The sequence below is a fragment of the Petromyzon marinus genome, chromosome 64, assembly GCF_048934315.1.
Source record: "Petromyzon marinus isolate PM22_M1 ecotype Great Lakes invasive population chromosome 64, UKy_Petmar_22M1.pri1.0, whole genome shotgun sequence".
Taxonomy (NCBI): domain Eukaryota; kingdom Metazoa; phylum Chordata; class Hyperoartia; order Petromyzontiformes; family Petromyzontidae; genus Petromyzon; species Petromyzon marinus.
Window position 1 is genome coordinate 10,987,252 of NC_133730.1, and position 126,397 is coordinate 11,113,648.

The 126,397-nt window shown below is 50.9% G+C and overlaps 3 protein-coding genes across 7 annotated transcripts; all 3 read right to left on the reverse strand.

The window, feature by feature from the left end:
• Window positions 1-1,594: 1,594 nt before the first annotated feature.
• On the reverse strand, window positions 1,595-19,962 carry CCDC122 (coiled-coil domain containing 122). 2 transcript variants are annotated; one of them, XM_032977797.2, is made up of 6 exons: window positions 19,431-19,962; window positions 15,429-15,555; window positions 12,392-12,597; window positions 10,992-11,187; window positions 10,401-10,517; window positions 1,595-3,229 (listed from the first exon to the last, which is right to left on the reverse strand). In XM_032977797.2, exons 2-6 carry the CDS (start codon window positions 15,504-15,506, stop codon window positions 3,119-3,121), a joined length of 708 nt encoding a protein of 235 aa, XP_032833688.1. In that variant the 5' UTR covers window positions 15,507-15,555; window positions 19,431-19,962; the 3' UTR covers window positions 1,595-3,118. The 2 variants fall into 2 exon arrangements, with proteins under 2 accessions (XP_032833688.1, XP_075910283.1); XM_076054168.1 differs by having other exon boundaries at window positions 19,386-19,962.
• Window positions 19,963-20,043: 81 nt separating this feature from the next.
• On the reverse strand, window positions 20,044-45,628 carry LOC116956271 (beta-arrestin-1-like). 2 transcript variants are annotated; one of them, XM_032977734.2, is made up of 18 exons: window positions 44,799-45,628; window positions 43,583-43,648; window positions 42,178-42,213; window positions 41,786-41,816; window positions 37,887-37,947; window positions 37,110-37,154; window positions 35,916-36,013; window positions 35,351-35,455; window positions 34,790-34,849; window positions 31,548-31,615; window positions 31,077-31,212; window positions 30,524-30,608; window positions 28,592-28,664; window positions 28,188-28,325; window positions 27,303-27,386; window positions 23,723-23,811; window positions 22,990-23,041; window positions 20,044-22,610 (listed from the first exon to the last, which is right to left on the reverse strand). In XM_032977734.2, exons 3-18 carry the CDS (start codon window positions 42,198-42,200, stop codon window positions 22,535-22,537), a joined length of 1,224 nt encoding a protein of 407 aa, XP_032833625.1. In that variant the 5' UTR covers window positions 42,201-42,213; window positions 43,583-43,648; window positions 44,799-45,628; the 3' UTR covers window positions 20,044-22,534. The 2 variants fall into 2 exon arrangements, with proteins under 2 accessions (XP_032833625.1, XP_075910282.1); XM_076054167.1 differs by lacking the exon at window positions 44,799-45,628 and having other exon boundaries at window positions 43,583-44,137.
• Window positions 45,629-49,527: 3,899 nt separating this feature from the next.
• LOC116956328 (autophagy-related protein 16-1-like) lies at window positions 49,528-89,986 on the reverse strand. Of its 3 annotated transcripts, none has more exons than XM_032977862.2 (18): window positions 89,724-89,986; window positions 87,380-87,473; window positions 85,860-85,953; window positions 85,594-85,667; window positions 84,558-84,809; window positions 83,433-83,498; window positions 83,225-83,308; window positions 82,277-82,354; window positions 77,202-77,252; window positions 73,972-74,074; window positions 72,857-73,033; window positions 72,387-72,458; window positions 71,478-71,598; window positions 58,765-58,870; window positions 54,476-54,625; window positions 54,059-54,106; window positions 52,792-52,893; window positions 49,528-51,664 (listed from the first exon to the last, which is right to left on the reverse strand). In XM_032977862.2, exons 1-18 carry the CDS (start codon window positions 89,812-89,814, stop codon window positions 51,571-51,573), a joined length of 1,857 nt encoding a protein of 618 aa, XP_032833753.1. In that variant the 5' UTR covers window positions 89,815-89,986; the 3' UTR covers window positions 49,528-51,570. The 3 variants fall into 3 exon arrangements, with proteins under 3 accessions (XP_032833753.1, XP_032833752.1, XP_032833754.1); XM_032977861.2 differs by having other exon boundaries at window positions 85,860-85,956; XM_032977863.2 differs by lacking the exon at window positions 77,202-77,252 and having other exon boundaries at window positions 85,860-85,956; window positions 89,724-89,985.
• Between the last annotated feature and the right edge of the window lie 36,411 nt (window positions 89,987-126,397).

Genomic DNA, 126,397 nt, shown 5'->3' on the forward strand with positions numbered 1-126,397 from the left:
TGGAAATTATGAGGCGAAGATGAGATCTAGAAATGATGAAATGGAGATGAGATCTGGAGATGATAAGATGTAGATGAAATCTGGAAATTATGAGATCTGGAGATGAGATCTGGTGCTATGATTGTCATGGAAACTGCACAGTTACAATAAGAGAACCAGAATATATATATACTGGAGGAATCCTATGAGCTATAAAGCTGTTTTTCATAAATGTCCAATAGGGGCGGGTAAAAACGTTACAATAACAAATATAAAAACACGATAGTAGTGCAAAGTACAAGGAAGGTAAACAAAAATCACCCAAAAACATACAAATACAACTAAACCAACCACATCGTACTAGGCAAAGCCCACGGAGGTATGAACTTCTTTTTCAGGAGCGACCTGGCCACAAACAATAGCTCAGCAAAGTAGCTTATCATGTGGACATTCATAGCAGCAAAATAATCGAAAACAGGTCCCTGCAGGGTGGGCTGGTAGGAACATTGGCAAAGTAACGTCACGGTGCCTTCGAACTTCGCCTCGCAAATGGTATTCGGCTGTGGGCTGTGTGTGAATTTGCCACATCCCCAAAAGCGAAGTTCGCAAATGAGATAATGTGACTTCCAAATGTTGGGTGCAATAAGACATATCAAGTCTCTGCGCTGTCTATTGCTGATTTTACACCCAACAGCACGAGATTTCACTTCGTTAAAGTATTGAAAGGGGACGGACGGACGGACACATTAATCTATTGCAGGCTGGTACACTCAGTTTACAACTTCGTTCCTACCAGTATAATATATTCTAAATGTGGAGGGAAAACCCGGAGGACCCGGAGAAAAATCCACATAACCACGGGGAGAGACACGCAAACTCCAAATATGCAGCAAGCATTAACATGCGTTTAGAGCATTTGGCTGCTATAAAGTTACACATAACTCACTCCTTTGAGCTATCACTTTTGGCCAGGTCGCTTCTGAAAGAGAACCATACAGCTCATTGGGCCTTGCCTTGTAAAAGAAAAAAAGTTTTTATCGTGTTTAATCGTTAACAATGTGGAATTTCCACCACTGGCTCGGGGCAGTAAACGGGAGATGGGCTTCTCAGTGCTCATTTGAGCAGGAAATCGCTCTGGATTTTATAACCAAAAGGTTGGCTCAATTCCATCTCGGAGAATCGACAAAATATCGGCCAGGAGGATCGGCCGTTGTGGGGGGGAACATGGATGGCGCTCCTCCTGCACTTGACGGCCCGCGCCCCCCACCGTCGGTGCCGCCACTTTTCCTCCAGAGTGACGTCCACTTCCAGAAGGGGCCTCTTGCTGCTGCTGCTGCTGGTGGCACCCAGCAGCCTCAGCCTGGGTGGCGGTGAGCAATCGAGGTCTGAGAGGTCACCGCAAGGGATATTGGAAGAAGTTCCGCTACATCTGCATCTGCAAGACCGTTCTCCGTCACAGGGCGCTGCTCTCTGTGAATGACCACCATGTCCCGGGATGCAGGCGACGCTGATTTTAGATCGGAGGTGTCCACACGAGCGGCAGAAGAGAGCAGCTGGAATTAAATTGCGGAAACGACAGAACCGGGTTTTATACGAAGGGATGCACTTCACGGGACCCAAGCAGAGCGCGTTTATTAAAACCTCGCGTGCGCAACCATGACAGCAAACGAGGGTGGCGCAGGCCAACAACCATGCCAGCAAACGAGGGTGGCGCAGGCCAACTGACGAGCGAGCAATGGTCCCAAGCGGGGCCCTAACGAGGCCGCACCGGGCTCCTGCGCGGACAACAAGCGGCGACGACGGGGACCGGGCGAGAGGGAAACTAACGAGAAGACAATTGACGACGATGACGGGGAGGGGGAGGAGGGGGTGGTGGGGGAGGAGGGAGGACGAGGACGGCGAGGGGGAGGAGGAGCAAGATCCCAGACAACAAGCAGGGAAAAGAGCGGTGAGCAACAGGGAGAGCGCTCCGTTTAAGGTCAGGGGTTCTTCAGCCTTCATGGTCATGGTTGGGGTTAGTTCAAGTGGTAGAATGTGTGTTAGGGGTTGGATCAGCGTTAAGAGTTACGGCGCATGTTAGGGTTAGAGCCAGGGTCAGGGTCCAGGCCAGTCTCAGACGAGCAGCGACGAATCTCAAATGAGACAAAACAAAACGGGTCAACTAAACGTGGGGCACGCGGTACGACCATCCGCCACGCCGGGCGGCAGTAGCTACGAGACGTGGCTTGCTAACCCGCTATTCAGACCGCATGCTCGCTCTCAACCCAGCTCCCTCTCGCTTGCTCACAAGCCCTCTGCTCTCGCCATGGCAACCCACTGTACCCCTCCTCGCCATCACCTCACCTCACCACCGCCACCTCATCCTCACCACCACCTTAATCTTACCACTACTTCCTCACCATCTCCACTACCCCATAATTATTGTCATCCCCACCACCACCTCATCATCTTTACCTCTCCACCAACTCTTATCTCATCACCGCTTCCTCCGAACCACCACCACCACTTAATCAAACTAAACTTTTTTTTATTTTAGCAGGTAAGGCCCACTGAACTATTTATCTTTTTCAGAAGCGATCTATCCACACACGATAGCTCAACGAAGTGGCGTATCATGTGGAAATGTTAAGCAACCAAATACTCTGAACCTATTTTTATTCTAAATGTGGAGGCGTCAAAGGTCGGGATCGAAACAACAATCTCCTGTATACCAGGCGAGGTAATTAACATCTCAAAGCCACCGCACCACCACCTCGCCCCATATCCAGCCCCTCTATTGCCCTAGGGGTCAAATTCATAGCCGGGGTCATCATTAGGCTTGGGGTCACAGTGGGCTTGTCGGGTCACAGTGGGGACGTGTGGAGTCACAGTGGGGTTGTGTGGGGTCACAGTGAGGTCGATTGGGGTCACAGTGAGGTCGATTGGGGTCACAGTGGGGTCATCACAGTGAGGTCATGTGGGGTCAAAGTGGGGTCGTGTGGGGTCACAGTGGGGTCGTGTGGGGTCACAGTCGGATTGTGTAGGGTCACAGTAGGCCTGTGTGGGGTCACAGTGGAGTCATAGTGGGGTCGTGAGGAGTCAGTGGGGTCGTGTGAGGTCACGGTGGGGTCGTGTGGGGTCACAGTGAGGTCGTGTGGGGTCACAGTGGGGTCGTGTGGGGTCGCAGTGGAGGCTGACCCCGCTGGGACCGAGCCTCGGCCAGCTGCCCGCGCAGACGTCGTAACACCGCATCACAACGCTTGTGCTCCACCTGCACACAGCCATACACACAAAGACAAGGATCCCCCATAGAGCCTTAACAGACTGCTGGGGCAAGTGCTTTTCGCAAGCACCTATGTCTGTATGTATGTTGAACTTCTTTCACACTGTACATAACCATCCGTACTAACCTATGAAGGCTGGCATGGCACACTAGGGAGTGGGCGGCCAGCACCATGCCCGGTCACCTTTGTCTCCCTTGTGGCAATGTTTACACGCTGCACCAGGTACTTATTTGATGCCGAGTCGACCTTGGGGAGGTCCGGACCGTTTCAGATATTGGTCACCAGTATTCATCATGAGCGGGAATCAAACTCGGGTTGCCGGGTTCGTAGTGCAGCTCGCTAACCGTTACACCACAGCTCCTCACCCACCCGCTCAATCATCTACCTCACCCACCCACTCATACAGTCATTCAGCTAATCTAATTCGGGTTTCTGGGTTTGTAGCGCAGTGCGCTAACCGCTGCGCCACCACTCCCCACAACACACTACAGTCGCACATAAAACCACACGGGAACACAACCGCTCAACCACACACGGGCACACATAACCACAACCACACACAACCACATCAGTTTCATTTATTAGGCATAGCCCTGTGAGCCATGCGGCTCTTGACTCGGAGACATGCGGTCAGGGGAGGCAGAGCCTCACCTGTCATACTCCAATGAAAATAGCTGTTACGAAAAGTAAATAATAAAATAATTATTAAGTTTTTTTCCCACTGATCCTTGTTATAAATGTCATTTCTATATGATTCCAATATTTTTTTCTAGTCAAAATTTGCGGAGCTTCGCTGCAAATACAGAGAGAGACGAGAGGTGAAGCAGCGACGCACTCAGCCTCCCCTCTGATTGCGAAACCCCTCAGAAACTGGATGGAACACGGGCAATAAGCGCGTGCCTGTTACTATCTCTCTGTATGTCACCAGTGTAATGTTTGTAGACCCCTTCATTACATGTCCTCGCCTTCCATATTCCAGGTAACTTATTTCACGTATGTGTATAAAGATATTTCGGCTCGCTGGTCTCTTCATAAAACTGCAATGAAAAAGCACTTGGGGAGGCAGCTATCACATCTGCCTCACTAAGGGGGGCGTGTCAGACACGCCTCCCTCAGTGAAGACACCCCCCCCTCAGTGTGGACACGCCCCCCTCAGTGAGGCAGCTATCACATCTGCCTCACTGAGGGGGGCGTGTCTTGAGCCCACGTAATTGACGCTCGCTCTCCCTCCACGTTAACCAGCTCTAGCAAAAAAAATTTGCAGCGGCTGCAAAAATGGAAAACGTTATATCTAATCTTAACAAAAAATTCTAAATTGGACTTTCCATCAAAACAGGGAGTGAATGCCTGAGCTTAAGGACCTACTTCAAACGAAGGGACAGAAAATAACACGGTCGTTTCAAATGGAGTGGTACCAACGAAAAGACTGGCTGTGTGGCTGTGCTACGAAGAATCGCCTTTACTGCTTTCCCTGCCTTCTGTTCCCCACTACCGACAACGTTTGGACTAACGTGGGATTTTGTGACTTGAAAAATCTACCAAGGAGCCTCAACAAACATGAAAAATCGACAACTCACATTCAAAGCCAAATTGCTTTAAAACTTTTGGAGCTTCAAGGATAGATCTGGCTTTGAATGAACAGCGGAGATTAAATATCAGCATCCACAATGCTAAGGTAAAGGAAAACCGTGAGGCTTTAAAACACCTTATTAATGCGACCTGCTTCCTAGCCAAACAGGACTTAGCATTTCGTGGTAACGATGAGAGTGCAAGCTCTTCTAATCTGGCAACTATGTGGAGCTATTACATGCTTTTGCTGAGAAAGATGAAAAGTTAGCGAGACATTTGGAGACATCCAGTGTTTTCTGGCTAATCAAACAGAATACAGAACGATTTAATCGAAGCAGTCGGTGATGTAATTAGAAATGATATCAAAGAGGAGATTAATGCAGCCCCATTTGTTGCAGTCGAAGTAGATGAGACAACGGATGTCACAAACAAAGCCCAGGTCTCTGTAGTTTTGCGTTATGTGGCTACAAGTGACTTGTGAGGTGAGAGAGGCGTTCTTTGGATTTGATTATGTCAGTGATGACAGACAAGCACTGGCTATTGCTGATTATGTTTTGGGAGTGTTGGGGAAATACAATTGCGTTGAAAAGTTGGTAGCTCAGACTTATGACAAAGCCTCTGTGATGGCATCAGATCTTAATGGAGTGCAGGCCAAGATTAAAGAAAAGGTACCTGAAGCCACGTTTACCCATTGTTATGCACACAAATTGAACCTGGTGCTCTCGCATTCAGCAAAATGTATGCCTGAGTGTAAAACGTCTTTTAAAACAGTTGAGGGACTTGCGACGCTTTTCAATAAGTCGACCAAGCGCACCCACCTACTGGACGATGTTGTGAAGCGACATTTACCAAGAGTAGCGCCCACGACTAGTTCGGACGATCAGCATGTACCAATCTGATCTGCATATTGTGTTCCGGATTATGAGCGAAAATCCCGATGGTTGTGACAATGACACCCTGATGATGGCCGCCGGATATGATCTCTGGCTGTCAAAAGCCTCAACCTGCTTCTTGATAATGGCATCAGGGCATTTTCAATGACACCGAAGCACTCTTTCGTGTGCTGCTGAATAAAGTAATGGACATTGGATTCTGCTGTGAGTGAATTCGCAACACAATGGGAGTTATGGAACGCCAGAGACAAGAGTTTGACAGTTTCTATGATCGATTCGAGCAGAAATGCGTCACACTTGGCCTGACAGACAATTCCCGAAGTAAACAGCTGATCAGAGATGAGAGGAAAATAATGTTTTATGACATTCTGGACAATATCAGTGTTCAAATGAAAGCTAGGTTTGATCATTTTGGTGAGCTAACTTTCCTTGGTTTGGTGGATTCCACGAAATTTTATGAAATGTCACATTATTTCGATGACACCAAACTGCAGAGCCTATCAAAATATGCAAGGTACTTTGACTTTGTTAGACTAAAGGCTGACCTTATCGGATTGTATAGTTCACAAATGGTGAGGAACAAATGCAAATCACCCAGACAGCTCCTCAGCTTTTTGGCGCAGAATGATCTGATGCAGACGGTTCCCGAGGCGACAAAGTTACTCCAGCTGGTGCAACACTATACCAGCTACAACAGCATCCATTGAAAGGTCGTTCTCTGCTTTGAAACGACTCAAAACATAGTCGGAATCGGACTTACCAAGGACGAGTTTCATCCCTGGCGATCATCTCTATTGAGACGGATATATCTTCTTTGGTTCTTTCGGTAAAGTCATGTAGAATGAGAATAAAATAATAAATTGATAAAATAAAATAACACAATAATATTCTCACGACGTTTCGGCCACAACACAAGCGGCCTTCATCAGATGAAGGGACGAGACTGTCTGGTAGGACAGCGAGAATATTATTGTGTTATTTTATTTTATCAATTTATTATTTTATTCTCATTCTACGTGACTTTACTGAAAGAACCAAAGAAGATGAATCATTGCAGTCACGAAAGCTTTAAATCGAAAAGAGACGGATATACTTGTAAAACTAAAAGAGAATAAAGAAGACTTCTACAACAAAGTCACTGACATATTTGTCCAGAAGGATACGCGAATGGACTTCATTTACAAGTAAAGGTAATACCATGCAATATATATTTTCATTTGTGTTGAATGAATATGAATACTGGAACTGCATTCGCCTATAAAATGTGAATCGAATATGTAACTTACCTGTATGCGTGTGTTGTAAAGAATGCTGATATTAAATATGAAACATACGGCCGCCTAACTAATAGTCATTGTGCAACCTGCCAATTGAATTGTGAATTTAAGCTACCTCTATCGGGTTCATGAGTGTAAATCTGGCTCTAGCCAGTGCCTTCCCAACCATTGACCTCACCGCACATCACTGTCTTAAAGTGACTACGCGCAACAGAAAAATCCAGGAAAAAACAGCAAAGTCTTCAAGAAAAAAACAACAAATATCAATGCTATGTGCAAAAATACCACTGGGATGCACGTCAAACAATAACAACCATAAGACAATTTAGTCTTGATTTGAAGCTTTCGTGACTGCAGGAATCCATACTCTTTGGTTCTTTCGGTAAAGTCACGTACATATAAAATAAAATAAATCACGACGTTTCGGGCGCAACACAAGCGTCCATCATCAGGTGGGAAAGCATGGTCTGCTGCTGAGGCAGACTTTTAAAAGGTTTGAAATAGGTGGAGCTCAAGGGTCATAAAGAAGTGGCTGGGGCTAGTGATGTTAATGTGAGAAATTAGCATGTAACTGTAAGATAGGAGAGCGGCCTCCTAGACGAGGGCACGGAAATGGCTATGTTAATGTGAGGGATCAGCATGATGTTAATGTGAGAAATTAGAGGTTACATTAACATAGCCACTTCCGTGCCCTCTAATCTCTCACATTAACATCATGGTAATCCCTCACATTAACATACTGTAGCCACTTCCGTGCCCTCGTTTAGGAGGCCGCTCTCCTAGCTTACGTTTACATGCTAATTTCTCACATTAACATCATGCTAATCCCTCACATGAACATAGCCAAGTCCGTGCCCTCGTCGACGAGACCACTCTCCTATCTTACAGTTACATGCTACAGTGAGGGAAAAAAATATTTGATCCCCTGCTGATTTTGTACGTTTGCCCACTGACAAAGAAATGATCAGTCTATAATTGTAATGGTAGGTTTATTTGAACAGTGAGAGATAGAATAACAAAATCCAGAAAAACGCATGTCAAAAATGTTATAAATTGATTTGCATTTTAATGAGGGAAATAAGTATTTGACCCCTCTGCAAAACATGACTTAGTACTTGGTGGCAAGACTAAAGTTGTTGGCAATCACAGAGGTCAGACGTTTCTTGTAGTTGGCCACCAGGTTTGCACACATCTCAGGAGGGATTTTGTCCCACTCCTCTTTGCAGATCTTCTCCAAGTCATTAAGGTTTCGAGGCTGACGTTTGGCAACTCGAACCGTCAGCTCCCTCCACAGATTTTCTATGGGATTAAGGTCTGGAGACTGGCTAGGCCACTCCAGGACCTTAATGTGCTTCTTCTTGAGCCATTCCTTTGTTGCCTTGGCCGTGTGTTTTGGGTCATTGTCATGCTGGAATACCCATCCACGACCCATTTTCCATGCCCTGGCTGAGGGAAGGAGGTTCTCACCCAAGATTTGACGGTACATGGCCCCGTCCATCGTCCCTTTGATGCGGTGAAGTTGTCCTGTCCCCTTAGCAGAAAAACACCGCCAAAGCATAATGTTTCCACCCCCATGTTTGATGGTGGGGATGGTGTTCTTGGGGTCATAGGCAGCATTCCTCCTCCTCCAAACACGGCGAGTTGAGTTGATGCCAAAGAGCTCCATTTTGGTCTCATCTGACCACAACACTTTCACCCAGTTGTCCTCTGAATCATTCAGATGTTCATTGGCAAACTTTAGACGGGCATGTATATGTGCTTTCTTGAGCAGAGGAACCTTGCGGGCGCTGCAGGATTTCAGTCCTTCACGGTGTAGTGTGTTACCAATTGTTTCTTGGTGACTATGGTCCCAGCTGCCTTGAGATCATTGACAAGATCCTCCCGTGTAGTTCTGGGCTGATTCCTCACCGTTCTCATGATCATTGCAACTCCACGAGGTGAGATCTTGCATGGAGCCCCAGGCCGAGGGAGATTGACAGTTATTTTGTGTTTCTTCCATTTGCAAATAATCGCACCAACTGTTGTCACCTTCTCAACAAGCTGCTTGGCAATGGTCTTGTAGCCCATTCCAGCCTTGTGTAGGTCTACAATCTTGTCCCTGACATCCTTGGAGAGCTCTTTGGTCTTGGCCATGGTGGAGAGTTTGGAATCTCATTGATTGATTGCTTCTGTGGACAGGTGTATTTTATACAGATAACAAGCTGAGGTTAGGAGCACTCCCTTTAAGAGTGTGCTCCTAATCTCAGCTCGTTACCTGTATAAAAGACACCTAGGAGCCAGAAATCTTTCTGATTGAGAGAGGGTCAAATACTTATTTCCCTCATTAAAATGCAAATAAATTTATAACATTTTTAACATGTGTTTTTCTGGATTTTTGTTGTTGTTATTCTGTCTCTCACTGTTCAAATAAACCTACCATTAAAATTATAGACTGATCATTTCTTTGTCAGTGGGCAAACGTACAAAATCAGCAGGGATCAAATACTTTTTGCCCTCACTGTAATTTCTCACATGAACATCACTAGCCCCAGCTACTTCTTTATGACCTTTGAGCTACACCCATTTCAAACCTTTTAAGACAGTCTGCCTCAGCAGCAGACCATGCTTTCCCACCTGATGATGGACGCTTGTGTTGCGCCCGAAACGTCGTGATTTATTTTATTTTATACCTACGTGATAAGACAATTTAGATTAAAGTTATCACAACCACACATAGCTACACACCGGGGGGACACGGCACACAGGGTGGTTGCTGCAGGCATCAAATAAAATCAGTCCTATAGACGGCATCAAGGTGGCTACCGAGACAGTGGTGCCTTTCGGCTGCTCTATCATCATTAGCAGGCCCAGGCTTGGGCTCTTATGAGAGATCCGGGGCTTGAACCCAGGATCTCTGACACGGTCATTATGAACCCACTGAGATTGATCCAGGGCTTGAACCTAGGATTGGTGTCTCCGACTCATTATTTCCGCTTGCTGAGCGAATACATTATAAGGTTGCACTCATTACACACAAAGTTCTTTCCACAAACTAACCACAATACCTTGCCAATCTCGTCAAGGAACATAAACAGTCACGCAAACTCTAGTCATCCTCACAGAAGTGGCTTTTGGTTGGTCATCAAACAAAGATGGTCACTGCATCGCACACTTTCAGATGCGTTTCTGCAACCGTCTGGAACACTCTTCGTCCCGATATTAGGAAGCCACTGGAACTATGCACTTTAAATATAGATTTTCAACTAGTTTATTTAAAACTGCTGTTTGTTTTTTGTTTGTTGTCCTTGCCCCAGACCTCCAATCAGCACGGTTTGCTATACGGTGCGAAAGAAGTTCAACGTATAAACATTATGAACCTTGGAACCCCCCTCCATCCCACACAACCCCCAACACAACCCCCAGCACAACCCCACACACACCTCCAGCCCCCTTCGGGCGTGCGTTAGCGCCTGCTTCTGCTCCTCAAGCTCCGTGGACTTTGCTGCCTCCTCCTGCTTCAGATGCAGCAGCTCCAAGCGCAGCGCCTCCATCTCCGCCTGCGGTGTCCCGCAGACACGCTCAGCACCCCGCAGGCGCTCCCCCGCTGGTTAGCCGGTCGGGCATTAAGAATCGGTCAGCGAATTGGCAGGCAGAAAGTTAGTCACTTAGTGGATGTGCTGGTTAGTCACTAGGATGGTCAGTCAGTGAATCAGTCGGTCTGGCAGTCAGGTAGTCGGCTCTTTAGTAAACGAGGTGGTTCACTGTCAAGGTGGCCAGTCACTCGATGAGTAGGACATACTGAGTCAGTCAAGTGGGCAGTTGGTCATTCAGTCAGTTAGTTCAACAGTAACTCAATTAGACAGTTTGTGAGTTGGTCAGTGAAGAAATTACAGAATCGGTGAGTCAAGTATTTAGTAAGTCCATTAGGTAAATTTAGATTTTATTTCAGTAGATAGTGCCCCAATTCTATTTCATGTGTGTCCTGTGAGGGTAACCAGTGAACAAGAGAGTGAGCGTGCGAGCGGCTGCACCTGTGCGTGCAGCGGCCCAGCGTGCCAGTCGGTGAGACTGGTGCCAAGCAGGCCCGAGAGGCGCTCGTCACGCAGAGCAACGAGGTCGCGCCAGCGCTGGGTGGCGGCAGCCAGGGTGGGGCTCGTGGGGGGTGCCGGCTCCCTTTCGTCGCCACCCCCGAGCCTGGCCCGCGAGCGCGCATGAGATGCCACCAGCCTCCCCAGCGCGAGGTCGAGGTGGAGGGGGTGTCATCGGATCATGGGAAAGCAGCAGAGCAGTGGCAGTGGTTAGAGACCCCAAGCCACTGGTGGAGTTGGGGCCCCGAGTGGCAGAGCGAGTGGCTTGCTGCCACAAGGTCGCGAGATCAGAATTGGAATTAATATTTATACTGGAGGGGAAAGAGGTCAGAACGTTACACCAACAAACAGTGCAAACACGATATGAGTGCAAACTATAGGAAAAGTAAACAAACCACTTAAAAAATATACAATATAAAACTAAATTTTTTATGTTACCAGGTAAAGCCCACTGAGCTATTAGCTTGTTTTTCAGGAGTGACCCGGCCATCACAAATGATAGTTCAACAAAGTGGCTACTTGGGAGGGGGGAGGGTTCTCATCCCATCACTCCTCCAGGGTGAATAAATTAAGCACCCTTAAATTTTTACTCTCCAACACACCGGTGTACTGAACTAGTAACTCATTGGCATGTTTTGTTTACTTGACAAACCTTACAAATCGGCTATGTCTGGTGGTGGCAGGTTTAACAACACATTTATCGATCTAACCCAAAAACCTCTTATGGAGTGGTTGTCCTGTGTATAGAGTCATCAACACCGACTCAGGGCTGTGAACCACCGCCTCAACGTCCGTCTAGGACAGGATCGCTCTGACTTTTGGGGGGTGCTAGTGAAACCCTATTCGACGGCACTATCATCGCTTAAGCCGGACGGTGGTGGTGGGGGCTACGCGGCACGAGGCCTGCGATCCAGCGCTGGTGCAGGCAGCAGCAGCGCGAATTGGCGGATTGCACGCGGATGTCGTGAAACTCCCTTCCTGTGTGGGGGTCCAGGAGGAGGCATATCCTAGCTCTGCCAAAAGGACAATATGGCAAGTGGACTAATCACCAACCATTGTCATGCATACGGTGATGGTGTTGGCTCCTGGTGATAGGCGTGGGTTTTCTCAGGGTTTTATTCCATTTGAATTCTAAAACACAACTCACTATTAAATGGTTGAAAACATCTGTAAAGGAAACACCCAATGTCTGGTGTGAGATTCGTTGTTGTTTGTCTGAGAGAGGCCCGAACCCTGAACCTGACCCTGACTTTAACTCCAACATGCCCCACTATTCTTTAACGCTGATCCAACCCCCTCCCCCCCACACCCATCCCTGTGTAACGCATTCCCCACGCCCTCACTCGTCCGCATGTTCCCGCGCCTCCTCGGCCCGGTGACGGGCGTGCGTGGTGGCCGCCACGAGCTCCAGGAGGCGCCGCTCGGCGCGAAGGAGGCGTGGGCGAGCGGCCAGCGAGGATGCAGCGCAGGAGCAGTGAAGGCGCCGCTCGCACTCAGCATGTCGCTCACTCTCGCGGCCCACCAACGAGCTCCCCCTCTCCAGTGCCTCCTGCAAAGACCCCCGTGTGTAGCCTTAGCACTGTCAGGACGAGTTGCCATTGGCGAGTAGCAGCAACCTACGAAGGCTGGCATGGCGCACGAGGGCGTGGGTGTACCAAAGCCACGCCCGGCCACCTTCGTCTGGCCAGTTAGCATTGTTTACACATTAGAACAGGTGCTAATTTGAGGCCGAGTCGACCTAGGGGCGGCCTCAGGGACAGATCAGATAATCGTCATTTGTGTTGGCCACGAGTAGGAATTGTACTCAGGTCGCCGGGTTCATAGCATCGCTCGCTAACCGCTGTACTACCGATCCCCACGGCACACACACATACATATAAAATTAACATCACGTACCAGTATGAGATGTGTGTCTGTACAAAATACAGACTACAAGACCTCGCCTTCCGAGTGACCTACATGCCACGAATACTTGCAGACATGAACCTGCATACCTACACACACACCTAGACTAACACAACAACAGTCATTCGCCACTAAGAGGCGGTGACATCACCATGGCGTTTGTGCCAGGCTATGTGCACGTTGAGGCCACGTGAAATGTCGAATGCCTGCTGGAAGGTCATGGGGCAGACCCAGGTGCCACGGATCTACTGACTGAGATGACTGGCCGATGCACCACCTGTGCCCCCTATTGTGCCAACTTGCTGTGCTTTAGCCACCCGACACTCCACTCGTTGTTGTGTCACTCCTCTGCCCTCCATTGTTGTTGGAGGGTGACTGCCTCCAACTGCCCAGTAGCCTCCGCCACATATGCCGATCTTGACACTGCTAGTACCAGTCATCGGCAAGTCCACTCAGCTCCACATCCTCTTGTACCACATCACTCCATCTCTTCTCTAGCCCATGCCGTGCCCATTTAGCCCCCTCTCTCTGACCGAACAGGAACGGTTTAGGCATGCAGTGGCTGGGCACGCGGGCTACATGACCCAGCCAACACAGCCTTGCCTGTTGGCGAAGCTCGCTGATGGGACTTTGTCCAGATCTTTCAAGGATTTGTGAGCTCCTCACACAATCCAGCCTGGTTAAACCCAGGATGGATCATAGGCAGGCCAGCCTAAATGTTTCTGACCGGCGAAGATGTTCCGTTCGGTGGGTTCACCTTTCACAAGCGTAGAGAAGGGAGGGCATGACTGTGGCTGAGAAGACCTGAATCTTCGTGTGGAGCGACAGACCAGGTAGTTTCCACACAGCATTATGCAACCAATGAAAAGATAATGCCGCTCGACTAATTCGGAATGAGACCTCTGCTGTCAAACCGGAGCCGGTCATGAGCACACTTCCCAGGTATGGGAAACTATCCACAACTGCCCCATTACCAATTGGGAGTTGTTGGGGTGGAGTGTCTGATGGTACAAAATACCCAGACCAACACACACACACCTAGACCAGCAAACCCAGGCATACACACGCCAAGATATACAAACACCAATCAAGATACACACCAAGGCACACACATGCCGAAACACACACACTCCTGCATACCTACACAAACACCTACAGTAGACAGGACCGGTTAAAACAATTGTTGCTGGTGTTGGCCATGAACGGGAATCGAACTTGGGTCCCCGGGTTTGTAGCGCAGCGTCCACACACGTCACCACAGCGCTAGTGCCAGGCTAGCTGCACTTTGAGGCCGCTACATGAGGCCGCCACACATGTTAAAGGCTCTCACTACTAGCAGGTCACGGAGCAGACCCAGGTTCTATGGGTTGGCTGAGATGACTGGCAGATGAATCATCTGTGCCCCCTAATGTGCCAACTTGCTGCATTTTAGCCGCCCAGCGCACCACTCATTGCTGTGAGCGTTGCTCCTCTGCCCTCCGCTGTTGCTGGAGGGAGACTGCTTCCAACTGTCCAGTAGCATCCTTCATGAGCCTCCTCCAGAGATCGATCATGACAGCGCTGGTACCACTCAGCTCCACATCCTCCTGTACCGCATCAGCCCATCTTCTCTCTTGTCCATGCCGTGACTGTTTAGCCCCATCTATCCGGCCAAACAGAAGCTGTTTTGGCATGCAGTGGCTGGGTACATGGGCTACGTGATCCAGCCAACGCTGCATCGACTATCGTATTTCACTGATGGGACTGTGTCCAGATCTTTCGTATATAAACATTCCCCCAATAGCCTTAACATATTGTTGAGGCAAGTGCTGTTAGCGAGCACCTATGAAGGCCAACACAACACATGTGGGAGTGTGTGGCTAGTAACATGATTAGCTGCCTTTGTCTCCCCAAGTGCTGATGTTTACACACTGCACCAGGTACTCATTTGATGCCGAGTCGGCCTAAACTGGTTAAGATATTCGCCACCGATGTTGGCCATGACCAGGAATCGAACTCGGGTCAGCAGTTTTGTAGCACAGCGCACCAAACAACCACGCCAGTCTACTGCTACTGCTGCCATCCCATAGCAACATCTGGCAGCAAATATTGGACAAGGAACTCCCCAGGGTTACGCCCCATCCATCCACTCTGATTTTATGCCAAGCAAAGCAACCAAGTTCACAGATCCACTTGAAGAAGAGACTGGCTGCAGAATAGCAGACGCATTGTATAGGGAAGCAGCGGGTTGTATCCGTCACTCTGGCTGCAGGTTGACGGATACAGCTAAATGATGCACGGCTGCGAGAGGTTTTACCAGAGCGGCAACGAGCCTCGAACCGCGAACCCCATCCCCCACACAGCAAGTGGCCACCGCACGACCGCTTGGGCCTCGTCATGCCGCAGGTGCGGTGTCGATTCTCTGCACTGGAGTCTGCTCCAGCGATCGACCGTCATCGATGGTGTCAGAGGCGACTTGGCATCGATGTCACGGACCTGCAGCCGGTGTAGCTGCATGCGATCTTGCTCCATCTTCTGTCGGCATGTCCTCCACTGCCGCTCCACCAGCGACATCACTCCCAGCAGCACCAGCGACCCCCCTCCTCAGCGGGCCCAGGGGACCCTGGGGAAGAGGACACGCTCCTTCACCAGCTCATCCATTCAAACAACCACTCATCAAATCACCTACTCAATCAGTCACCCACACTTATCGACTTCTGTCCCCCCCACCTCACTCACAATGAACCCACCCATTCAACTACTGCTGCAATTTGCCAATAAGCGGCGGTAACGTCATCACGGTGCTTGTGCCAGGCTAGGTGCACTTTGAAGCCATATGAGGTGTCGAAGGCTTGCTGGAAGGTCATAGGACAGACCCCGGTGCCATGGGTTGATTGAGATGGCTGGCAGATGCACCACCTGTGCTCCTTACTCTGCCCGCTTGTTGTTGTGAGCGCTCATCTGCCCTCTGTTGTTGTTCGAGGGCAACTGCCTCCAACTTCCCAGCAGCGTACTTCACGAGCCTCTTCCACAGAGGCCGATCTTGACACCGCTGGTACCAGTCATGGGCAAATCCACTCAGCTCCACATCTTCATCTACCGCATCAACCCATCTCTTCTATAGCCCATGTCGCGCCCATTTAGCCCCCTCTATCTGGCCAAAGAGAAGCTGCTTGTGCATGTGATGCTTGGGCATGTGAGCTACAACATAACCCAGTCAAAGCAGCATTGCCTTGCGGAGGAGTTCAGCGATGGGCCTGTGTCCAGATCTTTCAACGATTTGTTGAGCTCCTCGCACAAATCTAGCCTGGTTAAACCCAGGGTGGATCATAGGCAGGCCAACCTGAATGTTTCAAACCGGCGCAGATATTCCATTAGAGGGGTTCACGTTTCGCAAGCATTGAGAAGGGAGGGCATGACTGTGGCCGAGATGACCTCAACTTTCTAGTAGAGCGACAAACCAGGTAGTTTCATAAAGCATTACGCATGTCATGAAAGATAATGCTGCTCGATTGATTCGGAGTGAGACCTCTGTTGCCAAACCAGAATTTGGTGGTGTTGATGGTAAGGCCCCACCTGTTAGTGGAATGCTCCAGGTTCAACAGCAGAGCCTGCAACTCCTCTGAGTGAGCAGCACTCACCAGATCATCAGCATATGTAACATGGTTGACCAATAGGGAGCCATCCCTTGACTGCACCCGGGCATCAATCAGCCTCCCGTTGTATCTGTACCAGATAGAGATTCTTTTGGTACAGCTATGGAAAGCTTCTAGAACCACGTGATAGAAAAATATGCAAAATAGTGTAGGATCCAAAAGACATCCCTGTCACACCCCAAGGTGATCAGGGAATAACCAGCCATGCAGCTTTACTCGGGCCTGCCCACCATCATGAAGGTCCTTAATGATTGTAAGCAGAGAGTCAGGGACCCCGAAAGCATGAACAACAACCCAGAGCCCTATCATAAGCCTTGACCATGTTAATGAAGCAGATATATAGGTCGCTGATTATAACAACTACCGGGCATCTCCCTCCTCAGTATTAGGCTGGGAGGAGGTCCTGATCAACATCGCCCCCTTGCAAGGCAGCAGGCTGAGAAGAGGCTTGCGGAACCCCAATGTGGTTTCAGGCCGGGGCAGTCGTGCATGGACACCATTTTTTTTTGTCTGTGCAGTACAACAGAGGTGTGGGAATTTAAACATCACCCACTTACATACCCACCCACCCACTCACACATTCATTCACCTCACCCACCCATTCACCTCACCCACCCACTCATTCACCTCATCCACCAACCCAATCACACACACTCATTCACCTCACCCACCCACTAACTCACTAATTCACCTCACCTACCCACTCACTAGTTAACCTCACCAACCTGAATCACCCACTAATTCACCCCACCCACCCACCCATTCACCTCACCCACCCACCCATTCACCTCACCCACCCACTCATTCACCTTACCCACCCATTCACCTCACCCACCCACTCATTCACCTCATGCACCAACCCAACCACCCACTCATTAACCTCACCCACCCACTCACTCACCCACTAATTCACCTCCCCAACCCACTCACTAATTCACGTCACCAACCCACTCACCCACTAATTCACCTCACCCACACATTCACTTCACCCACCCACTCACCCACTAATTCACCTCACCTACCCACTCACGAATTCACCTCACCAACCGAATCACCCACTCATTCACCTCACCCACCCACTCATTCATCTCATCCACCCACTCATCTCACCCAGCCACCTCACACACCCACTCATGTTAATTCACCTCACCCAACCACACACTCATTCACCTAAACAACCCACTCACACACTCAATCACCTCTCCCATCCACGCACCAACTCATTCACGTCACCCACAGACATTCATTCACTTAACCAACCCACTCATTCACCTCACCCACCCACCTCACCCACTAATTCACTTCACCAACCCACTCACTCACCCACCGACTCACTAATTCACCTCATCCACCCACTCATTCCCCTCACCCACCTCACCCACACATTCACCTCACCCACCCACACACATTCACCTCACACACGCATTCACTTAACCCACCCACACACATTCACCTCACACACGCATTCACTTCACCCACCCACACACATTCACCTCACACACACACCCACACACATTCACCTCACACACACATTCACCTCACACACGCATTCACCTCACACACACATTCACCTCACACACGCATTCACCTCACACACGCATTCACCTCACACACACATTCACCTCACACACACACACCCACACACATTCACCTCACACACGCATTCACCTCACACACACATTCACCTCACACACACATTCACCTCACCCACCTCACACACATTCACCTCACACACACACCCACACACATTCACCTCACACACGCATTCACCTCATCCACACACACTTCACTCACATTCATTCAGCTCACCCACTCGTTCACCTCACCCACCCACTCATCTCACCCACCCACCTCACCCAACTCACCCATCCACCCACCTCACATGCATTCACCTCGCACACACATTGACCTCACATACACACACTAATTTACCTCACACACACTAATTTACCTCACACATTCACCTCACACACACATTAACCTCACACACATTTACCTCACACACATTCACCTCACACACACATTTACCTCACACACATTCACCTCACACACATGCACCTCACACACACATTTACCTCACATTCACCTCACACACACATTCACCTCGCACACACACACACACACCTCACACACACATTCACCTCACACACATTCACCTCACACACACATTTACCTCACACATTCACCTCACACACACACACTCACCTCGCACACACACTCACCTCACACACACTAATTTACCTCACACACACTAATTGACCTCACACACACTAATTGACCTCACACACACTAATTGACCTCACACACACATTCACCTCACACACACACTAATTTACCTCACACACACATTCACCTCACACACATTTACCTCACACATTCACCTCACACACATTTACCTCACACATTCACCTCACACACACTAATTGACCACACACACACATTCACCTCACACACACTAATTGACCTCACACACACTAATTGACCTCACACACACACATTCACCTCACACACATTTACCTCACACATTCACCTCACACACATTTACCTCACACATTCACCTCACACACATTTACCTCACACATTCACCTCACACACACTAATTGACCACACACAATTCACCTCACACACACATTCACCTCACACACACTAATTGACCTCACACACACATTCACCTCACACACACATTCACCTCACACACATTTACCTCACACACACACACTAATTTACCTCACACACATATTCACCTCACACACATTCACCTCACACACACTAATTTACCCCACCCAGATTCACCCACGTTCGCCCGGTCCTCGCCTGCTAACTTCACGCTGCTGGTCCCGACCTGCAGATCCCCTCGGCTTAGGAGAGGTCATTGGAGCGAGTCCTGGTGACTCGGCACGGGTCCTCGGTGGCTCGGCACGGGTCCTCGGTGGCTCGGGTCGCGTGTTCCGAGCCGAGCCGGGAGAGGCGGCACGGCGCCGGTGGCTCCACGAGAACCGCGCGGCGTCACGTGACTCGGCCGTCACGTACTCATCCCGGTTCGCGGCGACGCGGTGGTTAGCGCAGTTGCTCAGCACAGGCCCAAAAAAACCCCAACGTGACACTCCTATCGTGACACTCGATAGGAGTGCCACGCGTGTCGTGAATTGAGCGAGGCGACGATCGCCTGAGCGGTTTCAGCCCAGTGGTCGCCCTGGTTAATACCGCGGTGCCGATTGAATGTTCACAATACGCGGCGGAGGTTGCAGATCCCGTGATGTCATTGGAAAGCGAGGAGGCTTCGGAGCCATCGGCCGTGAGGGCGTCGCGTTTGGAAAATGCCTCCGCAGGCTCAATGGGCGCGACGCATGGCAGCAACATCGCACCACCCCCCCTCACCGCGCGGCCCGTGTGGATGAGACAACAGCGGCGCCTTCCCGCGTGGTGACAGCCCCCATGCGACGATCAGACAGAAAAGTGCTCGCAGTTTTATTTACGATGCGGAGAATTCGGTTCACGTGAGGGCCTTGAAGCGCAGTGGACGAGCGCTGGCCCAAAGCACCAAGTGGGCCAGCAACAAACAGCACTCTTCAAAGTTGTAAACGGATAACAGTAAACGTGTTTCTTAATGTTATCGTTCTACGAGCTTGGGGGAAGAGACGATGATGATGCTGTGGGGAGGGGGACTCCATCATGGAGCAGAGCGAGGAAAGAAGCAGAGGGAGAAGTCAGATAACTTGCAGTGTGGTGAGTGATGTGTGAGTGGGTGGGTGATGTGTGAGTGGGTGGGTGATGTGAGTGGGTGGGTGATGTGAGTGGGTGGTTGAGTGGCTAATGTGTGAGTGGGTGATGTGTGCGTGGGTTGGTGATGTGTGAGTGGGTGGTTGAGTGGCTAATGTGAGTGGGTGGGTGATGTGTGCGTGAGTTGGTGATGTGTGAGTGGGTGGTTGAGTGGGTAATGTGTGAGTGGGTGGTTGATGTGTGAGTGGGTGGTTGATGTGTGAGTGGGTGGTTGAGTGGCTAATGTGTGAGTGGGTGGTTGATGTGTGAGTGGGTGAGTGATGTGTGAGTGGGTGGGTGATGTGTGAGTGGGTGGTGGATGTGTGAGTGGGTGGTTGATGTGTGAGTGGGTGGTTGATGTGTGAGTGGGTGGTTGATGTGTGAGTGGGTGGTTGAGTGGCTAATGTGAGTGGGTGGTTGATGTGTGAGTGGGTGGTTGAGTGGCTAATGTGTGAGTGGGTGGTTGTGTGAGTGGGTGGGTGATGTGTGAGTGGATGGTTGATGTGTGAGTGGGTGGTTCAGTGGCTAATGTGTGGGTGGGTGATGTGTGAGTGGGTGGTTGAGTGGCTAATGTGAGTGGGTGGGTGATGTGTGAGTGGGTGGTTGAGTGGCTAATGTGAGTGGGTGGTTGAGTGGCTAATGTGAGTGGGTGGGTGATGTGTGAGTGGGTGGGTGATGTGTGAGTGGGTGGTTGATGTGTGAGAGAGTGGTTGAGTGGCTGTGTGAGTGGGTGGTTGAGTGAAGGGGTAATGTGTGAGTGGGTTGTTGAGTCCGTGGGTGGTTGATAGGTGAGTGGTTGAGTGGGTAATGAATGGGTGATGTGCGAGTTGGTGGGTGGTTGAGTGGGTTGGTGATGTGTGAGTCGGTGATGTGTGAGTGGGTGGTTGGGTGAGTGGGCGAGTAGGTGGCTGAGTGGATGGGTGGTTGTGTGGGTGGGTGGATGAGTGGGTGATGTGTGAATATGTGGGTGAGTGTGGAATGTGTGAGTGGGTGGGTATGTTGTTGTGACCCGCAGTGATGGTTGAATACGCTGTGGGCGAGACGAAGCGGTCAGCGTCTCGCTAAGCGAGTCCTCGCAGTGGGAGTGCGGTGGATATATATGTGTGTAGAGCGCATTAGACCACCAATGCTCTTGTGCGCAGTTCCATTACGCGGATGCCAGAGGAATGGGAGGGGATTCCAGAGTGGAGAATCGTGGGGGCATTGATAGGGGACGGACCGAAATGAATGACAGAAGCGAATTCCCAATCGGCAGCCGTGGGGGAGAGCGGAATTCCCGCGGGGTCAACGTGGCAAGACGAGTGCCCATCTATGACCGTGCCGTTGCTTCTGATCATGGTCATGAAGCCGCCCCACTCCCACCCACACCACGACCCAGGGAAGGGGCGGGGCCTAAAAAAGGAAAGGCGTGGAGCCGTACGAGAAGTGCAGAACACCAAGTCCTCCACCACAGCAGCAGCAGCGTCAAATCATGAGTAGAACCACAGCTCTGGAGAGCGACGGTGCTGTTGTCACATCGCCAGAAGAGCGAGCCATTAGCTGGAAGAGTGGGTGAGTGGGTGGGTGAGTCGTGGATTGAGTGGGTGACTGAGTCAGTGGGTGAATGAGTAAATGACTGGGTGCGTGAATGGGTGAGGGTGAGTGAATGAGTGGGTTTGTGAGTAAATGAGTCAGTGAATATGTGAAGGAGTGGGTTTGGTAGGTGAGTGAGTTGTTGCAACCATTTTCAAAGACCAAACCCGGGCGTTTTTCAGTCTGCACTCGGTCTATCCCATCATCATCAGATCTCATCATCGCCAAATCTTATCACAAAATCTCAATGTCATCGCCAGATGTCGGTACAAATGGATTCCTGATGCCACCGGCTCAAGGGTGCCGCTGACCGCCTTGGGGACCGCCCCGCTGCGTTTAACCCCCAAGTGCCAATGGAGGTTTGGGGACTCATGACCACTGAGCATTCCCCAACACTTACAACAATGGCGAGGTGTATGTGTCGGGGGGCCTGGCACATGAATAATCACGCGTGTGACTCAAGGCCCTCACATCGTGAATGAACGCCAGCACTACGGCGGGAGGGGAGGGTGGGCCTCAGTACATGCATGTGATGGAGAGTCGCGGTACACACACACGCGTGTTATCGGGGGTCGCGGCACACACGTGTATGTGCGTGACGAGACGAGTCGGCTCCTAGCAGGTGTAGCCGTCCTCCGTGTTTCCCACCAGGCGCTGGCGAGCGAAGTCCTCAAACACAAAGTCATCGTCACTGTGCGGCAAAAAGACAAAGTTCCACCGTGTAGCCTTAACAGACTGATGTGGCAAGTGCTGTTAGCGGGCAGCACCTATGAAGGCCGGCACGGCACATGAGGAGGTGGGTGGCCAGCACCACGCCTGGCCGCCTTTGTCTCCCCAGTGGCAATGTGTGTACACACTGCACCAGGTACTAATTTGAGGCTGAGTCGACCTAGGGGCGGCCCAGGACCCGTTCAGATAATCGTCACTGGTGTTGGGCGGGAATGGGAATCGAACTCGGGACCCTGGGTTTGTAGTGCAGCGCGCTAATCGCAACACTACTGCGCAGTGAAGGATAGATGAGATAGGGGAGTGACGTGGTTGGAAGTGTCTGTCAGTGGTGTGGAACTCACTGAGAGTCAAACTCCATGAGGTCCCTTGAATCCGGCTCCACAGGCACTTCCTCTGCACACACATAGACACCACGCAGACACCGCATTCAATACAGACGCCGCACACACAGAGACACCACACCACATTCAACACACGCACCACACACAGAAACACCACACACAGAAACACCACACACAGAAACACCACACACAGAAACACCACACACAGAAACACCACACACACACTGCATGCAACACATACACACACCATACACATCCGAGACACCACACACGCACTGCAGACAGAAACACACACAGACAGACACCACACACACACACCAATAACAACAGATCCCCGTATAGCTTTAGCAGACTGTTGGGGAAGAGCTGTTAGCGAGCACCTAAGAACGGCACACGAGGGGGTGGGTGGCCAGAACCACGACCGACCGCCTTTGTCTACCCAGTGGCGATATTTTTACACACTCCCATCAGGTACTCATTTTAGATTTAGTCGACCTCGGGGAGGCCCAGGACCGGTTCATATAAATTTCATTGGTGTTGGCCGTGAGTGGGAATTGAACTCGGCTCGCCGGGTTCGTAGCGCAGCACGCTAACTGCTACACTACCGCTCCCCACACACACCACAGACACCACACACACACCACAGACACCACACACAACGCACCAGAACACACACACCACACACACACACAGGCACCATACACAGACCCAAGAATGGGGGATCTGGTCTCACCCGGGGGAGCTGGGATCTTCTTTCCACTCCCCTCCTCCTCCTTGGGTTTGGGATGCATCAGGGTAAAGGGAAGTTCCACCAGGGCATCCCTGAGACACACGGCGGCGACATGTTAGCTGCCTCGCCTGATATAGAGGATGGTCGTGGGTTCGATCCCGACCCAGATGCCTGCTGTATATTTGGAATGTGCATGTTTCTCTCCCCGTGGTGACATGGATTTGTGTCCGGGTCCTCCGGCTTTTCCCCCCACATTTAGAAACATGCATTTACAGTATTGGCTGCTAGAAATGTACGCGTGATAAGTCGCTTCGTTGAGCTATCATTTGTGGCCATGTCACTTCAGAAAAATACCTGCATAGCTCAGTGGGCCTTACCTGGTGAAATAAAAAGTAGTGTTTTAGTTAGTTACATGCATATACACAATCAAAATCTTTATTTAGACTGGAGGAACCCGATGAGCTATGAAGCTCTTCTTCAAATATGTCTAGTACATCTGTGAAATACACAGTGCTTGTGCATGTGTGCGTGTGTTTGTTTCCGGCCTTCAAAGGTGCTCGCTAACCGCACTTGCCCCTACTTTCTGTTAAGCCTATATGGGAGATCTTTGTCTTTGTATCCATTTGGTATAGATATAATGGGAGGCTGATCGATGCCCGGGTGCGGTCAAGGGATGGCTCCCTATTAGGCAAACACGTTATGTATTTCGATTTAAAGCTTTCGTGACTGCAAGGATCCATCTTCATTGATTCTTTCGTTAAAGTCACGTAGATTGAGGATAAAATAATAAAATAACACAATAAAATTCTCACGACGTTTCGGCCACAACGCAAGCGGCCGTCTTCAGGTGAAAGGAACAGACCTGTGGGGACGACAGAGCTTCAATGAACGATGTTAAGATTCGTAGCGACTTTTAAGCTGGTTGGGAGAAGTGAGGCACCTTGACAAAGGGGTTTACTTTTCGATTTAAAGCTTTCGTGACTGCAAGGATTCATCTTCTTTGGTTATTTCGGTAAAGTCACGTAGAATGAGAATAAAAAATAAAATAACACAATAAAATTCTCACGACGTTTCGGCCACAACGCAAGCGGCCTGTCGGGACGACGCTTGCGTTGTGGCCGAAACGTCGTGAGAATTTTATTGTGTTATTTTATTTTTTATTCTCATTCTACGTGACTTTACCGAAAGAACCAAAGAAGAAAAAGGGGTTTACATATCAAATAGCTGAGGGATTAGCTTGTGACTGGTCACAGAAATGGCTATGTTAAAGTCAAAACCTACACATCCACAGAGGCAATTAGTAATTTAGCATTGAAATAGCTAAGGGATTAGCTTGTGATCGGTCACAGAAATAGATATTAAAGTAAAGGCCTACACATCCACAGAGCTTCAATGAACGCTGTTAAGATATTTTAGCGACTTTAAGCTGGTTGGGAGAAGTGAGGCACCTTGACAAAGGGGGTTTACATATCAAATAGCTGAGGGATTAGCTTGTGACTGGTCACGGATATGGCTATGTTAAAGTCAAAACCTACACATCCACAGAGGCAACTAGTAATTTAGCATTGAAATAGCTAAGGGATTAGCTTGTGACTGGTCACAGAAATAGATGTTAAAGTAAAGGCCTACACATCCACAGAGCTTCAATGAACGCTGTTAAGTTTCGTAGCGACTTTAAGCTACGAATCTTAACAACGTTAAGATTCAGTTGAGTTGTTGCAGCCCCCTTTGGCGTCCATGTACGAGCTTAAAGTCGCTACGAATCTTAACTGCGTTCATTGAAGCTCTGTGGATGTGTAGGCCTTTACTTTAACATCTATTTCTGTGACCAGTCACAAGCTAATCCCTTAGCTATTTCAATGCTAAATTACTAATTGCCTCTGTGGATGTGTAGGTTTTGACTTTAACATAGCCATTGTTCATTGAAGCTCTGTCGTCCCGACAGGTCTGTTCCTTTCACCTGAAGACGGCCGCTTGCGTTCTGGCCGAAACGTCGTGAGAATGTTATTGTGTTATTTTATTATTTTATTCTCATTCTACATGACTTTACCGAAAGAACCAAAGAGAACGTTATGTATGCCGATGATTTGGTAATTGCTGCTCATTCAGAGGAGAAGTTGGAGACGCTGCTGCTGAAACTGGAGCGTGCCACTAAGAGGTGGGGCCTTACCATCAGCCCCACCAAAACTAAGCACCTGCCTGGGTATTTTGTACCATCGGACACTCCACCCCCACAACTCCCAATCGGTGATGGGGCAGTTGTGGAGAGAGTGGAGAGTTTCCCATACCTGGGCAGTGTGCTCATGACCGGCTCTAGTTTAACAGCAGAGGTCTCACTATGAAGCAGTCGAGTGGCAATATATTTTCATCGGTGCGTAACGCTGTGTGGAAGCTACCTGGTTTGTCGCTTCGCACGAAGCTTCAGGTCTTCTCGGCCACGGTCATTCCCTCATGCATGGATGCCATTTTCTCTGTCCGTTTGCTACATCAGAGGTGTAGGGAATTCCAACAGGACCTACATCTCTGCTTTATTGGCCTGGTCAAGGCCTATTATACGATCAATAGGCCTGGGCTCTGTGTTGTTATTCGTGCTTTCAAGGTCCCCGACTCTCTGCTCACACTCATTAAGGGCCTTCATTATGGTGGGCAGGGCCAGGTAAAGCTATGTGGGTGTCAGAGCAATTTTCACTATTCTGACCCCAACACTATTTAAAATCGTCTTTGACCATGTAATTTGAGAAGCTTTCCATTGCTGTACCGGTGGAATTTCCATCTGGTACAAATACATTGGGAGGCTCATCAATGCCCATGTGTGGTCAACGGATGGCTGCCTATTGGTCAACCATGTTTTGATGTTATGTATGCTGATGATGTGGCGATTGCTGCTCACTCAGAGGAAGAGTTGGAGGTGCTGCTGCTGAATCTTGAGTGTGCCACTAAGAGGTGGGGTCTTACCATCAGCCCACCAAAACTAAACACCTGCCTGGATATTACGTGCCATCAAACACTCCACCCCCTCAGCTCCCCATTGGTGATGCAGCAATTGTGGAGAGAGTGGAGATTTTCACATACCTTGGCAGTGTGCTTATGAACAGCTCTTGTTTGACAGAGGTTTAACTCCGAATCAGTTGGGCGGTATTATATTTTCATTGGCTGGGTAATACTATGTGGAAGCTGCCTGGTCTGTCACTCTACACAAAGTTTCGGGTCTTCTCGGCCAATCATGCCCTCCCTTCTCTATGCTAGTGAAACGATGACCCCTCTAATGGAACATCTGCGCAGGTGAGAAACATTCAGGTTGGCCTGAACAAGGGAGGGCAGAGGGAGCGATGCTCACAACAATGAGCAGAGTGCCGGGCGGCTACAACGGAGCAAGTTAGCACAGTAGGGGGTACAGGTGGTACATCTGCCAGTCTTCTCACTCAACCCATGGCACATTGGTCTGTTCGGTGACCTGTCAGTGAGCCTTCCGACACTTCGCGTGGCTTCTTCACATGGCCTGGCACACATGGCGTGGTGATGTCACCACCACTTAGTGGCGAATGGCGGTTATTGTGTGTATGCGTGTGTATCCGTCCGTTACCCCCCGCGTGCCACCACGACCTTGACCTTCACACGGTACGAGACGACGATCCCCAGCAACTCCTTGCTTACTCCCTCCTTCACTCTGCACCACGTGGGGAGGACGACCACAGCACGACGAGGTGGGGGGAGGGACGAAAGCACAACGATATTGGAGGGACAATAGCACTGGCAACACCACGGTGGCTAAGAGATGTTAACTACCTCGTCTGGTATATAGGAGGTAGTGGGTTCGATCCTCAGCCTAACGATGCCTGCCGTATGTTTGGAGTTTGTTTCTCTTTCTCTCCCAGTGGTTTAAGTGATTTTTCTCCGGGTCCTCCGGTTTTTGCCTCCACATTTAGAATCAACGTCACGCGTTTCGAGTATTTGGCTGCTACTATATATTTACACGTGATAAGCCACTTCATTTGGGAAATTATTTGTGGTAGCCTGCTCTCTTCCAAAAAAGAGCTATACAGTTTAGTGGGCCTTACCTGGTAACATAAAAATTGTTTAGTTTATAGAGTTGGAGGAGTGGTAGTCGTGCGATTATATGAAGGAGGAGACAAGGTTTTGTGGCCGAGGTTGTGTGGCCGAGGTTGTGTGGCCGTGGTTGTGTGGTGGTAGTGCGGTGGTGGTGCGGTGGTTACATGGAAGAGGCGAGGTTGTGTGGTTGTGCGGTGGTGATCCGGTGGCGGTGCTGTGGTAGTGGTGCGATGATGGTGCTGTGGTTCTGTGGTGGTGGTTGTGCAATGGTGGTGGTGCGGTGATGGTGCTGTCGTTGTGTGGTGGTGGTGTGGTGGTGGTGCTGTGGTTGTGCGGTGGTGGTGCAGTGGTGGTGGTGCGATGGTGGTGCGGTGGTGGTGGTGGTGCAGTAGTAGTGCGGTGGTGGTGCAGAGGTTACATGGAGGAGGAGGCGAGGTTGGTGTCGCCATGGCGTAGCTGTCCGTCGAGCGCCAGGCCGCGCTTGTCGCGGTTGTTGTCGAGGAGCGGAGTCAGGCGGAACTCCCGGCACAGCGTGGCACCCGGCCCCACCGTCTCTCTGCCACAACCACACAACAACCACACAACAGCCTCGCAATCACAAACGCACAACAAACGTACAATTCCAACCACACAACAACCGCACAACAACCGCACAATAACAACCACACAATCATAGCTGCACAACAACCGCATAATCACAATACACAACAAGAACCTTGCAATCACAGCCGCACAATCACAGGCACACAATAACAATCACATCACAGCCTCGCCTGCGCATGGCCACGGCGTGGCTGTGGTGTGCCCAGCCGTGTCACTCACTCTGCCTCTTCCGCCGCCACGGGACACCGGTACTGAGCCGTGCTGAACAGGCAGATGTCTGCGCACTGCCGCACTGCACTCATACAAAGACAAAGATCCCCCACGTAGCCTTCAAAGACCGTAGGGACCAGTGCAATCACACAAAGACAAAGATCCCCCATATAGCCTCAACGGACTGTTGGGGCAAGTTCTGTTAGCAAGCACCTATTAATGCCGGCACGGCACACAAGGGGGGTGGGTGGCCAGCACCACGCCCGACCGCCTTTGTCTCCCCAGTGGCGATATTTTTACTCATTTAAGGCTCAGTCGATCTAGGGGAGGCCCAGAACAAGTTCAGATAATCGTCACTGGTGTTGCCCGGGAATCAAACTCGGGTCGCCGGGTTCGTAGTTTCGAGTGCTACCCAATGTGCTACCGCTCCACACACAGGTAGGTACACACACACGGAGACAACAACCGCTGTTTGCCACTAGGCGGCGGTGACATTACCATAGCGCTGGGGGAGACACGGGGACACGTCTCCGTGTTTTCCCTTATATTCGCACGTGTGTGCCCCCCCCCCCTTTCTCCCACGTGCCCCCGTGTCTCCCCATTCTCCCTGTGTTTCCTCGCGTTTTCCCACATGTCCCCATATCTCCCCGCGTGTATCCCCATTCTCCCCACATCTCCCTGCCTGCCCCCCCCCCCCTGTTTTCCCACAGCTCCACGTGTGTCCTCGCTTGTCCCTGCATCTCTCCGTCTCTGCTCGCGTGTTCCCGTGTGTCCCTGTCTCCCACGTGTCCCGCATGTCCCGAAATCTCCCCGCATGTCCCCGTGGCTTCCTACGTGTTCCTGTGTCTCATTGTGTGTCCCCGTGTGTCCCTGTGGTGCCACGACCGCGGAGCCACTCTGCAAGCGCCGCGACCCTGCCCTGAACGCACACACATGCCGCACACACGCACACACGTAGGGTCCCGATGGGGGATTGCCTGGCACCATGGGTTTTCATACAAAGGGCCCCTAGCGGGGATGTCCCATGGTTTCCCGGTGCCAGGAGATTGGCCGACCCCCCCAGGCCAAATTACATTGCGGCCCCCCTTTCATTGGCTTAAAATTGTATGGGCGCACAGAAGCTCACCGGGCTAACCGCAATGAGATGCTCACAGCATGGGGGAGGGGCCAGGGCAAAATATTACGTGAGCAGTGCAGACGAGGAGGTGGGAGAGAAATCCCTGTGGACACCGTGGGTGTGTATTGAGCCGGGCGGCCGCTCAGGGTTTACCGGCTGAGGAATGTGGGCGCGGAGACAATAGACGGGGGGGGGGCGGTAGTGTGACGTAATGCCTTGAAAATGGCTGTGAAACGTTCGAAAATCGAAAGGTAGGTGCACGATTGGCTGCGCAGGATGACGTCACGTAACCCTGGATTTTGCAGGGGCGGGGTGTTTTAAACCTGCTCGCCGACGCTCGCGCATGTTTATGCACGCGTGTGTGCAAAATAAGCGCCTGTAGGGGCGTGCGTGGTTACCCGCGTGTTGGAAATTTGCGCCTTCAGGGGCGCGCGCGTGCACGCCACGCGGGATCGTGCGAGATAACCCCGGGCGGTGGTGAGCTGGCCAATTAGCAATATCCTACAGAGAGGGCGCTGGCGCGGGGGGGCCGATCACCCGATCAGTGGGGGCCCGGCGAGAGGGGGCCGACGAGGAGGGGGGAGTGGAGGGGGTGGACGTCGCACCCCGCCCACTCACAGGGAGCAGGGAGGCGGGCGTTGGCCCCCACATCCCCATTTTTTCCTGTATATCCCCGCGTGTCCGTGTGTCTCCCCGTATCTCCCCCTGTTATCCCGCATGTCTCCACATCTCGCGTGTCCCCGTGTCTTCCCACGTTTCCCTGTGTCTCCCCGTGTGTCCCCGCGTGTCCCTGTATCTCCCCGCGTGTCCCCTGCACCCCTCACCGGACACCTTGATGCGCTTGACGGAGCGCGAGGAGGAGTTCGTCACGCGGACGTTCACGCTGATTGGCTCCCCGTGGTAATAGATCTGCACACAGATCGGTCAGCCGTCACTCAGCCGTCACTAACACACTCAATGTCACTCACTCATCACCCATCACTCGCTCACTCACGTTAATTCGCCTGTGGGTGAACTGTGTAAATCTACAGGTGAAACCAAGTGAGCCTCAAGCTGAGCTTACAGGTGACCTCAGGTGAGCCTATAAGTGAACCAAGGTGACCCTACAGGTAAGTCTGCAGATGAGCCTGCAATTAAGAAGATGAGCGTGCAGGTGAGCTTGCAGGTGGGCCTACAGGTGAGCCTGCAGTTAAGCCTGCAGGTGAGTAGACTGATGTGCCTGCAGGTAACCAGACAGCCTACAGGTGAGCAGACAGGCGAACTTACAGGTGATCAGACAGGTGAGGCTGCAGCTGAGCAAACAGGTAAGCCTGCAGGTGAGAAGTTAGGTGATCCTGCAGGTGAGAAGGCAGGTGAGCCTGCAGGTGAGGCCCTCACCTGCTTGTCGAGCGAGGCCTCCAGGTGCAGCGCTTTGTCTGAGAGCAGAAACTGCCTCCGCGTCTCGGCCACCGGCTGTGGCCCCGAGCGCAGAGGCGCAAACTGAACCTTCCTGATGCCCAGCGACACCGAGTTCCTGCAACCAGGGCGACAGCTGGCCTAGTGTCTGGTCGCCGGGGGAAGTGGGTCACCGTGGTAACACCGTCGCTGTGGCGGTTGGTCGCCACGTTGATCCGAGGCCTTGATGATCGTTGACCACTGACAATCCATCACCAAGAATTGTTGCCTGGCGGCACGTTTCCCAGTCGGCATGTTACCTAGCAACAGCGCCTCGTGGCAGTTTATGAAGCAACCTGTTGCTTAGCAGCAGTTCACCTAACGACCTGTTGTCTAGCATCAGTTTACTCAGCGACCTGTTGCCTAGCACCCTATGGCCTTGCGACCAGTTTCCAGTTGAGGAGGGTGGCTCACCGGTGGTGCGGCTTCTCGTCAGGGTTGGTGGCACAGAACGCCTTCACGTCGTAGTCCACGCCACATGCCTTGGGGTGGGGGACACGGGGAGCGGAGGGAGCGGTGGATCTGAGTGCTGTGTATCTGTGCGGGACTGTGTGTGGCTCATTGTGTGTGTCCGTGTGAGTTTGTGTGGGTCTGTGTGTGGTAGTGTAGCGGTTCGCGCGCTGCGCTATGAACCCGGCGACCCGAGTTTGATTCCGGCGCACGGCCGACACCAGTGACGATTATCTGAACCGGTCCTGGGCCTTCCCTAGGTCGACTCAGCCGCAAAAGAGTACCTGGTGCGATGTGTTAACATCGCCACTAGGGAGACAAAGGCGGCCGGGCGTTGTGTTGGCCACCCACCCCCTCGCGTGCCGTGCCGGCCTCGTAGGTGCTCGCTAACAGCACTTGCCCCTACAGTCTGTTACAGGCTATACGGGGGATCTTTGTCTTTGTCCGTGTGAGTTTGTATGGGTCTGTGTGTGTCTCATTGTGTGTATGTGCGGATCTGCGAGTATGTGTGTGCGGGTCTGCATGTGTGTATTTGTGTGTTTGTGGACAGTCCTCTCTCTACTCGGGCAGGAGACTGCCAAATAATAGGGAGTGGCTCTTCTTTTGAACAAAATAATGTGAGGTGTGGGAAACTGTGGACTCGTCTTCCCACCAACCAGCGTCGAGGAGTGGTGGTTGTGGTGGTTACTTTTGCCCCCACTGAAGATGAACATCAGCGGAGGGATGCAGGCAACGCCAGTGAGTCAGATGCCTTTTATGACCTGTCACAGCTGCTAGCTGAAGTGGCCCCTCAGAATAGTCATCCTCTTGGGTGACTTTAAGGCCCGAGTGGGTCATGATGCTGGCACCTGGTCTGGAGTTATTAGAAGACATGGGCCAGATCAGCTCAATAACAACGATAGGATACTGCTAGACTTTTGTGCAGCCCATGGAGCGGGGTACAGTGATTTCCTGGCGGCCCTTTGCTGCGTTGGCATTGCTGCTGCATTGGCATTGCTGCTGCATTGGCACTGCTGCCCCGCCCATGCTGCTGGTGCTGCTGATACACTTGGGCTACGCCAATCTCCTATCCTTCATAAACAGTTTGCCTTTAGAGGCTAACCCCTTTTCCTGATGACGACCGCTTGTGTTGTGATCGAAACGTCATGGTATTTTTATTCACTTTATTTTCATTATTTTTCTATCTATGTAACTTTACCGAAAAAAAATAAAGAATATGAATTCCTGCAGTCACGAAAGTTTTAAGTCAAAATTTACCAACACACTGTTCCAGCATCGGCACATCCACACAACATCATGGATGCATGCCGGGTCCAAGGAAGAACATCTGCTCGACTATATAGTGGCGGAACAGCAGATGCGGGCCCATATTCTTTAAACCAGGACCTACCATGCAGTTGATCTGCCCACTAGCCATCGGCTTGTCATCTGTAAGATGCACCTGCTATTCTTCCACTCCAGTGGTGGGTGTACATCCAGGACTACATTCAAACACACAGTGGCTTGGTCTCAGCTAGCTGATTAAAGTTGCAAGCGAGAATTTCATCATCGCTTGCAGCTGGGGTTGGCATCGTACCCCTCTCCTGTTGCCGAGGGCGAGGTTTAGGACTATGGCTCATGCAGCTGCAATGGCTGCTTTGGGTACACGGTCCAAACCTCCCCAGAGACCCTGGCTGACAGAGGAGGTGTTTCGGCTGGCTGAGAAAAAGCAACAGGCCCACTCCCACCATCTACAGCTACCGTAGCTTTCGCTAGGAGGTTCGGAGAGCAGTTCGGTGCTGCAAGGATGGGTGGCGGTCACGGATTGCTGAGGAGATGGAGTCTGCCTCAGTAGCTCGGGATCACAAATAACTCTTTAACTCCATCAAAAAAGTTACTTGCAGTGCCACACCCATCACTATCATTAGGAGAAATAAAGGTGATCCTGGTGGTCCCCCTCTTTAAGAAAGGGCACCGCACAGACTGTAATAGGGGCATCTCCCTTCTCAGTGTGCCGGGAAAGGTCCTGGCAAGGATTATTCAACATCGCCTGGTCAGGCACGCAGAGGAGTGGCTTGCAGAGCCCCAATGTGGTTTTAGGCCAGGGCAGTCATGCACACTTGTGACTGCTCACAATCATGAAGGACCTTCACAATGGTGGGCAGGCGCAAGTAAAACTATGTGGCCTGGAGTCGGAGCCATTCCTTTTTCACCTTGGGGTGCAACAGGAATATCCTCTGGCTCCCATATTATTTTACATCTATTTCGACATGTAGTTTGTGAAGCCTTCCATGGCTGTACTGGAGGAATTTAAATTTGGTACAGATACAATGGGAGGCTGATCAATGCCCGGGTGAGGTTAAGGGATGGCTCCCTTTTGGTCAACCATGTTACATATGCTGATGATCTGGTGATTGCTGCTCACTCAGAGGAGTTGGAGGCGCTGCTGCTGAACCTGGAGCGTGCCACTAAGAGGTGGGGCCTTACCATCAGCCCCACCAAAACTAAGCATCTGCCTGGGTATTTTGTGCCACTCCCACATATCCCAATTGGTGATGGGGCAATTGTGGAAAGTGGAGATTTTTCCATACCTGAACAGTGTGCTCATTACCGGCTCTAGTTTGTCAACAGAGGTCTCACTCTGAATCAGTCGAGCAGCATCTTTTCATCGGCTGTGCAATGCTGTGTGGAAACTACCTGGTCTGTCGCTCCACACGAAGCTTCCTGTCTTCTCAGCCATGATCATGATCTCCCTTCGCTATGCTGGTCTGCCTACGATCCAGCTTTTGTTCGGCCGGATAGAGGGGGCTAAACGAGCACGGGCACAGACTGGAGAAGAGATGGAACTGATGTGGTACCAGAGGATATGAAGCTGAGTAGACTTGCCAATGACGATTTGGAGGCAGTCAGCTTCCAACAACAACGGAGGGCAGAGGAGCGACGCTCACAAAAATGAGCAGAGTGCCAGGTGGATAAAATACAGCAAGTTGGCACAGTGGGGAGTACAGGTGGTGCATGTGCCAGTCATCTCAGTCAGTAAACTCATGGCACCTGCAGGGTCTATCCTGTGACCTCCTGCCAGCAAGCCTTCCATGCTTCATGCGGCCTCAAAGGGCACCTAGCCTGGTACAAGCGCCGTGGTGACGTCACCGCCACTTCGTACCAAGCGGCGGTTGTTGTTATCTGTGCGTCCCCATGTGTCTGTGTGTCTGCGTGTTTGGTCTCACCTTCCCTGTGTCCTCTGGCCCAGGCTGAAGCGTAACGGAGCACGGCAGGTCTTGGGGGATCTAACACGCGTGTACACACATACACATAAGCACATGTATGTACGTTGAACGTCTTTTGCACCGTATGCAGCCAACCCTACTAATCGGAGGAGCAGGGGAAGGACAACAAACTAGTCTTAAAGAAATTAGTTTGTCAATCTAGATGATTTAAAATTACATAGCTCCAGTGGCTTCTGAATAAATCATAAGAGCGTTCTAGACGGCCATAGAAGCATATCTGAAAGTGCGTGATGCGGTGCCCGTCTTTGTTCAATGACCAGCCAAAAGCCGCAGCGAGGATGGCTGGAGTTCACGTGACAGTTTGTTCCTCGACGAGATCATCAAGGTATTGTGGTTAATTTGCAGCAAGCACTTTGTGTATGTATGTTGAACGCATTTCGCACCGTGCGTAGCCAACCGTGCTAATCAGACGACAACAATCACGGAGGTGGTAAATTAGCGTCACGCTGTTCCCGTGGTAACGGCGCCGGCCAAGTTGCCGCGACGGTGCCGGCAACTCACGTGGAAGACGAAGGGGTGAGCGTTCTCTCCCAGCTTGCGGAGGAGACGCTCCTGCAGACGTGTTGGTGGGGAGCCCCCGTTCTCGCCACCATCTCGGGGGAACACCTGTGGGAAGGGGGGGGGGGTAGGGGAGCAGACGCAGCGGCGCCCTCACGGTCGCGCCGAGTTGATCCCCGCGACGACATTTGTGTGCTGGCGTCGCAGTCCAAGTTTGACAAAAATCAGAATTCGGATCGCTCGCGTGGAATGAGACACGCGGCCCCCCGGCATACCCCCTACTTCAACGAGGTGGGGGGGGGGGGGGCTGTGCAATATCCGTCGGTAGGCCCCCCCTCTTCCGACTCGCTTTAACTGAAACAGTTAAGGATGTTTTTAATCGGGCTTGGTCCACAGTAGACCGCACGTAATTTTTTTCTGAATGAAATTTTTTTTACGTAATTATACTTGTTTATCTATTGATTCGGGACCCCCTTGTGGCCGACTGGGCCCCTACGCGTCACAAACACCCCCAACCATAGTACTACAGTGCCCCTGGGAAGGCGGCATGCACGCACGGTGCCATTACCTGCGCGGTGCGTGTGAAGAGCTCCTTCCTGAAGGAGAGACCCAGGACGTCCAAATCCTCACGGCCATAGCGGAACACGCACGCCAGCGCCACGAACACTGGGGGGGGGGGGGGGCGGACAAGAAGCGGGGACACGTAGCGGGGAAACACGGGCGGGTGTGTTGCAGCATTGTGCAACGCATAGGTCTAACACCGTTTGAGACGAGGCTCAAAAGAAAGCTGTGTGGTGTGGACCAATCAGTTTCAAAGACTGCATATATTATCAGAGTATGTTTTTTGTTTGCATTCTGACCACAAGTATTGTGATTAATGCAGACATGATTCCTTGTAAAAGGTTTCAGATTGGTGTTTTAACATCTTAACACCTGTTTTGTCACCAGAAAAAAGGGGAAAACCTATTCTCAAGTACAAACATCTTTAAAAAAGATATTAAAACAAAAAATATTCTAACAATTAACCATGAATGCCAAAAAAGCATGTTACAAAAGAAAGAAACAATATTTCCGAAAAAATGCACAGCGTAAAATCTAGTAGGGCTACTGCTGGTGTTTGTTATCTGAGCACTACCAGGCTGCTTTGATAACTTTCATGCGCATGAAAGCAAGACGCACGATAACTTAATTGTGAGTGTTGTACCTTTACATCCTTTCACTGCTGAAAACTGTCTTCCTCTAAACCCAATACACGGCACAACTAAAGTCATATATGGTAGTTATAGCCTACATATTACTGTTATACGGTGTGAAAAGTAATAATAAATTATCTGTGGTCTACTATGGACCAAGCCCGATTAAAAACATCCGTAGCTATTTCAGTAAGAGTGAGTCGGGAGATAGGAGGGGGTTGGGGCACAGTCGGATCTTGCACAGCTCCCCCCACCCCCGTTGAAATAGGTCGTTGGGGCCCTGGGGACACGCGAGGGAGCACGGAAGGACACGGGGTGAGCATAGGAGGACACGAAGGGACATGGGGGGAGCTTGGGGTGAGCACGGGGGGGGGACACGGCAAGATCGGGGAATGGGGGGGGACAAGAGAAGGAGACGGCGATAGAGGTGAAGGGAGCAACGTAATGAGTGTTACGGTCGGAGCAGAATGGTGGTGGGTCGCGCTGTGGGGGCAGGTGTGGGCTGGGTGGGGGTGTGGGCTGGGTGGGGGTGTGGGTTGGGGGGTTGCGAGGGAAACGATGTGAAACACCTTTTCTCTCCTTAAGGTAATCGGGCTCCACCAGAACGACGCCGTCTGTGCACACACAACACACACAGGTGACAGGTGAGGTGGTGAGACAGGTAAAAGGTTAGGCAAGGGACAGGCAGATATGGGCAGTGTCTTAAGTAATCTGTATCTGCAATGTGTGATGTCATTACATGAGTAATGGGTGATTTGTATCTCGATTACACGAGAAACAGGTAATCAGTAACCCATATCAACGTAACATTCTTCTGCTTATTTGTAAATTATTTATATTTTTCCCATCACTGTGACAGACAGGTGATATCGGACCGGTAGAATAGCATCTGGGATGGCAGACCCTGCCACTCCATAAGAGGCTGTTTTGGGGTTGGATCGCGTAAATATAAATGTGTCGTTAAACCTGCCACGACCCGACGCAGCCAATTAGTAAGGTTTGTCACGTAAACAAAACGTGATGATTAGTTACGAGTTACTACATTATAGTTTCAAAGTGCATCGCTCCGGTGGCTTCCTAATATGGGAAGGAAGCGCGTTCCAGATTGCCAGCCAAAATCCGCTGCTACGAGGACAACATTCGTGATCTAGAATTAACCTTCAAAATATCACTGGTAGCAATTGCTATCTTGTGTGGTACTAATGTCATTGCTGAACTAATGGCTCAAGGGCCGTGGAACAAAAGCCGGTAGGTGTGTACAGGTGAGAGTAGCCGGCTCTGCTGTACAGGTGAGGTAACGGTGTAGGTCAGGAGGTGAAGTAGTGCGTGTCCCATCCGGCACTCACCCACAGGGTCCACGTGATCCAGGTGATCCACAAAGTCCCTTTTGCCCAGGTAAACCGTGAGCTGTACACAGGTGACACAAACAAAGGTACCCCGTGTACTATACACAGGCTGTTGGACCCAGTGCTGTTTATCGAGTGCCTATAAAGGCTGGTACTGTGAACGAGGAGTGCTATAGCACCACGCCTGCCCGGCCACCTTTGTCTTCTCAGTGCTATTATTGCCACACCAGCTACTCGTACAATTTAACCTGTCATTTGGCTCAATTCCCATTTCAACCTCAATCTCGAATTTCAAGAACAAAGACTCCGACAATGAAGATGGGGACTGTGTAGAGAAATCAATCCAGTTCCTTATCATCTACAGCCTACACAGAGACATTGGATGGCTGCTTGCCTCTGTGTCTCTCCTCAGACCACGCTGGCAGCAAACACAATCAACCTCGACAACCACTTTCGATTTTGCTGAATCCTGATCTCTCATTCCACCTTGCGCTTCATCTTGCAAGCTACCTCTTTCATTACTGTGACCTTTACCCCAAGACCGGTCAACGCCTCCTCTCGCAAAACCTGGAGGGAGATTCATTGGGCCGAGTTCATCGCTAAACCACACAATTATTATTTGGTCCCCTTATCGATCCAATGTGTTTATTTGTCAGGACCCAAACTCCCGATATCTCCGACGCCCCTACAGCATTGTACCGAGGACACAAAACCTCACGCGGTTCTCGCTCGGGGTTCCGTGAAAGCCCCAAACACCTTAAATCCCTATTCTTTGGGTCTTCTGGTAAAGTCACGTCCTGATGACGACCGCTTGTGTTGCGATTGAAACGTCGCAGTTTTGAAAAAAAATATTTTAACCTATCTACGTGACTTTACCAAAAGACCAAAAGAATATGAATTCCTGCAGTCACGAAAGATTGAATTCAACCTTTAATCTCATTGCTTCACAAACGTCTCTAGTTCCTCTCCCATCTCAATTGCAACTTCAACTATTTAAACTATAACACTTTTTATTTTACCAGGTAAGGGCCCATTGAGCTATGTAGCTGTTTTTCAGAAGCGATCTGGCTACAAATGATAGCTCAACGAAGTGGCTTACCATGTGGGCATTTCTAGCAGCCACTCTAAATCAGTGGTTCTTCTTAACCTGGGGTGCACGCATCCCTTGAGGGTGCAAGATGTCCTTTCTCGGGGGTGTGAGACATGGCCAGATTTTTTTAGAAGGCAAACAATAAAAAAAACACAAAATAGCCACGGGACCGTAAGTAACACTACTTTGTTTAATCAAACCTATGTATTTATTAACATTATATATGTTTTTTCGGTTGAGAACCAAAGGGGTGCAAGGCTGCAGTAAAGGTTAAGAACCACTGCTCTAAATGCATGTTTCTAAACGTGGAGGGAAAAGCCAGAGGACCCAGAGAAAAAATCCACGCAACCATGGGGGGAACATGGAAACTGCAAATATACAGGCATCAGGGTCGGGATCGACCCCACGACCCCCTGCATACCAGGCGAGGTAATTAACATCTTGCAACCGTGGCACCTCATCTCTTATTAGCATGCTCCAGGTTCAGCAGCAGCACCTCCAACTCCTCAGAGTAGGCATCAATTACCAGATCATCAGCATACATAATGTGGTTGACCAATCGGGTGCCATACCTTTGCAGTGTCTTCAAAAATTACTCACACCGACACGTTGTAACAAGTCACCTGCTTACACTTTATCCACCTGTTCTTGCGCCAGTTATAGGCACTCCTATAACTATCTGTATGGTCACATCTACTTAACTTCTCCCTGCTCTGATCTATTCTGCACCTCACTTATCCTGTACTCAGCAGTTCTGCTCTCAGCGACTCCGCACACAGCGTCTTCGCACTCAGCGACTCCACACACAGCAGCTTCGCACCCAGCAACTCCGCACACAGCAACTTCACATCTCCATCGCTGCCCTCACCTACGCTCCCTCAGATCCGCTCACCCGTCTGTCCCGGGCGGGGGGTTCAGCCAACACTCGCCCGGCGACGGCATGGGGGTTGAGGTCCCGTTGATGGCTGGAGCGGCAGCAGCGATATGTCTTCACTCTTGGTTCCCGGCAACAACTCTCGCTCACACACACTCCTACTTATATCCCCCTGCTCATCCCGAGTCCTCACGTGCTTCCACTTAAGCTGCCGCCAGGCCAGCGCCAGTTGTCCCATTAATCTCTTATCATCACCCTCCATCTCCCGTCTCCTAGGCGCCAACTTCCAGTCATAGCTTAGCACCTGTTCGACCTTGGTTGCTCCCGCTTCTCCCCTTAATTACTGGCGGTTTGTCTATGCAAACCTCATGGTTCAACATGCACACCTGTTTGCCCTCAGTTGCACCCGCTTTTCTGCTTAACTACTGTCAGTTTGTTGTTGCAAACCTCATGTTGCAATGCGCACCCCTGTTTGCCCTCTGTTGCGCCCGCTTAACTGTGCGCACCATGTATTTCTCTTCGCTACACCTTGACTGCACCCAGGCATCGATGAGCCTCCTATTGCATCTATACCATATAGAAATTCCACCAGTACATCCATGAAAAGCTTCTGGAACTATACGGTCAAAGACGATGTTAAATAGTGTTGGACCAGAGGAAATCCCTGTTGCACCCCAAGGTGAACAGAAAATGTCTCTGACACCCAGCCATGCAAATTTACCCTGCCCTGCCCACCATCATGAAGGGTCTTTAAGATTGTGAGCAGACAGTCTGGAACTCCAAAAGCACGAAGAACAACCCAAAGCTTATTGATGGCTTATTGATGGAATCATAGGCTTTAACCATGTTAATGAAGAAGAGATGTAGGTCCTGTTGACATTTCCTACACCTCTGCTCTAGCAGAGAGAGATAATGGCATCTGTGTAGGATTGGCCTGATTAGAAACCACATTGGAGCTCTGCAAGCTTCTCCTCAGCATGTCTGACAAGGCGACGTTGAATAATTTTTGCCAGATCCTTTCCCGCCACACTGAAGAGGGAGATACCCCTGTAATTGTTGCAATCAGGGCATCTTTCTAATCCTGCGGAACCCTTCCAATGGATCAGACAGTTGTGATCATGTCAGGTAGGTCAGTCTGCACACAGATGCCACCCTCCCTCAGCAGTTCGCTTGGGAGATCATCTCTCCCCGAGACTTTACCAGGTCTCAAGCTCAAGGTCACCCTTCACACTTCCTCAACCGTTGGCACCTCAACCAACCACTCACAAAGGGGCAGCTACTTCCTCCAAAATTTGAGTTTCAGCAGCACCAGCAGGGTCAGCTCCACCTTGCCCTAGGATTATTGCATGAGTTGAGGGGTTTCCCCTCCCCCAAGACCTCACAGAAATGCTCAGCAAACCTGCAGACCTGTTCTTGCGCTACAAAAACAAAGACCTACCGAAAATCCTTTTCAGGCTGTTGGGGCAAGTGCTGTTAGCAAGCACCTGTGAAGATCGGCAAGTCACACGAGGGGGTGGGTTGCCAGCACCATGCCCAGCCGCCTTTGTCTCCCTTAGTGTCGATGTTTACACACCACACCAGGTACTCATTTGAGGCTGAGTCGACCTAGGAGAGGCCCAGGACCAGTCCAGATAATCGTCACCGGTGTTGTTGGCCGTGAGTGGGGAAATCGAACTCAGGTCGCCGGGTTCGTAGCACAGAGCACTGACCACTGCACTACCGCATAGGTGCGCGCACACATGCGCGGGTGTCAAGGCGTGTAAATCTGGTCGCTTTGGCGACTAATGTCTCTCGGCGAACTTTGACCCGAGTGGCTTGGCAGGGGAGGGGAGCATAAGGAGGGGAGGGAATGGGGGGGGGGTTTCGTAACCCGTGCTGCGTGAGGAGGAACTTTGCTCTTCCTTCCCTATTCCCCCCTCCCCTTTCACCACGCACCTTCCCGTTAGGGCTGTTCTTCTTAAAGACTCTGGGGGGGGGGGGGGGGGAGGACAAAGGGGGGAGGGGGGACAGATACAAAGGTTACGAAATCCACACTGAATACAGTGGAACACAAGAGCCTAAGTCTGGCTCCTGTCTGTGTAAACCCCGTGTCTTCATCTGTCTCTGAGCTCTATGACCCTTAGTCTGCCTCTATGACACTTAGTATGGCTCTATAAGTCTTAGCCTGGTTCTATGAGTCTTGTGAGCCTTAGTCTGGCTCTATGAGCTCCGTGAGCCTTGGTCTGACTCTGTGAGCCTTAGTCTGCTTGATGAGTCCCGTGAGCCTTTGTCTATGTGAGTCTTATTCTCGCTTTATTAGCCTGAGTCTGGCTCTATGGGCCCCATACCTTGTCCTTGTCTTCTCCTCCATCACGTGACAACACCTGCAGACACGCAGATTGCGTCACCAATTAGTGTAATGAACGATCGCTGGATGAGTACGTGGGAGGAGTTACCCTCATAGTGATGATGATTACTGCTGATGGTGATGTTGATGCTAGTGGCTCTGATGGTGTACGGCCCACCGAGCTCTGTAGCTCTTTTTTAGAAGCGACCTGGCCACAAATGACAGCTCAACGAAGTTGGCGGCTTATGACGTGGACATCTATAGCAGTAGCCAAATACTCTTAATCGCCTGTTTCTAAATGTGGAGGGGAAAACCGGAAGATCCGAATAAAAATCCACGCGACCGTAGGAAGAGAGTCGAAAACTCCAAATAGACAGCAGCAGGCGTCAGGGTCGGGATAGAACCTACGACCTCCTGCACACCAGGCGAGAGAGTTAACATCTCCTAACCACCCCGGCGCCCTATTGCTGCAGCTGCTGATCGTTTATTTAAACCGACGTCAAGTGCACACACACAGACGCCGCTCCCCAAATACCTAGGTTTATGTCTATTGACGCAAACACACATCCTGTACACTTACAAAGACACGTGGGAGCCTACACAGACTGCCGGGGGCAAGTGCTGTTAGCGAGCAGCACCGATGAAGGCCGGCACGGCGCTCACGAGGCGGTGGGCGGCCAGCAGCACGCCCGGCTGCCTTTGTCTCCCTAGCGTCCATCTTACTAACCCCCTGCTGACACGTAGTGCTGCGATAGGGATACTACAGAGAGCAGCGGACCACCTTGTGCTGAGAAGAGCAAGAGATGGCAACTTCTGAAGGCATCTTACCAACTCCAGCGGCTCAACTCTGATAATGCCTTACAAGGAGGGATCCATTAATAACCTCGTCCAACTCCTACCCCGAACCCCTCCCCCTGAATTCCTAATCTTGAATCCCTCAACCCTTCACGGTTCGAAACCAGCGGCCGCCCTGGTTATTGCTGCGGGTGGTATAACCATAGCACAGTCCAGTACATTACTCAATAGGGATAACAGAGCAGCAGCAGCAGGACTCATCGCCCCCTACTGGCGGACTCACGCCGCAGGAGGTCGCTCTTGCAGATAAAGACTCATCCTGGTGGTCTCTGAGAGTTATCGTCTTGAAACTCGAGTACCATTCAAACCATGATCCGCATTCATACCCCGAATGCCTTTCAACTCCTGAACCCCATTCATACCGTGGACGCCATTCAAACCCTGAACCCAATCACTGAACCCCATTCAATTCCCAAACCCCATTCAAACCCGGAGTCCCGTTCAAAGCGTGATTGCCATTCAAACCCTGAGCCACGTTTAATCACTGGAGCACATTCTACACTTAACCTTAACCCCCCCTCTCCCCTCTCCTCGCCCTGTTATCTGCTCACCTCGTCCGCGGCCTCGCTTTACTCTCTCACGCAGAGTCGAAGTGGCGGGGCAGGCACGGCGGGGAGCTGTGGAGTAGAGAGACGCGAGAGGGAGAGACGAGAGAGACGAGGGAGAGAGGGAGACGGGAGGGAGAGACGAGAGGGAGGAGAGTCGCAGAGTACACGGAAGTTTCTGCTGTGGTGCGCGTCAGCGTGTGTGTCAGCACCAGTGTCATTTAGGCAGTGTATCTGTGTGTGTGTTCGTCAGCTAGGCAGTGTGTGTGTCAGCACCAGTGTCATTTAGGCAGTGTATCTGTGTGTGTTCGTCAGTGTCAGTACCAGTGAGTGTCAGCTAGGCAGTGTGTGTCAGCACCAGTGTCATTTAGGCAGTGTATCTGTGCGTGTTCGTCAATCGTCAGTGTCAGTACCAGTGAGAGTGTCAGCTAGGCAGTGTGTGTGTCTGTGTGTGTGTCTGGGCAAGGTCCCATCGGTGAGCTCCTCCGGCAGGCAAGTCTGCGTTGGCTGGGTCATGTAGCCCGCATGCCCAGCCACCGCATGCCGAAACAGCTTTTGTTCGGCCGGATCGAGGGGGCTAAACGGGCGCAGCACAGGCTAGAGAAGAGATGGAGTGATGTGGTACAGGAGGACGTGGACCTGAGTGGACTTGCCGATGACTGGTACCAGCAGTGTCAAGATTGGCCTCTGTGGAGGAGGCTCGTGAAGGACGCTACTGGGCAGTTGGAGGCAGTCGACCTCCAACAACAACGGAGGGGCGGAGGAGCGACGCTCACAACAACGAGCGGAGCGCCGGGTGGCTAAAGCACAGCAGGTTGGCACAGTAGGGGGCACAGGTGGTGCATCAGCCAGTCATCTCAGTCGACCCGTGGCACCTGGGTCTGCCTCGTGACCTGCCAGCGGGCGTTCGACACTTCACGTGGCCTCAAGGTGCACATGGCCTGGCACAAGTGTCGTGGTGACGTCACTGCCACTTAGTGGCGAATGGTGGTTGTTGTTGTTGTTTGTGTGTCTGTGTGTGTCTGTGTCTGCGTGTCTGTGTGGCGTTGGTGCTGGCCACCCACCCCCTCGTGTGTCGTGCCGGCATTCAAAGGTGATCGCTAACAGCAATTGACCCAACAGTCTGTCAAGGCTACACGGTCGCCTTTATCTTTGTCAGTGCCAATGCACGTGTCCGTTTGTGCATGTGGGGACCGGGGTTCGACTCCCGGCCACGACTTACCAGTCCTGGACTTCCGCTCGGTCGTCTCAGCCTTAAATGAATACCTGTTGAGGTGTAAGAGTCACCACTGGAGACACAAAGGCGAATGTGTCTGAGTGTCAGTGTATCTGTGCCAGTGTGTGAATATGCCGGCATATATATGGCAGTGTTGTCTGTGCCAGCGTGTGCCACTGTGAATGTGCCAACGTGCGAGTGTGTCGACACGCCACAGCGAGTGTCTACGTGTGCGGATCTAAAAATTGTTAATATTTTTTTTACTTTACCAGGCAAGGCCCACTGAACTATTTAGCTCTTTTTCAGAAGCGATCTAGCCACACACGATAGCTCAACGAAGTGGCTTATCACGTGGAAATGTATAGCAGCCAAATCCTCTAAACGCGTGACGTTGATTCCAAAACATGAAGAAAAAAACGGAGATCCCTGATAAAAATCCACACGACCACGGGGAGCGAGAGAGACACACAAACTCAAAATATACAGCAGCAGGCGTCAAGGGTCGGGATCGAACCCACAACCTCCTGTCTACCAAGAAAGGTTCGTTAACATCTCGCCACCTATGCCAGCGTGCGTAAGTGAGCGTGTGCCAATGTCAGCGTGTGGGTGCGTGAGTTGTCAGCGTGGGACACACAAGGAACCAGCCACAGCTGTACACAACGCAGCTGGCGCCTCGCGATCCTTACCCCCCGTGATTATGAAAGAAGCGGAGCCGATGGGGAAATGACCGGAAGGGAGCGGGGGGGGGTTACCACCACGAACACCACACGCGGCGCGTGCCCACAGTGCGATTGGGGTTGGACAAACAACTCGGATTCACAATGCAAGTTTGGGTGAAGCCGCGTAATCATCTCACCAAATTCGTGTCATCGAGGCCCTCCACCACCCGACATAGCAACATTAAATTGGGTACTGCACGTGTACAAGTGATAGCGTAGCAGTTAGCGCGCTGCGCTACGAAATCATCGACCCAAGTCCGATTCCTCCTCAAAGGCCAACACCAGTGACGACCGGCCCTGGAACTCCCCTAGGTCAACTCAGCCTCAAATGAGCACTTGGTGCAGTGTGTAAACATCGCCACTAGGGAGACAAAGGCGGCCGGGCGTGGTTCTGGCCAATCACCCCCTCGTGTGCCGTACCGGCCTTCATAGGTGCTCGCTAACAGCACTTGCCCCAACAGTCTGTTAAAGCTATACGAGAGATCTTTGTGTTGTCAATTATGATCGTTTCAACTCATGTACGATTGAAGAACATCTCACAAACGAATGTGGCATCCACCGCACCTCCGATTAGCACGGTTGGCTACGTACGTGGTGCGAAATAAGTTGAACATACATACACTTCACCTAACTAAACTAAATCTAGACTTTTTATTTTATTTTACCAGATGAAGCCCACTGATCTATCCAACTCTTTTTTCAGAAGTGACCTCGACAAGGTGGCTTACCACGTGCACATTTATAGCAGCCAAATACTCTAAACGCGCGTTTCTAAATGTGCAGGGAAAAACTGGACAAGGAGAAAAATCCACGTGACCACGGGGAGACGCGCAAATTCCAAATACACTGCAGCAGGCGTCAGCATCGGGATGGAACCCACGTCCTCCTGCATACCAGGCGAGGGAGTTAACATCTCCGAACCACCGTGGTGCCTGCCGCTCGCTACGTCGGAGGAAACCAAGAAACAGCGCGCCTCTTGACGAGGACATTCACGCATATGTTTTGCCCCGAACCGTAGAAAGGATCATCCCACAGCTCACCCAGTAGCTGCTACGTGTACTCGGTGGCCCCACTGGTGCGCTTCTCATGCTGGAGTGTTCACAGCGGACGCAAGGGGCGATGGCAAGCGAGGGTCACGGGAAGTGACCGGTGGTGGCTTGTGCACGTGGCATCTAATCCAGCACCGTGGAGGCAAGGGGGTTTTGGTGGATCACCGCACAAACATGAAGTTCGCTTTTCTTCGTGGGGGGCGTCGAGATGCCGTCACCTCATGGCTCGCCATCTGCTTCCATCTGTATGGGGGGTGGGGTAGTGTTTCACCCCCTCCGGGTGCTCCAATTTCCTCTGACTTGTATAATAAACTCATCATTGATTCGCTGAGAACATCTCCAAATGAAAACCCAATGCAGCAGGATCCTCCTACGACTAAGCGTTGTTTTCCTGCATAAATCGGTTAAACGTTAAATATATTGGTGTGCGACCCGATCATCTGAACCGGTTCTGGGCATCCCCAAGGTCTACTCAGCCTCATATGACCACCTGGTGTGGGCAGGCATTGTGCGCCATAACAGCCTTAATAGGTGCTCAATAACAGCGCTTGCCCCAACAGCCTGTTGAGGCTGTACAGGGAACTTTTGTCTTTGTATTCGTGTTCCAATTCCTTGGGAGGGGATGCGGTATTTCAGCGGTTAGATTCATGGCTAACATCAGTGGTGAGTAGCTACGGAACCTGTAATTGCTCCTCCCCAACCCATATTCACTTAAGTTGAATCCCACGCCCGCATGCGCAGGCCGTGAGGTCGCTGTACATTTGGCTGGACTACTGTGGCCTTGCCTAAAACATCAATTGTGAACGTAATTGACTAGGGTTGTGAGGTATGGTCAAACAATCCCCGCGGGTAAACCGGAACGAGGCGCCCTTCACCAAACACCAGCGTGACAATCGGTGTACATGTGTCGTGACATAGCTATGTAGCAGCATAGCGCTAGCTGCTGGCAGGGAAGGGGATCTGCAGCTTACAGCAGCCTTGACGGCAACAGGCCACGTGATACACCAGAGGGGGATCTAGGGGAAAGGTCACGGAAGGGACAAACCAGGAACCCGAGGGTAGGTTCTAGAAAGGGGGCGTGGCCGGGGGCGGAGCCAGGCCACGCTGACAGTATAAGAGGAGCCCCAAGAGGGGACCTTGGGGCTGTCGTTTGGAGTGGGATCCCCATCGTGCTTGCTGGAGTCTTCACCGTTCCTCTCGTCGTCTCCGTCTTCACCATCTCAGGGTCGCCAGTCAGGCAGTCTACCAGCTGTCCTGACTGGGAACCGTAGTCGACTGTAGACGGATTATTTGGAAGTGTTACCCGTTGGTGCGTGTTAATAAACAGAGTGCCTCCAACTCTTAGTGTCTCCGATTCAGTCATGTGACGTGTATTTTGACATTCTTATAGCGAAGCCTCCTCGAGTCTCAAAACTTTTTCACGAGGGTCCTGCTAGAATGGGATATCTGGCCGTATGTATGTTGAACTTCCTTCGCACCGTGCTAATCGGAGGTGCGGGGGAAGGACAACAAACTTAACAAAAAAACTTGATTTGAAGCTTTCGTGACTGCAGGAATTCCTCTTTGGTTCTTTCAGGAAAGTCACGTATAAAGAAAACAAATTAAGTAATAGAATACGACGTTTCGATTGCAACACAAGGAATCGTCATCAGGTAGAACTACATTTGAGAGACAAAACAGATACGGAGACACACAGACACACAAGCAGAGAGAGAGAACACAGACACACAACATAGACACACAGAGGCCCAATGCCTCTGTGTCGTGGCCTTAAATAGAGGGGGGTGCGGCAGAGAGGTGGGTCTGCTGGAGCAGATAAATTAGCATGTCAATGAGAGAGCATGATTTGAAGCTTTTGTAACTGCAGGAATCCATACTCTTTGGTTCTTTCGGTAAAGTCACGTCTTTGTTTCAATCGAAACATCGTGATGTTTTATTTTTTACGTGTCTTTACCGAAAGAACCAAAGAGTAATGAGAGAGCTGTGTGGAAATCCACCTCGCGGCGGCAGGGGGAGAAAGGACCAGCAATTCTGGTATAAAAAAAAATATTTCTCTCCCTCTGCCACCACGGGGTGGATTTCCACACAACTCTCTCAAAACTTTACCAGACTTGCCTGGGTCTTTCTCTCCCCCTGCCGCTGCGGGGTGGATTTCCACACAGCTCTCTCATTGACATGCTAATTTCTCTGCTCCAGCAGACCCACCTCTGTCTGCCCCCCCCTCTCTCTCTATTTAAGGCCACGACACAGAGGCATTGGGTCTCTGTGTGTATGTTGTGTCTCTCTGTCTCTGTGTTATCTCTCTCTGCTTGTGTGTGTCTGTGTTTCCGTGTCTGTGTTTTCTCTCTCTCAAATTTAGTTCTACCTGATGACGATTGCTTGTGTTGCAATCGAAACGTCGTATTCTATTATTTAATTTATTTTCTTTCTACGTGACTTTACCGAAAGAACCAAAGAGTAAACACAAAAAGCAATTCTAAAGAGTTTTCAATTGAGACTGGCAAACAACACTAACGAGAGGATGGCGTCGTGTGGGTGCAAACCGGAGAAGCCCCACCACGCGTAGGAGGGGGTGACACCAAAGGTCCACACAGACGGATTCAAAAATCCATTGCTGTGCCTCCATCTCTTGGCAACCTCCCAGCCAGCCCCAAACCCTCCTGAACCCATCTCCAATTCAAGTGCCAACCAGGCTCAACTCTGCTGTCAATTCAACCGCGCTTCTCTCTCTCCGGAGTAAAATAACTGTGCACGCTACAAATTGTAAATTATTATTGGTTTGTCTAGCTCTGATAATTCACGCAAAACATTGGTTTAACAGCCATTCCTCAGGTGTTTCCTTGTCTTACACAGGGTGATGCACTGCTTTCTGCGAGAATTTCTAATGGACATATCTTCAGCCCCGTGGCACGGCGCCAACAGCACAGAATATAACTGGTAGGAAAAAAACTCAAAAAAAGACCGATGTACAAAAATAAACCAGACGTGTTCCTGGTCTGTTTATTCGTGTGCACCTGCACAACACCTGCACACACCTGCATGGCGACTGAGAGTGTAATATTGGCGGCGCTGCCTGAAGAGGACGTAAACCTTGGAAGCGTAGGTTCAATACCCAGCCGCCGATCCCCATGCTCCCCTCCAGCGACACAAGAAATATTTACCCAACTCTTGTTTGGGGTTGACTATAATCCCCAACATTATCGATATCTATCATCCCCGAAGCTGAATTTTAGCCGGGTCTGTGTGCGTAGGCGACCTGGTAAAAAATGTGCACTCCCGACACGCCACGTCCAATAACTAACTCCTATGGCTGTGGCGACTGTAGTTACGTGCCAACTTACTCCAGGCTTCCAGTGACCCGAAAAATATTCAGTGAGAAATTAAACCACCACCACCACCATCATCGTCATCACAATCATTCGAACATGGTTGATAAAGTGTATTCCACTTTGTGGGAAGTCAGCCAGTTATCTCACGCCGGCTCGAGCCTACCACAGGAATGTGTAATTTCCGCCATTAGCTCAGGGCCACCCAATAGAGATGAATGTTTGCCCCCAATGTTCGTCAGAGCAGGAAGACTCTCTCGACAAGTGATGGCAAGCATCAAGACTCTTCAGGGAGGCCCTGGGTTGGGATGTTTGGCAACATTTCACAGCCTCTCCACACAAACACGGACTGAGCCACAGCTCTTCCAACTCCAGTACTCAAACTTCTGTGCAATTTGCTCTCCATGGCCACCACTCCTTGCCCATGGACACCACACGCCTAATGACGTTTGACGTACCTCGTCTACCGCCACATCAAGCGGAGCCAGCGCGTGGCCATCTCGCAGGACGGGTGGTTTTCCACTGGATATTTTCCAAGCCGGCAAAATAGTGATACGCCGACATACATCATGAGACATCCGAATCTGGCTCGGGTCCAAGCAGGGCCAGGGCTAATGACACATTCGTAGTGACGCCAGTACGCTCTGAGGACAGGCATCACTGCGTCACCTACACGCATTTCCACTCGTTCATCACTTGTGTTGTTAGCTTCTGCAGTGGAAAATCAAGCCGGTGCTTCCCGACCTGCACCGGTCTGGTTCTGTTTGGCCTCTGGCGTGGCTCAGATGTGTCATTGGACAAAGTGAGAGGTGCTGAATAAGGCCCTGAATATTTTGCATTAATTCTGTAATTCTGACCAGGCCGTCCTGCAATATGCTCAACAAATGTAATCAGTAATCAGACATCGGCGACCTGGAATCAGTAACTGGTGGATCATGACCGGTAATCGCTAACGACAAGCGCTGCCGTTTCTCGAGGATATTCAGCTCGGGGGGGTCTGGCAGAGAGGGTGCCACTCAGGTGCCCAGTGCATATTTACAAGTGCACAATCGTTTTGTGCTATTTACAAGCTCAGCCCTGGGGGTGGAGGGTGGGGAGGGGATGTAGGGGGGAGCCATAAAGAGGAATTGTGGGAGGAGCAAGGGAGCATTTGGGTGAACAGAAACTAGGAAAAGATGGGAGGAGCGACAGGGGGAGATCGCGGGAAGCATTCGGATGCAGAGGGAGGTGAAGTGAGGTGAAATGAGATAGGAGGTTAGGGGAGGCAGAGGGAGGTGAAGTGAGACAGGGGGAGAGGTTAAGGGAGACAGAGGGAGGTTAGGTGAGGTGAAGTGAGATAGGGGAAGGTTAGTGGAGGCAATAGAAGCAGAGAGCGGTGGGGAGGCCCGGCACCCATTAAAGAATCTCAGCCAAAATCATCGTGGTGATGCACATCCATCCAATAACCGTAGAAACGCCCAACAACCGTCTTCCATCGCACCCCGGTGGGGGGGGGAGGGAGTTTCGCGACGAACCCCTTGTTGGGACTCTCCAGAGTCCCCTCTTGCCCCCATCGTGATGGTTTCGCCATTCTTCTCAGAGTTGATGGGTGCCACAGGGGTCAGGGGTCGCAGTCGGGGTTTGGCAATGCTGGCCCACCGGGGTTGGCGACGAGAGCGTGATGACCTCTGCTCACAGTTCGAGGTCACAAGTCGGACCACAGCACGGCGCGCTTGGCCTTGTCCACGCTCAGGATGTACTCCCCCGAAGGGCTCCACGCCACTGCATTCACCGCCGCACTGGCACATACGCACACGGACATGTTACCATGCACAAACATACATACACACCCACGTGCGCGCACACACACAAAGACACACACAATAACAACCGCCATTCGCTGCTAAGTGGCGGTAACGTCACCATGTCGTATGTGCCAGGCTATGTGCACGTTAAGGGCACGTGAAGTGTCGAATGCCCGCTGGCTCCTGCCAGCACCTGGGTCTGCCCCGTGACCTCCCGGTCACGGGGCAGACCCAGGTGCCATGGGTCAACTGACTGAGACAACTGGCCAATGCACCACCTGTGCCCCCTACTGTGCCAACTTGTGTTTTAGGAACCCGGCGCGCCGCTCGTTGTATTGAGTGCCACTCCTCTGCCCTCTGCTGTTGCTGGAGGGCGACTGCCTCCAACTGCGCAGTAGCGTCCTTCACGAGCCTCCTCCATAGAGGCCGATCTTGACACTGCTGGTACCAGCCATCGGAAAGTCCACTAAGCTCCACGTCCTCCTGTACCACATCACTCCATCTCTACTCTAGCCCGTGCCATGCCCGTTTAGCCCCCTCTATCCGGCTGAACAAAAACTGTTTAGGTATCCGGTGGCTGGACATGTGGGCTCCATGACCAAGCCAACGCAGCCTTGCCTGCTGGAGGAGCTCACCAATAGGACTTTCTCCAGAAACACACACACAGACACACACACGTTACAATGCACATATGCACATACACATGCATACATACATACACACCCGTGCGCGCACACACACACAAGCAGGCAAAGATCCCCCCGTATCGCCCTGTTGCGGTAAGCGCTGTTAGCGAGCACCTATGAAGGCAGGCAAGGCAAACCAGGGGGTGGGTGGCCAACACCACGCCCGTCCGTCTATGTCTCCACAGTGGCGATGTTTACACACCGCACCAGGTACTCATTTGAGGCCGAGTCGATCTAGGGGACGCCCACGACCGGTTCAGATAATCATCACTGGTGTTGGCCATGAGCGGGAATCAAACAGGTTCAAAGAGCAGCATGCTATCCGCTACACTACTGCTCTCCACACGCATGTACACAAACAAATACATACAAATGCTCGCACGCGCACGAAAGCACAGAGGCTGGGAGAGGAGCCAGGACGGTGGGCGGTGCTACCTGTGGTGCCGGGAGAGAGAGCGCTCCACGTGCCCTGTGGCGGCGTTCCACACAAACAGCGTCCCGTCCGCCGAGCCGGCCGTCACGTACTGTCCATCCGGACTGAGGAGAGCAACAGAGCAGCAGTGTGTTAGGGCGGTTTACACTCATACACAGCAACACATTGACACAGCAACACATTGACACAGCAACAAAGTGACACAGCAACAAAGTGACACAGCAACACACATTGACATAGCAACACAGTGACACAGCAACACATTTACATAGCAACAGTGACACAGCAACAGAGTGAAACAGCAACACAGCAAAGGCAGTGTTGTGTTAGTGCAGTGTAACCACAAATAACGAGCACAACGTTGTGGCAAGTGCCACCAACACTACCACTAACCATGACCATTACTACCAGCCTCCACTGCCAGTAAGTGGCGGTGACGTCACCACAGTACCTGTGCCAGACAATGTGCACTCTAAGGACACGTGAAGTTTCGAATGCTCGCTGCCAGGTCACGGGACAGACCCAGATGCCATTGGATGACTGAGATGACTGGCTGATGCACCAACTGTGCCCCCTACAGTGCCAACTTGCTGCATTTTGGCCGACCGGCGCTCCACTCGTTGTTGCTGTACCAGCATCATCACCAAACTGCTGAGGCCTCCACCACCACCAAAACTGGCACGAACAACATTACCACAAGTGACATAAAAACATCACAACCATCGACACTAAACCAAACTCTACTACAGCCACTACCTCCATCACTAACCACCAAACAGACATGCACAAACATGTAAACAAGAGGGAACAACCACAGACTGACAGCCAGACAGGTGGACAGGCAGACAAAGTCAGACAGAAAGAAACGCACGTAGTTAGATACAAAGCCAGTTTAACACGTAGGCTTTCGCGACCAATATCATCCATAATAAAAAAGTGTGGGTTTTGATCGCAGCCTGATGATGCCGATTGTAATTACTGGTGAAATGTCATACTCAGATTGTAAATGTTGTAGATTTGCTCTCCAATACACTGGTGTGCTATTCGAGTAGTGAACTGGCATGTTCTGTTTACGTGACAAACCTTACTAATTGGCTGTTGGGTGGTGGCGGGTTTAATGACGCATTTATATTCAAGAGATTTAGCCCAAACACCCCCCCCCCCCTGTATTATGGAGATACAAAGCCACGTGAAAGAACGACAGCAAGGCAAATACACTGCAGAGACACATGGCACACAGACACATGCCAGACAAGTGATTTGTATCACCTGAAGACAGCTCTCGTCCAGTCCGCTCCACACTTAAAGCCCTCCGCCCTGTAATAACACAAACTCGGCTGTTCAAAAAAAAAAACTCAACAAAGCAGGCAGAAGGAAACATGTGCATGTTGAACTTCTTTCGGATCGTACGTTACCAACCACACTAATTGGAGGTGTGGGGGAAGGACACCAAACTAAACACAAAAAAATGTTCTAAAGATGAGTTTTCAATTTATATTTAAAAGTGCATAGCTCCAGTGGCTTCCTAATATGACAATACAGTCAATACATATTAAGCTGTAAAAAGGTGACAAGACACAAAAAGCACGCGATTATCGAGTGGAATCGAATAGCAACTCCTGATTCCAAGTGAATGATTGCAGAGTGAGGAGTGGCGACAACGCGGATGCGGGGGCGAGCGCGCACGTGAGAGAGACGCGCGTGCTGTTGGTGCGCAGCTCGGTGATGCGGAGCGAGTCGTCCCGAGAGCAGCTCAACAGCTCCGTCCGCTCTGCGTTGAGGTCCAGTGACGTGACGCGCCCCGGCAGCTCCAGCTCCGTACGCACAGACTCCGAGCTGTTGCACAAGCACGTTTCCACACGTATTAACATACACGCAAAGATCCCCTGTGTCGCCTATACAGACTATTTGAGCAAGTGCTGTTTACGAGCACCTACTGAAGCTGACAATATATGACGCATTTGCTGTTTATAATGATAATAATAAGTAATTAAGGGGACTATTGATGGTGAGGATGCCGATCACGCTTTTAGCTTCTGCCTGCGAAGATCCCTACTCTCTGCTGTTGATGCTGCTGCTCACGTTTGATGTTGATGATTTATTTAAACCGACCAACAACAACCACCGGCATTCGGAACTAAATGGCGAGCGAAGGCTCGCTAGCAGCGGGTCATGGGACAGACCCAGGTGCCATGGGTTGACTGAGATGACTGGCCGATGCACCAACTTTGCTCCCTACTCTGCCAACTTGCTGTGTTTCAGCCGCCCGCCACTCCGCTCATTGTTGTGAACATCGGTCTTCTGCCCTCCCCAGTTGCTGGAGGGCAACTGCCTCCAACTGCCCAATAGCGTCCTTCATGAGACTTCTCCATCGAGGCAAATTTTTACACCACTGTCAACAGTCATTGGCAAATCCATTCAGCTCCACATCCTTCTGTATCACATCAGTCCATCTCTTCTCTAGCCTGTACCACAGCCGTTTATAGCATCCTCTATGCGGCCAAACAGAAGTTGTTTGGCCATGCGGTGGTTGGCCATGCGGGCTACGTGTTGCAGCCAATGCAGCCTCGCTCATCGGAGCAGTTAACCAATGGAACTCTGTCCAGATCTTTCAAGGATTTGTGAGCTCACAATCTAGCCCGGCTAAACCCAGGATGGATCGTAGCAAGGGAATAACTGTGGCTAAGACCCAAATCTTCGTGTTGAGTGACAGGCCACGTAGCTTCCACACAGCGTTACACAGCTGATGAACAGATCATGCCACATTAATGATTTGGAGTGAGACCTCTGCTGCTAAACCAGAGTTGGATATAAGCACACTGCCCGGATATGGAAACGTATCCACAACTGCCCCATCACTTATGGAGAGTTTAGGGGGTGGAATGCCTGATGACAAAATAAACTAAGGCAGCTGCTTAGTTTTCACAGCTGCTTATTTCTCTCCACTCACTCACTCCACTCACTCACCTCACTCACTCCACTCACTCCACTCACTCCACTCACTCACTCCACTCACTCCACTCACTCCACTCACTCCACTCACTCCACTCACTCCACTCACTCCACTCACTCACTCCACTCACTCACTCCACTCACTCACTCCACTCACTCACTCCACTCACTCACTCCACTCACTCCACTCACTCCACTCACTCCACTCACTCACCTCACTCCACTCACTCACTCCACTCACTCCACTCACTCACTCCACTCACTCACTCCACTCACTCACCTCACTCACTCCACTCACTCACCTCACTCACTCCACTCACTCACTCCACTCACTCACTCACTCCATTCACTCACTCCACTCACTCACTCACTCCACAAACTCACTCCACTCACTCACTCCACTCACTCACTCCACTCACTCACCTCACTCACTCACTCACCTCACTCACTCACTCACTCCACTCACTCACTCCACTCACTCACTTCACTCACTCCACTCACTCCACTCACTCACTCACTCCACTCACTCACTCCACTCACTCACTCCACTCACTCACTCACTCCACTCACTCACTCACTCCACTCACTCATTCCACTCACTCCACTCACTCACTCATTCCACTCACTCCACTCACTCACTCACCTCACTCACTCACTCACTCCACTCACTCTCTCACTCCACTCACTCCACTCACTCACTCACTCCACTCACTCACTCACTCCACTCACTCACTCCACTCACTCACTCACTCCACTCACTCACTCCCCTCACTCACTCCACTCACTCACTCCACTCACTCACTCATTCCACTCACTCCACTCACTCACTCACTCATTCCACTCACTCCACTCACTCACTCACTCCACTCACTCACTCCACTCACTCACTCACTCCACTCACTCACCTCACTCACTCACCTCACTCACTCCACTCACTCACTCCACTCACTCACCTCACTCACTCCACTCACCTCACTCACTCCACTCACTCACTCCACTCACTCACTCACTCCACTCACTCACTCACTCCACTCACTCACTCACTCCACTCACTCACTCACTCCACTCACTCACTCCACTCACTCACTCACTCCACTCACTCACTCCACTCACTCACTCCACCCACTCACTCCACCCACTCACTCCACCCACTCACTCCAACCACTCACTCACTCCACCCACCCACTCCACCCACCCCACCCACCCCACCAACCCACTCCACCCACCCACCCCACCCACTCACCCCACCCACTCACTCACTCACCCCACTCACTCACTCACCCCACTCACTCACCCCACTCACTCACCCCACTCACTCACCCCACTCACTCACCCCACTCACCCACCCCACTCACCCACCCCACTCACTCACCCCACTCACTCGCCCCACCCACTCACTCTACTCCCCCCCCGCCCCCCCCCGCTGCTGGTCCGTCATGGTCCCCATCCGCTCCTGATCCATCATGGCCCATGCACCTCCTACGTACATCGTGCTCATTTTTATGCTAATTCCTTTGTCAAGCGTTTTGTTCCCACACAGCTTAAAGGACGCGACCTGGGCTTGGCTGTTTTCACTCCAACGCTGTCCTCATGACAGCACGGTCCCTTCACCTGATGAAGGCCACTTGTGTTGTGGCCGAAACGTCATGATTTTTGTTATTTTATTTTTTACCTACGTGACATTACCGAATAGAACCAAAGAGTACTGATGGTAAGACCCCACCGCTTATGGTCACACACCAGGTTCAGCAGTAGAGCCTCCAACTCCATCTCAGTGTGGTTTCTGGGGAGGTCTGGACTGCGTACTCAATGCAGTCATTGCAGCTGCATGAGCCACAGTCCTGAACCTCACCCATTTCACTGTACAGTCCAACAGATGTTCTTACTTGGACTCAGTGTGCATCCATGATATTGTGTGAATGTGCCAATGCTGCAAAAGCGTGTTGGTGATTACAAGACCATTGGCTGCACAGAAGTCTAGCAGCCTTCTACCATTATTATTGAGCTGATCTGATACATTCCTTCCAATCACTCCGACCCAGGTGTCTGTGTCATTACCTATTCGTGAGTAAAAATCACCCAAAAAGATGACTATCCCGAGGAGACACTTTAGCCAGCACCTGGGACAGGAAGTTTTAGAAGGCATCTGGCTCATCGGCCTAGTCTGCATCCCTCCACTGATGTTCATCTGCGGCGAGGGAATAAGCAACCACCACCATTCCTCACCTCTCGCCTCAACGCTCCCACACCCCCCCTTCACTGTTTTGTTCAAAACCAACGACACTCCGTTTTTTATCAGTTTCCTGCCCTGAGAGGACTGTCCACCCCTCATGGTGACTGGAGCCAGAGCCAGTCCACCGGACCTCCTGAATATCACAGAGATCCAGGCGGTACCGGCCCATCTCCCGACAGAATGGCAGCCTTCCCTCCGCAGTGAGCGTTCGGACATTCTACGTGGCCAATCTCGGTGGTTTCCTGTTTTTGGAGGAACCCTGAAGGCGGGGGGAGGCGGGGCTCAGTCTGGCTTCGACAAATGGGGTTTGGGCAGAAGGCATCATAAAATGCCCGTCCCCCTGGGGTCCCCAGCACAAGCTTAGTTGGGAGTTTCCGTGGGATTTGGTAGAAATGCCGTCAGGTAGGGGGGTTACTGCCCCCCAATGTGCACACACACAGAGATGCCACTCCCCACAAGCTTGGGTTTATGTCTATTTTCCACACACACTCACACCCTGTATACTCACACAGACACATGGAGCCTACACAGACTGTTGGGGCAAGTGCTGTTAGCGACCACCGATGAAGACTGGCACAGAGCACAAGGTGAATGGTGTGGCCAGGATCACACACCCCCAGTCACCTTTGACCCCTCTGCACCAACGGGACTATTTAATGATCGAGTTGACCAAGGGGAGGCTAAGGACCGTTTCAGATATGCGTTGTCCCCAATGTTGACCGTGAGCAGGAATCTAACTCGGGATATGGGGCCATGCCAGCCTCTCACGGCACCACTTCCCACTCCTCACCGTGTGTCCCAGAAGCGGATCTTCTTGTCGTAGTGGCCGCTGATGACGCACTGCTCCGAGCACACAACGTCGTTACAGCTGGAGCCCGCAAAGATTGTACGAATGCCTGGAAATGCGCATGCACACATACATACGCACACAAAGACAAAGATCCTCCGTACAGCTTTAACAGACTGTTGGGGCAGGTGCTGTTAGTGGGCACCTATGAAGGCCGGCATGGCACACGAGGGGGTGGATGGCCAACACCATGACCTGCTGCCTTTGTCTCCCTGGTAGGTGAAGTTTACACACTGTACCAGGTACTCATTTGCAGCTGAGTCGATCTAGGGGAGGCCCAGGACTGGTTCAGATAATCGCCAGTGATGTTGGCCATGAGCGGGAATCGAACTTGGGTCGTCGGGTTCGTAGCATAGCGTGCTAACTGCTACCCGATGCACACACATCATTTTACACACACGCATGCACACACCATGCAAACGTACACACATACATGTGTACATGTACACAGACACAACAAAAGCCGGTATTCACCACTAAGTGGCGATGTCACCACGGCACTTGTGCCATGCGATATGCAGTTTGAGGCCACGTGAAGTGTCCAACACTCGCCGGCAGTTTATGGGACAGATCCAGGTGCCATGACTGGCAGATGGACCACCTGTGCCCCCTACTGTGCCAACTTGCTGCATTTTAGAGTGCTCTATCCAGCCGAACACAAGCTGCTTAGAGATGCAGCGGCTGGGCATGCGGGCTATTTGACTTAGCCCAATGCAGCCTCACCTGCTGGAGAAGCTCACTGATGAGACTGTGTCCAGATCTTTCAAGAATTTGTAAGCTCCCCCTCACACAATACAGCCTGGTTAAACCTAGAAAAGTGGTTAGTTTTGGTGGGGCTAATGATAAGGCACCACACCTCTTAGTGGCATGGTCCAGGTTCATCAGGAAAGCCTCCAACTCCTTCTCAGAGTGAGCAGCAATTACGAGATCAGCATTTATAACATGGTTGACCAATAGGAGCCATCCCTCGACTGTGCCCAGATGGAAAATCCTCTGGTAAAGCTATGGAAAGCTTCTCTACGGACATGATTGAAAAAGATGTAAAATAATGTAGGAGCCAGAGGACATCCCTGTCACACCCCAAGGTGAACAGGGCATGGCTCTGACTCCTGACCATGCATGTTTACCCGAGCCTGCCCATCATCATGATGGTCCGTAATGATTGTGAATAAAGTCAGGGACCCCGGAAGTATGACGAAAACCACAGCCCTGCTTTATTCATTGTATCACATGCCTATTGAAATTCCATACACTTCTGCCATAACAGACAGATGGAGAATATGGCGGCCGTGCAGAACCGCCCTGGCCTGAAACCACATTGGGCGTCAGAAAGCCTCTCCTCAGCGTTTCTGGAAAGGGGGCAACTTGAATTATCTCTGCCAGAACCTTTCTCGGCACACTGAGGAGGGAGATGCCCCAGTCGTTGTTACAATCTGTACGGCCCCCTATTTAAAGAGCTGGAACACCAAGGGCATCCTCCTGATCCTGTGCCACCCATCCTGTGTTCCAGACAGTTGTAATTAAGGGTACTTTGCAGAGAAACACCACCCTCCCTTTGCAGTTTGCCTGGCGCATTCCTAGATCGATATTTGTGCTTCCTCAACAGATGGCACCTTAGGCAGTCACTCACATAGGGTAGCTACTTCTTCCAATATTTGAGGCACTGCAGTCCCAGCAGATCTGCCTCCACCTTGCCCCAAGATGCTATATCATAGTTGAGGGGTTTTCCCTCCCCCAAGACCTCACAAAAATGCTCTGCAAACCTGCAGACCTGTTTCTGGGGTTTAGAGATCAGATCACTGTTCTTTCCCTTGAGGGTGGTGATAGGTGAGCCACTGCATGCTACTTTTTTGATGGAATTAAACAGTGATCGGTGATCGTGAGAAACCGAGGCAGTTTCCTTTTCCTCACCAACCGCAACCTCATCCTTCCAGCGCCACGTGACTCTATAAAGTTCCAAGCGAAAGCTGCATTTTTGGACGTGGAATGTTGTTGACAATAAGCGTGATTCTGTAACTTTTTCTCAACCAGCTGAAACACCTCTGTCAGCCAGTGTCTCTGGCGAGGTTTGAACTGTGTACTAAAAGCAGCCATTTCAGCTGTAAGAATCAAAGTCCTAAACCTCACATTTGTCCTCGGCATCAGCAGGAGTGGGGGACGATGCCAACCCCAGCGAAAAGCGATGATGAAATCCTAGCTTGCGACTTTTATCAGCGAGCCGCAACTAGGCCACTGTGGGTTTGAATGGGGTCCTAACTGGAAGCCCACCACCGTAGTGGCGGGCGTATCCTACAAGTGACAAGCCAATAGTCAGTGGGAAGATCAGCTCCACGGTAGGTCCTGGTGTTAAGGACACAGGCTGCATTCGCTGATCCGTTACTGCAGGCAGACCTCGCCGAGTGCTCAAGATGCATTCCTGGAGAAGTGAGCGCTTATGGAATCGGAGCTAAAAGAAGTCATTAAACCATTGTGCATATGGGGATGCATTCCTGAACAGCGTTATTTGTTTCGTATGAGCTATATACGAGGGCTTCATTGGGGTATCGGTGAAAGTGCTAATAATAATAAGACAGATGGTAAATGTTATTTCATAAATAAAAAGACTAATGTATTAAATAACATCAGTTAGTATATTGTACTGTACGCACAAGTTAATTCTACTGTACTCCTCCTAGAAGGCAGCAGAGGGAGACGCGGTTCACAATCCCGCTCATTCTCAGAGTGAAGTTCCAGGACCTCTGTGTTCTTAAGTGATGCACTCAGTCTAAATTTCTGTGGTTGAGGTTTTGTGGTGCCACGACCACGGAGCAACTCCGCAAACGTCGCAATCCCCTCCCGGCCCCCCACACTAAACACACACCCACACCCAGCGCACCCACGTAGTGTCCTGACAGGGGGTTGCCTGGCACATCGGGTTTTAATCAGAAGGGCCCCTAGAGGGAGAGTCCCACAGTTTCCCGGTGCCAGGAGATTGGCCGACCCTCACAGAACAGATTACATTGCGGTGGCCCTAAATTGGCTTAAGATTGTACGGGCGCAGAACGAAAAGGTTCACTGGGCCAACCGCAATGAGTTACTCACGACACTGGGAGAGGCGGAGGGTGGAATATTAGGCCAGAAGGGCAGACCAGTGGGTTAGAATTAATGAGCACGGGAGGACAATGGGTGAGGGGCCGCAGCAGCAGCAGACCCCGTGGCCCTCCATGTAGACGGCGCAGGTAAGCGCCCAATTGTCTGCGCGGTATGACATCACCCTGGGCCTTTGAAGTTTAGAGAATAAAAGATAGATGTCTTCAACCTCCGGGCGATCCAGACCCCTCCCTGCCGTCCTGCCTCGAGCCGCTCGCAGCATCCGTGTGATGCCCGCGAGTGCTGCTATGACTCTCACAGCGTCCGTGCGACGCCGTGAGTACAGCTATGAGCCACTAGCCATGTCCCTCAGAGAGGACGCTGGTGCAGGGAGGCCGATCATTTGATTGGCGACAGCCCGGCGAGAAGGGGCGGAGGAGGAGGGGGAGAGGAGGAGGGGGGCGTTAGCCCCCACAGTTTATTTTAGGTGGGGCCTGAGGCTATCTTGGTCTCGTAAGCTCTTACCTGGCAAAACGTAACATAATACCATCTTACCTATAAAAGTAATTGTTTGTCTGTCCGTCAGTCCATCTGTCCATCCGTCTGTCTGTGGATGCGCACTTGCAAAGGATTTGGCTTGCAAACTGTGGGGTTTACGTTTAAAAAAAGTAGCCGGGTACCACACCGTAAGCCCCGTGGTGAACCAGCGCTAATCCGTTTTCCCATCTGCAAACTTTAAAGTAGTTATTTTAACAATCTAGTGCAAAATTATTATTTAATTATTTCCTCGCACTGCTAAAGCTGCCCAGGGGTTGCCCCTAGCAACACACACATTGGTGGAGGGGGGGGAGAATTTCTCATTCGCGTTCAAGATGTAAAAAAAACACACACAATGCTGAGGTAAATTCATCAAAGTTTCATGTTCTCCTCCCCCGCACTTACGACTATAGGGTTGGTAGGTAGCACTTAGATAGTATTATTGCAGCACGGGCGGGGGGATGGTGGGGGGTGGGGGATAGCAGCCCAGTCCCCAGCCTGTCAAGGTGCCACCTCGGCCGGCTGGGCAATCTAGGTGAGGACGGGGGCTCTGCACGGGACTAGGCCTCACCACACCACTCTGTCAGGTGAGTACTTTGTGCTATAGAGTCGATATATACAGGTAGTCCCCGACTTACGATGGAGATGCGTTACGACGATCCCATCGTAAGTCGAAAATATCGTAAGTCGAAAATGGTCTAGCCTACCCAGGAGTCTTAAAGAATGGTGATGATTTAGCAAAACAGAGCAATTTACAGTACCGTACTGTATAAACTATATACTGTATGTATTTATTAATTACAATACTGTATTGCACAGTAAAATTTTAAGTAAAAAACAAGGTATATGCTTAGCCTACCTATATGAACTGCAATTTCAAAGAATGTTTTTTTCAGGAAACAATCCTATCTGCTATAAAAAAAACTTTTAACATGCATTGAACATGTGTATCGTATCGTGGTAACCCTAAAATGAAATCGCTAAAGCTATGTATCATACATGCATTGAACGTATCATAACGTACCATATTCTACTGTACTCACCAAGATTCTGTCGTCATCTGCATACTTGAACGATGTTAGGTTGTTGATGGCTACATTAACTTAGTTCTTTTGGTAAAGAAAGAACCAAGAATATGAATCCCTGCAGTAACGAAAGCTTTAAATCAAAAATTTACTTAGTTGTCGGAAGAGGAGGATGGCGATGATAAAGTACAGTATCGTACCTCGTATGCTGCTGCGTTTGTCTGCCGCGCGAAGTAAAAAATATTTTACAATTTTGTCATATCGCTATCGCCATCGTAAGATCGAAATATCGTAAGTCGGACCATTGTAAGTCGGGGACTACCTGTACTGCTATGGAGTCAGCATGTACTACTGTGGTGATAGCAGGTACCACCACAGTCAGGATGCACTGCTGTAGTGAAAGCAGGTACCAGCACAGTATGCACTGCTGTAATCATAGCAGGTACCACCACAGTCAGTTAGCACTGCTGTAATCATAGCAGGTACCACCACAGTCAGTATGCACTGCTGTAATCATAGCAGGTACCACCACAGTCAGTATGCACTGCTGTAATCATAGAAGGTATCACCACAGTCTGTATTTACTGCTGTAGTGATAGCACATACCACCACAGTCAGTCGGCACTGCTGCAATCATAGCAGGTACCACCACAGTCGGTATGCACTGCTGTAATCATATCAGGAATCACCACAGCCTGGATTTACTGCTGTAATCATAGCAGGTACCTTCACAGTCAGTATGCACTGCTGTGAACATAGTAGGCACCACCACAGTCTGTATTTACTGCTGTAATCAAAGCAAGCACCACCACAGTCAGTATGCACTGCTGTAATCATGGCAGGTACCACCACAGTCAGTATGCACTGCTGTAGTGATACAAGGGAATACCACAGTCGGTATGCACTGCTATAGCGATAGCAGGTTCCACCACAGTCGGAATGCACTGTTGTAGTGATAGCAGGAACAACCACAGTCGCTGTGCACTGCTGTAGTTAAAGCAGGTACCACCACAGTATGCACTGCTGTAGTGATAACAGATACCACCACAGTCAGTATGCACTGCTGTAATCATAGCTGGTACCACCACAGTCGGTATGCACTGCTGTAGTGAAAGCAGGTACCACCACAGTCGGTATGAGACATTGTGCTTCGATACCAAGACAACACCATCAAACGATTTCCTGACACAAACGGAGCATATGATGCCCTACAATACTCCATTTTACTGTGGCAAGGCCAAGATAGCTACCACGTCCAGATTCCTCAAATTATAATGATCAAACATACAGGGCAAAGACATCCTCACAAAACTGTCTCCTCTAAAGCCTCCTATTCCTTCATTACCATGGACAGAGAAGGAAACCACATATTACAGTGCACCAACTTTTCACCAGTATGTTGTCGATGAGTATGCCAAAATTGAGAGTGAGCACCTTCTTTACATTCAACTGAATCAAAAATCCCTGCGTGTTGAACAGTATGCTTATCTCTGGGACGCTATCAATGCCGACGGAGATGCAAATCCTCAGAATGTGGGCAGATTAGTTTTTTTGCCTTCCTCCTTCACAGCTGGACCAAGATACATGCATGAGAAGACTCAGGATACCATGACGTACATCAGCCAATATGGCAGGCCCGATCTATTTATCACCTTCACCTGCAATACGAAATGGAAGTAGATCCAGGTTGAGTTTAATCCACACCAAAAGCCAACAGACACACCTGAGCAAAGGTCTTTAAACTCAAAGTTGATGACCTCATGATGCTTATTACGACTAACGAAGGCGACGTCTTTGGAAAGACAAGTAGTAACTTGCACACCATTGAGTGCCAAAAATGTCGTCTTCCTCATGCTCACATCTTCTTACCTATAAAAGGCATTCTTTGTCTGTCTATCTGTGTGTGTTCACGCGCTTGCGAGGGATTTGGCTCTCAAACAATGGGGTTTACGTAAAAAAAAAATGTGCCACGTACCATGCCGTAATACCCGCGGTTGGCAAGCGCTATTCCTTTTTCACGTCCGTCACCTTTAAATTAGTTAAAATAGCTGAGAAAACAAACCTAGTAAACTTAGTAAAATATAATGCAATACAACAAAGAGAGTCGGCTAACGTAACAGTCAACACCATACCTGGTTGATTACGTTCTTCCAAAGATTGCTAAATTTGAGAGACAAAACACAGACAAGGAGACACATAGACAGACACACAAACAGAGAGAGACACACACATAGGTACATAGAAACAACGCCTATGTGTCGAGGCCTAAATAGAGAGGGGGGGGGGTTGGGGCAGAGAGGGGAGGGGGGTTTGGGGTAGAGAACAATGAGAGAGTTGTGTGGAACAAACAAGCACGGCCTACCCAAAGAGGACGGAGGAGCTAGACACTGGGCTTCGAAACAAGCACGGAGAAAATGAATGATTTATTTGATTTTATACCTATGTGACTTTACCGAAAGAACCAAAGAGTATGGATTCATGCAGTCACGAAAGCTTCAAATCAAGATTAAGCATGGAGAAAGCAAATTTAGTAAAATGAAGAAGTGTAATGCAATGCAACACAGAATTGGTTAACACACAGTTAACGCACAGCCTGGTTGATTACGTTCTTCCAAAGATTGCTATTTAGAAGTTAAGTGTGAAACAAACAAGTACGGCAAATCCTCCCCGCAGAGGTGGTTAAAACGAGATTCAAAGCTTTCGTGACTGCAGGAATAACTCTGATTCTTTCGGTAAAGTCACGTAGAAATAAATTAAATTAAATAACAATAGAATACGACGTTTTGATTGCAACACAAGCAATTGTCATCAGGTACGAGTGTGTGTCTCTCTCTGTGTGTCTGTCTATGTGTCTCCGTGTCTGTGTTTTGTCTCTCAAAGTTTACTAGGTTTGTTTTCTCATTAATTCGTACCTGATGACGATTGCATGTGTTTCAATCAAAACGTCGTATTCTATTATTATTTAATTTAATTTCTTTCTACGTGACTTTACCGAAAAAACGAAAGAGTAATTCCTGCAGTCATGAAAGCGTTGAATCTAGTTTTAAAGTAGATATTTAGTGTGATTTTTCTTTAATTATTTAGTTTCGCCACTCGCCGGGGGACAAAGCACGCATTTGCACATGCGCGAAACGCTGACAGAGATTGCCCCTAGCAACGCACACACAGTCGGCAAAAAATTTAATTTGCGTTAAAAATGCTACAAAACAACACAAAATGCTGAGGTTAATTATCTTCTCCCCCCCACCCCAATGCGTCCCTGTTACTACTATAGAGTCCCTATATATTAATATTATAGCGCTTAGAGAGTATTATTCTAGCGCGGCCGGGGGGATCGGCCCAGCCCCCAGCCTGCCAAGGTGCCACCTCGGCTGGCTGGGCAATCTAGGCGAGCCCGGGGGCTCTGTGCGGGACTAGGCCCCACCACAGCAATGTTAAGTAAGTTAAATTTTATTGCTGTTTTTGCTAAGCTCACGTATATAGAAAACTGATATTAAAAAATATAAGCTTGGAAATATAATAATCATTTGGTTTGTGTGCAGACAACTTTATTTTTATTGTTTTATAGCTTCTTTGGCTAAACTCACGTACATACAAACCTATTATTTAAATCATCACCTTGTTAATATTTAAATAATATTGTTTCTGAGCAGACAAATATTTTTTTCTTTTTCTTGCTTCTTTCACTGAACTTACATACATTCAAACTTATTTTTTAAATAATCACCTTGCATTTATACAAATAATTATGTTTGTGTGCAGACAACTCATATTTCACAATTTACACGCTTATTATTTTTATTCTTATGTGTGTGTGCCTATGTCCTTGCGTGCGTGTGAGTTGATGTGCGTGTCTGCGACGATTTGTGTGTGTGTACGTCCCTACATCCTCGCGGTGCCGGACGGGCAACGCTGTCGTGGACAGTGCTGTGGGGGGGGGGGGAGGGCCAATTCCGATTGGCCCTCTCCCCTCATGGCGCCTGTGACCACCACAGTGGCTAAATGGGGGCTCTGGATGGGTGCGAGGGGCTGGTAACCCTTCCACCTTCAATAAATTACCGCTAAACCACGACTGAAATATCTAACTAATAAGCTTGTGCCGGAGGCCCTGGGGAGACAAGCGTCTATGACGTCTCCTGGCCAAACCCCATCTGGCGGAGCCAGGAGATTGAATCTTTACCCTCGGAGCTCCCCCAGAAACAACGAAAAGCCACTACGGATGGCCACATGGAATGTTCGAATGCTCACTGCGGAGGAGAGGCTGCCACTCCTCTGTCGGGAGCTGGACCGGTACCGCCTGGATCTATGTGGCATTCAGGAGGTCCGGTGGACCGCCTCTGGCTCATGCCACCATGAGGGGTGGACAGTCCTCTACTCGGGGCAGGAGACTGCCAAACAACAGGGTGTGGCTCTTCTTCTGAACAAAATAATGAAGGGGGCGTGAGAGTGTGGCGGCGAGGTGTGGGAAGCTGTAAGCCCCAGGCTACTTTGGGCTCGCCTTCCCATGAACCGGAGGCGAGGAGTGGTGGTCATGGTTACTTATGCCCCTACCGAAGACGAACATCTGTGGAGGGATGCAGGCAAGGCCGATGAGTCAGATGCCTTCTATGACCTCCTGTCACAGGTGCTGGCTAAAGTGGCCCCTCGGGATAGAGTCATCTTGTTGGGTGACTTCAATTATCGAGTTGGTCATGATGCTGGCACCTGGTCTGGAGTGATTGGAAGGCATGGGCCAGATCAGCTCAATAACAACGTTAGGAGGCTGCTAGAGTTTTGTTCAGCCCATGGACTCGTAATTACCAACACGCTGTTCCGGCATCGGCGCATCCACACAACATCATGGATGCATGCCGGGTCCAAGCAAGAACATCTGCTGGACTACATAGTGTCGGACCAGCAGATGCGAACCCATGTCCTTGAACCTACCGTGGAGCTGATCTGCCCTCTGACCATCGACTAGTCATCTGTAAGATGCGTCTGCCATTTTTTCACTCCGGTGGTGGGTGTACACCCAGGACCCCATTCCAACCAAAGGTGGCCTGGTCTCAGCTAGCTGATGAAAGTTGCAAGCGAGAATTTCATCATCGCTTGCGGCTCGGGTTGGCATCGTCCCCCACTCCTCCTGATGTCGAGGGTAAATGGGCGAGGTTTAGGACTGTGACTCATGCAGCTGCAATGGCTGCTTTGGGTACGTTGTCCAGACCTCCCAAGAGACACTGGCTGACAGAGGAGGTGTTCAGGATGGTGTTCAGGATAGTTGTGACAGGCCCACTCTAATCGTCTACAGCATCACACGTCAGAGAATGAGGAGGCTTACCGCAGCCTTCGCTCGGAGGTTTGGAGAGCCGTGAGGCGCTGCAAGGAAGGGTGGTGGTCGCGGGTTGCTGAGGAGATGGAGTCTGCCTCAGTCGCTCGGGATCACAAATAACTCTTTAACTCCATCAAAAAAGTTACTTGCAGCGCCACACCCATCATCATCATTAGGAGAAAGAAAGGTGAACCTGGTGGTCCCCCTCTTTAGGAAAGGGCACCGCACAGACTGTAATACGGGCATCTCCCTTCTCAGTTTGCCGGGAAAGGTCCTGGCAAGGATTATTCAACAAAGTGGGGATGACCCTGCTGAGGCTGCGGTGCCTCAAATATTGAAAGAAGTCACCCCCTTCTGAGTGGCTGGCTGAGGTGCCATTTGTTGAGGAAGTACTGAAGGCGATCCAGAGTCTGAGATCCGGAAAGGCACCGGGCAGAGATGATCTCCCAAGCGAAATGCTGAGGGAGGGTGGCGTTTGAGCATAGACTGCCCTACATAACATCATAACAACAGTCTGGGCCACTAGACGGGTTCTGCAGGATTGGAACGATGCCCTGGTGATCCCCCTCTTTAAGAAGGGGGACCGCACAGACTGTAACAACGACAGGGGCATCTCACTCCTCAGTGTGCCGGGAAAGGTCCTGGCAAGGATTATTCAACATCACCTTGCTAGGCACGCTGAGGAGAGGCTTGCGGAGCCCCAATGCAGTTTCAGGAAAGGGCGGTCCTGCATAGATGGCATATTTTCTGTCCGTCTGCTACAGCAGAGGTGTAGGGAATTCCAACAAGACCTACATCTCTGCTTTATTGACCTGGTCAAGGCCTATGATACCATCAGTAGGCCTGGGCTCTGGGTTGTTCTTCGTGCTTTCGGAGTCCCTGACCCTCTGCTCACGATCATTAAGGACCTTCATGATGGTGAGCGGGCCCGGGTAAAACTACGTGGCTGGGAGTCGGAGCCATTTGCTGTACACCTTGGGGTGCAAGAGGGATGTCCTCTGGCTCCCACATTATTTAACATCTATTTTGACCACATAGTTCGTGAGGCCTTCAATAGCTGTTCTGGAGGAATTTCCATCTGGTACAGATATAATGGGAGGCTGATCGATGCCCAAGTGCGGTCAAGGGTTGGCTCCTTATTGCTCAACCATATTATGTATGCCGATGATCGGATAATCGCTGCTCACTCAGAGGAGGAGTTGGCGGCGCTGCTGCTAAACCTGGAGCTTGCCACTAAGAGGTGGGGGGCCTTAATATCAGCCCCACCAAAACTAAGCACCTGCCTGGGTATTTTGTACCATTGGACACTCCACCCCCACATCTCCCAATTGGTGATGAGGCAGTTGTGGAGAGAGTGGAGAGTTTTCCATATCTGGGCAGTGTGCTTATGACCGGCTCCGGTTTAACAGCAGAGGTCTCACTCCAAATCAGTTGAGCGGCATTATCTTTTCATCGGTTGCGTAATGCTGTGTGGAAGCTACCAGGTCTGTCGCTCCGCACGAAGCTTAAGGTCTTCTCAGCCACAGTCATTCCCTCCCTTCTCTACGCTTGCGAAACGTGGACCCCCCTAATGGAACATCTTCGCCGGTTATAAACATTTAGGCTGGCCTGCCTACGATCCATCTTGGGTTTAACAAGGCTGGATTGTGTGAGCTCACAAATTCTTGAAAGATCTGGACAAAGTCCCATCGGTGAGCTCCTTCGGTAGGCAAGGCTGCGTTGGCTGGGCCATGTAGCCCACATGCCGAGTCACCGCATGCCTAAACAGCTTCTGTTCGGCTGGATCGAGGGGGCTAAACGGGCGCGGGCTAGAGAAGAGATGGAGTGATGTGGTACAGGAGGATGTGGAGCTGAGTGGACTTGCCGATGACTGGTACCAGGTGTCAAGATCAGCCTCTCTGGGCAGTTGGAGGCGGCCGCCCTCCAACAACAACGGAGGGCGGAGGAGCGACGCTCACAACGAGCGGAGCGCCAAGTGGCTAAAGCACAGCAAGTTGGCACAGTAGAGGGCACAGGTGGTGCATCAGACAGTCATCTCAGTCAGTCGACCCGTGGCACCTGGGTCTGCCCTGTGACCTGCCAGCGGGCATTCGACACTTCACGTGGCCTCAAGGTGCACTTAGTGGCGAATGGCGGTTGTTGTTGTGTGTAAGTCCATGTGTTTGTCTCTAAGTCGATATGTGTGTGTCAGTCTGTGTGTGTGTTAGTTAATGTGTGTGCGTGGTGTGTGTGTGCATAAACAACAAACATTTTATAATTAAGTGTGTACATTTTTGAATATTTACGTGTGTCTAAGTCTATGTGTGCATGTGATTTGATGTGCGTGTCTGCATCGATGTGTGTGAGTCGATGTGTATGTGTGTGTGGGTCAATGTCTGTAAGTCTGTGTAAGTCGATGTGTGTGTCTGTCTTTTTCGCCCGGGCAACGCCGGGTACTTCCCGCTAGTGATTTATAAATAAAAAAATGTGACTACAATTCATGATGGGGTATGCGTCCTCGTCCAGCAAATGCTGCGTGTTCTCAATCATCAGTGCTGTTTAGACTTTTGTATAAAAATGGAAAAGATGTTCTCCTGGATAAAAAGCGCAATGAAGAATCAGCGTATGAGGAGTGCGTGATGATTGCATGAGTGGGAGGTTGTGAGAAATTAGTGAGTTCGATGAGTGTCAGCAAGTGGCGGCGACCGCATGACGAGAGAAGAGTGCGCGACACTCACATGCCCGGCTTCGCAGATCCCACAGCTTGAGTGTGCGATCGTGGCTGCCCGATACAATCTTCACAAAGTCACTCATGAACTTGGCGCTAAGCACCTTCCCCGAGTGACCAGTCAACGTGTGCTGCACGGGGTGGGGGTGGCGGGGTGTGGGAGGGTGACAAGGGGGGTCAGGATAGGTCAGCACAGTGGGCACAGGAAGGGGGCATGATTTGAAGACCGTGGGTCATTAGCAAGGCCGCTTTGATGGATCGTTAGAACACCTTGGTGTGGCGTTAATAATGACCTGGCCTGGATCGATGCTTTCATTAGTCATTTTGAAAATTTATTTGTACGCTTGCAATACACTCTTCGGAGGTATGCGTGACAAATGATTACTCACAATGCATGCAAATGGCATGCAAATGCGATGCTGATATGTGTATGTTGACAGAACAAACAACTGTACAGGCATGATACAGCAGTAATAGGACACAAAAGGTAAAAACGTGGCACAAAATTAGACTTCTAATTAACGAAGGTCAAAAACTGGGGCGATTCATAGAATCACGAGCACACACAGTCACACGCACACACATGCACGCTGACACAAAGACAAAGATCCCCGTGTAACCTATAGAGGCTGTAGGGGCAAGCAGAGTCAGCGAGTAGCACCTATCAAGACCAACACGGTGCATGAGGTGAGTGGTGTGGCCAGCACCACGCCTGGTTGACTTTGTCTCCCCGGTGCTGATGTTTTACACACCGCACCAGGTACTCATTTAAGGCTGAGTTGACTCAGGGGAAGTCCAGGATCGGTTTAGATATTAGTCACCGACGTTGGCAATGAGCAGCAATTGAACTCGGGTCGCCGGGTTTGTAGCAGTGCACTGACCATGCACACACCACACACACGTACATGCACCACCTTACCCGCAGACGGAAGTCGTCCACAGTCCAGATGCGGCTTGCAAAATCACTGGAGGAGGCAAGGAGGTAGGTGCCCTATATGGAGACACAGGGACATACATACACACACGGGGACATGGACACATGGGGATGCACGGGGACGCACAAATACACGTACGCAAGGGAACACATGGGGACACACGGGAACACACGGGTCACACGACAGCAGACGAGTCAACATGAGACATGGGAACTCTCACAGTACTTCTAAAACTGAGTAGCAGCACCGCCCCCTCAACCTCATAGCAGTGCAAGTGCTGCTCATTTTATCCATAACCCCCTGGGACAAGCACTGCCTCCTTTAACAATAACCTCTTGTGTCAGTGCCGCCGTCTCTACCCATAATCGGCGGAGCAAGCAATTGCCCACCTTTACTCGTAACCCGTGCCGCGAGTGCCAAACCCTGCAGCTGGTGACAATGTGGTGCCGCCCACCGTGTTGTCGAAATCGAGGCTGGTGATGCCGGCGTTGCTGCCGGAGAGCGTCCCACGGCACTCCGTCTTGCCGGCTATCACGTCCCACAGCTTCACTTTGCGGTCAGTGCCGCCTGTCACCAGAAGCCGTGAGTTAGGGCTGAACCTCGTGGCGTTCACCTCACCGTCATGGGCGTCCTGAACGCCATCGGGCACAGCATACATGCAGCGACCACATCCACTATACCACACCTATACCTCCTCAATGCAGTCAGGCACAGCACACACGCAGCGACCACACCCACTAGACCACACCTATTACACACACAGCAACAGGTCAACCGTGTCAGATAACTCACTCGCAGGACCCACACATTACACACTTATCACACACCAACCATCTTGACTGCACCACAACACACATTACACACAACAATCACACCAACCGCAACATAGACATTATGCACACTGCACACCACACAAATTACACACGCAGCACAAAACAAACTGTTTCAAACCACAACCACACACAACACTTGCAGAGATGTTACCACATTTTTTATTAATAGATCAATTATTTTAAGAGTCGGAAGCTGCAGCACTCGGTGATTCATCAATGCATTGCTACACGGCCGTTTGCTTAACTTTGCTATACTTTGCACCCCTATCGTATTTTTGTATTGTTCGTCTTTGTAACTTTCTGATCTTCCCCTACTGGACATCTGTTAAAAATAGCTCATCGGATTTTTCTCCAGGATGATGAAGCATCAACGACCTCTCACTGACTCCCGCTGCCATCCGCTTCCTGCACCCCCGCCACCCCTTCTCCAACCTTCACCAGGGAGATCGGTGCCGCTGCTGCCCCCCACGACGGTACCCCCCCCTCCGTGGTGCGGATCGACCCCCCCTCCATGACAGTGCTGTTTGGGTGGCTCGGTGACGCTGCGCTTCTACACAGACCCACCCAAATTGCCACACCGAGATCGCTGCCCTTGTGCCCCCTATGCCCCCTTGCCCTGTGTCTCTGTGCCCATGTCCCATTACCATGTGACCCTTTGGCCCGTGGCTCTGTACCCATGCCGCCTTGCCCTGTGCTCGCTTGCCCTGTATCTTCGTGCCCTGAGACCCCGACTCACAAACTTGCAGATTGCCCTCTCGGGCAGGCGGGCGGCGAGACACACGGAGGAGGGAGCGACCTGACCCTCGCCGGTGCTCACCACTGACGAGGCTCTTCTTTTGCTACAAATACACAAGTGCATGCACACACACATCAATATACATACAAAGGTCTGCTCTGTATGCATACATGACATTAACCCGTACACAATGACACACAAAGATCCCTGATATAGCCTTAACCAACTGCTGGAGCAAATGCTGTAAAGTGAGCAGCTATGAAGGTCGACACTATATAAGGGGCTGATGTGGCTTGTACCACGTCTAGCCGCCTTTATCTTCCCAGTGGCGATATTTACAAGTACGCACACATGCCTATACACACATGTACATGGACACACAAACACAAGTATACATGCACATTCGTGTGTACATGCATGCGCACACACTGTACACACACAAAAAGCACACGCACGTGTGTACAGAAAACCGTTCCATCTCGCAAATTCAACTATCGCGGTTCTGTGTCAAATTTACTAAGGTATGGTTTGCCGATCACACCCTTGTGGCTCCAACATTCGCGCTTGACTACGAGATTCCTTGTATGCATTGTAACTGTACTGCTCGCGATTATGCTGATGCGCCATCTTGTCTCCGTCTCGTCTCCCATGCGGCCCACTGTGGGTCCCAGGCCACGCAGTGTTCCCAGCCTCCAATGAGGAGGAGGCAGCGAGGTTCAGCCACATGATTTTGTACAGTACTGTACACGGATAGTTCAGTGTACAGTACTGTACAAAGATACATGTACCGTATTGTACACTACATTATCTTGTTTCCATTCTATACATTTACTGTACAAGATATATTTAACATTGGAAAATAATATTTTACATTCAAAATACTTCCTGTTTAATGCCTGGGTTCATGGAGGGTAACATAAAACAAAAGGAGGGGGTGTCATATTATAAACCGTGAACCAAACCTTAATTTTCCCCGTAATGCCTTTGAGTTTGCGGATTGCGGTTTTGCCGATTGCATCTATTTTCAAGAATGTATACCCCCGATGCACAAGGGTTTTCTGTACACACAAACGCACACACACAACGTATGTAAATGTACACACACTGACACACACGTGTGGCACGTACTGCACACACACACACAATTACATATGCAAGATCCATATGTATGCACACATGCACATACACACACTTGCACACACAAATTCACACAATGCACATTCAAACGATGGCAGAAGTTCTCTCACACACTCACGCACGCACCAACACGCATGCAGGGAGACATGTGGTTAAGTTGCACACACCTGGCCATGCACATTGGCGTCCCAACAGGGCGGGGACACAGCGCAGCGGTGGCGCATTTGCCACCTGTTGTAGAGGTTCGCGGTTCGAAAGTAGCGGCTACCCTCGTTATTACTTGGGGCGCATTATTTGGGATGTATACGTGCCATCTGCTTAACAGTGGATGTTAAGGATCCCATGACATCGTGCACAAAAGTAGGTCGTTGTGCGCTGGTGTCATTTGAAAATGACATCTGCATATAACTCAATTGGAATAATACAGAAAATACTTGGCAGGTCCCTCCTGAAAAAGTCCCGAGTGAACCTTTTCTGGGCAAACAAGCATAACAGTATTAATAAAGCACACGCTGGGAGGCACCACTTAGGAGTGGCATGCTGGGGTAGGAGAATGGGAGAGTGGTGGAGAAAGAGGCAGGAGGTTTAGTCCTAGCATTAGGATGCGAGTGGAGAGACAAGGAGGAAAGGAGAATGGGACATAGGCTGGAGTTGAGCGTAAATGTCAGGGTCAAGGTAAGTGGGAGAGAGACAGGGAGGGGAGTGGGAAAGTAAGGGCGAGTGGGGGATATGTGGTGTCAGTGTACACCAACGCACATCACATTCCCCACATTTGGCATTGCTGCTGCCTCTGTGCGTACACGTTCCATAAATGTAACATTAAAGAATCAGTCAACTGCGACTGTGGTAAAGCCCAAACCATCAAACACATCATCGACGAGTGTACCATCCATGCACACCCTGGCGGTATTGCTGCAAGCCATACAGCATCTACTGCTGCCTTGGATTGGTTGAAGGACCTTAGCATTCAACTATGATATCTATACAAACTGTTGCTTACATGCCATATGAAAGAAGAACTGCTGCCCCTCAACACAAACAAACGTCACTGATAACAACAGCAATAATCCACAGGCTATTGTCAATGCACTGGTGCTGGATGAAGGTCTCAAAGCTGTGTCAGTCATGGAAGTAATCTGACCAAACTTCACCACACTGGTCACCACGGATTGGTCAAAGTGGAAACCTGGGACAGGCTCAGATATCACTTTCCACTGATGTTAGCCGTGACTGGGAATCAAATTCAGGTTTGGTGGGTTCATAAAGCAGTGCGCTAACCACTAAATCACTGCCGGGAATGTTCAGTATATTAAATATATGTTTGCGATGAAGCGCCGATAATTGGGTTGGTGCAAACTTGTCCCTTAACATCAATTTTAACGACACTCGTGCTAAGACAGGTGGTACAAATTAAGAATCGAGTGTCTGCGGTAAAAGCAAACTATTTGCAAACTGTATGCACACTTTATTATTAGGCTAATGGCACAAAATTAGATTATATAAAACAAGACAGGACATGTGAGATACACAACACAAATGAGACAAACAATATCCATGAGGCAGTACAAATTGTACAGACAAATCAGAAGATGTAAAATGACAACGAAAAATAAGACAGACAACACAAATCAGACAAATGGGAAAATACAAATGCTACAAAAAAATGGTACAAATGAGAACTATTCATCAGACAATGCAAAGGAGACACGGAATCTCACTCCTCTCCCTCCACCTGCCATTTCAATGCATCCCCCTAAACCCAAAACTAACTCTTACCCCAACAACTATTAAAGCCATTGCCACCTTCGTCATTAACGCAGGGCTGATAATAAGTCCATCACTTGAATTTGTACCACCTGTATTAGTATTGTCTTTCTCATTTGTTGTGCTTCATTAAAGGGAAAGGAACGAGAGCAGGGGGAGGGGAAATGATGCAGGGAGAGGAGGGAGAGCAGAGAGAAGATGAGGAGAGGAGGGAGAGGAGGGAGAGGAGGGAGAGAGAGGAGGGAGAGAGGAGGGAGAGAGAGGAGGGAGAGAGGAGGGAAAGAGAGGAGGGAAAGAGAGGAGGGAGAGAGAGAGGAGGGAGAGGTCACCTGTTTGCGTGGTGTTCAGGTGCCGCTCCATACGCATGCAGGACATTCACACTTACACGACACACAAAGACAAAAATCCCCCATATATAGCCTACACAGACTGTTGGGGCAAGTGCTGTTAGCATGCACCAAAGGTGGCTAGGTATGGGAGTAGCCACACCACACCTGGCCACCTTCATCAGATGTTTACACACTGCACCAGGTACTCATTTACAGGCGAGTCAAACTAGGGGAGGCCCAGGCCCGGTTCAGAGGTTCGTTACCGATCACCGGGTTCATAGTGAAGTACATTTCCCACCGCTCCCCATGATACACACAACCGCCGTTCACCACTAAGTGGCAGTGACGTCACCACGGCGCTTATGCCATGCTAGGTGCATTTGAAGGTCATGTTAAAAGTGTCGAAGGCTCGCTGGCAGAAGGTAAAGAAACAGACCCAGGTGCCATGGGTTGACTGACTGACATGACTGGTTGATGCACCAACTTTCCTCCCCACTGTGCCAAATTGCTCTGTAATAGCTCCACTCCTTGTTGCGAGTGTTGCTGCTCTGTGCTCTGCTATTGCTGGAGGGCAACTGCCTCAAACTGCCCAGTAACGTCCTCCATGAGTCTCCTTCACAGAGGTCGATCTTGATACCGCTATTAGCAGTCATCGGCAAGTCCAATCAGCTTCACATCCTTCTGTACCACATCAGTCCATCTCTTCTACTCTAGCTCGTGCTGTGCAGTTTAGCCATCTAACTGGCCAAAAAGAGCTGTTTGGGCATGTGGTGACTAAACATGTGGGCTACATGACTCAGCCAACGCAGCCCCACCTGCTGTTAGAGCTAATGGATGGGTCTGTGTCTAGATCTTGCAAGGATCAGTGAGCTCATCACAGAATCCAATCTGGTTAAACCCAGGATGGATGGTAATGCCCAACTCCTCAGGGTGGACAGCAATTACCATATCATCAGCATGCATAACATGGTTGACCAATAAGGAGCCATCACTTGACCTCACCTGGGCATCGATCAGCGTACCAGATGGAACTTGCACTGGTACAGTCATAAAAAGCTTCTCAAACGACGTGGTAAAAAAATGTGAAAGTGTTGGGGCCAGAGGACATCCCTGTTGCACACCAAAGTGAACAGAAAATGGCTCCGACTCCTGCCCATGCAGCTTTACCTGGGTCTACCCACCATAATGGTCATGAATGATTGTTAGCAGATGGTCTGGGACTCCAAAAGCATGAAGAATAACCAAGAGCCCTGGCTCCTTGATGGTATCATCAGCCTTGACCATGTCAATAAATAAGCGATGTAGGTGCTGTTGTAATTCTCTAGACCTCTGCTGTAGCAGACGGGCAGAGGAAATGGCATCCATGCAGGACCGCCCCAGTCTGAAACTACATCGGGGTTCCAAAAGCCTCTCCTCAGTATGTCTGAGGAGAGGTAAGGAAATGTTAAATAATCCTTGCTAGGGCCTCAGCTGGTCTCACACTGAGGGAGATGTCCCAGTAATTTATTCAATGAGTGCGGTCCCGCTTAAAAAAATGGTGACCACCAGGGTATCCTACAAATACTTTGGAACCCATCACGCGGACCATACAATTGTAATGATGTTACATAGGGCAGCCTGCATAGACACAACCCTCCCTCAGCAGTTTGCTTGAGAGATCATCTCTGCCCAGTACTTTACATCTCAAACTCCGAATCGCCCTCCGTACTTCCTCAACATTGGCACACTAACCACTCACACGGAGCGGGGACTTCGTCCAATACGTGAGGCACAGCAAACCCAGCAGGCTCAACTCCACTTTGCAGCATGGTGTTGTTTGGAGCCGAGGGGTTTCCACTCCCCTAAGACCTCAAATAAATGCTCAGTAAACCTGCAAACCTGTTCTTGGGGGTCAGAGATCGGATCACCGTTTTTCCATTAAGAATGGTGATAGGTGTGGAGCTGCAAGTTACTTTTCTGATGGAGTTAAAGAGTGAGTTGTGATCGCGGGCAACTGAGGCAGTTTCCATTTCCCCAGCAACCTGCGATCAGCACTCATCTTTGCAGTGCCGCACAGCTTTCCGAACATCTGAGCGAAGTCTGCGATAAGGCTCCTCATTCTTGGATTTGAGATGTTGTAGATGTTGGGAGTGGACCTGCTTCTTTATTTCAATGGGCTGGAACACCTCTGTAAGCCAGGATTTCTGGGGAAGTCTGGACCATGTACCCAATGCAGCCATGGTAGCTGCATAAGGTACAGTCCTGAAACTCACCCATTTTTCCTCAGCATCAGGTGGAAGGAGAGACAATGCCAACCCCAATTGCAAGGAATGATGAAATTCTCACAAACTTCATCTGCTGAGACCAGGCTATTGTGGGTCTGAGTGGGGTCCTAGATGGATGCTTGCCACCACAGTGAAAGGATAGTAGGCGCATCTTACAGATGACAAGCCGATGGTTAGTGTTGAGATCAGATCCACGGTAGGTCCTGATGTCAAGGGTATGGATCAGCATTCAATGTAGTCCAGCAGATGTTTTTGCTTGGACTCGGCATGCATCCATGACGTTGTGAGGATGGGCTGATGTCGAAACAGTCCATTGGTGATTTCAAGCCCATGGGCTGCACATAACTCTCGAAACCTCCTACTGCTTGTAAGCTGATCTGGTTCATGCCTTCCATTCACTCTCGCCCAAGTGCTTTTGTCATGACCCACTCTGGCATGAAAGTTACCTCATAAGATAACGATCTCCAGGGTACACTTTAGCCAAGGCTTGGGATAAGTTATAGAAGGCATCATACTCATCAGCCTTGTCAGCTTCCCTTCACTGATGTTCATCTTCAGTGGGTGCATAAACCACTACCATCACATTTCCTCACCTCCTGTTGGGATCAATAGATTCCCACACTTTGCCTCCAAGCTCCCATACCTCCCTTCATTCTTTTGTTCAGAATAAGAGCCACTCCCTGTTGTTCGGCATTTTTCTGTTCAGAATGGAGAAATGTCCACTCCTCATGGTGACTGGAATCAGAACCAGTCCACCGGACGTCCTGTATACCCCAAACATTAGTGGTACCGGTTCAGCTCTTGATAGAGAAATGGAAGCCTCTCCTCTGCAGGAAGAGTTTGGAGATTCCACGTGGTCAACCTCAAAGTCTTCCTTGTTATTTCTGGAAGAACCCTGAAGGGAGGGGAAGAGTCTGGCTCTGCCAAATGAGATTTGGCCAGAAGGCATAATAGATGCCTGTCCCCTCGGAGCCTCCAGTACAAGCGTTATTGGGTGTTTCCACCATGGTTATTGGTAACAAATACATATAGACATCAACAAACTCTGAGAAAGACACATTGATACACGCACATTGTGACGGTACAAACATAAACAGACACATATTGAGACAGACACAAATAGAAAACAACCGCCTGGCTTGTGCCAGGCTATATGCACTGAGGCCATGTGAAGTGTCGAAGGCTCACTGGCAGGTAACAGAAAACCAAAAGACACATGTAGACATGTGCACAAACACACACAAATTAAAACACAATTTGAGATGCACACGCATACATGCGCACATAGACATATGCACAAATGTACACGGACATGCAGATACACGCTCACAAACAGGATAGCTCTTTCTCTTGACCACCCAGCTATACCTGTGGCTTGCCCACCACCTTCAAGCTCCTATGAGTAGAGGGACCTCATAAAGCATGAAGAACCCAGTTGTTAAATCCTGATAAGTAATATTTAATATGAAACAAAGTTGTGCTCACAAACACAAGTTCCATCATGCCTTATATGCATGTCATGTGACCACCACACGGCATGTTCAATAAAGCAGATATTTAGATGCTGTTGATATTTCCTACACTTCTGCTGTAGCAGGAGAGAGAATATGGCATCTGTGCAGGACCATCCTGTCCTGCAACTACATTGGAGCTCCGCAAGCTACTCAGCGTGCTGGGCAAAGGCGATGCTAAATAATCCTGATCTGGTCTATACATTCCAATTACTTCTATGCAAGTGATTGCATTGTTATAATAAGACACACTCAGGAATTAAAGTAACCAAGCAAAATGCCTCTATTCTGAGAGGCCACTTAAGCCAGTAAGAAGGAATGTGACTCATTAACCATGCTGTTGTTCATGTTACCCTGCCCTGACTAGAGGACTGTCCACCTCTTGTGGTGACAGGATATGGAACCAGTCCACCAGGAATGGTTTCAGTTTTGTCCACCATCTTGAATTTCAGAAATGCATACACATACACACGATCAAATTATACACATATACAAAGATTTCCCGTATAGCTTCAACAGACTTTTGGGCAAATGCTCTTAATGAGCACCTATGAAGGCCAGCATGATACACGAGGGGGTGGGTTGCCAGCACTACTCCCGACCGCCTTTGTTTCCTTAGTGGTAATGTTTACACACCAAACCAAGTACTCATTTAAGGCTAAGTCGACCTCGGGAAGGAGGCACAGGACCAGTTCAGATAATCCTCATTGGTGTTGGCTATGAGCAGGATTCAAACTCGGGTTTCCAGGTTTGTAGTGCAGCGCGCTAACCTCTGCACTACCGCTCCCCACTATAGATACACACAAATAGAGACATGCACACATTGAGGCAAACAAATACAAAGATCCCCATATAGCATTAACAGACTATTGGGGCAAGTGCTGTTAGCGAGCACCTATGCATGCACACACATACATACATATTGAGTCGTGGACATAGATAGACGCAATACAGTGAGACAGACAAATGTACACAAATATCAATACACAAACGCATAGATATATATACAGGATACGAAAATTAAGATCCTCCATGAACAAAAAAATTGAGACATACATAGTGTGAATTCAGTGTTGCATGTGAAGCAATCTGTTGTTGTGAGAGTTGTGACTTATGAGTGATTTCCATTGTGTGTATTGAGTGTTGCATTTTTGATTGTTGTGTTATAAGTGTGGTAAGCGTTGTGAGTTTTGTGTGCGTGTTGTGAGTTGTATAGAGCATTGCGTGAGTCTTCACGTGTGCCACGTGTGTTTGGTAAGTATTATAAGCATTGCGTTGTGAGCACCATGCACTGACTGACCCAAACATGTTGGAGAGGGAGTCGAGAAGGCCAGGGAGGGGAGTTCCACCAGGGAGGGAGGGGGAGCCCACGGGAGGCCTGATGAACACAAGTCAAGTTTATTTGTTTAAACAGATGAGAACTCAAGAAAACTGGATCGTCTCTTTTTCAAGAATAGATGCTCATTTCGACAACACAACACATGTGCCAGGCTAGGTGCACTTTGATGCTATCGCGTAAAACATCAAAGGTTTGCTGGTAGATGGTCACCGGATAGACCCAGGGGTGTTATGGATCGACTGAGATGATTGGCAATTGCACCAGTGTTCTCAACTATGCTAACTCGCTGTTTAAGCCACCCGGTGCTACGACCATTGTTGTGAGGGTCTCTCCTCCCGCTTTCACGAGCCCCTTCAACAAAGGCAAATCTTGACACCACTGATACCAGTCATCAGCAAGTCTACTCAGCTCCACATCCCTCTGTACTGTATCAGCCCACCTCTTCGTGCTCGTTTAGTCCTCTATTCACCTAAAAAAAAGCTTCTTGAATATATAAACCCACAACCATCTACATGGTGGTGATGTATACACACCACACCAGGTACTAATTTATGACCGAGTCAACCTAAGAGGTCCACGACAAGTTCAGACCATGAACGGGAATCGCAGTGCGCTAACAAGTCAACTACCACACACACAAAGACAAACTTCCCCCTATATCCATAGAGACTGCCGGGGCAAGAGTCGTTCATGAGCACCTATTCAGGCTGGGATTGCACACAACTCGAGTTGTTCTTCACGAAAGATCATAGTTTAATGTGTGGTTATGTGTGGCAAAGTTGCTTGTGGTTGCAATTGTAGTTGCAATTGTGGTTAAGCACAGTGGTTGATTGTGGTTGCGTGTGGTTGTAATTATGGTTAAGCACGGTGGTTGATTGTGGTTGCACGTGGTTGCGTGGGTCTCCGTGCCTCGTGCCTCTGTCGAGTTTCGCTGGTTGTTCACCCGCTGCCCCCTCCGTCGCTTCCTCAGCCAAAACCTCGATATCATCGTCTCTGAGGACAACATCGGATACAACATCATCATCACCAGCGACAGCTACAACAGCATAACCAGCTCTAGTGGCATCGTCACGGTGCTCAGGTAGGGGTCAAGGTTCAGAGGCCACGTGCAACTCACAGGTCAACGTTGACGTGCTCCTGTGCAGCCTCCGCAAGCTCCTTCCTCAGCTTTGCCTGGCGCCGCCTGTAACGCATGGCCAGACGGTCACCTAGCCTGGCATGGCCACTCCTACTCACACGGGTCCCCAGCCCTACCGATACAGCTAGCCCCGAACCCTGACACTGATCCCTATGACTCATGCGGCCAGCCCCTGATCTTGACCTTTGCTCCTACCCCTCTCCTAACCCGTGACCTGTAGTTGCTACTCAATGAGTGCCATCTCCTAACATCTGACAACTTTCCCAACATCTCTTAACCCAGGGGTCGGCTACCTGCGGCTTCGGAGCCGCATGCGGCCCTTTGGCGTCCCCCTTGTGGCTCTTTAGCTGCCTCCTTGCACACAGACGTTTACAAAATAATGTAATCTTAAACCAGAATTTAATGTAAAGATAATTTATTAAATATGGTAGGGAATGGGTCAATATGGAATGTTTTTAAGACAACAAAATGTACAACAGTAAAACTGTTTTGTTATCGAATAAGAGGAAATAACCTAAATCGATGCAGTTTATTCCATCACCTATTTTGTTGAAATCAGAATGTGCTTGTCATCTGCTGTATACCTGCTGCTGTGTTTGTGTACAAGTGGCTCTGCGTGTGATGCTGCTCTCAAACTGTTTTAGTCAAAAACAGAATGGCTCTTCTTATTCTTTGAAAACTTGCCGACCCCTGTCCTCCCCTATAGCTGTTAACCTTTGAGTCCTATGTCCTAATCCGTGACCTTGATCTACAAACCATTTACCTCTATCTTCTAGCCGCTGATTCCTATGTCCTATTATAATATCCTACTCACCTCCATCTTACCTCCTAACGCTGAACCCTCCTACCCTCACAACCCTATTTTCTGACCCCTAATCCTATATGCCATCCTCTGACCTCATATTGTAACTCATAACCCCAACTCCTATCCCCAAATCCCTATAATGCTGCCCCTCTCACCCTGATCTCATAACCCCCATAACTGTGCCCCCTATCCCCAAATCTCCACAACTCTGCCCCTATTACCCCAATCCGCTATCCAGCAATAATACTCCCTGTGTCTCCCCCCCCCCCCCACCGGGAGCCGTCCCTCCCACTCCTCACCGCGTGTCCTTCTCATTCTCGGTGTTGACACGGTCAGCCTCTATGGCTTTCTCGGCCATCCAGCGTGCCACCAGCTCGCGGTTGTCCTCCTCAATGCGGCGGAGGCGTGACTCAAGTGCGGTGCAAGCCATCTGCAACGCCTCGTACTCGTCCTTCACCGTTTGCGTTGCCGCCTGCAGCTCGGCCAACTCGGCGCGCAGGCGATCCACCTCGGCCTGCAGCCCGCCGGCCCGAACCTCGCTCTCTGCCAGCCTGTGGTGCGAGTGTGCGAGAACAGGGGGCGCAGGGGTGCAGGAGCGTTCGCCCAACAGCAGTCGGGACGCATGACAACAGGTTAGCGTTGAGACAGACGATATATGTGGGGCCACTCCGAGGCAATCGTCGCCCCTTACTGGCAGACTAATTTATCGATTGCGGACCAGGTGTGCTGCACAGGGAAAACAGAAATTGTGAATGCAAAGGGCGGTCTCGCAAAAACTCATTGTCACTATTTTAAACCAGACAAGGCAGTGCAAATTAAATATTGTCACGGATATTAGCTGTGGCCAGAAACCGAACTCAGGTCACTGGGTTTAATTAGCAGTGTGTCACACACATCCACACGCATACACACCGGACAAATACACATGCCCCATCTTCAGCCTCACTCAGTTTAAGTTCTTATTTACGTGCGTGTGTCTTTTTGTGGTGGCGAGATGGGGAGCAGTAGTGTAAAGGTTAGCACACTGTCCTACAAACCTGGGGACCCGAGATCAATAACAGCCCACAGCCAACACCAGTGACGATTATTTGAACTGGTCCTGGGCCTCACTTAGGTTGGCTCAGCTTCAAATGAGTACCTGGTGCAGTGTAATATTGCCACTGGGAAGACAAAGGTGGTCGGGCGCGTAACTGGACACCTACCTCCTTGGGTGCCATGCCGGTCTTGCTAGGTGCTCACTAACAGCACTTTCCCCAACAGTCTGTTAAGGCTATGCGAGGGATCTTTGTCTTTGTTTGGTGGCGAGATTGTGTAGCAAAAAGAGGTGCATCCCACCTGGTCTGCATCTCCTGCAACTGCTGCTCCTTTGCCGAGAGCTTGTGGTTCAGCTCAATCACATCCTGCGCCAACTGCTCACACACATGCAAAGAAAAATACACACACATTCTACAAAGATCCCCTTGATAGCCATCACAGACTTTTGGGGCAAGGGCTGTTGTCGAAGGACACCAGAGACATCGGAGAAAACCCACCATGTTTACACTCATAATGAAGTACACGTAGAACATTTCCTTGTACCGCACTGCTATGTGGTGACCCACCTCCCCACGTATCTTGTGCAGCGTAGTTAGCTCCTCTTGGTGCTTCATGCGCAGAGCAGAAATCTCCGCTCCCTGTGCCGCCCCGTCATGGCTACTGCTGTGGGGGACAAGCACCGGAGAGAGGGGGGGGTGCAGTTGGATTGGTGAACGGCGAGTGCACGCACGTCGCCACGTCTGACAAAACCTCGATCGCTTCACCCGAATTGGCTAAGTGGCTCAGGTTCATAATGACCATGTCAGAGACAATTATGGCTGAGATTCTGGGTTCGAGCCCTGGGTTTTGTCTGTCTCTTTGGGATACACAATAACCTGAACTGAATTAGATGATCAATTCCGTGACTTTTGGAATCAATCGATTCTGAAAGTGGTTATAGAAAAATGGATACTCGACTAAGCAACCCTGTTGTGGTTGATAAATAAAATCAAAACACGAGTACAGTTGATGTTTGTGCAATAAAGATAGCGCAAAGTCATCAAGGCTCTATGCTTCACAGAAGATAATAGCCACAATCCTCCCGTGTGCCATGCCAGGCTTCATAGTTGCTCACGAACAGTACTTTCGCCAGCAATCAGTCAAGGTGAAAGCGGGATCTCCGTATTTGTGTTTTACGAGTATGTGCTATGTGTATGTATTATGGGGAGTGGTAGTGTAGTGGTTAGCGCGCTGCGCTACGAACCCGAAGACCCCAGTTCGATTCCTGCTCGTGACCAACACTCGCGACGATTATCTGAATTGGTCCTGGGCCTTCCCGAGGTCGACTCAGCCTCAATTATAAGTACCTGGTGTAGTGTGTAAACATCGCCACTGGGGAGACAAAGCCGGCCAGGCATGTTGCTGGCTACCCACTTCCTCATGTGCCGTACTGGCCTTCACGAGTGTTCGGTAACAGCACTTGCTCCTATGGGTATGTTGTGTTGTTCTGTGTATGTTGTACGTGTGTTGTGTTCGCATTTATTAGATGCACATGCCTTATGTTATACGTGTGTATTACATGTGGTTATTTTAAGTTTCAAGTGTATTTTATTCAACCACGTGAGAACTCAAAAAGACAAGGAAAGTCTGATTTGCAATTCACCCCGCCAAAATATGGTTGTTGAATATGCCATTGTCTTTATGTCTATATCTGTGTATGTGTCTTTGTGTAAGCGTGTTTAAGGGAGCGGTAAATGTAATGGTTAAAGCGCTATGCTACAAACCCAGCGCACTGTGTTCGATTACCGCTCACGGTCAACACCAGTGACAATTATGTGACCTGGTCCTGGGCATTTCCTAGGTGGACTCAGCCTCAATTAGTACCTGGTGTGTATATACATCACTACTGGGGAGACAAAGGGGGCCGGGCCTGGTATCGGCCACCCACTCCCTTATATGCCGTGCCGACCTTCATAGATGCTCCTCAACAGGCACTTGCACTACCCGCTTGTTAACGGCTATACTGGTTTGGTTCTTTGGTTTCTTGTCTCTAGGCATGTGTCTTTGTCTTTATGTATTGTAGATGGGGACAGTTGTCGTGGGAGACCTGGGATCCGCGTGACCCTGTCCGTCATGTGTCTCCTTCTGTAGTCGCTCGCTCAAAAGAGACTGCAGGTCGGCCTTCTCTAGCAGGCGCGTGTCTGTGGGGCAAGAATGCGCGCACACACACAAAGTTAACAAAAATCCCCCGTATAGACTTAGCAGACTGTTGGGGCGAGTGCTGTTAGCGAGCAACTATGAAGGCCTGCACGGCGCACGAGGGGGTGGGTGGCCAACACCACACAAGGCTGCCTTTGTCTCCCCAGCGGCGATGTTTACCCACCGCACCAGGTACTCATTTGAGGCCGAGTCGACCTAAGGGACGCCCAGAACCGGTTCAAATTTCATCGTCAATGGTGTTGGCCGTGAGCGCGAATCGAACTCGGGTCACTGGGTTCGTAGCACAGAGCGCTAACCTCTACAATACCGCTCGGTGAACAGGCACACGGGGACACACAGACAGGGGCAGGGGGTGGCGGGAGAGACAGGAACTGGTGGAAACCCCCTCCGACCCGGGACAGAGAGGTGTTTTCCGACTGTCATGCCAGGTTACCCTTACCAGACCACCCACCTTCCCCTCACCACCACTGATCTCTGACACCCCACCTGGTGAATCCCCCTCACCATTCCTCACCCGCCTCAATGGCGAGCCTACGGAGTCTCCTCACTATTGGCGAGTGCTGTCGTCTCCCTTCTCTTGGTCCCCTCACTGATTCACTCTCAATTTCAACCTCCCCCCGAAACGTGAGCCTCCTCACCACTCTCCAATGAGTTATGCTCACCACTTCTGAGTCCCCCACTACTCCTCTAAATCTGCTTGGCAAGTCCCCTCACCACCAGCATTTTGTTATCCTCACCACTCCTCAACCCCTTGCCTGGCGAGTCCCCTCACCCCGCGCGTCTCACCCCCTCTCTTGGTGTGGAGGGGACTCGTCAGGGGGTGAGGGGCCTCACCAGGGGGTGGAGGGGACTCGTCAGGGGGTGAGGGGCCTCACCAGGGGGTGGAGGGGACTCGTCAGGGGGTGGAGGGGCCTCACCAGGGAGTGGAGAGGACTCGTCAGGGGGTGGAGGGGCCTCACCATTCCTCATCCTGTTCCTTTGTCTCACTCCTCACCACCTCATCACTCACCACGCGCCTCTCTCCTCACCCCCTTCCGCTGGTGAGGCCCCTCCACCCCCTGGTGAGTCCCCTCCACCCCCTGGCGAGGCCCCTCACCCCCTGGCGAGTCCCCTCACCCCCTGGTGAGGCCCCTCCACCCCCTGGCGAGGCCCCCCCACCCCCTGGCGAGGCCCCTCACCCCCTGGCGAGTCCCCTCCACCCCCTGGCGAGGCCCCTCCACCCCCTGGCGAGGCCCCTCCACCCCCTGGCGAGGCGCTTCCACCCCCTGGTGAGTCCCCTCCACCCCCTGGCGAGGCCCCTCCACCCCCTGGCGAGTCCCCTCACTCCCTGGTGAGGCCCCTCCACCCCCTGGTGAGGCCCCTCCACCCCCTGGCGAGGCCCCTCACCCCCTGGTGAGGCCCCTCCACCCCCTGGCGAGGCCCCTCACCCCCTGGCGAGGCCCCTCCACCCCCTGGCGAGGCCCCTCCACCCCCTGGCGAGGCCCCTCCACCCCCTGGTGAGGCCCCTCCACCCCCTGGCGAGGCCCCTCACCCCCTGGCGAGGCCCCTCCACCCCCTGGCGAGGCCCCTCCACCCCCTGGCGAGGCGCTTCCACCCCCTGGTGAGTCCCCTCCACCCCCTGGCGAGGCCCCTCCACCCCCTGGCGAGTCCCCTCACTCCCTGGTGAGGCCCCTCCACCCCCTGGTGAGGCCCCTCCACCCCCTGGCGAGGCCCCTCACCCCCTGGTGAGGCCCCTCCACCCCCTGGCGAGGCCCCTCCACCCCCTGGCGAGGCCCCTCACCACCTGGCGAGGCCCCTCCACCCCCTGGTGAGGCCCCTCCACCCCCTGGCGAGGCCCCTCACCCCCTGGCGAGGCCCCTCCACCCCCTGGTGAGGCCCCTCACCCCCCCTGGTGAGTCCCCTCCACCCCCTGGTGAGGCCCCTCACCCCCTGACGAGTCCCCTCCACTCCCTGGCGAGTCCCCTCCACTCCCTGGCGAGTCCCCTCACCCCCTGGTGAGGCCCCTCACTCCCTGACGAGTCCCCTCCACTCCCTGGTGAGGCCCCTCCACCCCCTGACGAGTCCCCTCCACTCCCTGGTGAGGCCCCTCCACCCCCTGACGAGTCCCCTCCACCCCCTGGTGAGGCCCCTCACCCCCTGACGAGTCCCCTCCACCCCCTGGTGAGGCCCCTCACCCCCCTGACGAGTCCCCTCAACTCCCTGGTGAGGCCCCTCCACCCCCCGCCCCTCACATCTCTGGATGAGCTCCCCGAACGCGTCGCGCGAGCCCCGGTCTCGCTGTCTCAGCTGCCGCGCGATACTTCTCCTCCATTCCGTCTCCATGGGAAGGGCTCAATACATTCGCCACTGTCGATGCTCTCGATAAAAAAAAAACTAATAAAATGTACAACAGGCGACGTTTCGGGCAATGGTCCTTCTTCATAACAGGGATACCATGAGTGCGCGCAGTGGTCACGTGCTCCCCAAGCGCACTTCTGCTTCCGGGTTAGATCCGCATATTTATTGGTGATGCATTTTTATATATTTTATAATTCATGCACATTTTGCGTCGCATTTCACCTCTCGGTTTTGTCGTGACGGAGCGAATCCCTGTGGGGATTTACAGAGTTTCAGAAAACCAATAAGGACAAATGCGATGACGTCACTCCACAGCTCTGGTTTAACAACAACGAAAGCGTCACAGGAGTCATAACCGGAGTTTTGGAACCTGTCGAGCGCTACCCCGATGTCACTAGTGACGTCACTGGGATCGTAATCGGAGTTTTGGAACCTGTCGAGCGCTCCCCGATCTCACTGTAGTGACGTCACTGGGATCGTAATTGGAGTTTTGGAACCTGTCGAGCGCTGCCATTCGTGTTGTTTAAACAGCGGTGACGGTCACTGCTTCCCTGGGCAAGGTCCCATCGGTGAGCTCCTCCGGCAGGCAAGGCTGCGTTGGCTGGGTCATGTAGCCCGTATGCCCAGCCACCGCATGCCTAAACAGCTTTTGTTCGGCCGGATCGAGGGGGCTAAACGGGCGCGGCACGGGCTAGAGAAGAGATGGAGTAATGTGGTACAGAAGGACGTGGAGCTGAGTGGACTTGCCGATGACTGGTACCAGCGGTGTCAAGATCGGCCTCTGTGGAGGAGGCTCGTGAAGGACGCTACTGGGCAATTGGAGGCAGTCGCCCTCCAACAACAACGGAGGGCGGAGGAGCGACGCTCACAACAACGAGCGGATCGCCGGGTGGCTAAAGCACAGCAGGTTGGCACAGTAGGGGGCACAGGTGGTGCATCAGCCACCTGGGTCTGCTCTGTGACCTGCCAGCAGGCGTTCGACACTTCAAGTGGCCTCAAGGTGCACATGACCTGGCACAAGCGTCGTGGTGACGTCACCGCCACTTAGTGGCGAATGGCGGTTGTTGTGTCCGCACGCACCCATGTTTACACGCGTGTGTGTCTGTGACGCATGACTGGGTGATGCAGGGTGGTGCGCAAGGTAAAAATAAGTGGCACGTGCTTGTGGGGGAGCTAGTAGGTCTCCCTTTTCTCTCCTATACTGTGCACTCCTATCGGTGTTATGTATTATAACTTTATGACCCGCCCGTTTCTGGACATCTGGAAAAAAAGCTTTATCGCTCATCGGATCCCTCCTGCAGTCAAAAGAGTCCGCTGTCGTCCGCCACGTCCAGCCCACAACGCTCTTCCCGGCGTTCACCCCCCCACCACCCCGGATGAGATCCGACTGCAATAACACCTCCCTCTAATCACAATAACACCCCCGTCTATTCGCAAAACACCCCCCTCTATTCGCTATAACACCTATATGCAATAACACCCCATCTATTCACAATAACACCGCCCTCTATTTGCAAAAAAAAAACATCTATTCGCCATAACACCCCCCTCTTCGCCATAACACCCCCCTCGATTCGCTATAACACCTATTTACAATAACACCCCCCTCGATTCGCCATAGCACCCCCCTCGATTCGCTATAACACCTATTTACAATAACACCCCCTCTATTCGCAATAACACCTCCCTCTATTCACAATAACACCCCGCTATATTTGTAACTAGCTTTACTACCCGGCTTCGCCCGGGATTTGTATTCACCACGCCCGGTCGCCTTTGTCTCCCCAGTGGCGATGTTCACACACCACACCAGTTACTCGTTTGAGGCTGAGTCGACCTAGGGGAGGCCCAGGACCGGTTCAAATAATAGTCACCGGTGGTGGCCGTGAGCGCGAATCGAACTCGGGTCGCCGGGTTCGAAGTAGCGTGCTAACCACTACACTACCGCTGCCCCCACACACACACGCGCTCGCATCCATAGGTACACATACACGCGCTTGCTGCAGACACAACGTTCAGGGTGCGTACGGCAGTAAACGACTGAAATAAAGCAATGCTGCGCGAAGAACGCCTTAGATCTGCAACACATTTGTATTCCACTTTACCCGCGGAGGGTTGGGGGGGGGACATCAGCAGGCACACTCCGTTACGCTTCCACATACGGGTCACATGACATGTTACGTCAGCTCACTTGCCGTGCAAGATATATGCATTATTGCGTCCCCCCCCCCTACAAAAAAATACAAAAGTCTATTTTTATAATTTTTGCATGGTGTACAGTCTGAAAAGTACCCACATGGCAAATTTCAAGTTGGTTGCATTTCGAGAAGTACGATAAAGATTTTGAACAGACACACATTCACACATTTCCCTTTTATATATAGATTTACGTGTTGTGTGTTTTGCAGTAGTTTTCTGTGATTGGACAATCTGTCACGTGTAGCACATTTCGCAGTAACTTCTTCACTATAACCGTTTGTGATTGGAAGAAACATGTCACGTGTAGCACGTTTCACGGTAATTTCCTCACTATAACCGTCTGTGATTGGACGGACTCTGTCACGTGTGTGTACGTATGTATGTTGAACTTCTTTCGCACCGTGCTAATCGGAGGTGCGGGGTCGGGTGGAAGGACAAACTAACTTCACAGGGCTCAGACGCCCTTGGCACGAGGGAAAAAGCAGCTCCCATCATGCAAACAAACCAGTGCTGTGATTATCCATCCGTCTGTCCATACGACTGTCCGTGTGTCCGTCCGTCCATCCATTTGTCCGTCCATCTGTCCGTGCGTCTGTCCGTGCATCTGCCCGTCTGTCCATCCATTCGTCCATTTGTCCACGCGTCCATTAGTCTGTAACGCCAGCAGCACCACCCTAGCTGCCATGATGAAGATCCGATGTGAGCGGAAATTGAGTCTGATGGTTGCGTTGCTGTTCGGGGTGGGTGGAAGAAGAAGAATAAAACAGGCAAATTGATCGTAGGATTTTTTTTGGCCGAAACTTGGGAGACACAAGCCCAGGGTCCATCGGAAGGAGGCTCAGTATTTAGTAAATCCCGATCCTGCGTGTCGATGCCATTTGCCCTGGACGGTTTTGTCGGGACTGCGTCTGTACCGTGAAAATAAATAAGTTCACAAGAACACACCGACAAACGCAAAGACGAAAAGTCTTCTGCCGCTCGTCGCTAGCGTCAAAGGTCACCAGCTGACATCGATGTCTTCTGCTCGTCTCCCGGTTCACATCACCCAGACCCAGTTGTGGGAAATATTCACGTTGCTACAGCTCCCTCTTGGCTGAAAAGGCACACCTATGAATAAGCTCACTTGCCCTCGTGGAGGGAGACAAATGACGTCAGACATACCTCCTGACGTGGAAGGTGAGAGGTTGGAAGATGTGCGCAGCAAATGGGAGATGAAAAGAGGTATGACGAGGTGCGGGAGGAGAGAAGTGATTGGATGGAGAGAAACGGGAAAGAAAGAGCGAGAAAGAGAGAGGAGAAGAGGATTGGGGAAGGCTCGGGGCACTTTTGATGGTGGAAATTTACATGAACACACTACAGAAGACACCTTTTCTTCAACCAACGTGTTAGAGTCGTTACAGTGGTGGCAACGGTGAGATTGACTACAAGATGTCTCATGCTGGTTTAAAAGTAACCCCGCCGAGACTCCAGGAGAAGAAGATGATGGGGCAGCAGCCACCCCAAGCGCCCAGGGCCGAAAAGGCCTGGAAGGCCGACCATTGAGAAGACCATTGTCGGCCACGTTCCACGAAGGGGCAGAGCTGAGGCGGCAAGCTGAAGAGAGAGAGAGACGCTGGATACAGAAGGGCCACATACGACCGGGGGATGAAGACGGATGGAAGAGTGAATGTATCGCCTCACAGACACAGTCTTCCTGCTACTACAACGAACAAGCAAGGGGACTGCCTCTGGAGGCGGAAGGACAGAGACAGGAGACGCCACAACAAGAACGACCTCCAGGATTGCCAGAAGAATCATGTCGTCGGGCAGTCCTTGCATTGGGGATGGTGTCCACCATTACAGGCCCAGCCACAGAGGCTACCATGCTACCCAGGGAGAATCCTCGATCAGAGGGAGAACTGGGAAATTGCTCTGTATTCCTCAGGGAGAGCGAGTCACACCAGGTGAATATACCTGTGGAAGCGGAGAGGGAGTCACCACGGCAGTCACAGACAACAGGTAGACAAGGACGAAGAGGAGAGGCAAGTAGGAGACAGCCATCTCCAAGTGAAGAACGTGGAGACCATGGAAGGAGGACCCGGAACCACAAGCTGGGTCCCTTGAAGAAGTTTATGGCAGTGGGAGGTGACTGGGGTGCCTTTGTACAGCGATTTGAAGCATCCTACAAAAATCTGGACTGGTCAGAGGAGGAGGTGCTGAAGGCCCTACCCACAGTCCTTGATGACAACGCCTTGACCATCTCAACATTTCCAGAGGCAAAAAGATTCACGCTGACGGACGCTTATAGGGAGATGGCCGAGGTATTTGACCCACCATCTTACAGCGCCGGCGATGTTTCAGAGACTCATGGAATTGGTGCTTGCAGGACGAAAATTGGAAACATTTACTTTATATTTGGATGATGTAATTGTTTTTGGTTCCTCCTTCGAGGAGCACTTAGATATAGAGACAGGTCTTCCTTAGAGTGCGTGCTGCCCAGCTTAAGCTCAAACCATCCCAATGTCAGTGCAGTCGTTTGTTCATTATTTAGGACATGTTAGCACCGCAGGAGTTGCCACAGACCCAGAGAAAACAATTTGCATGAGAGAATGGCCTACACCAACTTCAGTTTCCGAGGTCACACAAAGGGGAACAAATATTTGTTGGTTGGTGTGGAATATGCTACCCACTGGCTCATGGCGTGGCCTTTACCTGATCAGACTGCGGCTTCGATTGCGGAAGTCTTTATCCAGGGGTATGTGTTGGACAAGGGAGTGCTGGAACGGCTCCTTGCAGACCAAGGAAATCATTTTTCCTCCAAACTACTGGAGGACATTTGTAACATACTGGGTACCAAGAAGGTCCGAACGTCCCCCTACCATCCTCAAACGGATGGCATGGTGGTAAAACGGAATCACACCTTGTACAGTATGTTATGTCATGTTTCAGATGACCAAAAAGATTGGGACATGCATAAGTAATGGTTTGATAGAGGCGCACACACTCGTGTGGAGGCAACACTATTTATTTAAAACACAACTGTTACACACACCATACATAGGGTGGTGACCACCGTCGTAGTCTCACTAACACTTGGGTACTACTTGGCGTGGCCAAGCCAGGAGGGCTTCTGCTTGGCCACAACGACTTGGGGCTTCAGTTTTCATGAGGCGTCTTCATCCCAGGCACGAACAGCCCCTCTCCCTCAGCGACGCCCGCTTATGAGCTCCCCGGCGTGGCGGCCACACCCCAGCCACGCCCCCCTTCTCGAACCCTCGAGAAGGCTCCGGACCCCAACCATGTGACCCCAAGGTCCCCCCTGGGCCCCTGGCCCCCACCTTGATCCAGTCATGTGTCCAGCTGGGGTCACTCAGAGTGCCACGACCCCCATGGCACTCATCAACGGTCTCCGCACTGCCCGACCCGGCAGTGATGTCATCCGAACCGACCCGACATGGCAGTGACATTATGTGTGTACAGACCCGACATGGTAGTGACGTCATATGTCACTACATCACCCCCCCCCCCCCCCCCCCCCCGTGTAACATACAGCCGTCCCGGCTGTGACCATACGAAACCAAAATGCATGTGCCTCCCAACAAACAGAATGTCAATAAATAACTGACAACTGACAATAAATTACGTGAGCAACATATTTAGATCGTGGACGAGAGAAAAGAAAAACATCAATAAACATCTAAATTAATGACACAACGTGTAAGAACCGGTCAACTCGTTAAAAAACCCCTGTAAAACCACGCACGCACAGAACAATAAACAACCAGAGTAACAACCTGAACACGTAAAGAGTCATTTGAAGCGTGTAGTTTTCGAATGGGTCCGTGTGGCCGGACCCCCAAGTGAGGTGGGCCTAAGCTCCCTGGGAGGTCCTGGGGGAGAGTCAATGCTGTCGGGCGGGTGCGGTCGCTCCGCCAAGAGTGGTGGTGTCGACAGGGGGCAGTCGGATGCCGGCCGCTCCGCACACAGCGGGCCTCCCGGAAGTGCAGCGGCCAGTGGCGTCGGGGGAATCACGATCTCCGATCCTGTGGGCGCGACCACAGAACCACCCTGAGGGACGGGCTCATCCTCTTCCGACTCCTCGCGCCCACTTGCAGGCGTGGCGCACGCCACCAGCCCCGTTCGTTTTTTTCAACCCAAGGTGAGTCTGTATACAGTGGGCGATCACAAGGGACGATGGATCATCCTTCTCCGAGACAGGTAGGGTGACGTTCAATTCCCTCGCCAGCCCCAGCAGTCTAAGACTAATGAATCAATACCTGCCAGCTGCATTTTCAGAAAAGCCGCCTGCACCAGGGACAGCAGAGTGCTTCGGAAGGCGAGGGGCGTCTTGGCTTCCCCTTGCCGACGCAACAATCTGTTGCGCACACTGGATGACGGCTCGTAGATTGCAGCCATCTCCTTGAATGCCTGTGATAGCGTGGACCGCCGTGCTGGCTGGATGGCATAAAATGCGGCCAAAGCCTCGTCGTCGAGAGAGGTGGGGAGTGCCTTCAATGCCTCCTCCTCAGTCCACCCCACCAAAGTGCAGCTCATGGAGCAACGGCGTTTGAATGCCTCCCAATCCCCGCTGGCTGCAGTACATTCACGAATGAATGGGAGCCGGCGATGCAGGGCAGGGACGTCCCGCAGCGTGGCTGGTGAGTTGGAAGAAATGGCGGACTCCCCGCCGTGCATTCCCGCCAAAATGGTTGCCGCTCGTTCGGGCGGCGTGGCGGGAGAGTCGCGCGCTCGGATGGCGGCAGCAACGATGTCGACGGCACATGGCTCCGGGGCGATATTCTCCGACGACGGCTCCCCAACGTCGAGCATGGCGGCCAACTCTGCCGCAGGGCCCAGCAACTCTGCAAGGCAGGCGCTGGCCATCCGACGAGTCTCGGACGGCGATGAGTCTGCCGCCTGAGGTGCGCAGCACTGTTCTGCTGGCAGCGAATCATCGGTGGGACCCTCTGGGGCTGCCATCCCTGGGGCTGTCGGTGGGATGATATCTCCATCGTCTTCTTCGCCCGAGAAGTGTCTGGTAGGTTGCCTACGACGTGTGAACATTCCGCCTCACTTTAGGTAAGTCTAAACTATAATTTGCCACTTCGGGCACACACTCGTGTGGAGGCAACACTTTATTTAACACACAACTGTTACACACACCATACATAGGGTGGTGACCACCGTCCTAGTCTCACTAACACTCGGGGACTTACTTGCCGTGGCCAAGCCAGGAGGGCTTCTGCTTGGCCACGACGACTTGGGGCTTCGGTCTTCATGAGATGTCTTCATCCCGCTTATGAGCTCCCCGGCGTGGCCGGCCACACCCCGGCCATGCCTCCCTTCTCAAACCCTCGAGAAGGCTCTGGACCCCAACCACGTGACCCCAAGGTCTCCCCTGGGCCCCTGGCCCCCACCTTGATCCGGTCACGTGTCCAGCTGGGGTCAATCAGAGTGCCATGTCCTGCCACGACCCCCATGGCACTCGTCAACGGCCTCCGCACTGCCTGACCCGGCAGTGACGTCATCTGAACTGACCCGACATTATAGTGACGTCATGTGTATACAGACCCGACATCGTAGTGACGTCATGTGTGTACAGACCCAACATGGTAGTGACGTCATATGTCACTACACATGTAGCGTCGGAAATACGTATGTACACACCGCCTATGTTCACTTACCTGCAGTTGCGGCCACGGGTCTGTAGGGGGCGCCAACCTGTACAAGGGGATAGAGAGCCGGACCACACATAGGCTGGGTTCCCCTCCTCAACCCCAGGTGAGGGGTCGGGGGGTGCTTTCAAGGACCCCCTGGAAGGTTCCAGAAAGGGGGTGGTACCGGGGGCGGAGAGTTCCCGGGACGTATATAAAAGGCGGCTCTCAGGTCGGCTCAAGGCAGTGCTACGAAGACGAAGACCGAAGACCAGCTAGGCTAGGATCCTGGGACCCCAGGACCTGACGTTCTTGTAAGGGCCGGGGCCAAGCGTGGACCAGTGGTCAGGACCCGCACCTTGGCTGGGTCGGGTCAGCCTAGCCTCCCTAGCTAGGACCCAGAATCTTCGTTGACCAGCCAAACCGTACGTCAGGTTCGCCATCACCAGAGCAGAAGACATTGTATGCGGCATAGGTGGAGTGGAGGTACACTTCTCCACATTGTGTTGTATTTTGTAATGGTCATGGAGCATGGACTTCCCTCACTGCGTCAGGTTCGTCAGTGCGTTGGGTTCGTCGGGTTTGTCAGTGCGTCAGGTTCGTCGGGTTCATCTGTGCGTCGGGTTCATTGGTGTGTTGGTTTCGTCGGGTTATAAACAAGCAAATCAGCAGCTCTGTGCTGTGTCAGTAGGACAAGCTAACACACATCCACAGATACAGAAATTCCTCGGTCATCACATGCCTTTATTGAGAATATGCTGTACAACCCCTCTGTGGCCAGGTTCGAAATGGGAATAGCCAGGATGGCTATGTTTCGCGGGCGGGGGGGGGGGGTGATATAGAGGTTGGAAGGTACGCACAGCAAATGGGAGATGAGAAGAGGTATGACGAGGGACGGGAGGAGAGAAGTGATTGGATGGAGATAAACGGGAGAGAAAGAGCGGGAAAGTGAGAAGTTGGAGTCATTACAAATAGAAATCGAACCCGGGTCGTTGGGTTCGGAGTGCGGTGCGCTAACCACTGCACCACCGCTCCCCACATGGTCAAGAACAACCGCCGTTCACTAAGTGGCGGGACGTCACCAAGGTGCTTGTGCCAGGCTAGACGCACCTTGACACCACAAAGGCTAGTCAGCAAAAACTCATGAGACAGATTTAGGTACCATAGATTGGCCGGCAGAGGCACTACCTGTGCTCCCCACTGCTCCACATCCATGTGTCTTACTGGACATCTGTGAAAAAGAGCATCATAGCTCATCGGATTCCTCCAGTATAAGTAAATAGTATTGTTGTATCCATACTGCCCACAGAGGGGTTGTACAGCATATTGTTGTATCCGCCCGGCGTTCTCGTTTTTGTGAACGCTGCTCTTCTGCCCTTTGTTGCTGGAAGGTGACTGCCTCCAACTGCCCAGTAGCGTCCTTCACGAATCTCCTCTACAGAGGCCAATCTTGGCAATGCTGGTACCAGTTTTTAGCAAGTCCATTCAGCTCCACATCCTCCTGGACCGTAACAGCTCCATCTTTTCTCCAACCTGTGTCGTGCCCGTTTAACCCTTCCATCTGGGCAAACATAAGCTGCTTGGGCACTGTTGCGTATATGTCTTTGACAAAAACTTATATTCAGAGAGATTTTGCCTATTTTTAATGTAATAGTGTTTTTTAGATCTGGATTTAGCGAGTTGTCTTCTATCTCGAGACAACAAATACCAAAAGGGGCACCCCCCCCCCCCTGCTTCGCCCACACAAAATACATCTGGAGGTTAATTATTCACAAGCGTGGCTCCGTAAAGTTGTAAAACTGCACCACACTTAGAAGCAATTAAGAACATCTGCGTCTACAAGCCGTGAGATGACCGAAGGGTGGGGAGAAGTTTCGGACCTTGATGTGACTTACGAAATTAATTCAATAAATTAGATCAGACACACACACAAACGCACACCCGGACACAAGGTCATGACTTCAAAGGCCACAGCTGCCCCCTTTGTGAGATAAACTGACCAATGACGAACCAAGGAGCGGAATCAAAGGAATTCTGGTTCTTCGTGAGAAGAATCCAGAGGCGAAAAATTTCGGATATAACGAACAAACCAAACCACCCAAACCAGTCTTGTAATGGCAAGCTCCGGGGTACGGTCCTCGAAATCTACCATGGGTGTCGAGTCTTGCAGAGGAGAGAGACTATGTGTTGCTAAGTGTTGAGTTCGGTGCTAAGAGGCTGAGTATCGCTGAAAGTTTTATTCTACATTCATCTTTATGTTTTGAGTTGCTTGCAGAGTCAAGGACTGCGAGAAGTTGTACTGTACTAAGCTATAAGACTTGGGAGAAGCTAAGAGGTGTGCGAAGACATTTGATGAGTGAATGAGGAGCAGCGACGAGCAGCTCTTAGCAGGAGGCCTCCTGAGGGAGGGGAGGGGACACAAAGGGTGGTCAGGTTTCAAGTTTAATTTATTAGGTATAGCCCTGTGAGCCATGCGGCTCTTTAGTCGGGTGCAACCCCAACAAACAAAATATGAACAGAGAACATCTTAAAGTGCTACCTAAAGCTAAACCTGACCCTTAAAGTGCTACCTAAAGCTAAACCTGACCCGGAGTATGGGGGGGGGAGGACGGGCGCGTAGACAATGGATTAGGGCGCATGGGGGAGCCACACGCAAGGTAGGGGCGGAGCATCGGTTGAAAATTGAAAGGTAGGCGCCCGATTGGCTGCGGAGGGAACACCACGTGACCCTGGATTTTTGAATTCGGAGGAGACAAAGGGAGGGAAGGGAAAAATGTGAGCGAGTTCTCCTCCAGTCAGCCAGGGAACCGGTGGGACTCTCAGCCACTTGCAGCATCTGAGGGATGCTGGCGAGTGCAGCTACAACTCGACCCCAGGCAGGGACCGTGAGGCACCGTGAGTATGTCTGCAAGGTCAGAAGCAGAGTAAGGGTCCACCCAGGGATTGAATAGGAATAGACTGGGCGGTGCTCGCTGAGAATTTTGCTCCGGGTCACGCAGGGTTTTTCTTCAGGCGTGCCATTAATAAACTTTAGCACAGAGCAACGACGCCGCGTGATTTCTGTGTATGTGGGAGGGTGTCGGCGTGGTGCGTAATTCGAGCGTGTGTGTGGGAGGCACGCGGGCAGTAATTCATTAACGGCCCTGCGTCTGTGCCCACGTGCTTGCGCTCGAAGGCGTGTTTGCACAGCGGATTAAGGCTGAATATTATCGTCAGCCCGGCCGTCGTTCTTGCCCGCATGCCTGCACGGGCACGCGAGTGCAAGTAGCCACCTCGGCATTAGTGGCGGTATTTATACGGCTATTTTTAGCGTGAGCCGAGGCGAGCAAGCGCAACCTCGGCATTAGTGGTGCTGTTCATACGGCTATTTTTAGCGCGAGGCGTGGTGAGCAGCGTGCACCTGCACGGGCACGCGCGTGCAAGTAGCCACCTTGGCATTAGTGGTGGTGTACGTGGGGAGTGTGTTGGGATAACCCGAGGCAGTGGAGAGCCAGCCACTAGCCATGTCCCACAGAGAGGATGCTGGTGCGGGGAGGCCGATCACTCGATCGGTGGCAGCCCGGTGAGAAGGGGCGGAGAAGGAGGGGGGAGAGGAAGAGGGGGGCGTCATCCCCACAGCCTCCTCCCTGCCATCACGGCCTCCTACCCGCCATCACGGCCTCCTCCCCGCCATGTTCAAAACACACCCTCCGACCCAACGCCCCCTTCTGGGGACCTGAGGTATTTTTGGTACAAGGAAAAATGCAGCACAGCGGCTCGACGCCATCTGGACCCCAGAACCAAAGTTGGCAGATATAGTACGTGGACAAACCCAAACCATAATACCCGCTATAATTATTGGACCCCGTGGTGACTGCCCTCCAACACACACACAACGCGCATGTCGGTATGAATAAGATTGTTCCACGGGGTTTTTGTTCTTTCGCAAAAAGTTGCCATTCCAAGGTGGTGTGTTAATTATGAACTTGTCGTGGAGAAGTATTGTTCTGTCCCTTAAGTTGCATGAATACGGTCGTTAGAAGTATTTTGGTCGTTTGATTTCTTTGAATCACATAATCGTACCAATTCATTTATTGATGCCACACTGAACATTTATAAGCATCCATGTTACGAATGAATATTATTGTTTTGAGATATTTCTTTTAATTTCTTAATCTTACCAATGAATTAATTGATGTCCACCAGCCATTTGATAAGAAGCTATGTTATAAATCTCCACACTCGCATGAACACTATTGTTTTGAGATATTTATTTTAATCACATAGGGCACATGTTTCTTTAGCACGGTTCCATATGAAAATTTTAATTTTGAAGGCCTTTCCTATCGTTGTGTATTGTCGCGCTACTATATGGAGTTAACCTATTGTTCTATTGCTCAGTTTAACAATGTAACCATTGAGGTTTAATTGTACGGATCGATGAGTAGGATATCTGCTGGAGTACTATTGTGGAAATTCTGATCATAAGTGTGTTTGCATATTAGTATTTTAGATATTAAAGTTGCTTAACGTAGAAGAGTCTGAGTGGTTCCTTCCTAAGTTGATGCATAATTATTCTAATTATAACTGTATCCAGCAGCGAGATCTGAATCCTGAGACCGGACATAATTACACTAAATCATAGTCAGTAAATGTCAAAATTTTGACTTAAAACATTTTCGTGACTGCAGGAATTAATATTCTTTGATTGTTTCAGTAAAGTCACGTAGATAGAAAATAAAATGAAAAAAATAATAAAACTCACGACGTTTCTATCGCAACACAAGCGGTCGTCTGTCACTGATGTTATTTCGATCGCAATACAAGCGGTCTAATGACGACCGCTTGTGTTGCGATCGAAACGCCGTGAGTTTATTTTAATTTTACTTTCTACAAAAGAAACAAAGAATAGTAAATGTTTAAGCGAGAATCATGATCGGTAAAAGTTAAAGCGAAAATCATTGTATTATCACGATTGGTAATACACCCCGAGACAATAATAATACACGTAACTACACACACACCTGATCATAATACAGACTAATACACATACGTTAATAATACTCCTATACACAAACACAGATCATATTCATACAATTTCACGTAATATTTTACACGCATTTAATCACACAAACTATTGATCACATTACACTTACACTCAACATGAAATACACAAACGTATATTTGTTGAATAATTTTCACAAATTTGCATACCATTTACATAATTTCGTACATTTGCATAATTTTACAAATTCCCATGTTAAAAAAATGTGTACATACATTTTTCTTATTTTTCACAACACAATATATACAACAGCACGTGGTGGCTGGGCACGTGAGCAAATTTATCAAGCCAATGTAGCCTCGCCTAGGAGAGGCCCAGGACCGGTTCAGATAATTGTCACTGATGTTGTTAGCCGTGAGCAGGAATCAAACTCGCTGGGTTCATTGTGCAGCACGCTAACCGCTATATTACCACTCCCCACAGACACGCATGTACACCGGACTATAGGACGTACCACCAGCCCCTGGCTTTAAAACACAACGAGGAGAGAAGTGAGTCGTATAATGTATGTTTAACTTCTTTTTCACCGTATATCGCCAAACGTACTAATCGGAGGTGCGAATATAATCTGGTGGATACGGTCTTACCTACCCGCATGCATGCGATCTGATTTCATCACTCCATCTCCTCAGTTCGGGATGTCCTCTTGGATGCGTGCCACTCCTTGGCCTCCACTCCATCACTATTCTTGACCATCGGCCAATAGTCTTGTCCAAGCCTTCTTAGGGTTCTAAACATTGTCAAAGTTGTCTTCACCCTGCATGCTCTCTAATCCACGTGCTGTACTAGTGTAGTGGCATAGCCCTGGCTGCTGGCAAAAAAGGGGATCTGCGGCATACGGCAGTCCTCATGTCAGCAGGCCAGGATATACACAAGAGGGGGATCTAGGGGAAACGTCACAGAAGGGGCACACCAGGAACCCGCTAGTAGGTTCCAGAAATGGGGCATGGCCGTGGGCAGAGCGAGGCCACACTGACAGTATAAGAGGGGCTCTTGTTAGAGTGGGATCCCCGTCATGCTGCTGAATTATATCGTCACCATTATTCTTGTATTCACCATTCTTCTCGTCGTCTTCACCATTCTTCTCGTTGTCTCCGTCTGTACCATCTCGGGACGGCGCTAGTCATCCAGCCTACCAACTGTCCTGGCTGAGTAGCATCGCCAATAATAGACGGACTAAATATTAAGTGTGTTAACCCCGATAATGCTCGCTAATGAAGAAGTGCCTCCAAGTATTATCGTCTTTGAGTTAGTCATGACATTTGGCATCAAAAGTGCTAAAGAAAAATACATTTGTCATGTCAAAAGCAGCAAAGAGGAAGAACCCACCGATAGTGTCCTCTGGAGATGAGGACGACAGGGATGTGATCCCCTCAACAGCCCGGGAATCCGGGACCCCGATGATGTGTCACGAGGCGGCGATACTAGCGGAGTAGTAAAAGGACGTTGGCCCCTTGTTGCCGCCGGTCGGAGAGGAGTGGCGCGACCTCACCGGGTGCCTCGCAAACCTGCTCTCCGTCGCAGCACAGCTGGTCGTCCAGCTCGGGTCCATGGCGCCTGCCGGAGATGCTGCAACACGAGGGCAGCAGGCGGACGGCTCACCTTCTGCTGTCGCGCCAGCACAGGAAACAGCGGCGTTCCCGCCCACACAAGCGGCCGCCATTTTGCCCACCGCAAGCGCGGGCAAGTGACCACGCAGCAAGTGTTGTGGTTTTCACACCTGATGATGATTGCTTGTGTTGTAGTCGAAACATCGTGAGAATTTTATTGTTTTATATATTTTTTATTATTTTATTGTTTCCCTTCTACATGACTTTACCGAAAGAACCAAGAATATGAATAAGTGACCACCATTTTGTCATCTGAGCGGGAAAGTCTTCCCGCCAAATTCGAGTCGCCATCGGCGGCTTCTGCAGGGATGCTGTCGCTAAAAAAGCGCCTGCCTACCGTCTGCGAGTTTGTGGCCACAGGGGGCGACTGGATGTCATTTTAACGCCACTTCAAAGTGGCTTGCACTCTGGTCGAGTGGTCCGACATAGAGGCTCTGCGGGCTCTGCCCACAGTGCTGGATGATGATTCCCTGGCGGTGTTTGAGGCTATCTCTGAGGCTTACCGGGCAACTGTACCTCAGGCATGCTCTCATATAGCCGCCATTTTTTACCCACCGTCCAACGCGCACCAATGGTTTATGCTGTGGAGGTGAGAGGAGGCCAAGACGCCGCTCGCCTTCCACAGCGCGCTGCTGGCCTTGGGCCACGTGGCATACCTGCGCATGGAGCAGACTGCGCTGGATTGCCTGACGCTGGAGTTTAGCGTCTCTCTTCCCGGCACAGAGGAGGATGACCTGTTATCCCTCAAGGTGGCCCGCTGCATCCAACCGCACATCAACTTGCAAAAGTGCACGGGGTTCCGGAGGATGCGGAGGAGGCCGCACCGCGGGAGCCGGAGCGGGCCTGCGCGTCGTTCGTCCAAGGTCCACGCGGGAGGATAGTCGAGGGGCGACGACCGGAGCAGGAATGGCGGGAGAGGGGCCTCCTTCCAGCATGAAAGGTCCATGATCGCCTTCTTCAAATGCGACCAGCCAGGCCACGTCGCCAGGGGATGCCAAAACAGCAAAGGAAACTGTTATGGTTCCACCAGGCGCTCAGATATTGGTGTCCTTGACGTTGCGGAAGCAACTGGATTTTACGGATCCCATTGAAGGGCTCCTTTTAACCCCTTCTAACACGGTGATTTGGGGTCTCACGTTGGTAGGTGGACGCTTTGTGTCTGGAAAATTCGAAAATATCTGGGGAACAGCGGGGCAAGCTGCGTGTCTTTCTCTGAAAATTCGAAGATATTTTTAGCCAGGGGAAATTTGATATTGGTTGCACTTCATTATTGCAACATCGCATCGGCAGGGTAACGCTGCTCCAAAAAGGCAGAATTCGTATAGGCTCAGTCCCAAGGAGAAGGATTATGTTCGCCAGGCAGTTGACGAAATGTTGGCCGTGGTCATCATCTCCCCTTCTACAAGTCCCATTGTTTTGGTCAAAAAACGGGATGGGAGTCTGCTTTTGTGTCGACTTCTGTAAATGTATTTTAAAAATTATGTGGTGGATGCGTATCTGCTCCCCCGGATGGATGACTTGTTGTATATGTCGGTTGTGAAAATTTTGATGAAAATAATAAAAATTAAATGAATTTTGATAAAATACGTAATAATCTGAATTTATGTTAATTGATATTACGTACATAAATTATGCTAATTCGAGCGATAACCGTATTGATTTATGCGAGTGGGTGTGATTATACTAATGCAAGCCGTTATGATAATTTGGCCCCGCCTCGCTGACGAGCGTCGGATTATCAATCAGGATCATGCAATTAATCGTATGAAGTTATGCCAGTGTGATGCAAGCATGCCAGAGTAACTCGGCTTTGTTTCCTAGGTTCGTATTAACGCTCGGTAATACAATTATTCTCGCTTTAACATTTACTGATTGTGTATTTATGTCAGGTCTCCAAATTCAAATCTCAACGCAGAATACAGTTCTTATAAATAAGATTATTATGCATGAACTCAGGAAGAAACACCCAGACACTTCTGTGCTAAGCAATTTTATTATGAACGAAACCTTAACTTTATGATATGCAACCTCTCAAGCTTGGAATTATCAACACAGTATCAACACAACGATTGCGTTGTTTCACTTTGGCAACTGCACATATGATTAATTCCACCGCGTAACGCAAGCTCAATTGTTGATAGGGAGAGTCGTTAAAACATGCATGCACGCTATTCTAAACAAAAACCTTAATACTACAGGCGATGTTCATTTCATTGATCCATCTCTTCAACCCTCAATAATCACATTGTTGAATGGATAACGGAACAATTGATTACTTCCTCTGAGTACCACGAGCATACAGAAAATACGAATAAAAAGTCCTTAAAATTCATCCGACGATATTCATGTGAAAAGCAATCAAAACAATTATTATTCCCAAAGGCACAAATATACAACAATATATTCATCGGCAAGATTATATAATTAATGAATTGTCTTGGAGTAAGGGTGGGCTACGGTGTGCGTGCTACCTAACTAGCGATCCTTATCTTGGGCGAAACTTTAATTAATTTGTGGGCAAGATCGCCTGATAAAGAAACCGGTTTAACACGATATTCTCCCCGTGAGCGGAGAGCTTCATGGCGAAGGTTTCAAGGGTTTAATTTATATTGATGAATCCATTGGTAATTTATGCGATTGGAAGGACAAATTACAAAGAAAAATATTAATGTACTTAACACGACGTATTATCATCAATAAAGAATGAAAGCTTTCGTGACTGCATAAATTACTCATTGTTTTTTTCGGTAAAGTCACGTATGTAAAAATACCATAAAATTATATTAAAATAAAATAAATCAATCATGACGTTTCGACCGCAACACAAGCGATCTTCATCAGGTGTAAAAAACAAATAGCACATAGGGTGACATCAACGCAACACATCTAGAGCGTTAAACCGCACGGAGATAAATACAACAAGAAGATGAGAGACGAGAATTCAACAAACCTAAGAAAAATTAACGTGATGCAAAACCAGTCGGCCAACGACACAGACACTTGCCTGGCAGACCACGAATTTCAAAAGAGTGCTAAATTTCGTGTTCATCCTCTGGGTTGAACATACCACCATAGATAGAGTGAACAAATACGAGGTATAAGATAGCAGAAATAAATATACAGGGACACAAGAGGTAAGAAGAGGAAAGACGAACAGAGAAGTAAAAAAAAAGGGTCCGGAGGGATGAACAGAGGCTTACTTCTCTGTCCGTCTTTCCTCTTCTTTCGTTTCGCGTTGTTATGATGGAGTTATAATTTTATTTCATTTTTTTATATCCTGAGTTTAAGGTGTAAGTTCCTTGACTGTTGGAATTTATATTCCTTGGTGTTTGCAAGGTTGGGTAGTGGGCAAGGTGTATCGTAATTTAAGGTGAATAACGTTAGCATTAATGTTATGTATGACACTATGTGCATTGTGGCCGGGCTTCGCTGTTAATTACTTCTCCGCTCGGCTTCGCTGTCTGGAAGCTGCCAGGGGAATTCCTTTGATCTCGCTCTGGTGTTAATTCTTGTTCTTTAGCGCTGCGGGAAGACAAAGGCGGCCGGGGTCTCTCTGGAACACAGTTTATCCTGGTTTCGTAAGCTTGACCCGTTTGCCTCATCATTCTGGACAACCCTTGATTTAACACTGCATCATTATTCTTGTGTATGTTCCCCAAGATTTGTGATTTAACATTGTATTAACTTTTGCGCCTCGTCTGTCCGGGGGTCCATGCTATTGTGTTTGAGTTACCATTTATTTTATGTTATTCCTGATGTCCTGAGGTTAGAGAGTTCGTTTTGACTTAGGAATAACCCTGACTGCCAGAACTATTCTTGATGCTTTGGTCAGGTCGTGTAGAAATTATTAAAGGTGAACATAACATTTAGTGTCGAATTAATAAATGGGTAATGATTCACTGATGTAGACTGTGGCCTGGTTTTTAATTGGAGTGAGTGTGAGGATTGATGTTAGCTTATCCTTGGGCTGAGTTCTGAACTTTTAACCGTTTTAATAGCAAAGGAGAGGAAAATTGTTTAAACTCGCTTGTGCGCTGTAGGCATCACTCTGTCTGCGGGCCGACGGAAGGGGGGGGGGGTCCCTGAAGCCCTTGGTGTTTCTCTCCTCTCCCCCGTCTCCTTCTGATCTGGTTTATTACCTTTTATGGTTCATCTCCTGGATGCCTGGTGTTCGAGGGGAGGGCCCCCGGAATTTATTATTTATTTTTACTGACCCTTTTACGACCTCCATCTGCTGCGCTGGGATGAGGTAGCGGGTGTTTATTTATTTCGGTTACTATAAAAATATCGGCAAATATTATCATTGATATTCATTGTGGAAAAAGGGCCGTATACAACAGACTCATTGGACGCCTTGTTGGGTGCGCGGTTTTTCTTGACCCTCGACTTGTTTTCGGGGTTTTGTTAGCTGCCCTTGGATGAAGGATCCAGGCCTAAAACCGCATTCTGGACACCACAAGGGTTGTTCCAATTTAACTGCCTCTTCCTAGCCCTATTAGGACAATCCCTGCAACGAAAACACATTCTTTCAGTTCTACTTACCTTAGAAAGTATAGCCCTAGCTCTCTATGTTTCCACAGCCCTATCAGCCTTAAACAATACCTCACTCCCAATCATAGCAGCACCCCTTATAACCTTTTAAGCCTGTGACGCTGGCGTAGGATTATCCCTGATAATCGCAACAGCTCACACCCATAGTACTGATCAGCTAAAATCCCTAAATTTACTAAAATGCTAAAACGTATTATTCCTTCAATTATATTTATCCCAATAACCTTTTTAATAAAAAAAATACACTATGAACTGCAACTACTTTATTTAGCTCTTTAATCGCAGTTCTGTCAACACACACTAAACATAAATGTGGCTGAGCATAATTCGGCCAACCCCCTTTTAAGTATTGATACATTTTTATGCCCACTAATTATCTTGTCCTGCTGACTCCTCCCTCTATCATAGTCAGCCCACCACACGTAAAAACTGAGCGTATCACACGACAAAAAACAATAATCTCTCAGCTCATTCTTCTTCAAGTCCTGCTATGCATTACTTTCGGGGCCACTAAACCTACTAATATCTTATATCGCCATTGAAACCACCTTATTCCCCACTCTTTTGGTTATCACCCACTGAGGAAACCAAAGAGAAAGATTTACAGCTGGTTTATACTTACTCTTTTACACTTTATCAGCTTCTCTTTCTTTTCTTCTTTCCCTTATCATAATTCAAACTCATTTAAACTCTCTATCAACTTATATTATCCCTCTATCTGATCTTACTCGCCTATCAAATGCACCTTGATCAGAAGCCGTATGATGAATCGGCTGCTTCTAGCTTTTTAATTAAATACCTCTTTACATCTTTCATGTGATTACCGAAAGCCCACGTAGAGGCTCCAATTGCAGGCTCTATAGTACTAGCTGCTATCCAATTAAACTAGGAGGCTATAGCATAATTCATATACCATCTTTGTTTATCCAATTAACTAAAGACTTAGTCATTCCCTTTAGAATTATTGCTATGAATCTATAATCGCTTAGTCATCTGTTAGTCACATAGGCCTCGTTGTAGCTGGGATATTCACAATAACGCCATGGACATGATCTGGGGCTCTTGCAATAATAATCGCTCATGGATTAGTGTCATCTGGTCTATTTTGTCTCGCTAATATTACTTATGAACGCACCCATACACGCTCAATCTTCATAAATCGAGGCTTACAGGCCTTATTCCCTCTAATATCATTAAGATGGCTTATAACTTTCGCCAATATAGCCCTGCCACCGTTCCCAAATTTCATAGCAGAAATCCTAATCATTACCTCTTTATTTAGCTTATCAAATTGAACTATCTTACTCTTAGACTTAAGCATAACCTTAACCACTAATTTCTCATTCAATATGCTCCTTATAACTCAACGCGAACACCCCAACAAACATGCACCAATTAACCCAAGTACTACCTGAGAACACCTACTAATACCAATACACATCCCCATTATTGTTATTGCAAACCCAAGCGCAATTAGAATCAGAGGCACACCGTTTAATTAAAACATTAGATTGTGAGTCTAATAAAGAAGGTTAAAACCCTTCTGCCTGCCGAGAGGGGCTTGGCAGCACTAAGAACTGCTAATTCTTCCCCTGAGGTTCAACTCCACAGTCCTCTTGAGGTTCTAAAGGATAAGCAGTCATCCGCTGGCCTAAGGTGCCACCAATCTTGGTGCAAATCCAAGTAGAACCTAATTAATTTCCACTGTCTAACTATAATTATAAACACAGGAGCACTACTCACAATTATTGTTCATTTCCCCCCTATCATCTTACCTAAAAAAAATCTATAATCCTTACAACCAAACTTGTTAAAACTGCAACATTTATTAGTCTTATCTACTTAACCATCTACCTAAATGAAAATATAGAAACTCCTGTCACACTAAAACCCTGAATAGACTGAGCCCTGTTTAACATTACCCTATCATTTAAAATTGAGTAATACACTGCTATCTTCACCCCAAGTACCTTAATAATTACCTGGAGTATTGTAGAATTCTTACAATGATATATGGCAGAAGAACGCCATGTAGACAAATTTTACAAATACCTTCTTTGATTCCTAATTAAAATAATAAATTTTGTCTCTGCAAACAACTGCTACAATTATTCATTGATTGGGAAGGAGTATTAATTATATCCTAATTGGTTGATGGTCGGGTCGAACAAAAGCTAATGTCTTTGCCCTTCAGGTAGTGGCTTATAATCGCATTGGAGATATCGAATTAATAATAAGTATGGCCTATGTTGAGGGAAGGTTAACACCAAGGTATATAATCCCAAAGTGTACTTTTGCTCAAGCTTCATTTATTGTATATCCTGTAAGTTGGGCGAATCGGTGAATAAAGCCGGCTATAATTGTGAAAAGAGCTCCCATAGATAGAACATAATGGAAGTGGGCTACTACATAATAAATATCATGTAGGATAATACCTAATGATGAATTAGATCAGATAATTCCTGTCAGCCCTCCTACGGTGATATAGGAGTTTATCATGGGTATTACCTCCATGAAGAGTGGCTAGTCAGCTAAAGACTTTGACCCATGTTGGGGTAGCAATGATTATCGTAGTTGATGTAAAATAAGCCCGAGTGTCAACGTCTATTCCTACTGTGAATATGTGGTGGGCTCAGACGATAAACCCTAGAAGTCCGATGGCCATTATTGCTCAGACAATTCATATATACCAGAATGATGTTTTTTTTTTCCAGCGTAATAAGCAACTACATGAGAGATGATTCCAAAGCCTGGGAGGATTAGAATATAAACCTCAGGGTGCCCAAAGAATCAAAAGAGGTGCTGGTAGAGAATTGGGTCTCCTCCACCTGCAGGGTCTAAGAAGGCCGTATTTAAATTACGATCTGTTCAAAGTGTAGTGAATCTGAGTCGCAGACATTATCTTGCGAGCAACACTATTTATTACACAACTTTAACAAAACATCACAATCTACACTCGTGTCTCGATTGTCCATCTAACCACGCTATGGCAGAACTAGAAACGGTTCGCTATCCAAGCCCAGACCACAAGCTGGGTCCTGGACCGCATGGCTAGAGGCTTCTTCTCCCCGACATGGATCTTCTTCACACCAGCACACGAAGAACGCCGAGCTCCTCACGGGGTCCCTGTTATATCCCCCTGGGCTGGGGCTGGCTCCACCCTTCGCCCCGACCACCTTCCAAATCTCTCGAGCTCTTTCTCGAAGGCTTCCGAGAGCTCTTTTAGACCACGTGACCGCCCAGCGGCCCCCGTCCACCGGTGGAGCCCCCCTCCAATATCAGCAGGTCAACCAGCGTACCATGCCCCAATGTAAACCTGGCTGGCTGACGCTCCCTCTCGCTCCCTCACCGGGAGCCCGCACCGCACACTGCTCATGGTGACTCCGCGCTGACCAGCGCTCACCCAAACGCCGCTAGGGCTGGTACTATGCCCCGTAAGTGGGCTGCACATGTCAGCACATTATCTGCTGTGGTTTCATAAGCCCGGCACCACACAGTGACAATCACAGTCACTACATCACCCCCCCCCCCCCCCCTACGTAGCTTCTAGCCATTCTGACTGCCAACTCCCCCCAAGTAAGCAACCAACGTATAATCATACAGAACATAACAAGTGTGCTCCAACAAACATAACAACACAATAAATTACCCAACCCAACTGTACAATATAGATACACACAGGAAAAACCCGAATGAAAGAACCAATAATCGCGCTGCAAGAGACCCCCAAAATCAACATCTCTCTTCCACAATGTGTAACAATGCCCGTGAGCTCGATGGCGAGCAGGATTAGCCAAATACTCGCCACGACTCACGCGAGTGCGACAGCCCATGACGGTGTGCAATGCGTGGGGATCACGCGAATCGAGTCTTTGAATGAGTCCGTGATGCCGGTCCTCCAGACAAGTTGGGCTCGACCATCCTGGGAGGGCCAGGGGGAACAAGAAATCGATCTGACGAAGCCAGCTCCTCACGAAGAGCAGAAGGCCGGGTCGTTGGGTCCTTGGCATTCCGAGCACGCAAGCGGCCGCATGCGAGGCATCAGTTGCGCGGCGCCTGGGGGCGGAACAGAAACACTGTCCTGAAGACCCGCGTTGGCAGACGCATGCCCCAGCTCGTCGGGCACACCTGACACTTGGCTGCTTCGATATTGAGATGAAACAAACTCACACGGCATGATAAACGGCTTAAGACGAGAGGGGTGCAAAAACCAGCTCGGCTTACCAAACCGAACCTGGATACACTGCGGCCGCACGACCCGAACTACATCAACCGAACCTCTCCAAGGTTGCAGCAATTTAGGAGATGTGCCCACTGGCACCTGCTAACAATGCAACCAGGCCCTGTCCCCCGGCGACCAATCGCACAGGGAAACACGAGCACCTTTGAGCCGCTCGTTGGCCAGCTGTCTGGCCCGAGAGTTAATACTGGCGGCTTTCTGCACCTCGGAAAGTTTTCGGACGGTGAACCGAATTGAGTCAGAAATTTGGGACGCCTTCGGGGTGGGGGCGCAGCCTGTAATTGGACATCGATGGGAGGGTCATACTCTCTCCCATACATCAAAAAGAAGGGAGAGTAGCCGGTGGACGTGTGAGGGGTCATCCTTTATGTGGCAAGAACCGCAGGAATATGCAAATCCCAATCGACCTGTGACTCGCTGACCAAGTAACTCAACATGGAGGTCAGAGTCCAGTGTAGGCGTTCGACCATGCCATCTGTTTGCGGGTGGTACGGCGGCATGCGTACCTCTTTCGTCCCGATCGCAAACCTCACGCAGCAGCTTGGAGGAAAAATGTTTGCCCTGATCCATCAAGAGGCGCTCAGGGGCACCCTTATCCAGAACATAGCCATTAAGGAACACCTCGGTAATAGCCACAGCCGATTGATTAGGTTGCAGGAAACAGAGCCTGGCTGCATTGTCCTCAGGTGCTGGTGGGGACGTCGTCCAAGTTATTGTCCGAACACTGTGTGTTCAGATTCGGTTCGGCCGGTGGGCATGGTTTGTACATCCGTCGCGCCTCAAACCATCGCTCCTCATGTATTCATCCCATCTCCTAAACGCAGGGGACGAATGTGTGATGTGTCAGACGAGCTGAGGTGTGTGCCCGCTGAGGTTGATCCTCAGCGAAGTCATGTGATTCCGTCCTCAGGTGCCACGTGACTAACGAGGCCCGATTCGCCATCTGCACCGACTCCGTTGGCTTTGGGGAACGAGAGCCAATCGGCCTGGCCGACTGCTCCCCGTGAGGAGCCGAGTTCGACGGGAAAGTTGGATGTCCACCTGGGGAACTCCAGGGAGAGCGAGCCCACCTCCCACCTCCCCTGGGAGCCTGGCCACAAGGACTTGATCAAAAACTCTTCGGTTCTCGTGATTCTCACATACACACACTCCCACACCATCAGTTGGCTGTCATACTCGGTAGGCCGTATCGGCTATTGGCTGTACCTAGCCTTTATTGTGCTTACGAGTGTTGTTATGTGGTGCCACGACAGCGAAGTCGCGCCGCCGAGGCCGGGGCCGCCACTGTGCTGACGGTGCTGCTGTAGCGGGGAAGTCACCCGGCTCCCGTCACAGCGCTCTCCCCACCACCCCCCACATAAACACACACGGACCGGCGGGCAAGTGGGGAGCGGGGCGGCGCAGGTTAACGGCCCTACCCATAATGCACCGCGAGTTTAACGGCCCTACCCATAATGCACCGCAAGTTTAACGGCCCTACCCATAATGCACCGCAGTAGTAATGTCGAATGGGCAGAGCACTTGGTGGGATAATGGGGGCGGGGCGTCAGAGGGGGGGGGGGTAATCCGATTGGCCAGAGGTCAGCGGGGGGCGGCGGGTAAGCGTTCAAACCAAGGGATAAAAAGGGACGGGATTGAGAAGGGGCCTTTTTGCTCAGGACTTGGAGGGAGGACGGAGAGCGATCATCCTGTTTTTCGACCGTCCGTGTAACGGGTTGTAGAACAGCCAGACACCAGCCCCAGCCAAAGCTTGGTATAGCCGCGTCTCTCTCCAACCTTTCACACATCTGGGCCGAACCGTGAGTGAGAGAGGTAAGGCAAAGGGGGAAATTCTAAGAGAGAGAGTGAATAGAGAGGGGACAGGCCACTTGAGGATTAGACCATAGAGAGATAGATTAGATCTGCCTGCTGGTCCGCACTGACACGCGCAGTTTAGTTTGTTTATTTGTAGGGAATAAATCGTCAGTACAGTATAAACCGTGTCGTGTTGTCTCTGTGAGTGCGGAGAGGAGGGCGAGGTGTTCTGAGTCGGATTGCCGCAGTGCATTGTATCTACCTCCAACTGTTTGGAGTGCTCTTTTGTTTGCGCATGGGTGAGTAATTTTACCCACGTGTTTGCGCTCGCACGGGTGGGTTCACTTGGGGCTCGACGCGCATGCCTGGGCAGCAGTAACGTGCTATCACCCTGGGAATTAAGGTACAGGTCCTCCGATCATTAAATTCACTAGTGCGTGGTGTGGTGAGCCTATGCATCGTGTGGTGCTGGTTGTGGTTCGCCCACGCCAGTGCGGGGGCGTGCAGGAGCAGCAACGCTCACGACACGCGCCGCGCGTATAGCATGTAGAGATAACTTAGTGAGCGGGTATTCCGCAGCGGCAGCCTAATTAATTGATTCCGAACGGTGCGACGGTAAATAAAACAAGATGATGCAATTCAAGCACGTGATGCTGCTGGCAGTGGTTACCGCGTGTGTAGAGCTGCGCCGCGAGGTACACGAGTACACACGTGCATAATCATACAACGGTTGTTGCAGTTGTGGTAGATGTGGTTATTGTGGTGGTGGGCATTGTGGTTGGTGCCACGACTAGTGGTGCTCGTGCTACTCCGCGGTCGCGCATCTTTACACGGCTATTTATAGCGTGAATCGTAGCGGACGAAGGGAGCGACGCGCGGGCAGCTGCCGCGCTATTTTTAGCATGGGCACGTGGTGGCCAATAGGCGCGGGTAACCGCGCGTGCCCGAGTGTGGGCAGCGGCGTACCTGGGTACGCGTAGAGGAAATGCACGCGGGGAGTGTGTGGGAATAACCCGAGGTGGCCGAGAGCCAGCCAAGAGACATGTCTCATAGGGGGTGCATGGAGGCAGCGAGATCGGAGCTGTGAACGGCAGCAACGAGGAGGGAAGAAGAGGAGGAAGAAGGGGGAGAGGAGATGAGGGGCAACAACCCCCACATAATGGCGTCAGAAGCGGTACGAAATCCCAGCGCGTTACCCCACGCAAAAATAAGGTACGTATTCACCGGTCAGGGGATTCCTTCATGGAAAGCATTTGCCCGCAACGTCACAGGGGCTAAAAAAATAAATGGTTGGACAGACACGCAGGTGTTAGAGCAACTCACAATACACTTAGATGGACGGGTGGCTGATTTCGCAGAAGCTCTACCCGCGAGCACACAAACCCAGCTAGCAGAATTGATGCACCAACTTGACCTGCGTTTCAGCATGAGTAATGAGGAGGCAAAGGCGGCCTTAGAGGTACGCCGGCGCCAACCCGGCGAGGACTTGTGTGACTACGCCGAGGACGTGCGCTCGCTAACGCAGATCGCACGCCCGGTGTATACAGCAAAGGCAATTGAGGACCTCGCCTCCGAGAAAATCCTATGGTACTTGACTCACACCTCGTGGTGGCACCCCAATCTAAGCTGCACCCGCCTTTCCTTTAACGCCCTTGTTGAGCACGCACGTGAATGGGAAACAATTTCCAGCGAACGCGCGCAGCTCCGGGGGCTGGGACGAGAGCGCACCATCGCAAGCCTGTCCCCAGAGGAGGAAGAGGAGGAACAGCTCGCCAGGACGGTAAGGGGTCGGGAAAGGGAGCCTCCGGTATCCCGCGAGACAACCCCGGGATGAGTAGCGGGGATACAGACGGGCATAAGGGATATAACCGGCCAGGTGACCCACGTACGTGAGGAAGCGAGCCGGAACATGACCAAACTACAGTCCACAGTGGAGACCATTCAGTTTGAAATGGGAGAACTGCGCTCCACGGTAGGGGGGCTAACTGGACGAGTGTCCCGACTAGAGGCAGAGTCTGGGCAGCGTCATGCTCAGGGGGGAATAGGGAACGGGTGGGGGGGCTCCTACGGGGCCGCCCCCCGGGCGTGTTACCTGTGCGACCGCCGGGGGCACCTCGTAAGAGACTGTCCTCAGATCGCCCGTGCTAGACATGCGCCAGGATTAAGCGCCAAGGCTTCCCCAGAGAGGGGACCACCGAGGGGGACAGTCGACATAGTCCCAACACAAATAAACTGTAGTAATAATGGGGACCGAGTGACCCCCATACAGATTCCGACCACAACACCCAAGGACACGGTGAGGATGGGCGACTGGCTGCGGGAGCTGGTGGCGGGAATCACGGGGGCCACGTCGCTGGTAGAAGGACAAGTGAATGGGCAGCACACCCGGATTCTACTGGACACGGGGGCGGTGACATCACTCGTGAGCGCCACGCACTGCAGCGTGCTTGGGGTGGACGTGGGCCGCCTGCAGGCCCCAGATCACGCGCTGCACACAGCGAGTGGAGCCGGGATGGGGTTGCTGGGACGAGTCTCCCTCGAGGTCCGTCTCGGGCACCAGGCGTGCACCCAGGAATTCTACGTCTCGAGTGTGTTGTGCCATGAGCGTATTGCAGGTACGGACCTCTTGGAGAAACTGGGGCTCAACGTGCAGCCCCGCCAGCGATGTGCCACGGTGGAAAGTAGCGGAGAGCGGATTCCGTTCCATGGACAAGAGCCGAATCGCCCTCACTTCACACCCGTGGCCGCTACTCTGGTGTCGGTCGTCACCATCAGCCCGCTCGCCGAGATGTTGGTGCCCGTGGCAACACCCTCCACCGACCCTGCACACCGACCATCGGGCGAGGTAATGCTAACTCCTCACCCGGAGTTGGTGACGCGGTACGGGGTGGTGGGACCAGCCACGCTGGTCAACGCAGATGGGGGCCGCCTGTTTATGCGGGTGTTTTAACCCACACAGTACCCCGGCAATGCTACGACGACGCACCCCGGTAGCCACCATACACCCCCTGTACGCACGCCATTCCAACGACTCGGTATTTGCACTTTGGGCTGAGGACCACGGTCGCCCCGAGGACAACCAGGACCTGGGCGTGGTGGGGCGGCCCGACTCCTCGAGCCGAGGCCGTCCCCCTGCTTGATGCGTTACACGTACCCTGAGCAGATTTACCTAAGCGGGAGGCCGATCAGCTGCGCGGGTTACTGCGGGAGTATGCCGACGTGTTCAGTGAACACGACTCGGACGTGGGTCGGACAGACCTTGTGAAGCACCAAATTGACACCGGTGCCGCCCGACCCATTAAAATCCCCACATACTGAGTGGGTGCATCTGAATGGGGCCAGATTAAAGAATCAGTCGTGGATATGCTCCGCGATAACATAATCCAGCCCTCAGCGAGCCCCTGGTCTGCCCCGGTGGTACTAGTGATGAAAAAGGATGGGTCGACCCGATTCTGTGTTGATTACCGAAAGTTGAATTCAGTCACCCTTGGCAACGCCTTCCCCATACAACACATCGATGACACCTTTGACAGCCTCGCAGGAGAACGGTATTTTTCCACCCTCGATCTGGCGTCCGGGTATTGGCAGGTGGAGATGGTGGAGGAAGATCGGCCAAAAACCGCATTTACCACCCCAATGGGGCTGTTTGAGATTTGGGTGCTTCCGTTCGGACTCACTAACGCGCCCGCGACGTTCCAGCGGTTGATGGAGTTGGTGATGCGGGGCTTGCAGTGGGAACAGTGCCTGATTTACCCGGATGACGTGATAGTGTTCAGTAGGTCTCTGTCTGAGCACTGGTCTAGGCTGCGAGAGGTGTTCCAACGATTGTGAGCAGCCCATCTCAAGCTCAAGCCGCGTAAGTGTTACATTGCACAACGCGAGGTGGGGTACCTCGGACACCGAGTCAGCGAGGCAGGGGTGCGCACCGATCCAGAGAAGGTACGCGCCGTAGTGGAATGGCCACGGCCAAGGAACCTGACGGAGATCAGATCATTCTTGGGGCTCACCACCTTTTACTGTCGATTCGTGAAGGGATTCAGCGAGATTGCACGCCCCCTCACCCAACTTACATCCCCTAAGAACCCCTATCAGTGGACGGAGGCCTGCCAGACGGCCTTCACTACCCTCAAAGACCATCTCACCCACACCCCCACCTTTGCTTTCCCTGATTTCACCACTGATTTTATTGTGGACACCGACGCTTGCAGCAGTGGGCTGGGCACGGTGCTGTCACAAGTGCAGGGTGGGACGGAGCGGGTCATCACATACGCCAGTCGGACCCTGAGCGGGGCCGAGCTGAACTATTGCGTGACCCGTCAAGAACTGTATGCCGTGATCTTCGCATGTAAACAGTTCCGACCATATTTGTACGGCAGGAAATGTCGGGTACGCACCGACCGTTATGCCCTGCAGTTTCTCCTTACGTTCAAGGAACCGCGGGGGCAGATGGCCCGATGGTTGGCGCAGTTGCAGGAATACAACCTGCAAATCGAGTACCGAGCGGGGCGGACGCACGCAAGCGCGGACGCCTTGTCGAGGCGGCCCGCGGTGTGCGCCGAGACGTGGACGGAGAAAGCTTGCCCGTGCTTGACGGGGGGACGTTTCCGCCAGGTGGCGGGCCCCCCAGGAGCGCGCCGAGACTAACCCCCATCCGATGAGAGAGAGTGCGGTATGTGCCACAGAGACCCCGGCAGGAGGAGCCAGGGGCCCGGTTGACCACCCGGCGGTCATGGAGCCCACACCCCAGGGCCCGACGGGCCGCTCAACACTGCCCGATCGGATCCAAGAGGACTTCGGCTGCAACTGAGACAGTCCCAGCAGTGGGATCCGGACCTGGCGGCGGTGGAGGCGGCCCTGCGGGAGAAAAAGGTCGCCCTACCAGGACCTTGGAGCGGTTTGTATGCCTGGTTGTGTGTAGAGAACGGAGTGGTGAGGGAACAAACCAAAACTGGGCAGCCGGGGTGCATCTGTGTCCCCGCCCAGGTGCGGCCCCAGCTGCTACGGCTGGTGCACGACCACCCACTCGGGGGCCATGATGGGGAACGACGCACTCGAGAGACTCTGCGTCGCCAGTATCTCTGGCCTAAATTGGCGCAAGATGTGGCCGCCTGGGTTCCAGGGCTGCCGGGCCTGTCAGCAGTGTGGGCAGAAACCGCCACGGTATCAGGTACCCCTGAGGCCGTTCCATGTCAGTCGGACGAACCAGCTGGTGGGGATCGACCTACAGGGACCATTCCCATGATCCCACCGAGGCAACCGGTACATCCTCGTGGCAGTGGAGTATTTCACGCGCTACCCCGTGGCGGTGGCCATCCCAGATAAAACGGCCCTTGTGGTCACCCGGGCGTTCGTGGAACACTACGTGCTTAAACATGGGATTCCCTGAACGAGTCATTACTGACCAGGGTAATGAGTTCGAGGCGGAGCTATTCCAGGCGCTGTGCTGCGAGTTCAGAATCCAGAAGGACCGAACCACGGCATACCACCCCCAGGCGAACGGTATCGTGGAGCGGATGAACCAGACTCTAGCCGGGAAGCTCAAACGCATGGCGGCCGCCAATCAACAGGACTGGGACGAACACCTTCCCTATGCCCTGTTCGCCTATGCCACCACGGTACACATATCTATGGGACAGACCCCGTTCCTAATGATGTTTGGTTGTGAGTCTCGCCTTCCTGCAGATCTATTGTTCGGCGTTCCCCCACCGCAACGGGAGGAGGGGAGCCGCCCCGTGGAACGCCTGATGGAGGCTCTGTGAGGGGCCCGGGGCCGAGCCTACCCGCAAGGAGAGGACGCGCACCAGCGGCAAGAGCAGAGCGCCCGACCCCTTATGGAACCCCCCTTCTACTCCGCGGGCTCACAAGTATGGCTGCACACTCCTCGCGTCAGGGCCGGACAGGTTGGGAAACTGACCACCTACTGGCGGGGGCCCTGGACCGTGGGACGGCAGATTTTCCCCTGGACGGTGCTGATTCAGGGAGGAGAGAAGGGCCGGGAGATGGTGGTCAACATCCGCCAACTAAAACCATGGCGAGCAGCTCCAACGGGGGGGAACCCCGCCGTTCGAGTACCCCGAAACCCCGGGGTCCCCACACCCCCCATAACCGGGGGCCCCACACCCCCCATACCCGGGGGCCTCACACGGTACATGGGCCCCATGGAGCCCCGAGCCTCGAGGGGCCCCGACCCGGGTCGGGCGGGACGAGGACGACGACCCTTAAACCCTACCACCTCCGAGTTCGTTCCCCAGCCTGCAGGTACCGAGGGCCGAGGAGGACCGTTGGAGTGGAAGAGGAGACCGCCGCCGGAACCCCAGGAGATGGAGCCACCACCCTCGAAGCCGGCCACAAGGACTGGACAAGTCCCGCGGACCCCGCGACGCTCCCTTGTGGGGGCCACCCAAGCGAGGTGCTCCACCCAACCCGGGACGGGGACTGGCACCTCGGGGGGCTGTGTGGTGCTACGACAGCGAAGTCGCGCCGCGGAGGCCGGGGCCGCCGCTGTGCTGACGGTGCTGCTGTAGCGGGAAAGTCACCCAGCTCCCGTCACAGCGCTCTCCCCACCACCCCCCACATAAACACACACGGACCGGTGGGCAGGTGGGGAGCGGGGCGGCGCAGGTTAACGGCCCTACCCATAATGCACCGCGAGTTTAACGGCCCTACCCATAATGCAGCGCAAGTTTAACGGCCCTACCCATAATGCACCGCAGTAGTAATGTCGAATGGGCAGAGCACTTGGTGGGATAATGGGGGCGGGGCGTCAGAGAGGGGGGGGGGGTAATCCGATTGGCCAGAGGTCAGCGGGGGGCGGCGGGTAAGCGTTCAAACCAAGGGATAAAAAGGGACGGGATTGAGAAGGGGCCTTTTTGCTCAGGACTTGGAGGGAGGACGGAGAGCGATCATCCTGTTTCTCGACCGTCCGTGTAACGGGTTGTAGAACAGCCAGACACCAGCCCCAGCCAAAGCTTGGTATAGCCGCGTCTCTCTCCAACCTTTCACACATCTGGGCCGAACCGTGAGTGAGAGAGGTAAGGCAAAGGGGGAAATTCTAAGAGAGAGAGTGAATAGAGAGGGGACAGGCCACTTGAGGATTAGACCATAGAGAGATAGATTAGATCTGCCTGCTGGTCCGCACTGCACGGTGTAGTTTAGTTTGTCTATTCGTAGGGAATAAATCGTCAGTACAGTATAAACCGTGTCGTGTTGTCTCTGTGAGTGCGGAGAGGAGGCCGAGGTGTTGTGAGTCGGATCGCCGCGGTGCATTGTATCTACCTACAACTGTTCGGTGGAGTGCTCTTTTGTTTGTGCACGGGTGGGTAATTTTACCCACGTGTTTGCGCTCGCATGGGCGGGTTCACTCGGGGCTCGATGCGCATGCCTGGGCAGCAGTGACGTGCTATCACCCTGGGAATTAAGGTACGGGTCCTCCGATCATTAAATTCACTAGTGCGTGGTGTTGTGAACCAATGCGTCGTTTGGTGCAGGTTGTGGTTCGCCCGCGCCAGTGTGGGGGTGTGCAGGAGCAGCAGCGCTTACGGCACGCGCCGCGCGTGTATTGCGTAGAAATTAATTGGTGAGCGGGTATTCCGCAGCCTAATTAATTGATTCCGAACGGCTGCGACGGTAAATAAAACAAGATTACGCAATTCAAGCACGTGATGCTGCTGGCGGTGGTTACCGCATGTGTAGAGCTGCGCCGTGAGGTACACGAGTACACACGTGCATAATCATACAACGGTTGTTGCAGTTGTGGTAGTGGTAGATGTGGTTATTGTGGTGGTGGGCATTGTGGTTGGTGGCACGACTAGTGGTGCTCGTGCTCTGCGCCGCGGTCGTGCATCTTTACACGGCTATTTATAGCGCGAATCGTAGCGGACGAAGGGAGCGACGCGCGGGCAGCTGCCGCGCTAATTTTAGCGTGGGCACGTGGTGGCCAAGTGTGGGCAGCGGCGTACCTGGGTACGCGTAGGGGAAATGCATGCGGGGAGCGTGTGGGAATGACCCGAGGTGGCCGAGAGCCAGCCAAGAGACATGTCTCATAGGGGGTGCGTGGAGGCAGCGAGATCGGAGCTGTGAACGGCAGCAACGAGGAGGGAAGAAGAGGAGGAAGGGGGAGAGGAGATGAGGGGCAGCAGCCCCCACAGTTACACAGTGAGGGTGGGGGATGTGGATGCTGGAAGAGGTTTTGAGCATTCGTGGTTCACTGCATTTTTTCTCTTCTCTTGCTCTCGTATTGTTCTGCACGGACTTCCTTTTCCCCTCGTTATTGTATATTTGTGGATAGAGTATATATTATATAGGTAGGCTGGGGTGTTTATTGTTATTCTTGCAGTTGTTGTTGAGGCGCACATTGTTCTTGTTAAATTGTTATTGTTGTTTACGAGGGGGGCGGGGGGGGTAATGTAGCGACATCGTTGCATGTCGCTGTGTGAAGCCGGGCCGGGAAGGGCATGGCGCGCAATGTATTGGCATCGCAAACACCACCGAAGGCGAGTGCAGTACCGGCCCTAGTGGGGCTCGAGTAGCACGGATTGCCAGCAACCAGTGGCACCCTGGGCTGGGTGCAGTGCCAGCCCTACAGGATAGGGTTCGGGGGGTGGGGGTGCCGGCTCCGGAACGGGGATTCATTGGGCCATAGCACTCTGGTTGACCCCGGAGGACACGTGACCGGAGGCGTCTACCCGGGGACCCCCAAAAGGGGGGCTGGAGGGACCATGTCAAGTGGATATCCTCCTCGATGGTTCGAGAAGGGGGTCGTGGCTAGGGGTGGAGCAAGCCCCGCAACAGAGGATATAGGCCAGTCTCCCAGTGGGACCGGCTGCTGTTGTGATCCTCAAGAATCTACGTTCTATGCCTACGTCCGAAGACAAGACCAACACGGGACCTGGACCCAAGCTGGGGTCCCGTCCGTCGTAGCTACTCCCAGTGTAGTTAGTGTAGTTAGCCTGGTGGACCACCATCATAGGTTATTTTCTAGTAAAGGTGCAGTTACCCCTTTGTATTAGGTATTGGTATTAATAAATTTGATGTCTCCAAACAGTACGTCTATAAAAAAACGTATGACCAAAGCATGGGCAGTTACAATAACATAAATTTGATCGTCCTGAGTAAAGTGCCTGGTTGGCTTAATTCTGCTCGAATTAGGATGCTTAAAGCGGTTCCTACTATTCCTGCTCAAGCCCCGAAGATTAGATATAGGGTGCCGATGTCTTTGTGATTAGTGGAAAATAATCAACGAATGAGGGTCACTGGTAGAATGGCCGAATGTTTAGGTGGTGGGCTGTAGACCCGCTTACAGAGGTTTGATTCCTCTGCCAGGATTGGCCTTGTAGTGAAGTTCATGTGAGACTGCAAATCTGAAGATACAGAAGTAATTATGTTGAGTTCTTAGATCAAAGCAAAAATTTAGCGCTTAGCTGTTAACTAAGTTGTAAGTAGAATACTTGGTGGTCTAGTTAAAGCCTTAGCTTAATTTCTAAGCATCTGATTTGCGTTCAGAAGATGTGAGGTATGTCTTTCAGGGTTCAAAGCCAGACATTAAGGATTATATCCCCTTACAATAAGCTTTGAAGGCTTAGAGTCTGTATTAACTTAAATTTCTAGTATAGAGTGAGGATTGCTATGAATTGAGGTGTTAGAATGAATAGGTTGATTGATAATAGGGTGATAAGGGTGATGGGTTTATTTGTGGCTAAACACCACAGAGTAAGGCTTGTTGTTAGGCAGGGAGGTGATGTGATAATTTGGAAGTAACATATTCGGGTTTAAAAGTTTTAACTTAATAGGGAGCCTATCATTATTAGGAACAGGTTTACGGCAAGATTTTCATTGGATTGCTCAATCGATGTCAGTAGTTTATTAATTAATCCTGTAAACGGGGGCAGGCATCCAAGCGAGATAAGGAGTATGTGGTGCCGTGACCTGATATTAAAGTTACATGGTCACGGCAGAGGCCGTTGAGCCACCGCGAGTGAAACCGCACACACACAAGCACGAGTCAGGAGGCCAAGGGGGGTACGGATCGGAACGCCTTTGTTATAGGCAGAATTAGGGATCTAGATAACAAAGGGACAAGAATAGCCAGGCCTCTGAATGGACAGGGCGGCACGGGTGCGGAAGCATCTGAATGCCTTTTGTCATAGGTGGGATTATAGACCCGAATATGAAAGAGCACGGGTGGGCAAGCACGAGAGCAACGGAATGCCTTTAGGGTGGATAAAATGCGGAGGCTTAGGCTAGCGAGACCAGAGTTCTTCAAATCATCACGGTCCACGTAGCAGGAGAGTCAGCCGTTCGAGACGTCCATGTGACGAGCTTCAGCGCAGCCAGGCTCAACCCTCTACGGAGACGACCCACAGCCTCGCCCATCTAGCTTTCAGTACAGCCAGGCTCAACCCTCTACGGAGACGACCCACAGCCTCGCCCGTCTACAGCTTTCAGCGCAGCAGAGTGGAAGTAAGCGTAAGTAAGACAGAGGTGAGTGTGAACGATTTAATCGAGGGTAGAGAGCGGAGCGATAGGCAGGATAAATTGAGCCTAGGATTCCCGAAGGATAGGCTAGGAGGGCCTGCTGACTCACATAATCACGCGTAGTTTAACGGGTTACTCGCGGTAAATAAAATAACTAGTAGGGGGATAAACTGTCGTGTGGTCTTTGGGAGTGTGAAGAGGAGGGTAGAACGTGCTTGGTGTTCGCGTGCATGCGCGGTTGTTTACCCCGAGGCGGAGTGTTCAGCGTGCGCGTGCCTACGCGACTATTTTCGGTGGTATTTAGCGCTTGCGTACCTGTGTGATTGCTTACAGTAGTGCTTAATGCTCGTGTGCCTACGCGACTGTTTTCGGTAGTGTTTAGCGCTCGCGTACCTGTACGATTGCTTACAGTAGTGCTTAGCGCTCGCGTGCCTGTGTGACTGTGTTGCGGTCGCGTGCCTGCGCGATTGTCTATGGCGAGGTAGCGAGCTAAGTGCCTGGCGTGCGTGTATTTGAGGGGCTGTTTAAACGGCCCTTTAAATCACGCGACTGTTTTCGGTGGTATTTAGTGCTCGCGTATCTGTGATTGCTTACAGTAGTGCTTAGCGCTCGCGTGCCTACGCAACTGTTTTCGGTAGTGTTTAGCGCTCGCGTACCTGTGCGATTGCTTACAGTAGTGCTTAGCGGTTGCATGCCTGCGCGATTGTCTATAGCGAGGTAGCGAGCTAAGCGCCTGGCATGCGCGTATTCGCGCGGCTGTTTAAACGGCCCTTTAAATCAGAGCGAAGTGACCCCCTCCAATCAGCAGCACGTGCACGGCAGACGCCCCTGGCCTCCCACCCCCGACTCCCCACTCCCTCGCATGTGATTGGTGCACGGGGCTCGGCAGGTAGCAGCGTCGTGTTTGTTATTGCCTGAGCGCGTAGAGCGTGTGAGGGAATCACGCGTCGGCGTGCCGTACCTGTTTGTTCACGTGCGGGACGGGGTTTTACTTTGCGAGCGCGCTCACCGCGGCACGCCGCCA

Bases quoted from the DNA above. Each gene is read 5' to 3' on its own strand.
- LOC116956271 (XM_032977734.2), bottom strand. From the start codon at position 42,200: ATGGAGGAGAAGACAAGGACAAG. The intron at 30,609-31,076 runs GTGAGGGCCTCA...ATCTGTGTGCAG, and splicing joins AGGCCTCGCTCGACAAGCAG to ATCTATTACCACGGGGAGCC. The intron at 22,611-22,989 runs GTGAGTTCCACA...TTTGCCGCACAG, and splicing joins CTCATGGAGTTTGACTCTCA to TGACGATGACTTTGTGTTTG.
- LOC116956328 (XM_032977861.2), bottom strand. From the start codon at position 89,814: ATGGAGACGGAATGGAGGAGAAGTATCGCGCGGCAGCTGAGACAGCGA. The intron at 83,499-84,557 runs GTGAGGAGTGGG...CATGCGTTACAG, and splicing joins GAGAATGAGAAGGACACGCG to GCGGCGCCAGGCAAAGCTGA. The intron at 54,626-58,764 runs GTGAGGAGTGGG...CTTGTGCAACAG, and splicing joins ATCCGCTTCTGGGACACACG to CTCGGAGTCTGTGCGTACGG.
- CCDC122 (XM_032977797.2), bottom strand. From the start codon at position 15,506: ATGTCGCTGGTGGAGCGGCAGTGGAGGACATGCCGACAGAAGATGGAG. The intron at 11,188-12,391 runs GTGAGGGCGTGG...CGCGCTGGGGAG, and splicing joins GCGCGGGAACATGCGGACGA to GCTGGTGGCATCTCATGCGC. The intron at 3,230-10,400 runs GTGTGTGTGGGG...GGCTGTGTGCAG, and splicing joins ACGCCCGAAGGGGGCTGGAG to GTGGAGCACAAGCGTTGTGA.